The sequence below is a fragment of the Marmota flaviventris genome, chromosome 10 (assembly GCF_047511675.1).
Source record: "Marmota flaviventris isolate mMarFla1 chromosome 10, mMarFla1.hap1, whole genome shotgun sequence".
Lineage (NCBI taxonomy): Eukaryota > Metazoa > Chordata > Mammalia > Rodentia > Sciuridae > Marmota > Marmota flaviventris.
The window spans coordinates 85,529,875-85,674,053 of record NC_092507.1 but is presented as its reverse complement, the minus strand read 5'-3'; the positions used below and the strand labels follow the sequence as shown (position 1 = coordinate 85,674,053).

The following is a 144,179-nucleotide window of genomic DNA, read 5'->3' as shown; positions in this document are numbered from 1 at the left end:
CCACAGGACGACTCCTTGCCATTGAAGAACTCTTTAACAAGTTGCAGAATCTTTGGAATTTGAGTAGAGCCACACACAAGAACAATCTCATCAACATCAGACTTCTACAAGTCAGAATCCTCCAGTACTTTCTGAACAGACTTCATGGTAGACTGAAACAGGTCCATGTTTACCTCTTCAAATTTTGCCTAAGTCAGGGTTTCAGAAAAGTCTTCTCCTTCATAGAAGGACTCAATTTCAATTCTTCCTTGATGTTGAGAAGACAGGGCCCGCTGGGCCTTTTCTACTTCATGCCAGAGATCCTGCACAGCTTTGTTGTCTTTCCTAACATCTTTGCCAGTCTTCTTTTTGTACAGTTTGATCCATAACATGCTGGTTGAAGTCTTCTCCACCCCATGAGTATCAGTATTAGTGACCATGACTTCAAAGACACCATTGTCAATGGTGAGAAGAAGCACATCAAAGGTTCCACCACCCAGATCAAACACCAGGATGTTCTTCTCTCCCTCCCTCTTATCCAGGCCATAAGTAATAGCAGCTGCTGTAGGCTCATTGATGATCCTCATAACATTCAGGACAGCAATAGTTCCAGCATCTTTGGTTGCTTGCTACTGGCATCATTAAAATAGGCTGGTACAGCAACAACTGCATGGGTAAACTTCTTTCCCAAATAAGCCTCAGCAGTCTCTTTCATTTTAGTGAGAACCATAGCAGAAATTTCTTGTGGAGCAAATGTCTTAGTTTTCCCACCTCCAATATCAACCTGAATGTATGGTTTAGTTTTTTTTTTTTTTTTTTTTTTTTTTTTTTTTCAACCACCTTGAAAGGCAAGAACTTGATGTCTTGCTACACAGACAGGTCATTCCAAGTGTGGACGAGAGCCCCTTGGTGTCAAAGACTGTGTTCTCAGGATTGAACGTGAGCTGATTCTTGGATGTATCACTGATCAGACATTCCCCTACAGGGGTGAAGGTCACATAATATGGCATGATGAGGTTGCCCTGATGATTGGAGATGATCTCCACGTGGCCATTCTTGAACACCCTGATGCAGCAATAAGTGGTCCCCAGGTCGATGCCAACCACGGTACCCATGTCCTCCTTCATGTCCTCATCCTCAGCCAGGGCTGCTGTGCAGCACCCCAGCTACCAGAGAGAGCTTCATCTTGCCATAGCTGTTGGCCACTTGCTCTCGTTCAGCAGCCAGAAAAGCAGACAGCCAGAAGACACAGGCAATCTAGCAACAGGCTGCAGCTAAGAGCAATGAGGTTATGGGTCTGTCACACTGAGACACCTCAACACTGTCCTGTTAGGGTCTGTAAACAAGTCTGGATGGCGCCTGGCAAAATGCCAGAGGGAGTGGTTTGTGAAGTAACTCCAGCGAGCCATTAAGTGTGGAGATTCCTTATTGGTTGATTGCTGTATCTAGTTTATGTTAATTAGATAAGCTGTGTGGAATGTATAAATACTGCTCCTGTCCTACAATAAACAGCTTCCACTCCTGCTGTATCAATCTGCACAAGTTCCTCATCACCCCCTGGCTATTTTGCCCAGCCAGCCATGCTGCAGCAGATGTTGGCCCATTACAGGGAGCCCCGGGACACTCGGGGGGTAAGTGACAAAAAAAAAAAAAAAAGCTGCCCGTCCATAGATAGGATGGGAGCAATCTGCTCGTCCCTAGGCAGATAGGGTGAGAGGGAAAATGGCCATTTTGAGAAAATGGAGAAGATTGATGCAGTATGTTTGTGTCTTGTTTTGTCTTGAAATGTTGTATTGTCTTTGTGATGAAAATATGGAAGGGGTGAGAAGTAAATTGATAAGGGAAAGAGGCACCCCAGTGGAACCAAGAATAGTTAGGGCATGTGTTGATGGAAGCCCAGGAACTCTAGTCAGAAAGAAAAAGAGAGTTCACAAGAAGAAGGATTATCAGGAAAAAAGTTGCAGCAAAAGGCTATTACTGAATACTTTTCGTTACCACAGGGTGCGTGAATCGGCCGGCGGCTGCCACGTGCGTGAGCTGGTCAAGGCACAGCAAGGGCTTTCCAAGCGGCGGCAACCGGCTCTTCCCTGCCCCCTGCCCCGGGGAGAGAGACGCCACTGCAAGAGCCCAAATCCAAACCTGTGCCCAGTAGCAGTTTGAGTCCAGGATACTCCCCAGGGCCATCTGGGGCTGCCGGGACGCGACAGCCAGCAGAAGATGCTACTGGTGTCCCTGATGTTTGGTCATTTTCAATGCCAATAACTAAGCTACAATGGTTCTCCCACACCTGGAGGCTGATGAGTAATGAGCGCCATTAAGGCCTATTTCTAATGTAAAAAAAACCTTGAGATAATGTATTAAATTGTTCAGAAGGTTGTTTCCTTAGTGCCTGCTGGAATACTACAGGATTTTCTTTAGCCATCCAGAGTTCCTGCCTTTGTCCCAGTGCCAGTGAAGACGAAGGTGGAAGAATTTCCAGTGTTGCTGAGAACCAGACAAAACTTTGGCTGAGAAACAGAGACTTCGGAGCTGTTGCTGTTTCTGCTGCTACAGCTTAGGCTAGCTGCCTGCAGAACTTTCCTGGACTGTGATTTAAGCTAGCTGCCTGCAGAACTTACCTGGACTGTGATTTACCTGGACTGTGAGTTAATCTATTGAGACACTGCTTTACCTGGACTGAGACAACAAACTGTAATCTACAACAAATTGTAACTCAGTATCTTTGCTAATCGTGTCATTGCTGGTATAATTTTTCCAAGGGCTTCTTGCATGGAGCCATCAATTGGCTTGGTATTGTGGCATTTTGTATCCTCCCCTTCTGCTTGTAGCAGATTATTTATGGTGTTTATGTAAAAACCACTATGGTCGTTATTTAAATTAAACAAAAGGGGGAATTGTTAGGGTCTGTAAACAAGTCTGGATGGCGCCTGGCAAAATGCCAGAGGGAGTGGTTTGTGAAGTAACTCCAGCGAGCCATTAAGTGTGGAGATACCTTATTGGTTGACTGCTGTATCTAGTTTATGTTAATGCCATTAAGTGTGGAGATTCCTTATTGGTTGACTGCTGTATCTAGTTTATGTTAATTAGATAAGCTGTGTGGAATGTATAAATACTGCTCCTGTCCTACAATAAATGGCTTCCAATCCTGCTGTATCAATCTACACAAGTTGCTCGTCACCCCCCGATTACTTTGCCCAGCCAGCCAGGCTGCGGCACTGTCCATCTGTGTTCTCTCTGCCAATGTCTCAAACTTTTAGTATTGAAGTGCATTTCATTTCTACAATTGTATTGACTACCATATGTCAAAATTGTCAAGTAGTTAAATATAGATTCACAAGCATTTTGGCCACTATGTAAATATTAAAAAGTTAAGTGAATTGCCAATGCTTCCATACATAGTATAACATCACAATGGTCAAAGATGCACTAGAACATTATGTGGGAAGAAATATATTCATACCCAATCAACATTTTTCAGGTACTTGCATTCAGAAACATTTTATGAATCAGCACCAGATTTGCTCCAAAATAAAACTCATTTTCCCCTACTGCCCCTATTTGTTGAGAATAATACCATATATTAAGGATACATTTACATGGATCATTTTATAGAGAAAATCATTTGAAATTTAAAATTATAATACTTATTTTATGCACAACTTCAAAAACACAGAATTTAAAGACAATACCAGTGAGGCACTATCACTCTATATGACTAAAACACTACCATTCTATATGACTAGCAAACACAATACAAGGCCAAAAGGCAAAATACACACTTTGGCCATCCTACACAAAAGGGTTCTGTCACAACATTCTTTCCTAAAATAAACACAATACCAAAAAAAATGAAACAAGAAAAAGAAAAACTGAATTTTGACAACCCTACACAAACTGTGGCAGTTCAATTTCAAGGTCTTGTAACTCTTCCATTTGTTTTAGCCTGAGTCCTTGGCACATTGGATTCATGTCAGGCAGGCCAACCTCCTCACAGTTCTCTTTAGGTTCAGCAGCTGGCTTCAAAGCATAAGCTGATGTGCTGTCTGCCTCTGGAAAAGATTTCTCCACATGACTCAGGGGAGTAAGAGCTGTGCTAGGAGGCACTCCTGCTGAAGATGAAGCTGGTCTCTCCTCAGTCCCCCTGACTTTGCTGGTCAGAGTAGGTGGTTTGTAAAATGTGGTCCCAAGAAGGGTCTGCAATATTCTGGATGCTCTTGAAGGAGCAAGATGGTGAGAATGAGAGGAATGTCTCACTGGTGCCTCTCTTGCTGAACTGGCTGGTGTGTTGGGCTGTGTGGCATCGCTGGAATGGTCACCACTAACCCTGAAGCTCATTGTGACTTTTTCCTGGCGTGCACTTGGCACAATCACTGCACTCATGCCAGTTAAGTTCTTTGGTTCACATCGTTGTTCCTAAGTTTTTTGTGGAATCTGCTTATCAAAGCCATTAAATTGGAAACCAGCAGTAGTAGGGGTATCTTTTCTATTAAGTACTTCAAAAGTAAGATTCTGGCAAAACTTGTCTGAATTCACATTTCCCACATTTCTGCTGTTTCTCTCATTAGGAGAGCTTGCAATATGGAAACTATCTATAGGCAAATGGAAATGTCTGATCTTGGTTCTTGGCATAGGCCTCTGTATATCATTTGTTGTCACATCAGATTTCAGACTAAGTGGTTTTGTGGTTTTACACATATCATCCATCTTTTGGGATGATGATTCAAGTTGTTTGTTATCTGAAAAAGAAGAGTTTTTTTTTTTTTTTTTTTTTTTTTTTTTTTTTTTTTTTTTTTTAACTTCATGGAGCTTGGTTAATAAGGAAGTGTGGTTATTTATAAATGGGCACTCTCTCAAAAAATATAGTCTTACATGTTTTTTCCTACATGATATTCTCAGTCATCTATGCAGACGAATTAAAAATCCATACACTATTAAAGGCTCATTTTGAATTAAAGAATTACTTTTTAAAATTTATCTAAATCAATAGAACAATTAGCTAGAAAGCATATAAAATTAAAAAAAGAACACTTCCTGAAGTAACTTGGTTTTTTTAAATTTTTTAAGAGAGAGTGTGTGAGAGAGAGAGAGAGGGAGAGAGAGAGATTTTTTTAATATTTATTGTTTAGTTATTGGAAGACACAACATCTGCATTTGTATGTGGTGCTGAGGATCAAACCCGGGCCGCACGCATTCCAGGCAAGGGCTCTACTGCTTGAGCCACATCCCCAGCCCAGTAACTTGTTTTAATATACTATCCATGAATGATTATTTTCTGGGTTAGAACATTCCTGATTTCAATAGGCAGACAATGGTAACTCTACAACAATAACACTATTCTGTACACCAAACAAAGCCATGTCCTGAATCCCAAGGATTTTTTCTGTCAATCAATCTGCCTCCCAGATACATTCTTTCCATACTGAGGGCAACACACCAGAGAGGACTTGGATGCTCTCCCAGCTGATCCACTAATAAATGGTAACATCCTCTGGACAAAGGAAGGTTGAAGAGTTGTCAAAATTGCCATTGTGCTACTGGTCCTGGAGACTCCAGATTTACCTCCTTCTCTTTCTCCTCTCATCTGGTCCCAAGGTCCCTATTTTCTCACCTAGAACCCTAGCATCTCCCACTCTGTCTTTGCTGCATGTATCCCAGAAGCTCCTGTTGCTAGAAAGGTGCAGCCATCTGGCCATTATCCTCGTCTCCCTGCTGAGAAACATCAGACAACTGTGTGCCTTGCCACTGGTCTGATGGCTTTCCAACAGCCCTGTTCATAGCCCACAGTCCTCATCCCTGCCACCTGGCCTTTCTCCCGTATCCTTAGGCATTGGTTTGCAGACAGGTGCACAGCAGCATCACTTGATGATGATCGCAGGTCATCATCTCATCTGACCTCCTTCTTCACCTGAGGCTGCTGGCCTCTCTTCCCTGGTTCCCAGGCAGTGCTCATGTGATTTCCTGTCCTGGACCCTTCTCCACATTGATAGAAGGGAGCTGAGCCATTGTGGTTGTATGGCAACCACCAGAACATATTTACAGTCCTGCAGAACTTCTAGCACCACTTCTAGCTGCCTGGGTGCTGGCTCAGCTCCAGCTCCATTTCTGCCCTGGGCAAGCCTAGTGCACTAGCCCTACTTGCCTTCTTCTGTCAAGACAAACTCCTATGTGGAGTTATGTTGGCATGTGTTAATGATCTTCTAAAGAAAAGGCTCAGAATTACCTGGTATGTAATGAAAATTTCAAATATTTTAAAATTATTTATTGTTATTTCTTTTTTTTTTGGAATCTTGTATATTTGTATTTATTTCTATTTTTATCATATCCCCTTTCATAGTGTATTATACTGAATTTGTAATTTAATCCCCTTTTCTTCTTTTACTTGTCTTTTTGTTCTTATGATGGATTTTGTTTTGATTGTTGTCACCCTTAATTTCAAAATGCATATAGAAGACGGTTGTAGAAACATCTCAATTCAGTTCAGGTATAAATATGGAATTATTTTATCATTTCTTTTTTTTTCTAATCTTTTTTTTTATTGGTTGTTCAAAACATTATAAAGCTCTTGACATATCATATTTCATACATTAGATTCAAGTTGGTTATGAACTCCCAATTTTACCCCAAATACAGATTGCAGAATCACATCGGTTTCACATCCACATTTTTACATAATGCCCTATTAGTAACTGTTGTATTCTGCTACCTTTCCTATCCTCTACTATCCCCCCTACCTCCCCTCCCATCTTCTCTCTCTACCCCATCCACTGTAATTCATTTCTCTCCTTGTTTATTTTCCCATTCCCCTCACAACCTCTTATATGTAATTTTGTATAACAATGAGGGTCTCCCTCCATTGTTATTTCTATACCTACCTGGGAATCCAATTTCATTGGACAGTGAAACAAGGTTACATTTATGAATGAGAGAGGATGAGGTTCAAAACCTGAATCAACGATAATTTAGGGACATGACCCTTGGCATTATTTACCTTCCTCAGACTGTTAGCTATGGCTTAAAGGAGGCCAAGGTTCATAGCACAGAAATGCTAATAAGATCAAATCATATAAATAGAATCAGTGAGTCCAGTGCTTTTCTTTGCAGAGAGGTAATGGACTGTCTTTGTTTTCAGACTTTCTCAGGCTACACTAATTGATATTTCATTAATTTTATATATCAAATTTAACATATATTGAAAAATTCGGATTTAGTTCTACTAAAGCAGTAGCGAATGAAAGGTTTTCAACCCCCTTACCAGAAACCTTTCACTGAAATAAAGCGATCAAAAAACAGTGAACAAAAAGACTGTAGCCAAGAAAATGGAAGACATGTGTGCTTAATGTGCTAGTAAGGCACATCAAAAAACTTTAGGAGTCTATTTTTTTGAGTTTCAGGAGTCCAGCTTTTTTCTGTTTTGACTTTAATTGATGACAAAGAAGTAAAGGTGAAAACAAATCTCAGAAAGAGAACAAAAATAATTTATGAATTTCAAGATATCTTTTTACAAGAAAGAAACAAAGCATGATATTCATTTAAATAACATTCATTAAACTTTCTCAGTGGCTAGAAAAGTTAACTAATAAAACCTTGAAGTTTGAACTTACCTCAACTTAATACACCTTGTTTTTTTTTTAAAGGATGAGTATTGTAGATGGACACAATATTTTATCTTTATTTATTTGTTTTATATGGTACTGAGGATCCAACTCATGGCATCACACATGCCAAAGCAAGCGTTTTACCACTGAGCTGCAAGCCCAGCCCTCACCTTGGTTTTTAATCATGACTTCTTGGCAAGGTTTGAAATATGCAAAGATATATGTTACATGACCACTCACCAATGAGACATGCATCCCATTATTCCAATGCATTTTGCTTGCATTCTGATTCCTCAAATGATGTAGCCAATTCATAATTTTTAATTTCAATATCTGCATTGTGGATATCCTATTGATACAAGAAAAGCTTTAAACTAAAAGCAAAACACATCTCAAAAACAAACAGTTCAAAGACTATTAACTTGTTAACATAAACATCACATATTTAATCCAATTCTGTAATGGTCAAAACTCACTTGCTTTGTAGAAAAATATTGTGACTTTGTGGAATGTTCTGTTGATATACGGGTTTGGTAGGAGGGCTTTTATCCACCCAAGGTGCAACAACATCAGTACTAGATGAAACATTTTGTGGCTCTAGGGACCCATCAAAGATCATCTGTGCATTGGTAATGAGGAACTCTACCAACAGGGCCTGATTGGCATATGCAACAAGAGAGGAAGAGATGGTACCAGGAGTGGTTAGTAGGCCTGGGCCTCATCAGACAGGGTCCAAATACCACCCCCAAGTTTTTGAGTTCATCGGGTTTTCTTCAGAATGGTCTACAACCCTGAAAAGAAGAACACATAAAGTGTATGAGATTTGTGTAATAGATGTCCTTAATGGTAGTTTACTATGACTTGAGAAGGGTGGAGAAAACTCGGGCTATAGAAGACTGCAAAACGTTTGTCAAGGGTCAAGTTTGGTGGGTCTAGGGAAAGAATCCTTTGTTTCATTATGATACTTACCACACACCAAACTGAGTTTCAGAGTACTATTTTAGGATAAAATGCATGTAAGTAGAAGGAACTACTGAACTCAGTAGCAGAAGGAAGAAAAACACCTCTAAAAATTGCTCCATCTTTGTATGTGGGATATATTCCCCATTTCTTATACTGGAAACAGAAACATCACTGTCAATTTCTCTCTCACTGCCCAGTTAGTTTTATTTTTTTAAAAAAATAATTTTTATGTAGAGATGGACACAATACCTTTATTTATTTATTTTTATGCAGTGCTGAGTATCAAACCCAGTGTCTCCCATGTGCTAGGCAAGTGTTCTATCACTAGCCACACTCCCAGCTGCCCACAGCTAGTTTTCTAGCCTAGATGATTCTCTCTCCTGAACATCTCTCTGTTCTATTGCCACTATCACTGTTCTGGTTTTACTTCAAACACTCTCAGCTTGTTATTTCTATGACTATCTAAGGAAATCTGTCTCTGCCTGTTTTAGCTATCAGGATGATACTAGATTCATCTATGGGTAAAAAAAAACTGTGATATATATATATATATATATATATATATATATATATATATATATATATATATATATATATAGTGAATGGGGTAGTTTTGCTATTTGTCTTTCAGAGGATTCATCACTGATGTATAAAAATGCATTTGATTTATGGGTATTAATATTATATGCTGCTACTTTGCCAAATTCATTTATTATTCTAGAAGTTTTCTGGTGGAGTTTTTTGGATCCTCCAAGTGTAAAATTATGTCATTGGCAAAGAATGATAATTTGAGTTCTTCTTTTCCTATTTGTATTCCCTTGAATTTCTTTCATCTAATTTCTCTGGCTAGAGTGGCAAGGATTATGTTGAACAATTTTTAGATGAAATGCTTCCAATTTTTCTTCATTTAGAATGATGTTAGCCTTAGGTTTTGCATAGAGAGCTTTTACTATGTTGAGGTATATTCCTACTACCCCTAGTTTTTCTAATGTTTTGAACATGAAAAGGTACTGTATTTTGTCAAATGCTTTCTCTGCATCAATTGATGTAATCATAGGATTCTTCTCTTTAAGTTTATTGATGTGATGATTTAAATTTATTGATTTCTGTATGTCAAACCAACCTTGCATCCCTGGAGTACACAACTTGATCATGGTGCATTGTGTTTTTTTTTTTTTTTTCCATAAGTTTTTGTATGTTATTTGCCAGAATTTTATTGAGAATTTTTGCATCTATGTTCCTCGGTTAGATATGGATCTGAAATTTTCTTTCCTTGATGTGTCTCTGGCTGGTTTGTGTATCAGGGTGATACTAGCTTCACAGAATGAGTTTGGAAGGGTTTCCTCCTTTTCTATTTCATGGTATAATTTGAAGCCCTTCAAGATATGAATAGTTAAAAAACTGTGGTATATATACACAATGGACTATTAGCATTACAAGAGAATAAAATAATGGCATTTACAGGTAAATGGATGGAGTTGGTGAATATCATGAAGTAAGCCAATCCCCCAAAATCAAAGGCCAAAATTCTCTCAGATAAATAAATGTTGATACATAATTGGGTCTCTGGGGATGGAGGAACATTGATTGGGCTCAGGATAGGGAAGGAAGAGGAGGGGTATGGGGTAGAAAAGATGGTGGAATGAGACAAACATCATTACCCTAAGTTCATGTATGACGGCACATGTGATATGACTCTACATCATGTACAGAGAAATGGAAATTTGTCCTCCTTTTGTGTACAATGGACTGAAAAGCATTCTGCTGTCATTTATAACTGATTTGAACTAATAATTTTTTTTAATTTTTATTTTATTTATTTATGTGTATGTGGGGCTGCGGTGCGAACCCAGGGCCTTGCACATGCTCTACTGCTGAGCCACAATTCCAGCCACAAAAAAATTAAAAATAAATTTAAAAAAGGAAATCTAAATTGCTGTCAGAAAGGTCTAGCAGGCAAATCTGAATATGGGAAATTCCTGATTCTACGTTCTTTAGTGGGTATAGAAACAACATGGTCAACTCATCTGCCAGGTACGTAAGATTTTTTATCAAGTCTCTAGGAAGGGTAGCACAGTTCCTGCTACTGCTTGCTATATTGTAGCCTAATGAAATCAGATTTTCCACATGCAAAATGCATTCTTGTGTCTCCATGTCTGTTTCTCTCTGCCTCGTATGCTCTTCTGCACATTCTCTACCAAATCATCACACAGTTCTTAAAGTTGAACTCAAAGGCATTTGCCCCTTCTGCTCTATCCCTACCCCCAAAACTTCCTCTGCATGCCTACAAGCTGCTCACAGCTACTAGAAAAAGGATGATGGTGAACTGTGGTTATATACAGATCTGTACCCCAAGAGGATAAGCCCACAAATAGCAGAAAACCTATGTTTCTATCCTAGTTTCACCAGCCAGAGCCTGGCACACAGGAAGCATCTGAGGGAACCATGTTTGCTGCATGAACATATATTCAACATATATTAAAAAAAAACACATAATAAGAACATCCTAAAAATCATTTTGAAAATCATAACACAACAATATAAATGTACTGAATACTATTGCCCTGTTCAATTAAAAATGGCTAAGAGGGTATAAAAATTCTTACCTCTTAAGATGGATGATAAGGTAATGTAAAGTGTTAAAATTGGACGGTGGCAATTATTTTAGAAGGTCCTTGGTTTTGAGAAGAATTTGGTTGATTTCCATACACATATTTGGAGATGTGTTGTTTTCAGAGTTGTCCCTTTTGGTGTCCTGTTCTTGGCTAATACGTTGGATGATATTTGCAAGCTCCATAAATTCCTGGTACCATTGGAATAAAACCAATGGTTCTGGTAGCTAAAGAAACAAAATTATATTAAAAATACCTTTGGGCTGAGGTTGTGGCTCAGAGGTAGAGTGTTTGCCTAGCACATGCGGGGACCTGGGTTTGATCCTCAGCACCACATAAAACTTAATAAATAAAATAAAGGTATTGCATCCCGCTACAACCAAAAAATAAATATTTTGAAAAAATCTTCTGCCTATTTTCTTTGTTAAAGTCAACTATAAGTGAGAATTAATCGATTAATTTAGCATGTCCCTTTAGATTAACAAAATCTAAAGTCAATCTGTATTTATTGATATCTTTTTCAGTACTGGAGATTGAACCTAGGACCTCAAGCATGCTATGCAAGCACTCTAGTACTGAGCTTCATCCCTGCCCATAAAATAAAATATATATGTTTGGTAGAGAAGTGACTTAGAAAGCAAATCAAAATCTTGACTATAAATTATATTTATGTTAATAACAAATTAATAGATAATGAGTGAAATTCTAAACTTTAAATGAAGTTTAAGCTTTAAGCTTCATTATGGGATTTTAGAACTCTTCATCTCTATCCTAAACACATTGTATTCACATCTGCCCCCCAAATAGCATAATCTTCAGCTGTTTTATTGGAACAAACATAGAATAGTGAACAAAATCTATAAAATGAATCAGAAACCCATGGAGTTTATGAGTAAGGGCTAAAAATATCAAAGTGCTAAAGAGCACAGATTTTACTTGGGCAAGAATGAAGATTAGCACAAGATAATATGACCTACAAAAACATACTGTCAACATCTCAAGAAACTTTAAAACAGGCTGATTTGCCATGAATAGATCAAAAAAGAAGTTCTTACAACAAATATCCACTGCCATAATGAATTTCAATGTTTCTACTGATCTACAATAGAAAATTCAGTGAACCGTTAGCTACCTGATGTCCTATAATATCTGTGGGAAGTTAAGGTGTTGCCCTGTGATCAGTTTCTATCTTCACCACTCTGGGATCTGAAGCAAGTCACTTCACGTCTTGGAGCTTTAGGTCAACGAGTCAGATAAAGGCTACTCTCTAACACCATTGCAAGAATTGAGCACACTTTCCCAAATGAAAGTCTTAGAAATACAAAATTCCTCAACAGATTGCAAGTTTATTGTATTGGACCCAATTCATCTCCTCTCCCTAGCATCTAGCATCTCTACCTAGGAACTGGGAAATCTTGCATGAGTACACATAACTTCTCTGAGCAGTTTTACAAATGCTCAGTTGGAGATAATAATATCGTTCCAAATGATTCACATGATTTCATAACTGTCAAATGCAAACTGAGCTTATGATCTCTTTAAAGTAATATAGCAAAGTACTATAATGAGATATACTATGATCATGAGAAAGACAGACTTTCCAGCTATTAAATCTCTTCAACAGAGCCATGGATGGCTTTGTGAATTCAATAGTTAAAAGCCACTGGGAATGTTCAAGCAAGGTTGGATGACATCTCTTAAAAATATGGCAGACGTCAAGTTTTTCCCTGGACAGGGTATCTGACCATATGGCTGTAAATGTGCCTTCTGATGCTAAGATGGTGTTATCACATCAGTGCCACCTGTCTAGCCCAGCATTACCAGTCCCCTCACTGCTCACATCAAAACAGTAAGCATCTTTTGGTGAGGCTTCAGTTGGAACCCGAGATGCTTCTTTCCACCTGCTTAATAACTACCAGATTCATAGCACCTCCAGACCCCCAGCTGTTTCAGGGCTTCAATTTATTATGGGCCTCCCAGCCTTTGTTCTTGAGTGGCCTAGCACATTTGAGAAAAGCAGCATTTCCAACAACAACTGTGGCTCATTATCACAGCAGTTCTCACCCAGGTGAGAGGAGGAGTGATTCTTTTTTTTTTGGCAGGACATATTGAATGTGGTAGGGAGAGTGAAAAAGCATTTTGATTGATTGGACAATATCGAACTCTTCCTCATTTGAGAATAAATGCTCTAGATAGATCCAATGATCTACATCTGTGACTCTGTATACCTCTATGTAACAGAAATCTCACTGTGGCCTTATTAAACAGAATCCTCAGAGTCTTCAGTTAGAGGCAACTGTTTGAAGGAAAAGTTGGGTTCAATTATTTGAAAGAAAACTGGGAGGGTCCAGACTGATTCTGGTTCTGATTCTGCCCTCTTCGTCCTATGACTAACCCTCCTGATCCTAATATGGCTGCTCCCTTGTCAAACATCATCTGTACTTCAGGCAGGAAACAAAGGGGAAAGTGAAGAGCAAGGAAAGTCAAAGCCAATGGAATTGTCCCTTTTTAAGGAGTTTCCCAATAAATCCCACAAGGTGACTTCCATTAATATCTCATTGAAAAGAAAGGAGATTGACTATTTTAATGGAATACATTGTTACCCCCCACCCACCCACCCCCCCCCGCAATAAATCAGGTTCCTCTTCATAAGAAAAAAAGAGTAGGCAGGCAATGAGCAGTGTCTCTCACAATTTCACAATTCAGTTCAATTCACAGAATGCTTGTTGAGAAACTAGGAGACAGACACTGGGCCAGCACTGGGAGCATGAAAACTTAGACACAGTTCCTGTACCACAATGAAGAAGACCTGTGCAATATCAGTAAAGAACTTTAGCATACTTCAACTTCTAACTCAGAAGACAGTCTGTTTATTTATCTTTTATCAGGACATGAAATGTATTTTAGCAAGCTGATATAAGTTTGAGATTTTTCTGAAAGGCCAACTACAGGAAGGACCTTTGTGTGGTAAATAGCCTATTGTGAACTAAATTTATTGTGACTTCCTGGAATTTTGAGGTATGTTAGTTATCATTGAGAGTAAAATGATACTTAATAGAGACTATCATGCGAAGTGAAATAAGCCAAACACAGAAAATCAAGGGTTGATTTTTTTTTTTTTCATGTGTGAAAGCTAGACCAACATAAGGAAAAAAGGTACCGTGTTGGGAAGAGCAGAATCAGATATCGTAGAGACATAGGGAAGATTAGTGAACTATAAGAAGGAGATTGGGAGGGAGGGAGAAGGGTCAGGAAAATGGAGGGAAAGTCAAATTTAACAAAATCATATTATGCACATATATAAATATACCACACAGAAGTCCATCTTTATGTATCTGTAGAAAGCAATCAAAACTAAATAGCGAGGCACAGTGACAAATGTCTGTGATCCCAGCAGCTGGGGAGACTGAAGCAGGAGGATCTCAAGTTCAAAGCCAACCTCATCTGGTTCTCAAGGCCCTAGGCAACATGGCAAGACCCTGGCTCAAAATTAAAGGGGCGTGGAGCTGAGGTGTTGCTCATTGGTAAGCACCCCTGTGTTTAATCCCTACTACCGATAGATAGATAGATAGATAGATAGATAGATAGATAGATAAATAGATAGATAGATAGATGGATGATAGATAGAAAGAAAGGGAAGATAACAGGGTAGAGGCAGGAGAATAGGGGGAAGGAGGAGGGGAGTGAAAAGAGGAGAACAGGGACTCAACTGTAGTAAATCAACCTCCATGCATGTATGATTTTTCAAATGAACCCAACTACTCTGTATAGCTATAATGCCCTAATAAAATAAACAAATAAAAAATTATATTTAATAAAACACATGATATGAGTGGCTTCCTGAATTTTAAAATAGCATTGACTTTGGGGGGGTTTATTTGTCCTAATTATTTATACATGATAGTAGAATGCATGGAGTATAACTCTATACCTCATTCATGTGTTATAGAGTTACACAGGTCATGTAATCATATATGCACACAGGGTAATAATGTCTGATTCATTCTACTATCATTCCCCATGCCCTCTCCCATCTCTTCACTCCTCTCTGTCTAGTCTAAAATACCTCTATTCTTCCCCCACCCCTTATTGTGAATTAATGTTAGCATATTAGAGAAAACATTTGGACTTTGGTTCTTTGGGATTGGCTCATTTCACTTAGCATAATATTCTCCAGTTCATCCACTTACAAGTAAATGCCATAATTTCATTCTTCTTTAAGGCTGAGTAATAGGGCTGGGGTTATAGCTCAGTTGGTAGAGCACTTGCCTAGCATGTGTGAGGCACTGGGTTCGATCCTCAGCACCATATAAAAATAAAATAAAGGTGTTGTGTCCATCTACTATAAAAAAATCTTTTAAAAAGTTTGAGTAATATTTCATTTCAAATATAAACCACAGTTTCTTTATCCATTAGTCTGTTGAAGGGCACCTAGGTTGGTTTCATAGTTTAGCTATTGTGAATTGAACCGCTATAAACAGATGTGGATGTGTCACTGTAGTATGCTGATTTTAAGTCCTTTGAGTATAAACCTAGGAGTGGAATAACTGGGTCAAATGGTGGTTCCATTCCAAATTTTCTTAGGAATCTCCATACTTCTTTCCAGAGTGGTTGCACCAATTTGCAGTCCCACCAGTGATGTATGAGTGCCTTTTCCCCCACATCCTCACCAACATTCATTGTAACAGCACTGAATAATTACATAAAATATTAATGGAAAGAAGACTCAATATAACAATTATTTCTTCTTTACCTTTCGTAAATTTGTTGGAATTCAGAACATAATCATTTATGATTTGACTATCCCATGTGTTTAAGTGCAGCATTTCAAACAAGCAAAGTACTTTTTTTTATTTCAGTTCTCCTTTTACGGATGACCTTCCATCTTCTCTGCTAATCCTCACCTCTGGACTTCTTTAAAAGCATCTTGCCATGAAATCATTTGATTACTATTTCTAGTGTGTGCTTTACTTTATCAACAGATTTTACTTCTTTGGGCATAGAAGTCTTGCTCATTTTTCCTTATTACCCCATCTGGTGCTCCCCTAGCCCCAAATGCCTATGAATTTACATTAAATAAATAAGTGGATGATTTCTGAAGCAACTATTCAGGACATTTCTTTGAGTTACTAATAACCCTTCACATTTGTGTTAGCTCTTCACTCTTACCTGAAGAGCTGTACAAAGTGCCTTGAAGTTCCAGCCTGTGAGCCTCAGAGCAACCCTAAAAGAGAAGGAAGTGGTTGGTTTTGTCCTCAGTGTTGGTCAGGAAACAGAGAAGTCTGGTTACTTGAGAAAGATCACACAGATATGGAGAAGCAGGCATTGGGTCTTAAACACAGTTCTTCTCATTCCCAGTTCTCTCTCTGTACACTACATCAAAGCTCCAAGACTACTGAGGGACACACCCTCCTTTCAGGCATTAATGTTCCTGAAGGGACCCAGAAGCCCATGAGGTCTAATTCCAACCTGACATATGAATGTGACAGATGACCCAGAAGACTGCACCCACTTCTTAAGTTGATAAGTTTCTTAATACCACTTTCAGGCCAATTTTGAATTTTAAATACCACAACTATTTATGCTAAGTATTCAGAATCTGTGATAGGAATTCAATAAGGAAAGGGATGAGCAGACAGTATGGGAACACCTTGTCTAGATTCACTTTAAGGGTGAATTCGAAGGACGAATTCCCTTTGATTCTTGCTAGAGCTTTAAAGTAGAATTAATGGAGGCCCTCAGTCCAAAAACATCTTTTTTCTGTGTTCCTATAGCTGTGTCCAGTCAGCCAGAGTAGGATTTTCTTGGAAAAGAGCCAAACCCCATCCCACCACACTTTCTGACCCCAATTAACTCAACTCCATTATTTATTTGTACACGACCAACACTAAGGAACAGATGAAAATATTCAGTCACAACCCCCACTCTAAAAGATTATGAAATAGCTGTTTACATTAGTGAAAGGAGATTTAGAGAAGATGTTTTACGAGGTTGCGGTAGACAGGGCTAAGTAAATACATGAGAAAGAAAAAAAGGAGCAAATACCAAGAGAGAAAATCATTGAAACCAAATGGGTTACAAATGGCTCATGTAATTTGGGAATGATCTCATAATGTACTATGATCAGATTTTGCTGTATTAAAAAAGTCTAAGATATTATTCCGCCATTTAACTATATCAGACATTTTTCCCAAAAGCATAATACCTTCGGAAATCTCCCTCTGAAATGGGATATTTTTATTTACATGATAAATCAAAGTTCCAATTTTCATAAGCAACACATGAGACTTTCTTTTGGAACCTAGAGGTCATTCAAGGAGTGCTTAGCATTACACTACTAAACTAAGAGGTTCTGACATTTGCAGCATACCATGAAGAAAAAAGAACTAGTTGAAAGTATGGAAAACTGGGTTCTTATCTCATTCTGTAGATGAAGGGGTAATCTGAGGTAAGAGTCTTCACTCTAGGTGCCAAGTTTTCTCATCTGCAGAGCAGAAGGGAGTAGGCTAGCTGGTCTCTAAAGTCCTTCCTCTTCCTCATTATGATTTCTGGGCTAATAATGAGTAACAAAAGAACCATAGCCAAATTGGTGAAATATCAGTGGGTCAGGCATTAGGAATCCAAGGAAACAATACAGGTCCTCTTACAAGGTCGAGATTCTTTGAAAAACTTCATGAAAATTCTATTTCATATCTTTAGGTCATTGTTGTTACTTTTTTTGATGTTTTGGACAGACTTTTCCCATCTGTTCGCTTCAGGTTCTAGGCTCTTACATTTACTCTGTATGTTCCAATGTTTCTAGTTGAGTCCCTGGACGAGGACATGTCTATTTCCCCCTCTACACTAAGAATGGTGTCAAAATAAATATTTACTAAGTGTATATATTTGGTAAATATGGGGTGTTGTTAGTGGCCTGAAATATAGAGTACGGATGATGTGAAATAAATATAAAAAGAAGCCACACAACTAAAATATCCACTGGTTTTGTTCTAGTCAGGTTTACCTACAGCAGGACAGGACCCACATCAGGAAATGCTGTGTCAACCAAAGTTGGGAGGATACAGATGAGGACATTGGAAGAAGAGGGCATAGAGGGTGAAGGTGAGTCTGGATTATGGTATATAGAGACAACAAGATATAGCCAGAGTATTGTTAAATTGGGATTGTAGCATAGCTAGTGAATAGGGGAGAAAAATAAGAGGTGATGGTCAGAAAATGAGAATTTTAATATCAAGAATTCAGTTAGGGATATTATGGTGGTAATGAGTTTTAGAGAAGGGCTATGGGAGGGAATGATTGAAGTTGGGCAGATGCAATGACTATTATAAGAAAGATCCAAGGAACTCAAAGGCCAGGTGCATGAGGGAATTCGATTTTCCAAGATAAAGATAAGCATGGTGTAGAGGAATAAAGTAAGGTCACCATAGTTATCAGGAAAATAAAGGAGATGGGTTTGGGGTAGCAGTGGAAAGGGATGTTGTAGAAGTATAAGTGAGAAGAAGGAGCCCTAGTCTCACCTCCAGGATCTGTGGTATGTGGGGTCATCATCTGGCAGGGCTTTGTTGGAGCATTAGCAAACCCAACCATTAGAATAGAAAGGTGAAGCAAAGGCCAAGTGGAAATAAATATCGTCAAGGATATTGCAAATGACCCATCTAAAATTATAGTGTACACAATGAAAGTCTTGGAAAATTCAGAATTAGAATAAGAAAAGTAAACAGAGGTATATTGATAACTGCATGCAGAAGTTTGAACTTGTCAAGAGGGGTGTAAGAAAAGATGGGGTTTGTCCTGATGGTCAGTTAGAGGAATATCTAAGACCAAACCTTATTATCACCATCTTTTGGGTCTATTTCATAGACTTCCCTTCTATTCGACAACAGAACCATTAATATTGCTAAACCAAAGAGATAGACAGACTTGAAAGGGTGTAAACAAATACTAATGATGCAAATACCAGGTCCTGTCAAGCAAGAATGTCCCAATTAAACTTGCTATCCAATCCAGTTTAAACATTGGGTGTTCAAAGATGATTGAATTGTAAAAAGATCTATAAAGATATCTCACATTTGTAACATGCTTTTGTAGTTCAAAAAATTCTCTAAGTGTTTTCTTTTTATCTTATGTGAGCCTCCTAAAAGCCTCCTTTCCAGGAAGTACACAAGGTGACTGGTTTTCTTTCCTCCATTAGAAGGAGGAGGAAACTGAGGGTCAGAGGGGTTAACTGAACTGCTCAAAGGCACATCCCTAGGTAATAAGAAAACCAGGACTAGAAGTTAAGCTTCCTGATTCTCTGATGATTTTTCTTTCCACTCTAATACAGTGCCTACTTTCAAAACAGTCTCAATTCAGCTCAACCCCAGACCTTTTTTGGTCTTCCTGTGCCTGCAGAGGTCCAGGAAAGCCTTGCAGATAATTAAGGCATCACCCTTTCTTGGGATGTGGTATCATCGGATGCAAACTATTTTTACCATCTTTTCCTCTGAGTTCACACAAACCAACTTTCCATTTCCATCATACTTAAAATTCACAGCCCTGTTAAGCGAGTGTATCTGCAAAAGCATAATATTATGAAGTAAGTCAACAGCATTTGAAAATTCCCTGCTTTCTATCTCTGTATATTTTTGTTGGCTCAAAACATAAGCTGTGGAAATTCCAAGATTCCATATCAAAAAATTATAAAAGCTGGCTTGTGATATGCCACATTATACCTAAAATAGGACTTATGAAGAATATCCTGTTTTTGAAGACTTTGTTCCAGGATAAATAGGATAAATAATAAGTGATTAAAATGTTTAAAAAGGAAACTGTAACATAAATATTGCGTTGTCCTTATAGATATTACAACTACTTTCTAAAAATTCCCCAGCCAGGTTTTAAAGAATCCCAAAGGGAAATAAATAAGTGAATGGGGAGAAATGCTGAATATAAAAATGGAAGCGAACAGTCTGACATAAAATGATTTCTCCATTTGAGAGATTTAGGCACCCATGAATCAGTGGCCCCATTGCCTCCACCAGGGGTTGAGGCCTTGGCTTCAGATGATGATGCTCTTCGCGAGATCAATCCCTGGGCCCAACATCTTCCATTCTCATATAATTCTGCAGGACAAAATAATGGAGTGTAGCAATTTTGTTTTCTTCACAGGGCTGAGTCTTTTAAAGAATGACTACAATGCATTTTTTTTTTTCAGATTAGCAAACTGAACTAAACTTAGAAGTCATTGCTCAGGGTAACTCATTTTCAAAGCAGTGAATGCAGAAAGAATATCATAGGGTCTGTTGGATAAAAGCCCAAAACCATCTCTGAGATGGGAAGACATCTGAAAATCACCTAGTCCTGTGGTTCTCAACCAGAGAGTGGTGATCAGGTGTGAGTGCTATCACCAATGATTTTATTATTAATAAGAATGTGCTGTTGTTTGGAAAAGATTTATTTTTAAAAAATTAATTGGATTGAATTCCAAACGATTTTCATGACAATGTTATCATTTTAATTTGCATTTTGAAGTGCTTTCTGGATGGGGAATAAAGAGGTGCAGTTACAGCCCGCTTTCCATAAATTGCTGATAACCTTGGGCCTATCTTATCTATGACACAGTGAGTGAGCTAACTGACATTCTGTAAATTATTATATTTGTTGCAGTTAGAAAGAATGGCTGCAATGATATTCATTTCGTACCTCCACAAAATGTTTGTGGATTTCACTCAAATCTTGATGTGTGAATATGAAAAGCATCCATCTTATAAACTGTGGGATTGAAAAATTTGAGCCCCTAGGAGGAAGCCCAGCCCCACCAGCTGAAATGCATCAGTGACTGCTTGGCCCTCAGTGAGCAGCAGCAGAGCTGGGCTGGGGCCCTAGGTCCCTAACACCTTAAAATTAAGTTTGAGTAATTCTTTGAATCTCATTAGGGAAAAGGAATATAAAATCATTTTGAGGAAAAGGACACAAAAAGTAATTCTTTGAGGAGCAGAAATATAAAGAGTAAAGAGCAGACAATAATAATAAATTGTACAAGGTAGCATTTGATTTGTTGTGGAAAAGGAAAGCAGCATCTATGATATTTCAGAGTAATATCTTGTAGCCATAACACATCTTTTCTGTGCGGCTCTCAATAAACCTATTATTGTGTTCTCACTTTATCCCTGGGAGATAGTCCCATTTTACAGAACACAATAATAAAGATGATTTTTTTTTTTGGTTTTCCAGTACCACAGAGATGGAGGCAGTTCAATGGAGCGAATCCTAGTTCCACCACTTTATTTTTTGAACAACCTCAGGCAACTTATTCTGCCTAAGTTTTGGTTTTCTTTTCTATGAAATGGGGATTAAAAAATAATACCCATCTGATCAGATTCTTTCAAAGGCTACATGTGATAACACATGTGAAGTTAGATGCACATTTCATAGTTAACAGAAAACAATAAATATCAGCTACACCTGAGAAAAAAGGAGCAACTCTAATCCATTTCTGAACTCTGATTTATGGCCTTTGTCTATTGCATTCTGCTGAAATCTGATGGCATGTGTACCATCCAAAATACATCTCTCTTTTCATTATTTTAGGCAGGTTATGTGAACTGGACAGTCTACGGTTTTGAGTGACAATGAAGGGAAGAATGGAGAAATTGAATGACTGTATCTAGCCTACTCTCATTTTCTGTATTGCTGTTTTTCTTGTTTATATAGTGATTACTACCGGAAGATAGAGTTTCTGGAAGTAGAACAGAAGGTAATGACATTATCTCAAAAGCTTCCCAACACAGGCTGTAACCTGAGGACAAAGTCAACCTGGAGACATTCAGATTGCTGCCTCAGTGATGAGCAAACATGGTGTTTCTCCATGTGCAATGTCCAAAACCAGTTGGAAACTTAGAAATTCTTGGGACCCACCCCAAGTCTCCTGGACCAGTCACTCTGGGGTTTGGGCCCAAAATCTGTGATTCTGATTCTGATGCTGCTAAGTAGGAAAATGACAGTTCTCTGAAGAGTCCTCCTATGAGACCCTCTTTCCTGCCTAGGTTATCCAACAAAGGAAACAGAAGCACATCCCTGTGATCAACCTGCTCCTCAGACCTCAGCCCCCATGCATGTTACTAGTTTTGCTACAGAGAAGAATAAATCATGAAAAGAAGTATCAAATTAACAACCATAAATCTATTGCATTCCTATACACCAATGAAGAATCATATGAAAGAGAACTTAGGAAAACTATCCCATTCACAATAGCCTCAAAAAAAAAAAAAAAAAAAAAAAAAAAAAAAAACTTGGGAATCAACCTAACAAAAGAGGTGAAAGACCTCTACAATGAAAACTACATAACACTAAAGAAAGAAATTGAAGAAGACCTTAGAATCTGGAAAGATCACCCATGCTCTTAGATAGGCAGAATTAACATTGTCAAAATGGCCATACTACCAAAAGCATTATACAGATTTAATGCAATTCATATTAAAATTTCAATTATGTTCTTCATAAAAATAGAAAAAGCAGTCATGAAATTCATTTGGAAAAATGAAAGGCCCAGAATAGACAGAGCAATCCTCAGCAAGAAAAGCAAAGCAAGAAGACATCAAAATGCAGAACTTAAATTATGCTGCAGAGCTATAGTAACAAAAACGGCATGGTATTGGCACCAAAAATATATGGAGTCCAATGGAACAAAACAGAAGATACAGAGACAAACCCACATAAATACAATTTTCTCATATTAGACAAATGAGCCATAAACATGTATTGAAGAAAAGAGCCTCTTCAACAAATGGTACTGGGGAAACTGGATATCCATATGTAGCAAAAAGGAAACTGAAACCCATCTCTCATCCTGCATAAAACTCAACTAAAAGTGGATCCAGACCACTTTGAGTTTTAGATCAGAGACCCTGTACCTACTAGAAGAAAATGTAGGTCCAAATGTATATCATGTTGGCTTAGGAACTGATTTCCTCAACAAGACTCCTGAAGTGCAAGAAGTAAAATCAATAATTAATAAATGGATGGTATCAAACTAAAAAGTCTCTTTACAACAAAGGAAACAATCAAGAATATGAAGAAAAAGCCTGTGGAATGGGAGAAAATCTTTGCCACCTGCTCCTCAGAACATTAATCTCCAGAATATACAAAGAACTCAAAAACTTAACACCAAAAAAAATTTTAATTAAATAATTAATAAATGGACAAAGGAACTGAACAGGTACTTGATGGAAAAAGAAATATGAATGATCAAAAATTATATGAAAAAATGTTCAACATTTCTAGCCATTAGAGAAATATACATTAAAACTACACTGAGATTCCTTCTCACTCCAGTCAGAATGTCAATTATCAAAAATAGAAATAACAATAAATGTTGGTAAAGATGTAGGGGAAAAGGTACACTCATACACTGCTGGTGGGATTGCAAAGTGGTGCAGCCAATCAGGAAAGCAGTATGGAGATTCCTTAGAAAACTTGGAATAGAAGCACCATTTGACCCTGCTATCCCACTCCTTAATCTATACCCAAAGGACTTAAAATTAGCATACTCCAGTGTCACAGCCACATCAATGTTTATAGCAGCTCAATTAACAATAGCTAAACTATGGAAACAAGTTAGGTGCCCTTCAACAGATGAATGGATAAAGAAAACGAGGTGTATATACACAATGAAATATTACTTAGCCATAAAGAAGAATGAAATTATGGCATTTACTGTAAATGAATGGAACTGGAGACTATCATGTTAAGTGAAATAAGCCAGTCCCCAAAAAACAAAGGCCCAATGTTCTCTTTGCTATATGGATGCTAATACAGTATGCTGGGATGGGGAAGAATGGAAGTTCATTGGATTCGACAAAGGAGAATGAAGGGAAGGAAAAATAAAGGAATAGGAAAGACAGTAGAATGAATTGTACATAACTTTCCTATATTCATATATGAGTACATGACCCAGTGAAACTCCGCATCATGTACACCACAAGAATGGGATCCTAATTAGAATAAGTTATATTCCTTGTATGTATAATATGTCAAAATACACTGTACTGTAATGTATATCTAAACAGAACAAATTTAAAAAGGAGAAGTATCAAGTCAAAATTATAGTTCACATTCTTGATTTAAAATTTTAGAAAATGAGGGTGATTAGAAGATAGGCCCCATTGTACTTTGCTTTTTCCTCTAGATTTAATAACCTAGTGATTTTAGAACTGGACAAGATATTGGCATTTTTCTAGTCCTTCCAAACATATAAGGATGTTTGTTGCAGAGAGAGCAACTAGAACCTGAGTTTCTGCCTAAAATTAGCTTACTTTTTTCCCTTAGACTAATGTCCTTTGCTACTCTTTGGAAAATTAAAATATTGTGGGGATTGAGGGAATTCAAGAAAATTTTTTTTTCTAAAATTCTGGCCCATCACTCCACCCAGTTTTCTTAACGCTTGTTTTATTAGCTCTGTAAAGACATTTGCTGAAGTAACTGCTGACATTGCTCTTGTCCACAGGGGCATATCATCCAAAGAGCCTGGAGGAAATGGTCCTAAAAGCAGAGAATGAGGTTGGGGTTGGGAGTGTATGTTCCAAAAACCTCTCGGGGAGGGGTCTAGAATCTGCTAGGTAAAGATTGACAGAGTTTAAAACTTCCCACTCCTCAAACACACATACCAGCATCCCAAGAGACTGAAGCCAACTCTCTTCCTTCTTCCCAAGTTGAGATCAATCATCGCTCTCGCTGAAGTAAAGTTTCCATTATGAATTATAATAGGATGCATTCTACTTTCTAAGAAGATTCTTTGGTTCAGTTCACAACTCTTGTAAAAGACATAACTGTCCATGTGAGAATGCTTGGAATGACTGTATCAGGCATTCCCAAGGACTGACAACCACATGCAGATAACAGAGGTGTTGCCGTGTGGACACTCAGTCTGCCTTGTGACCATATCAGAAGAATGTAAGGGCTTTGTTCAGAATAACATTAAAAACAAACAAGGTATTGCATATATAATGACTGCATGAATTTTAAAAATGTGATTCCTCTAGCACTCAGATTAGTAATCATAAAGCATTTATAAAATATTTTTGAGTAAACTATCATAAAGTGGCTTTATTTCTTTTTTTTTTCCTAGCAGATTTAAACAAGCTCGTGGTCACTTTTAAACAAGCAGACGTGCACAAGCTCATGGTCACTTTTTTCAGGCCTTCTCTGTGTCTGACATCAGGGATTCCAGTTAAAAACTACATTGTCCTTGCCTGATGGACCTCCAAGAGTCAGTCACCTTGGAAATTCACCAGAAAGACCTGTTCTGGGGAGTTATAGGTCTTTGATTTTTATGCAGAAATACATTTTCTAGTTCACCAGAAAGCAGTTCAATAAGTGTTGTTGTCAGCCAACAGGGAACTTGCATCTCCCACATCATTTGCCTCACTCCATGAGTCACTTCTTGACCACGTTCACAAAGGCAAGAGTGGTAGCCCACAGGAAGTGTAATGCAATGAATCTAATCCCAATGTTTCTAATTCCAGGATAAGACAAGTTTGTCGAGGCCAGTGATGTGGTGCAAAGAACAGAAAAGAATGCTGTGGTCAGGAGGGAAAGTCTTACACTCAGGGTCCTCCCTTTACTCCCTGAACGACTGTACAATTCTACTTAGTGTCTGATCCTTTCATTTATTCACCTGTAAAGTGTGACAGTACTAACCCTACAGATAAGAAAAAAGGCAAAAACAAAATTTACCAGAATGTTTTAAATATATTCTATCCTTATTACCAGCAATTTCACTCTTGCATGTAGAGTGTAAAGAGAGTCTTGCATTGTTCCTTCAGGATCATGTACATGAATATTTTCTTCAGCATCATTTGAGATGAAGGAAACTAGAGGAAATCTGACTACACATCCCTGGAAAATGGACACACTGTTGGTGTTTAGAGGCAAGGGTCCTGATGTACCTGCAGCAACATGGGTAGATCATAAAATATGGTCCTGAGAACAGAGAGATTTAAAAATAGATTAAAATATATAATATACCACTAATTGTGTCAATTAAATGTAAACAGAACTATAGTTTTGCAAAGACACATGTGACAGAAAGACATCAGTTTAATACATTAGAAAGGCTATCTGGGGGGAGGTGGAATAGAAATGAAGAATGGAAATAAAATGGAAAAACTTAAGGGGAAAAAAAGAAAGTCTTGCTTTGACCAGTAATGAAAATGTGGTATGAACCGAAAGGGATCACTAATCACTAACTTCATCCTCTGCATCTGATGTCCAGAAAGGAAAAAAAATACACACACACACACACACACATACACACGATATTTATTAAGAAGATAATTGATGCTTCCCACTCAGAACTCTTCATCTCTTTCTTTCAATGCCTCATTGAAGGATTTTCCTTCCTCTGATCCTTATTCAACTATCACCTTTCTTCCATTAGAGAAACCAAAATGAATAATCACTTATGTTAAGTTGCTTGAATCCCATTGTCTCATTCACACTAAGACCCCCCCCCCCTTTATTTAATTAGAAAGAAACATTTAAAATAAAAGGCTCTCCTTTTTGCGGTGGAGTTTGAAGTGAGACAAACAGGGGAGCTCTTTGGGAGCATGGGGTGCACTCCTGTGCAGCCAGGTCAGTGACCTCCAGGGTCCTCAGAAATCCATGACCATAGATTGAGAATTCAGACAGGATGCCTGTAATCAAGGATGGAATACCATAAGTGGCTGTGTGCTTACCTCTTTGAAAGTTGGCTCGGGTTGGAAGTTTTCAGGTCAAGGGGATCCCCCTCTCATCTTCCCCAACACACACATGGATTACAAACTGAATGTGTCTGCTTTTTTAACTCTTTGAGATTTGTGTGTGTGTGGGGAGTAATAAAAGAAGAAATAAGGTAGAGTTGGAAGACTTGAATAACCAGGATTTGGGCAGCGGTGGGGGTAACATATAAAAGACTAGTAAGGGTGCCATGCAGTTTGCTGGATGTCTCGTCCAGTAAGATCTTTCCCTCCAGGCAGCCCCACACTGCATCTCCACCTGACTTCCCTCCACCAGAGAAGGGAAGGAGTTACAGGGAGAGGCTCTCTTCCTGTATGAACAAAAGGGCAGGTGTTTGTAGGTGTACTGCGGAGGAGGCTTCTGACGTTTCTTATTCTGTGGATTATGTTTAACTTGTCACCTTGTCATCTTCTTTTGTGTTCCTCATATTCCCCCTTTAACGTTTTCACCTTGTGCTACTGACTTCTTTGTTCCAGGAGATGTTAAGGGTCATCAAGCTTTCATAGCCATTGTCAAGGCACTGTGTCACTTTGTTGGGGAAGATCAGTCTCTGCACTTGTCCCCTACTCCAAGTGACTTCTTAATGAAGCTCTAGTGTTGCCGAGGCTCTTCCCTTTGTGTTCTTTGTTGCAACTTCGTCACTCAGCCTCTCAGACCTCATGAGGCAGGAGAGGAGCATAGCATGTGGCCTGCCCACAAGAGGTTTACCTTTCCCCAAATAGTTTACACTAAGATCAGTAACATAGAAGAGCATCCCCTGTTCCCTTTTCTTGTGTTTACTTGATTTGGGAACATTTCTACAGTCTTGTTTTGCCAGCATGCTCTGTGATTTCCCAGAAAGATTCAGATATTGAATCATCAGTTGCTGAAAAAAATGAAAAATAAAAAACCCGAAAGACATCATTTCTGGTAGATTGAATTAAGTGGTTAAATTTCATTTCAGGCATCTGTGGGAGTTTAAGTTCTATTATCAGGTTGAAATAAGAATAAAGCTTAATCTATATTATTGACCCCTATTTTGCCCGTGTTTCTTGTGGCTCAGTATTGCAAGATACTGGAAAATTCATCTTCAGAGACGCACAGAAATGTGTTGACCAGGCCGGATGCTTCCAGTTGCTCGAACCAGTCACAAAGCCAGCATTAGAAATGAAAGGCACAGAAAGTATGCATTTCCCTTTTGATTTCTAAGGAAATACTGCTACAATTTATGGAGCCAAAGGGAAGAATCTTACAGATGAATGATATTCCAGAATGACAAGATCAGCTGTTGCTCATGGTATAGTCTTCTTTCCTCATCTCTGAGAACAATTAAGACAACCCCTTTTGTTAAACTGCATTTCTACCCTGATGCAGGGGCAAAACATTAGACAACTCTTAAAAAGCCCTGTGGCTTTTTATTTATTTATTTTTTAGTTTGTTTGTTTGTTTTAGGTGGACACAATATCTTTATTTATTTTTATGTGGTGCTGAGGATCGAACCCAGTGCCTCGCACATGCCAGGCCAGCGCACTACCACTTGAGCCACATCCCCATCCCCCCCTGTGGCTTTTTAAGCATAGTCTTAATTGCCCCTTTCCCCTCAGATTTTTCAGAAGAGAACTATGCGGAACAAGTCTCTAGAAAAGCTAAGCAACATCACCCACAAAGTCAGTCATTTCTTTTATGATTTTCTTTACATTACTTTAATAATTTCTTTTAAAATTTTTAAAATCTACATTTACGATATTTTATTGCTGACATGAGAACAAATTCAAGGGCTGCTTTTCTCTACCAACCTCGATATCACCACCTATGTTTCAAGGAGGGAGATGGAGCCAAAACACTAATGGAAATGGAAGGACCTGTTGGAAAGTAGTTGTGTTGCAATTAGTGGAGATGATGGGGGGAAGGATGAGAGCACAAAGCATCAGTAAAGGATTGATGCTGGAAAACATGGATGAGAAATAAAACGAGGGAGAGATTTAGGTTGTGCTCTTTTCTGTGCCTGTTTATTGAATTAGAAGGGTTATTCCTATGTTCTGTGTTGCAAACTGCAAAGCAGATAACCAAGTCATTACAGTGCTGGCCAGAGACAGCAGGGTGACATCAGGGTTATACCCACCCTGGGGAAAAGCAGGTAACTACACGTGGAGGAGAAACAAGGACCTCTCAGAGTTCCTTCTATCCCTTTTCCTCCTCTTATTTCATATGCTGAGGTTGTGGTGGTTTTGATACATGTCAACTTGGCTAAGATGAGCTATGTTTCCAAGAATTCCTTTCTTCATATTTCCAGTTGAGGTTCAAGACTCTTTTTGCTCAACATTGGAGAGAGAAATGAAACAGCATCCAGATTTTTTTTGCAATCAGAAATGCAGGGCAATGATAATTAGGAGCTTCTGCAACTCATGCACTTTGTTTGCTGGTTTACTTCATAGATATGCAAAAGATTCAACTTCCCTTGGGAAACTCCATCACCTCCAGACTCATAGGTCAAATGTGTTTAACTCCATGATGACTGGTTCCAACTTCTCACCACCACAAGGTTTTAACAGTGATAAATGAAATGAATTTCATTCTTTAAGGCAGTGATAAATGAAATGAATTTCATTCTTCCATTTTGAGTTCCAACCCATGTTTCATGCATTCCTTGTTCTCCTAATTCTAATATTCCTCTTTCCATTCTGACTGCCTTTGCTGCAAACTTCAAATTCCAGCCCCACACAGGAAGACAACTGCCTACAGAGACTGTTTAAACAGCTTTTCCAATCATATAGGTTTGAATTCTCTTACAAATGCCTTAATATAAAGAAAGAGGTGCATTGTCTTCTAATGATTCTACCTCTTCTGTTACAGAGATCTGTCATATTTCAAACAAAGGGAAAATCTTATGCAAAAAAAATTATAAAAGAGATGTGATTTTTACCTTACATGTAAGATAGCTAACAAGTTATCCTGCCATAGACTCATAGATGCTACCAGAAGACACAGACTTCTGGGTCAGAGACAAAGGACAGTTTATTACTCACAAAAATAACAGTAGAAAAGATGCACATTTTATTCCACTGATTCTCTGATCCCCAATTCCCACAAAGTGATACAAAGAAGATCAAATAATACCTCTCACCTGCCAGGTTATCATAAGAGAGGATAATTGAACTTGGGAAACCAAAATACATTATAAGCATGCATTATGGTTTAGATATGCCATCTCCCATAAAATATCATTGAGGAAACACTGCAAAAAAATTGTTCTGAAGGCCATGTTCTGAGCCACTTCCCTCCTCCTCACTCTTCTACCTTGATGCCCTGCCTTATCATGGCCTTGAGGAATGGAGTTGGCTATCCGTGGTCTGAGACCTTTCAAAGCATGAGACCCAAATAAATTTTTCATCCTCTAAATTGTTCTTGTCAGGTCTTCTGGTCACAGAAGCAAAAAAGTTAACACACACTGCATGTCTATCCCTTCTCTTGAGAGATACAATGTTTCTGTCGTCCAACACTTTAAGCAAACACACCATTTTATATAGAGAGAAAATTATCATAATTATATTCCATATATATTTAAAAGCTATAGAAAAATGAGCATGCTAAGTAAGGACATGAAAATATAAAAGGAACCAAAAGTAACTTTTAAGTGATAAAAAGTACAAAGTGTGAGATTCAAAATGCACTGGATGGGATTACCAAGTGCAGGAAAAAAGGTTAATGAACTGGAAGACACAGAAGTAGAAGCTTTCCAACATAAAATACAAAGCATTGGAAACTGAAAAACATAAAAGAAACATCACTAATCAGTAACTTCAAGCAGTCTAATATACACATAAATGGAATGCCTATCCTTTGGAAAAGGAGAGAGAAGGATGCAAGAGAAAATAATGTTTGAAGGTATAATGACTGATTTCTTTTTTCCAAATTTGAATATGACTATAAACTCATAGGTCCAAAGTTAATGCTTAATTTTAGTAAATGATCTATGATTATATGATAGGTTAACATATGGGAAACTGATGAAGGTATATGAAAATGACTATTTTTTCAACTCTAAGCATAGAATTACACCAGAAAGAAAAACTGCTGTAAAACATAAGCAAGACCTAACTGTGCTGCCATCAAGAAAAACATTTCAAATATAAAGACAAAATGCATTAAAATAATGCAAAAAGATGCTATATGAACAGAAACTGAAATAAACTATCTGTATACTAAGTCAGCCAAAGTAGATTCCAGAGAAAAAATAGTACAAAGAGTAAAGAAGGTCATTTTGGGGGGGGGGGGGTTAGCAGGGATTGAACTCAAGGACACTCCATTACCGAGCCACATTCCCAGCCCTATTTTGTATTTTATTTAGATACAGGATCTCAATGGGTTGCTTAGCATCTTGCTTTTGGCTGAGGCTGGCTTTGAACTCACAATCCCCCTGCCTCCACCTCCAGAGCCGCTGGGATTACAGGCATGCACCACCACACCCAGCCTAAGAAGGTCATTTCATCATGATAAAAAGAGTGGATCTATAAGGAAAACACATTTTAAACATCTATGCACATAATAACAGAGCTTCAAATTACACAAAGCAAAATCTGTTAGAACTTCAGGGAGGAACAGATATCCATAATCACAGTCAATGTTCTCAATATCCATCTCCCAGTAACTAATACAATAAGTAGAAAACCAGTAAGAATACAGAAGACTTGAAGAATACTTTATCCCAAAACAACAAAAAGATAGATTCTTTTCAGGAACATATCCACATTGACCGATGTATACCATATTTTGGAGTACTAAACAAATCCTGATAAATTTGAAAGAATTGAAGTCATACAAACTACTTTCTCTAACCACAATTAAAGTCAATGAGAAATGAAAAAGTAAGATCTCTGGAAAACTGCTGAATGTTCCGAAACTAAATAACACACTTCTACATTACCCACTCACTCAAAGAAGAAATTAACAAGAAAAATTAGAGAGTTTGGGGTTTTTGTTGTTTTTGTCTTTTTTATGGTGCTGGGGATTGAACCAGCATCTCATGCATATGAGGTATGTGTTCTACCAATGAACTACATAGTCAGCCATAAATGGGCTAAAATACGAAATTTTAAAAACACAACATAAAATTGTGTGGTGGGCTGGAGTTGTAGCTCAGTGGTAGAGCACTTGCCAGCAATTGTGAGGCACTGAGTTTGAATCCAATACCACATACATTAATTAATTAATTGAAGTTATAGTGTTCATCTACAACTAAAAATATTTTTTTAAAAAATTGTGTGTGATGCTGCTCACAAAACAGTATTCATAGTATGTATGGTACTATAGAGTCTACAAGAACTAAAAGTCAACAGAAGAATAGTATAAACAACTTTGAGCCAATAAATTTGACAACTTAGATGAAATAGACATATTTCTTGAAAGACAGGAACCACTAAATCTCATGGAAGAAGAAACAGATAAAGCCAATTGGCTTCAATGATCCATTACACCAAACATTTTAAAGAAGAAATTATACCAATTCTATACAAACTCTTCCAGAAAATTTAAGAGGGAATAGTTTTCAATTAATTAAATCTGTTTGGCACTAGCCTGATATTAAGACTGGAAAAATATATTATAAAAAGAGAAAACTATAGACCAATAATTCTCAGGAACATAGATAAAAAATTCTATTCAAAATTCAGCAAATTGGATCAACAATATATAAACAATATATAAAGAGGATAATACATTGTGACCAAGTGATGTTTGTCCTGGGATTGAAAAGTTGATTTAACATTGCAGATTAATTACTATAACTTATCATATTAAAAAACTAAAAATTAAATACTATATGACAATCTCAGTAGATACAGGAAAACCTTTGATAAAATCTAGCCTATATTCCTGACTTAAAACTCTCAGCAAACTTAGAAGTGAAGAAAGTTCCTCCATTTGATAAAGCTCATATTAAAAAAAAAAAAAACCTGTAGCTAACATCATACTTGATGGTGAAAGACAACACAGTCCTTCCCCCTAAAATCAAGAAAAATACAAGATATTTGCTCCCATCATTTGTATTCCACATTGTATTACAGGTCCTAGACACTAAATTAGGCAATAAAGAAGGATAAGAAGGCATTCAGGTTAAGGAAAGAAAGAAAGAAAAGAAAGAAAGAAAGAAAGAAAGAAAGAAAGAAAGAAAGAAAGAAAGAAAGAAAGAAAGAAAGAGAAAGAAAGAAGAAAGAAAGAAGAAAGAAAATTGTCTTTACTCATACATTAATGATCATCTATCCAGAAAATTCTATGTAACAGACAAAAAAGAACAAATTAATAGGGTTTGCAAGGTTGCAACATATAAAGTCAATATACTGAAGCCAATTCCATTACTACATACTAAAAACTAAATGTAAAATTATAAATTAAAATAGGAAAGCTAGACAATTTACAATATCATCAAAAATATTATAGTTTTGTATGAATCTTAAAAGATGTGTGAGGCCTGCATACAATGGAAACTAAAATATTAGTGAGAAATTATAAAGGAGACTTAAGAAACCAGAGAGATACATCCATTAGTTTGAGCATATAATGTTGCTAAGATGTTGTTTTAGTCAGCTTTTTCATTGCTGTGACTAAAATACTGACCAGAACAATTTTAGGGGAGGAAAGCTTATTCGGAGGCTCATAGTTTCAGAGGTCTCAGTCCATAGAGAGAACATCATGGCAGAAGAGTGCAACCCAGGGAAGCAACTCACATGATGATTAGAACACAGAGACTCAACTCACCATTTATAAAATACATACATAAAGACAAACCCCCAGGAATCCATCTCCTCCAGCCTGCACCTTCTGATACCACTCAATTAATCCCACCAATGGTTAATTAACTGATTGGGTTAAGACTCTCATTACCCAATCATTTCTCCTGTAAACCTTCTTGCACTGTCTTACACATGAGCTTTTGGGACACACCCCATATCCAAACTATAATAGATGTCAATATTCCAAGAATGATTTAAATACAATTTCAATCAAATCTTAGCAGGCTCTTTTTTCAGTTGATGAATTGAATCTAAAATTCCTATAGAAAAGCAAAATAACTAGAATAGTCAAAACAACTTTGCAAAGAGGAATAAAGTTGAAAACTAATAGCAAGTCATTTTGAGACCTATTCAGAAGATATAACAATCAAAACAGTGTAGTGTTAGCCCAAAGGTAGACAAACAGATAAATAAAACAGAATAGAAAGCTCAGAAATAATTGACACCTAAATGGACAATCAATTCTTGAGAAAGTTGCCATGGTACAAAAGAAATGAAGGGGAGAATTTTATATAAATTAGTATTTCAATAAATGGGGCAGAAAATTGGATAGTAATCTGCTGAAGAAGGAGGAAGAGGAAGGAAAGAAAATGGAGAAATTTTTAAAAAGAAAGAAGAAGGGAGAGGAGGGAGAGGAAGAGGGAAGAAAAAGAACTTTTCAGCATACTTTATTCCATGTATGAAATTTAACTAAAAAATGAATCGGATCAAAAATTATAAATTTTCTAGAGGAAAATCTTTGCAAATCTTAGGCAAAGATTTCTTAGCTGCTATGCTGAAAGCACAATCTATAAAAGAAAAAAAATGTTAGCTTGAACTGCATCAAAATTAAGCTTTTATTTGAAAGATAACTGTTAAAAGAAGCAAAAGTCATGCCACATGTTATACTTTGGATGTGAAGTGTCCCCCAAAAGTTTATATGTGAGACAAGTAAGAAAGTTTCGAGGAGAAATGATTAGGTTATTAGAGCCTGAATCCAATCAGTGAATTAATCCCCTGGTAGGGATTAATTGTGTGGTAACTGAAGGCAGGTAGGGTGTGGCTGGAGGAGGTGGTCATTGGGGGTGAGCTTTGGGGGTATATATTTTGTATCTGGCAAGTGGAGTCTCTCTCTGCTGCCTGATCATCCTGTGAGTTGCTTCCTTGGGTCACACTCTTTTGCCATGATGTTCACCTTCATCTCGAGCCCTGAGGAATGGAGCCAGACCATGAACTGAGACCTCTGAAACCGTGAGCCCCCAAATAAACTCTTCCTCCTCTACAGTTGTTCTGTCAGGTCTTTCAGTTGCAGCAGTAAAAAAGCTGACCAAAACTGATTAGGGGAAATTATTTCAAATCATGTATCTGACAAAGTACTTGTACTGAGAATATAAAATAACCATATTAAGTATTAGAGAGGATACAAAGCAACTGTAACTTTTATACACAGCTGTGGGGTGTAAAATGGTCTAAACACTTCGAACAGGAGTTGATAATTATTTTAAAAAGTTAAGCACACACTTATAATCTAGCCATTGTACTCCTGAGTATTTTTATAAAGAGAAAGTATATGTCTATAGAAAGATGTGTACACAAATGTTTTAAGAAACTTTATTTGTAATAACGCAGATCAAGAAACAACCCAAATGTCCATGTCCATTGACAAATGAATGAACAAAATGTCATATAGGCATACAATGAGATAGTATTCAGCAATAAAATAGTATACACAATATCAAACATGTATGAACCTTAAAATCTATCCTGAGTAAAAGTCAGTCCATATATTTCATACTTTATATTTCCATTTATATAAAATTCTAGAAAATGAAAACTAACTTATATAGACAGAAAGAGAGCAGATCAATGGCTGCCTGGTGACAAAGGGGGTGAGGGAGGAGTGCAGAAAGAGGTGGCAGGAGGTACTATATAGATGGTGTGAGGAAACACTGGGTATTGTGGATTGCTTTCTTGTCTCAATTTCATAGGAGCATACATACACCAAAACTAAACCAAGTATACACTCAGATGTGGTCAGTTTATTGTATATTAATTTATCTCAATGAAGCTACAAGTAAAAAAGAATTGTGTCACTGTGTCCACATCAAATGAGAAGAGAATAAGATCTCTCTCTTGTGGAAAGAGTGTGTGAAGAATTTAGACACATTTTAAGCCAGCACACATGCAAAGGAAGCTTAGGCTAAAAATTTTACCCAAATATGTTGCTATCTACAAAACAAAATTTCCAAAATAAACAAAAAAACAATGAGCAAAAACTCCCAATTCTCAAAAATATTTATATATTCTATATATTTATATCAACCCCCAACTAACTCTAGAAAATTACAAGACAAAGGAGTGGAGATGGAAGATAAAAAGGAAAAAAAAAAAACACTTTAAAACAAAACAAGAAAGGAGACAGAAATGTGTTAAGGTGTTTGCTTGCATGAGGGAAATATTAATATTAATTAACAATTAAAAATTGATAGAAAATGAGTATGTAAATAGATCATGTAAAGAACAAAAATGTGATATGTAACTTTTAAATAGCTAAAATAAAATTTAAATTATCCAAAGGGAGGCAGGAAAGGAATTTTTAAGGAAAAGAAAGTAAGTAGAAGATATGAAATGAATGAGCTGAAATATGTAATAATATAACAGTAACTGCAATAAAAGTATGTGGATAAACTTAAATGATGAGAACAAGACTAGTCTCCGCTTGTATTTGTAAAACCAGAAATAAGTAGTCCACAATAGTCACACAATTTAAAGAAATGGATAAAGAAAGTTGAAAACAAAACAATAGGAAATGAATATGAACCAGAAGATAATGAGAATAGAAATTTTAATGTTAAAATACAATTCAAAACAATAACATTGTAAACATTGAATAATGTATTCTATGATGCTGACCAAATGAAAAAATAGTTCAAGAAGTCACTATTAATAGTTGGGAATATTAATGTACCTCTCTTGGAAAGTGACATATGAAGCAAATTTTTTAAGTTCATAAAGATACAGAATGGCATTTCAATGCATTAAAAATAAAAGTACTTTTGACAGGAATGGTGGCACAGAGCTATAATCCCAGCAACTAAGGAGGCTGAAGCAGGAGGATCACAAGTTCAAAGCCATCTTCAGCAACTTGACAAGACACTAAGCAACTTAGCAAGACTCTGTCTCAAATTAAAAAAAAAAAAAATTAAAGGTCTGGGGATGTTTCTCAGTATTTGAGTGCCTCTGATTTCAGTCCCCTGTGCCAAATAAATAAATATGCTTTTATTACCTTTTTGCATAATTCCATGATTTCTTTTTAATTAAACCTAATTCATAGTGATGAAAAGAACATGGAAATTGGTATCAGAAGATCTGGTTTCCAGTTTTCACCTCTACAAACTAGCTTTGTTCCTTCCAATGAGTCACTTTTCTGGACTGCCACACCTTCTTCTCTTGAATAGGATATGAAATACCTGAACAACTGTGTGATTTGATTTACTTCCCTGATGCTCAATTTCCAATTTCCAAAATATTTAAAAATACCTGATCTGCCAAATTCACCAGACTGATAGGTCTCAAAGAAGAAAATGTATGTAAAAATGTTTGTTACAATGTTATATTATCATATGAATGTTTTATTATTGTTTTTCTAATCATTTATTCACTGGTTAGCAGCAATTTATTCACTGGTAAGCTGTACTGTTTTAAAAATTACAATGTGAAGCCAGATGCAGTGGCACACACCTGTAATCCCAGCTACTCAGGAGGCTAAGGCAGGAGGATCAGAAGTTCAAGACCAGCCTCAGAGAATAATATAAAGCAATGATATTAGAAGGGCTGACTCAATAGAAGTCAGGGCCAAAAAAGAAGATCAAAGAAAGGATGAAAGGGACAACTTTCAGAGAGATGTTGAGCCATGTGATGAGAATATCTTTAAGATCAAGAGGGTTGAATGATAAGGATAGAGAGGGGAAGAGACTGGAAAATTACTAAAAACTATTTAAGATATTGATCCAGTGGACTTAGATCAATTCACAATGGCACATAAACAATTTCTAAAAGAGTAATTTTTATACATTAAAGACTGGATTGTAGTTTGGAGAATTTCATTTTCTTTGATTACTTCTTTTAGTCAAGGTCATAGAAATACAAGATAAATAAGTTATTTATTTGTTTTTGGTTGTGAGTAGAATTAAATATCTAACTTTGAAAAAATTATGAGGATTAAAATATATAAATCTAAAAAAAAAAACAGGCTTAGCAATTTAGTGAGACCCTGTCTCAAAAGAAAAAAAAATTCAAAGGGCTGGAGATATAGCTCAGTAGCAGAGTACCTCTGGTTTCAAACCCCAGTATGCAATAAATAAACAAATATTACAACATGAAAATGTCTTTCAGTACTGAACATATAAGCAAACTGTGGTACATCCATACAATGAGACAATGGAAAATTATTCAACATTAAGAAAATATTACCAAGCCATCAAAGGACATTGAGGAAACTTAAATACATATTACTACATGAAAGAAGCCAAACTAGAATGGCTACATACTGTATGATTCCAATTGTATAACATTCTGGAAAACCCAAAACTATGGAGAGAAGAAAATATCAGTGGTTGCCAGAGGTTATCAGGAAGTAGGGAATAAAAAGGCAGATGAATTTTACAGCATAGGAGTTGGGTGGGGTATATTGGATGTCTCTGTTCCTTCAGTTTTGTTGTGAACATAAAACTCCTCTGAAATCAGGGTTAAAGCTAGAACATTTCAGTGTAATAATAACATTATAAATGAGTATCAAACATTTATATTTTCCCATGTTTTTGCCACCTAAAAAATTAGGTATTAATATTTTTACTTTATCAATAACACTATGGTTCATGGAGACCATAGAACTTGACCAGGCACACTCTGCTAGAGCTGGTTGTGAACTCATAGTTATCAAATACTAATATTAAAACCGTATATTAAAACTATATTCATTGCATAAAATGTGTGACATAAACATTCTAACTCAGTAGTGAGCCCTCTGAAAGGAGTTAAAACTAGAAAAAGAATCCCTGGGTCCTTAAGGAGGTGTGGAGGGTGTAAGGAAGTAATTAGAGAGGCAGTCAGCTTTCATTGCACCTCAGAGCAAGAGAGAAACCGCAGTGTCATAAATGTAGAGAGGCGTGTAGTTCCCTGAGTCCTCACTCAACAGTAGCCAAGAATGAAACAGAAAGCCTTATATTGTCAACCATTTCTCACAATGCTCTATTTCAGCAGAAATGTATGTGAATTTTTTTTCTCTCTTTCACACTGAATTTTCTCAGCACAAAATGGAATCAGATGCTGAAGCCAATAACCAGCCTCTCTCAGCAGAGGTGAAACCTGCTGAAACCCCAGGCTCTCTGCTCTAGATATATGGAGAGGCTTTCTTGGCAGGGAAGAGTAATCCATGTGTCATGGAGAAAAGATGATCGGATGGTCTCCGTGGGGAGTGGCTTTAATGATACACAAGGCATCAGCCAAGTAACTTCTCTCAGTGTTAATGAAAAGCAAGACTTGGTTAAAATGGTAAGGAAGTCACTGGAAATTTCCCTCCCTCCCACCCTGTATCTCAGAATCTTCTTGTTGAGAAAGTACCATTGTCTCTTCCTCTTGCTGGCTAGCCCTCCCTAGCCTCCTCATTATTCTGGTTTCAGATCTGTTTTTAATCATGTAGACCTTAAGGTAAAATGAGTGGCTTTGTTCTGGGGGCACTTGCATTTGAAGCGTCATCTGCAATTGTTGACTGAGAAACTGGGGTTACCTCATCAAGACAATTGTAAAGACAGATGAAGAGCTTTTGGGTGAAAACAATGGAAGGTCCTTCCGAGGCCTGTGCAGTCTAGGGCTGAGGCTGAGAAACTGATGTGACTCCATTTTTGAGCTTCTACCTCAAGGCCTGTCCAGAGGGAGGGCAAGTCGTGACAAGTTGTGACCTTTGTCCTTGGAAAAACCTCAGAGCGCTCCTAGGCACATACCCACCCTGCTGAGTTGTTTGTCTGTAAATAACTGGAGAGATCTGCTGCCCCAGGTGTCCCTGACTCAGTTACACTAGGTGAGGACCCATAGCAACCCCCTAGCAACCACCAATCAGCGTGAGACAGGGAAAATACCAGAAATGCCAGGTGACCCTCTCAGTAGTTTTGGTGACTGATATCATGTTAGGAAACTGTGCAGTTTAGCGTGTACATCCCTTGAGGCTTATACCAATCAGTTCAAATGTATCCACCACTTGAACTAACAATCACCCTTACCCGATTTGTTCCCGCCAGTGAATGTGCTAATCAATATTAAGAGTTGTTGTTTGATTTTCCTGCGGTGTGAAGTGATTTGTTGTGATGCATAGAGTATCCCCAAAAACCTATAAATCCTCAGTGAACTAAGGGCCAGGACTCTCTCCTCAGGACCGCTGCGTGGGAAACGGTTGTGAGTCCAGGCTGGAGCTTGCAATAAAGACTCTTGTGTGATTGCATCGGATTTGGCTCCTGGAAGTCTACTGGGGTCCCACGAATCTGGCATTACAAGGCCACTTACTTCCAGAGCTGCAGGACAAGGAGTGGGCAATTCCCCTTTCACTTGCCATCTGTGAGCTTCACATTGCACCATTTACCAGTTGAGGATTTTGAGGAAGGAAATTATGTGGCTACCTTATGAGTGAAGGGGAAGATAATCCCACTGAGATACATGGTCTCCTTTACCAGCCCACAAAGAGGAAATTAAAGTAGTTTCCTTTTGAACTACATAGCTAAGTTATTTTTAAGTCACAAGTAATTAAATGAGAATTTGGAAAAGAACACAAATCTGAGAGTTTGTGACTAAATAATACATTTCAATCTTAGACCTTTCAGCAGAAGGTAAGACTTAAGAATAAAAATGTTCTTAGCTTTTTAAATTTTAACCATGTCTTTCTCAAAACCAGAAAATGCAGTAGGGGATGAAAGTAAGGGACTGTCACCTTTCTTTCACTCACTAATGTGTAGTGGACTTGAATGTAAAGATTGCGTTTTGCTCAACTTTATATAATCAGTGTTTGGCATGTGAAGGACCACAGTGCAAAGGTTTTGATATTTGTCAAATGTCCAGTCTGTTTGTAGGACCCCAGGAGCTCTGTGTTGAAGACACCAGGGCTCAGAGGAAAAGAGAGTTTGGATCCATTGGTGCCTGATTCTTCATTAGTTTTTTCATGGATCTGAGTTAGGGGAGCAGGAGGGCACCTGAACCCAGATACATTTATCATCCCTTTGGTAAAAATACCCAGCATGTGATGGATGAATGGATTTGGCTTTTGTAGGAAAGGAAGTGAAGAAAAATTTAGGTATGTATTTTTATATACAGGGGGAATATAAACCTGAATTCCTCTGTATTATCCAGTAGGAATAAAGACCAATTTGATTATGCTATCTCAGTGTCTGACCACTGCCACAAAGAAGAAAGGAAGGAAGGAAAGCCAAGACCTTGTCCCAGGGCTAGTTGCAGAACTGTGGCCCAGCAGGCTGAGCAGCCCAGGCAAGCTGGAGGGCAGATGGCAAGCACAGCTCCTGGCCATGTGGAGCCCACCATGCAAGCACAGGCCTGAGGTGTGGCAAGTCAGGGCAAAGACAAGTCAAGGTATGCTGACCTGTCACACTGCAGCATCCAGCCCAGCTCAGGCCAGTGCAGATATCTACTTTTCACAGTACCTCAGCCCAGAACCCCTGAGCAGACAACATCTGCCAACTTCAACCTCCTGGGAACCTGGGAATGCAGACCAGTGAGAAAACAGAAGTGGGGCAGACCTGAATGGAAGTTCAGACTCAAAAGTTAACCAACAGCATTTACTTTTCCCAACCCTGATTAGCATATATTTGGACCAATAGAATTGATCCAAGTGATGTATAAAGCCCTGGACTAGCAGCACACTCAGGAAGCAACTGCTAAGGTCCCCTCTTGCCCCTGCAAGATTTTTTATTCAAGCACTTGAATAAACCCTACTCCTTTCCCTATTGTCTTCCATGGTGCCATGAATTTCATTCTTATGATTTGCAAGACAAAAATCCAGAAAGAAGGTTACAGTGAGGTGCTGAGGTCTGTTGCAACACTGGAAGGCACAGCCCATCATTTCTAAGAGCTGCAACATGCCACTCAGTAGTGGTGAAGAATCCAGCTTTGCTGGCTGCAACCCTTGGAGTTGACACCAGTCATGGGCAGGCATTCCCTGCAGTGATGAACTGCTAACACTAAAAGAGTCTGTCTTGGTTGCAGACCCTGATTGCAGAAGCAGAGAATTGATTTTCTCAAACTTCAGTTTTGAAGGGAAGGAAGGAAGAATTCATTCTCAGTTGGGGAGTAACCATTTCTTTTCAGTAGCAGGTCACAGAAACAAATTTATATGCACAAGTATTTGTTTGATAGCCAGGGAGTGTGTCTGAAAGACTAGAGCTGAGTAGAGACCACATTGAGGCTTTATTTATAGCTATCATCTTTTGGTTACAAATTCTCAATAAGGCCATGGTTTAATTTTTTATTAGTTGTTCAAAACATTACAAAGTTCTTGACATATCATATTTCATACATTTGATTCAAGCAGATTATGAACTCCCATTTTTACCCTATATACATATTGCAGATTCACATCGGTTACACATCCACTTTTTTACCTACTGCCATACTAGTGTATGTTGTATTCTGCTGCCTTTCCTATCCTCTACTATCCCCCCTCCACTCCCCTTCCCTCTCCTCCCCTCCCCTCCCTTCCCATCTTCTCTCCCTACCACATCTACTGTAATTCATCTCTCTCTTGTTTTTTCCCCTTTCCACTCACTTCCTCTTATATGTAATTTTGTATAACAATGAAGGTCTCCTTCCTTTACCATGCAATTTCCCTTCTCTCTCTCTTTCCCTCCCCCCTCTCATCCCTGTTTAGTGGTGATCTTCTTCTCATGCTCTTCCTCTCTATTCAGTTCTTAGTTGCTCTCCTTATATCAAAGAAGACATTTGGCATTTATTTTTAAGGGATTGGCTAGCTTCACTTAGCATAATTTGCTCTAGTGCCATCCATTTCCCTGCAAATTTCATGATTTTGTCATTTTTTAGTGCAGAGTAATACTCCATTGTGTATAAATGCCACATTTTTTTATTGTGAATTGTGCTGCTATGAACATTGTTGTAGCAGTGTCCCTATAGTACGCTCTTTTAAGGTCTTTAGGGAATAGTTCAAGAAGGAGAATAGCTGGATCAAATGGTAGTTCCATTCCCAGCTTTCCCAGGAATCTCCATACTGCTTTCCAAATTGGCTGCACCAATTTGCAGTCCCACCAGCAATGTACAAGAGTACCCTTTCCCCGACATCCTCGTCAGCACTTGTTGTTGTTTGACTTCATAATGGCTGCCAATCTTACTGGAGTGAGATGGTATCTTAGGGTGGTTTTGATTTGCATTTCTCTGACTGCTAGAGATGGTGAGCATTTTGTCATGTACTTGTTGATTGATTATATGTCCTCCTCTGAGAAGTGTCTGTTCAGGTCCTTGGCCCATTTGTTGATTGGATTATTTGTTATCTTATTGCTTAATTTTTGAGTTCTTTGTATACTCTGGATATTAGGGCTCTATCTGAAGTGTGAGGAGTAAAAATTTGTTCCCATGATGTAGGCTCCCTATTTACCTCTCTTATTGTTTCTCTTGCTGAGAAAAAAAAACTTTTTAGTTTGAGTAAGTCCCATTTGTTGATTCTTGTTATTAACTCTTGTGCTATGGGTGTCCTATTAAGGAATTTGGAGCCCGACCCCACAATATGTAGATCGGAGCCAACTTTTTCTTCTATCGGACGCAGAGTCTCTGATTTGATATCAAGCTCCTTGATCCATTTTGAGTTAACGTTTTTGCATGGTGAGAGGAGGGGATTCAGTTTCATTTTGCTGCATATGGATTTCCAATTTTCCCAGAACCATTTGTTGAAGATGCTATCCTTCCTCCATTGCATGCTTTTAGCCCCTTTATCAAATATAAGATAGTTGTAACTTTGTGGATTAGTCTCTGTGTTCTCTATTCTGTACCATTGGTCCACCCGCCTGTTTTGGTACCAGTACCATGCTGTTTTTGTTACGATTGCTCTGTAGTATAATTTGAAATCTGGTATCGCTATACCACCTGACTCACACTTCCTGCTTAGAATTGCTTTTGCTATTCTGGGTCTTTTATTTTTCCATATGAATTTCATGATTGCTTTATCTATTTCTACAAGAAATGCCGTTGGGATTTTGATTGGCATTGCATTGAACCTATAGAGAACTTTTGGTAATATCGCCATTTTGATGATGTTAGTTCTGCCTATCCATGAACAGGGTATATTTTTCCATCTTCTAAGATATAATTCTATTTCTCTCTTTAGGGTTCTATAGTTTTCATTGTATAAATCTTTCACCTCTTTTCTTAGGTTGATTCCCAAGTATTTTATTTTTTTTTTTGAGGATATTGTGAATGGGGTGTTTTTCCTCATTTCCATTTCAGAAGTTTTGTCGCTGATATACAGAAATGGCTTTGATTTATGTGTGTTGATTTTATATCCTGCCACTTTGCTGAATTCATTTATTAATTCTAGTAGTTTCTTTGTAGACCCTTTTGTGTCTTCTAGGTATAGAATCATGCCACCGCAAATATTGATAATTTAAGTTCTTTTTTTTTCCTATTTTTATGCCTTTAATTTCTTTCATCTGTCTAATTGCTCTGGCCAGTGTTTCGAGAACTATATTGAATAGAAGTGGTGATACAGGGTATCCCTGTCTTTTTCCAGATTTTAGAGGGAATTCCTTCAATTTTTCTCCATTCAGAATGATGCTAGCCTCTGGCTTAGCATAGATAGCTTTTACAATGTTGAGGTAAGTTCTTGTTATCCCTAGTTTTTCTAATGTTTTGAACATAAAGGGATGCTCTACTTTGTCGAATGCTTTTTCTGTGTCAATCGAGATGATCATATGGTTCTTATCTTTGATTCTATTGATGTGGTGAATAATATTTATTGATTTCCAAATATTGATCCATCCTTGCATCCCAGGGATGAATCCTACTTGATCATGGTGCACAATTTTTTTGATGTGTTTTGTATCTGATTCGCCAGAATTTTATTGAGGATTTTTGCATCTAGGTTCATTAGAGATATTGGTCTGTAGTTTTCTTTCTTTGAGGTGTCTTTGTCTGGTTTTGGAATCAGGGTGATGTTGGCCTCATAGAATGAATTTGGAAGAGCTCCCTCTTTTTCTATTTCCTGAAATAACTTGAAAAGTATTGGTATTAATTCTTCTTTAAAGGTTTTGTAAAACTCCACTGTATACCCATCCGTTCCTGGGCTTTTCTTGGTTGGTAGTCTTTTGATTGCTTCTTCTATTTCATCCATTGATATTGGTCGGTTCAAATTGTGTGTATCCTCCTGACTCAGTCTGGGCAAATCATATGACTTAGGAAATTTATCGATGTCTTCACTATCTTCTATTTTATTGGAATATAGGTTTTCAAAATAATTCCTAATTGTCTTCTGTATTTCTGTAGTATCTGTTGTGATCTTGCCTTTTTCATCCCGTATGTTGGTAATTTGAGTTCTCTCTCTTCTTCTCTTCGTTAGCATGGCTAAGGGTCTGTTGATCTTATTTATTTTTTTGAAGAACCAACTTTTAGTTTTGTCAATTTTTTCAATAGTTTCTTTTGTTTCAATTTCGCTGATTTCCACTCTGATTTTAATTATTTCTTGCCTTCTGCTACATTTGCTGTTGCTTTGCTCTTCCTTTTCTAGGGCTTTGAGATGAAGTTTGAGCTCATTTATTTGTTGGTTTTTTCTTTTATTGAGGAATGACCTCCAGGCGATGAATTTCCCACTTAAAACTGCTTTCATTGTGTCCCATAGATTCCGATATGTTGTGTTTGTATTTTTATTTATCTCTAAGAATTTTTTTGATTTCCTCCTTTATGTCTTCTGTAACCCATTGATCATTTAGTAACATAGTGTTCATTTTCCTTGTGATGTAGGATTTTTCCTTCCTTCTTTTATCATTGATTTCCAGTTTCATTCCATTATGATCAGATAAAATGCATGTTATTATCTCCACCCCTTTATATTTACTGAGGGTTGCCCTATGGCATAATATATGGTCTATTTTTGAGAAGGATCCATGTGCTGCTGAGAAAAAAGTATATCCTCTTGATGATGGTTGATATATTCTATATATGTCAGTTAAGTCTAGGTTATTGATTGTGATATTGAGTTCTATAGTTTCTTTATTCAACTTTTGTTTAGAGGATCTGTCCAATGGTGAGAGAGGTGTGTTGAAGTCACCCATAATTATTTTGTTGTGGTCTATTTGATTCTTGAACTTGAGGAGAGTTTGTTTTATGAACATCACAGCACCATTATTTGGTGCATAAATATTGATAATTGTTATGTCTTGTTGGTGAATGGTTCCTTTTAAGAGTATATAATGTCCTCCCTTATCCCTTTTGATTAACTTAGTCTTGAAGTTGATTTTATTCGATATGAGGATGGCCACCCCTTCTTGTTTACGAGGACCGTGTGCGGGGTATATTTTTTCCCAACCTTTCACCTTCAGCTTGTGTATGTCTTTTCCAATCAGATGTGTCTCCTGGAGGCAGCATATTGTTGGATTTGTTTTTTTAATCCATGTTACCAGCCTATGTCGCTTTATTGGTGAGTTTAAGCCATTAACGTTTAGAGTTACTATTGATATATGGTTTGTACTTCCAGCCATGTTTGATTATTTATCTTTTTGTTTAAATTTAGTTTGTTTCTCCATGAGTAGCTTTTCCCCTGCCCTCTGTCTTTACTGAGGCACTTCCCACTATTGGTTTTGGTTATTGTTTTTCATTTCTTCCTCATGTAGTGTTTTGCTCAAGATGCTTTGCAATGCTGGTTTTCTGGCTGCAAATTCTTTTAACTTTTTTTTTTTATCATGAAAGATTTTTATTTCATTGTCGTACCTGAAGCTTAATTTTGCTGGATACAAAATTCTTGGTTGGCATCCATTGTCTGTCAGTGTTTGAAATACGTTGTTCCAGGATCTTCTCGCTTTCAGCATCTGTGATGAAAAATCCATTGTTAACTTTATTGGCCTCCTTTCTCTTGTAGCTTTTAAATTTTTCTCTTTGTTCTGTATGTTGGATATCTTCCTAACAATGTGTCTTGGCGTTGGTCTACTGTGATTTTGTATGCTCGGTGTCCTGTATGTATCTACAATTTGTATATCTGCTTCCTTTTTTATTTCTGGAAAGTTTTCTATAATTATTTCATTCAGCAGGTTGCTCATTCCCTTGGTTTGAACCTCTATACCTTCCTCTATCCCGATGACTCTTAAGTTTGTTTTTTTTATGTTATCCCATATCTCTTGGATGTTTTTCTCATGATTTTTTACCAGCCTTTCTGAGTTGGCTAGACTCTTTTCAAGATGATATATTTTGTCTTCATTATCTGACGTTCTGGCTTCTACTTGCTCCACTCTGTTAGTGATACTCTCATTTGAGTTTTTAATTTGGTTTATAGTTTCCTACATTTCTAGAATTATTGTTTGATTTTTTAAATAATCTCTATCTCCTGATAAAGATGCTTATTTGCTTCTTTTATCTGTTTATGTAATTCATTTTCAATGTGTTCTTTCACTGTTTGAATTTGCTGTCTCATATCCTCTTTAAGGTTCCATTCCATCAGTCTAAGGTATTCCTTGAGTTCTTTATTTGACCATTTTTCTGATGCCTCTAGGTCCTCCTGAATATTTAGGCTGCCCTGCATTGTTTGTACTCCTTTTTGTCCTTGATTTTTCATGCTGCTCATGTTACTTCTTGTTCTGTTTGACTGCTGAGATACTGTTTATTCCTATGAATTTATTTGATGCTTGGGAGGAAAGGTATTAGAAGGGAAGGGAAGAAGTCACTAAAGAGAATGAGAGTAAGCAGGTAGAATTCAAGGAAGGGGGAATAAGGAAATTGAAAAGAAATGAAAAGACAAAAGAAAAAAATAGAAAAGAAAAAAAATTTTAAAAAATAATCAAAAAAATTAAAATTAAAAAAATAATAAAAAATATTTTAAAAAATAAAAAAAAATGAAAATGAAAAAAAACCCAAATAATTAAAAAAAAATTAATAAATGCAGTCTTAGAGTTTGATTAACTTCTCTTCCAGTAGGTGGAGCTGTGCCCACCGGGCCAAGCTTCTCCTCTCAATACATAGGAACCAATCACTGTGCAGCAGCTCATCCTCCCAGACTGGGCGGATCTCCAATCCTGAGTGCCTAGGGCCTTCTCTTGTGTCTAGTCACTTCCCCACTTTTCCTCAAACCAGGCCCCGCTCACTGGTGACGTTCACCACAATACTGGCTACACGCCAGGTCTGCTGCTCCCAGGAGCCCTATTTTCTTTAACGACTGGGCACACTCTCCCTGTTTGCCATTCCCTCAGACCCTATGTTTGTGGAGCTTGGGGCTGAGAACCCTCAGTGAATTTTGTTTGCCCTCCGGTAGCCACTCCCCCAGTAGCTGGTGCAAGAGACCTCAGTTGTCAGTACTGGCGGGAGCGGTAGCTGGGGGTTCCACGCCGCAGGTCCCGCGCCACTCCTGATTCCCTCAGTCTGACTATCGTGCTCACGGGAGAGCTGGAAGGGGCCCTTACGGGAGAGCTGGGAGGGGCCCTTAAAGTTTCCCTGCTGTGTGGAGAGGGAGGGTTGGGGGTTACACACCTGCTGCCGCCGGTTTCAATGAAGTTATCTTCTCTGCTGCATTCTGGTGACGTCAGTTCTCTGCCATGGTGGTATCCCACGCAAATGGCGACAGTTCATTCCCTTTGCCTGGTGACCGATGCAACGGGTGGGTCCTGACTGGCTCTCCCAAGCCCTGTCTCAATCCTGTGGCCAGTGCCTATGAAGGCTCGGTTGGTATTAACCTCTGCAGGTTCAAAAGGGCCGACCATTTGTTTCAGCAGGATCGTTTAGTGCTGAGTCACAGCGGTTTGTCTGTGAGACACAGACGAATAGGAGCTTGAAATCAGCCGATCCGGGCTCGGTGTGTGTTCTGAGAGGCCCAGACTGTTCGCCCCAGATCCACATCAACTCAGCATTGCCTAGTGATCCTGAGCAAACAGCATTTAGACAGTTTACGACTCCCTATGCCCGCGCAGCTGAAGAGGTCAGAGACTTGATCTCTCCGCGCCTGCCGCCATGTTGGATCTGCCTCATTACTTTAAAAAGTTCTGTAATGCTCCTCTTCAATTCCTCCCACACCGATGTACCATCCTGTACCTTAGCAATCAATTATATACTTTATTATAATTAATTAATTAATTATTTTAGTTGTTGATAGACCTTTATTTTATTTATTTTTATGCAGTGCTGAGAAATGAACCCTGTGCCTCACACATGCCAGGCAAGTCTGCTACCACTGAGCCACAGCCCTGCCCCTACTTTTTATCACTAAAGATTAGCTTTCATATTTGCTAATATTTCATGTACTTGCAATAATACTGTTACATATAAGTATTTTTTTGGGTGGAGAGGAATGACTTTGATTTAGCATAATGCTTTTGTGACTCATCAATGGTTTTTTACTGTGTAATGGATATATATTGTTAAGTATAAAATAATGAGTAATAAAGTGAACTATGTAATGGACTTCTTATTATGTAATGGATATTTATTGTTAAGTAAGACTATATACCACAGTTTGTTTATCCAATCAGGGATGCTGGGTTGTTTCTAGTTTTTGACATGAAAAATATTCCTATGAACAATTTTGAACAAGTTTTGAAGGGAGTGTATGTTTTCATTTCTTTTGTGTATATAAAAAAAACAAGATTGCTGGGTTGTATGTTAAATGAATATTTAAATGTTTAAGAAACTGTCAGGGACCTGGTTATGTAGCTCAGTAGTAGAGTTTTCCTAGTGTGCACAAGGTCACCAGGATTGGATCCCAGTATAAAAAAAAGAAATGAAACTGTCAAATTGTTTTCCAAAGGTTTTGTGGACCTTGTAAAGCAGTGTTGTATTACAGTTATAATAGTTGTTCATCTTTATCAACATTTAGTATTTCAGTCTAGCTGAAATTAAAATTTCTTGTGAAAATTTAGTGGTCTTTCAGTTTAAATTTGTAGTTCCCTAATACTAATGATGTTAAGCATTGTTTCCTATGTATTTCTCAGTGTGTATCATCTTTTGTGATGTGTCTATTCACTTTATTATTCATTATTTTATTTATTTATTTGCTTTCTTATTATTGATTTGTAAGAGAATATTCCTATGCTAATATCTTGCACTGTCTTGATTCTTGTAGCTCTACAGTAAATCTTAAAGTCAATCAGTCTAGATTTTCCAGCTTTGTTCTTTTTCAGAATTTCTTTGGCTATTCCATATCTTTAACACTTTCATATAAATTTTAGAATCAGCTTGTTAATTTCTGCATGAAAACCTGGAGGGATATAGGAATTGCCTGAAACTGTATATCATTTTGAGAGAAAAGAATTTTTAGAATATTGAGTTTTGCAATTCTATTAATGTGGCAGTTTATTCAGTTCTTTCATTTCTTGCAGTAGTGTTTTATAACTTTTAACTTACGATCTTACACATGCTTTGTTCAACTTATCTCTAAGAATATCTTGTTTTTTGATGGTATTATAAATGGTTTTTTTAAAATTTTGTAGTTCAATTATTTGTTGTTAATATATTGTAGTGTATTGACTTGTATTCTGTGACCTTGCTATATTCATTTATTGGATGTAGTAGCTTATTTATGAGTTCCTCAAGACTTTTTTAGGAACACAGACATGTGATCTCATTAAAATGCTTTCTCCCCTTTCAGTCTGAATGCATTTTATTTTCAATCTACTATACTGGCTAAGCCCTTTGGTAACAATATTGATCCAGATTCCTAAGGGAAAGCATTATCTGTCACCATTATGATGAATAGGTCTTAGTTTTTTAAAAAAAATTTATAAATGCCTTTTGTGAGGTATAAGAATTTCCCTTCTGTTCTGACTTGCTGACTTTATCATGAAAGGGCATGGAATCCTGTTAGATATTTTTTCTGTGTCTTTTGAAATGGTCAGATAGTTTTTCTCTAGTGAATGTTAAACTAAGTTTGCATCCTGGGACAAAGCCTTCTTGGCCATGGTGTTGTTGGGTTTAATTTGCTAATACTATATTGAGGAATTTGGGCTCAGTTCTCTTGTAATGTGTTTGTCTGGCTTTGGTATCTTTTTCAGTTTTAAACATGAAAAGAAGTAGAATAATAAAATTAAAACATTAATCATAATATTAATTAGAGGTATAATACAATCTCTTTTAGTACTGTGTGTGTGTGTGTGTGTGTGAGAGAGAGAGAGAGAGAGAGAGAGAGAACAGATTTTGCTGTCTTAGTTAAAAATTGTCATTTTTTTTTACAATGTTGGGTTACTATTTTTTTTTAATTTTTAATATTTATTTTTCAGTTTTTGGCGGACACAATATCTTTGTTTGTATGTGGTGCTGAGGATCAAACCTGGGCCGCATGCATGCCAGGGGAGCATGCTACCGCTTGAGCCACATACCCAGCCCTCTGGGTTGCTAATTTGACACAGTTACTTCAGGTCTATTCTTTTTATTCAGATAGGTGAAGTTTTTTTTTTTTTTTTTTTTTTTTTAATTTTTTATTGTTGGTTGTTCAAAACATTACATAGTTCTTGATATATCATATTTCACACTTTGATTCAAGTGGGTTATAGGTGAAGTGTTTTATTTCAAACTTGTCTTATGTCTTTAACTTTTGTAACGTCTTTACCAATAACAGTGAAAAAGTTGCCTAATTTTACTAAATTTAAAAGCTGCCAGAGGTAAACAATGACTTTGATTAAGTAAACTGCAAAAGTGATAAGATTTGTTAGGTTAATCGCTCTTCAGTTAGTGATTTACACAAGAGCTGCCCAAATAAGGCACTTGAAATTTTTGTTGAATTGTTTATTTCTGTTGATGGCAAAAATTAGGTGTAATAAGAGTGCTAAAACATGATCCAAGGTTCATTTTAGAAATTACATATTTAAGGATTAACATTAGATAGGCTTGAAACTAGTTTAAGTGTAGAAAATCTATTTTTAAATAATTTGGAATTAACAAAAGAATATTGAATAAAGGAACTTTAAAAGCTATTAAAAAGTATTGGGGGTGGGGTGCTGGGGTTACAGCTCAGTGGCAGAGCACTTGCCTCGCACATGTGAGGCACTGGGTTTGATCCTCAGCACCACATAAAAATAAACAAACAAAACAAAGATTGTGTCCATGTATAACTAAAAAAATATTTTAAAAAGTATTGGGTTACCATATTTACAAAGAACATAAAAGAAATACAACTTTTATTTCAGTTGTTTTTTTGTAATTTTGCCTTCACTCGGCTTCATTTCCTTTTTTCAAAAAAAAGATAACATTTTAGAGATAGATATTTTAAAATTTTTCTCGTTGAAATATTGCAAAAATACAGTTATTTTTGTTTCTGTAAAAGTCAGTTCTAACTATATTAATTTATGTTCACTGTTTCTGCAAAGTCACGATTCATTCTGCAAATAGTTTTGAGTAGTTCATTCTTTCTTTGTAAAGCACTGTGCTGTGAGCAAGAGAACAAATAATTAACAACCAAGACAAGGTCTTAATTTCTTTAAGATTCTAGTCTAAATGGTAAGATTGAATTATCTATTTGGACTGTGGAACGATGAACAGTGTAGGATGCTCTAGAGCATTGCTAGGGGTTCTGTTCTAGTTTGGTAATGGTGGTTATGGGACCATGGGAGTAGTGCAGGAGAGTTTCTCTGAGGAAGTGATCTTGGAGTGAGATTATAGTCAGTGATTGAAGAAGAAGGAATATTGCAGGCAAGTTGATCTGCATGTAGACTGGACCCCCAGTTGAACAATAGGTGTTTTTCAAGCTATAGTGTCATGACCCTATTGCATGTATGAAGCCAATTTAGTAACTTGAAATCAGCATTTATAAAAATGAAATTGAATAGAATGAAAAAATTCTGAGTACATCTTATGGATCCTTAGCTAGAATCTGTTTTACGAAAGATTCTTACACATACCACACACCAACATTACACACACACACACATATATATATATTAATAGTCATGATGTAAAACTGTTTCATACTGTGGGTTAAAGTAAACAAATACTGTTAGAAGAATGAAAAGGAGGTGTATGTGGCAGGAATGTTTAGAGCCCAGGAGTGTGATGGTACTGCAGAGGCAGGCAAAAGCCATGTCTCTCAGTCTCACAGAGCATGACATTTTTCCTTTGGAAGGGTTTAAGCAGAGAAATGACACCATTTTGAAATGGTCACATAGTTTTTCTCTAGTAAATGTTAAACTAAGTTTGCATCCTGAGACAAAGCCTTCTTGGCCATGATATTGTTGGGTTTAATTTGCTAATACTGTATTGAGGAATTTGGGCTCAGTTTTCTTGTAATGTGTTTGTTTGGCTTTGTATCTTTTTGTTTGGTATCTTTTATGTTTGAAAAGTTTACTTACTACATTTATAATGGGACAAGAATGGTTGTGGAATGATCATTAGGAAATTAGTGCAGTAGCTCAGGCAAGAAATGACAATTCACTAGTGTGGGAGAGGCAGAAATAGAAGTGGACAGACTAGAGAACTGTAATCACAGGGATAAAGCAAATCTGTGGAATTGGTCATGGTGTAATAGTACATGATACAGTAATGTATCTTACAATGATTAAAATATTGCATAAAACTTTCTACTGTTAATTCATAGGAGTCCTTTGTCATTTTACATTTTGAAAGTATCCAAATACTTAAGACAAAATATTTGAAAAATCTTTTAATGATCATGCTTGTGCTAATTCCTCAAGTTGTTTCCTTTTCTATTTTAAGAAATTTTCAAAAATTGGGTCTTTTAATTCTGGAAAGTTAAAATAAGGATGAAAAAGAAACTAAGATTCTCTTTGAGTCCCAGTGGGCCAGGAATAGATATTTTAACATAAAAGTTTCTAAATTTCGTGATCCCTTTTAATCTCCATGCAAACATGAGAGTAAATAGTGTAAGTCACACATTTAGAAAATATTAAAGCCAGGATTCAAATCTAACTTGTTTTTAATTCCAAAACATTGTCTTTAACATCCTTAAATTACTAGAAGTATTACTCTGATAATATGACATTTATTTGTTTAGTCAGGATACATCAGATTAAGGGGCATCCTTAGAATTTGTTTTCAACAAAAATGTTCTTTATGAAACTTCATAACCCAGAATGTCAGTGTGTGTGTGTGTGTGTGTGTGTGTGTGTGTGTATGTATCTCACTAGAGAAAATAACTGTAATTCAACTACTTTCATGTGCTCAATGTATACTTCTATACTACTGTCTCATTTAATTCTGTAAAATATGCTCCTCAGGTAGGTGTTGTCAGGATGTTTTTCTGATTTTATAAATAAGCATACTAAAGTGAAGAGATGATTAACAGCTTCTGAGGTCATATAGTAAATGATGGAGGAGGATTTTAAACAACTTTTACAATTAAAAAATGTTCTATACCTTAGGAATTAAGAGAAAGTTAAGGCAGATCTAGATTCAACTCGAAGTTCATCATTTAGCAGTAGAGAGCATAGACATATTTTTAAACCTCTAAACCCAGGTTCCTCACTTGTGAAATGAAAAGAATGATAGTTTGCATATTGGACATTGTCAGGATTACAGACACTTTTAAGAATCCACAATTCATAGTACAGTGTTTTATTCATTTGTTTTTAAAAATTAAAAATAGAATACTAAGGTAGACTATGGGCAGTTTGTGAAAACCTGATATGTTTCCCTAGCTCATGTAGTATTTGTGTTTCATTCTTTTTTGTTTTTGTTTCTTGCCCCATTAAGGATTTCAGTTTTTCTGACTTTTAAATAAGAGGATGATTGCTCACAGAAAGAAGAAGGCAAAGAAAAAGTCTCTTTCAGCATCAGGCCAACTTTCTGCTGATAAGTCCATAAGTTCCAACTTAGCATCAAGGAAGGACTACATCAAGGAGATGTTGAATGATATCAGTGAGGTCACCCACATGTTACAATCTTTCAAGGAAGCTGTTCTTTCTGGTTTGTTCACTGTTTTCTCTTAGCATACTTACTGGATAGGTTGTAAAATTTTAAATGCTAGCCTCTCTACAGATAAGTGTGTATACAATGATAAAATTGTTCTGTTTCAGTTATTTTATGGTTAGTTTTTTACCTATGTGTTTGATGTTTACAGTGTAAACCATTTTATAGTTAAGTAATTGTGCAGTTGGGGCATGATATTGGCCAAACTATATTGTTATATTGTGTGTATGTATGAATATGTAAAAACAAAGCCCACCATAATGTACAACTGTAATGCACCAATAAGAATAATGGGGGAAAATGAATAAAAGCAAAATAAAAATTAAAAAATAAATAATAGTGCACTATAAAATAAAAAATTGGTAAGGCTGGGGAAACAAGAGTACCAAAAAAGAAAAAGAAATCTTGGGTTCCTCTCAGTTTGGTTCAGGATAATTTGAGACCATTGGAATCTAAACCTTCTTGTTAAAGGCAATACAGCACATTGATTGGTCTTTAATAAGCAAACTAATGTTTACAATGTAGATTGTCGATGCTTTGACCTTAATTCAGCTTTCCATATCGTTGTCGAATTTAAACTGACTGTACTTGAATGAATTTTATTCCCCAGTATTCAAACTTAATTCTGTTTTGCTGATTTGTAACCTCTTCTTAAATTAAGGACTAATCACAGAATTTGTCTAGTTAGAAATAGATAATAGGATTTGGTTATCCTGAAGTAAAGAGTTATGTGTTCCCTGACTTAATCGTAGTACCTAAGTCTTTTAGTGTTTCTTTAATGTCCCAATTTGATATCAGTGATAATACATAGTTAAGAGAGAGCTCCTGAACTTTTATGATAAGTACCAGTTCATTTTCATGTTCATAATGTATGTTATATGAAGTGAGGATTACTCTTCACTTTCATTGTATTTATATGAGACTTCATGGGCCTTCATAGAAATTTGTGAGAGTTCAACAAATCATATATATATATATATATATATATATATATATATATATATATATATATATATATCTTTCTTTCTCTCTATCTCTTTGGTTATTTTTGGTATGCATTTTGAAAACCAGAATCTAAAACCACATTTCATGCTTATACTAAATTTCAGAGTTTATTTCTAACCTAATTATAATGTTTAAGTTGCAATTCCTGAAATAAGTAAACTAGAATTGAAGCCTCCAAAAAAGAAAAAATGATTATTTTTTTCTGGCCTTGAGGCTTGAACCCAGGGTATCATGCATGCAAGGTGAGTGAGTACTCTACTACTGAACAACCTCCCCAGTCCCAAAGCCTCAAAATTTTAGTGTTTGAATTTTCCTTACAGCAGCAATCATACGTTACTCTTTTGAGAGTACATTAAAAAAATATGTATATAATTTATATAACGTATATATATATATATATATATATATATATATACACACACACACACTTATGTGTGATGTGTGTGTATAAATATATGTATATATGTGTATATATATATATATACATATATGTATATATACATATATGTATATATATAAGTATATGTATATATATGTATATACACACACACATACATACATACATATACACACTCACATATGTGTAAAATATGTTTTTTGGGAGGGGTTCCAGAGATTGAATCTGAGGCACTTAACCACTGAGCCACATTCCCAGTCCCCCCACCCTTTTTCTTTTGTTACTCATTTTGAGAGAGCATCTTACTAAGTTGCTTAGGGCCTTGCTAAGTTGCTAAGGCTGGCTTTGAACTTGAGATCCTGGTGCTTGGGCTCCTTGGGTATTACAGGCATGCCACCACATCTGGCTCCAGACTGTAAATATTATCAGAAAGAGGTTGCTCACACTCTTGTTAATTTCAACAGGTTGATTTTGAAGTCTAAAATGGATGATTAAATTGTGGTAAAGAGGGCTGGGGTTGTGGCTTAGTGGTAGAATCCTCTCCTTGCATGTGTGAAGCACTTGGTTGGATCCTCAGCACCACATAAAAATAAATAAATTAAATAAAGGTATCATGTTCATCTACAACTAAAAAAAATTGTGGTAAAGATAACTTGTTATGGGGGCTGGAGTTTTGGCTCAGTAGTAGAATGCCTGGGTTTGATCCTCTGCACCATATATATAAATAAATAAAATAAGGGTATTTTATTGTATGTATGGAGTTGTGCCCAACTACAATTTAAAAAAAAAAGTTAAAAAAATCACAAGCTTTATTATAAAAATAAGATAACTTGTTATGGAAAATATCCTAAATATATTAAGTATTATATTGGTAACAAATTCCTTAGTATGATGATACATCTGCCATTTATTCAAAGGAGTATAGTTTTGTAATAAAGATTTCTTCTTAACTGGCTTAATCATTTAAAACTTATTTTTAAGTTTGCCTATAGTAAATTTTGTTCTCTTTGATGTACATTTTATTACTGGGTTAATTTTTAAGGTGAAATTTAAAATAATGTATTCAATGACAAATAATTTACCTCAATTTAGGGTAAAACATGATGCTACTTAATATATTAATGGAAGTACATTTTTAATAATATAAATAGGATTTTTAGTTAGAATTTCTGTTTGTTGTTTTTTTCCTTAGGAGTTTTATACCTTTTAACATCCTCATCTTACATAGGTATCCCTTGTTTCACAGATTTTAAATGGTGGTAATTTAAAACAAGTTGAACCACTCCTTATTGGCAAAAAAATTTTGAGTTTTAATTTTTGAGTAGACAGTTCAGAGAATAGGAAAGAACTGAGGATAAGAAGCTGATCCTCAGCGAGTAAAGAGAAAAATGGTAACAAGATACAGAAGGAGACCACCCTTCAGATAAAAGGATATACAGGGGAAAAAATTTATTCACTGTAATTTAAGTTTAAAAATTTGTATGGACATTATCCTTTTAATAATAAGCATTCCAGTACTTAAATAACATATGTGTCATCAGTAATTAAAAAGCTTGTAAATTCATTTTTAAAAACCATGGAAAACAATTTTTTTATAACCAATTCTCATACTAATGAGATTGATTTTAATGCTTGGTTTATCAATCAGGTTTTAAAAGATACATGTATACCATGTCAGAATGAGTTTTGAATTTTGTAAGAATTTGTTTTCTCTGTCTTTGGAAAATTGTTGTCCAAATCTGAAAATTACTGTTTAATTAATTTGGCTAGAACCTTTTTGTTTTTGTTTTCCTTAAGTGAGGAAGTATATACAAACATAAATGAACCCCATTATAAAAGATCAGGAGATTGCTATATAATAATATGCTTGTGTTTAAGTTTGAGCATGATTTTCAGCTTCTTAGAGTATCAGATTATTTCTTATTTACTTAATAGAGTTATTATAAAATATAATCTTCAGGCAAACAGTTAAAATGTTTAAAATGCTATAACTCTTTGAGGTAGTATTAATTACATACATTTCTATAGACGTGGACCATGTGTAATGAGAACTATTCCTTGATTTCTGTAGTTACCATTACAGCAATAAACAGTGGCCAGACAGCAAAGAGCTGTTTCACTGTTCTCTTGATGTGAAGGAACCTTGTCAGTATTTTGCCAGAGATGCTGCCAGTACTTTGTCTTCTGCCTTCAAAATTCTGGCATTGTTTATTACCTTTTAATTCACATTTGTTAGCTATTAAAAAAAACTGAAAAGTTAACCTTTAAGAATAAAAAATGTGGATAGACAAATCACCTTTTGGTCTAATCAGAATACCCCTTTTTAATGTATACTTTAGTTGTAATGAGGCAGTAATACTCAAATTCACTTGACTTTGCCTCAGGTGTTTAATCCTACTGTTGAGGATAGACTTAGATAAGTAGCTTTGTGATTGGTTTATGGTCATATTTTCATTTACCCAAATGAGTTGTAAAAATGATCATTCCAGACCCCAAATTCTAAAATGCAAAGCTGTTTTTGAGTACCATGGCAATAGAAAAAAAAATGTTTCCAATTTTAGAGCATTTGGATTTTCAGATTAGTAATGCTGAACTGGTGAAGTCTATGCAAGTATTCTAAAACCTGAAAAATTCCAAAATCTAAAATATTTCTGGTTCCAAACATTTTGGGGATACTCAAGCTCTACATTTGTACATGGTGTTTTCCATTTTACAGAATACCTGCATATGCAAAGAAATTTATTCATTTAGTACCTATAAAGGCAAGTACTTTTAGCCACATTTTACCAATAAGGTGTATGTATAACTAAGATTATATGATCTTTGTCAGCTTTTTATTGCTGATAAATAATGACCTTATTTGGAGCCCCAGAAGTCATTAATACAGAACGGTATATTCTTTCTAGCCTATTGCACTTGCCTTGCATGGCAGGCACTCTATAAAAGCACTGCTGTGTTTTCATTTTTCACTAGCCAATTCTGTACTCTCTGGGGATTGTCTAAATTTGCACTGTCCATCCGATATGGTAGCCATTAGATATACATGACTGTTTTAAGTAAAAACTTCACTCCTCAGTTGCAGTTGCCACCTTTTACATGCTAAGTAGTACATGTTTCTAGTGGTTACCATATTAGAGAGTAAAGATACAGAAAATTTCCATTATTTCCGAAATTTCTGTTGGATAATGTTGATGGAGACATTTGGTCTTCATAATTATTGAGAATACTGAGATGAGTTCTTGTACTGTAAATATTCGTTTTATTTCTATAGCATTTTTTAAAACCTAGAAAAGTTGTTTGATAACAATAAGCAAATGTTTAAGTTTTTTTTTTTTCCAATAGAAACAGAAGTCCATTTAAAATTCCCTTTTTTTGAGTTGTTCCTGGAGTGTGTCAGTTTTATTCCCTTCTTGATTTGAACCATCAGGTAATTTTCTAGCTAGGTTATGTAGTGATTTAGTGGCAGTAAAGGATGGCAGAATAAAAACTTTCCCAGAGAATCGTATCATCCAGGTTCTAGACCTAGTTCTGCTACTGCTTTGGAATATGTCTTAAGTCATATAATCATTTCTTAAGAATGAGCTACTTGGACAAGTTTCTGTCAGTCTTATGATTTTGTGAATCAGAATTTGACTCAAGTTGGAGATTATATATCATTTTGAATACTTTTCAGTTTGAAGCTGAAAAACACAGCCAAATACTTATTTTCAAATTATAAAATACATATCATAGGGTATCCCCTCTCCTCCCTAGGCTCTAGAATGTTCTCATGACTTTTGTGATGATAAATTTTCACAATAGCTATCTATGAGAGATTTGAAGACTTATGAAATCACTCCATTCTTATTTCAATAGGATAAGTAGTTTGGTGATTCTCTTTCTACTGCTTAGGTGCAGGGTGAGATTGCCCTGAAGTCTTAAACATGTAGCAGATATAGAATTTGAAGTTTTATATCTCATCCAGTGTCATTAAGGTACATTATGAATAATTACAGGGATAAAATTACATCTTATTATTAAATCACTAGAGGTATTCACTTATGCATATATACTTTGTTTTTAATTATAATACTGTAGATTAATTAATGTATGTGCAGTGTAAATACTAGTTCAGGGTTATGGTTGTTCCCTGAGGAAAAAATGTCTTCTGAATTTCAAATAATAGATTTATAAATGTTCTTCTAGCTTATTCAGTAGTTTAAAAGTATACCTTTGTGACATATCTTCCCATTTCCAGGTAAAGTATAAATTAAGGAAGTTCAAAATCTGTGTATTTTAAAGATGTAAGTCTTTTTAAATTAGGCTTGAAGGAATAGTGCAGAATAGCTCATTTCTTTTTTCCTTTTTTTTTTCTCTTTTTTTACTACTCGGTGCTTGGAAGTGTTAAGTGCCATTATAAAATATTAGAAGGAGAAACACCAGTCTAATATTTCTTATAGGTTTTTTTGTTTTGATTATGTAATGCTATTGTAAAATGGATTTTAGTGAAAGTTTACTGTTTTAATTATGGTGCCTTATTGTTTTTTGGTTTGTCTTGTAAATAGGCAAGAAAGAGATAAAAATTCATCATCAGTTTCAGATAAACTAGTTAAGTTCCTGGATTTTTAAAAGTGCTTTATAATTTTAAGAAGCTTATTTTGTAAAACCATAACTGATCTTATAAGTGATAGCTTCTGATAAATTCTAGATCCTAGATTTTATAGAACTCTAGTGGAAAGAAGTATGTTAACTTTCTAAGGCAAATTTTATTAAATAGTAGGAGTGAAATGAAAAGCTTAATGCCATTAAATGTTCTGTTGTGAAAGATTCTGCATAAATTTGTACTTTCAATTACTTGTCTTGAGATTAACTAAGTCCGTCCCCATTACCCCCAGGGTGAATATACAGTAAGTTAGGTAAATTTTTTCCCCAGGAAAATTTCAGTGTTAATTTTACCTCACTGATAATCTTAATTTAGCCTCATAGTGTGCCACAAATTTTGTGGGAATTTCAAAAACTTAAGTTGCTAGCCTCATGTGTTGTGCCGTCTTCTAGAAGTCATCCTCTTTAGAAGTGATTTCTAACAGGTATCGCTTAGGAGAAATGAATGTGAATGTTAATAGGTTATGACTTAGAGACAAAAAGAAGTGAAATGAATCTTTGAGGAATGAAGTATGAAATACGGGTAGCTCATTTAGTACACCTCTACCAGTTCTTGGGGAATGTAGTCCTCTTCTATGCTTGCCTGGAATGGTTTTCATAATTTAATAATATATATAGTAACAACTGGCATAGTTGTGGAAGTTAAATCAAATATTGTGGGATATGTCATTAAGCTTTAACTTCTTTAACCATGTGGCAATGTATTATACTAGGAATATAAACTTTAGAGTCAGAAAACCTGAGGTTGGAATCCTCATTTCCCTACTTGCTAGTTAGCTCTAACCTTTGTGCCTGGGTTTCTACAATTGTTAAAAGGAGATAACAGTTATGTACATCACTGGATTTTTGTGGTACTAAATGAGTTTTGAGCAAGTGTTTTAAAGTGTCACCAGTTGTTGTTTTTACAGTCCCTAGGTAACTGGATAAAGCTGCTATTCCTCAGGTTTCATTTCCTATAAATTCAAAAATTATTATAGCAAAAAAATAGGAGTTTCCTAGTGATGAGTTCTGATGCTTTTTTCCTCCTTGGTCTTTTCATTCCTCTCTCCAGCTAGATTAAGCAGAATTAACAAGACTGATTTAAAAATATTGCCAGTATTTTTTTAATAAAGGAAAACATATTTTTAAATTTTATTTACTTAAATATTTCCACGAAATGTTTGCAATATAAACGATGTGGTATTGTGTTAATACATGACAACCAGACAACAGAGTTGGCCAATCTGTTTCCACTTGATAAGCTGAATGAAGCAGAAAATAAATGGCTCAAATAGGCAAAACAATAATTAAAAGTCAGGTTACCATCTTACAGGGGCAGTAGATAAACATTGGGATACTTTTTTATTGTTCTAGATAATTAGTGTTAAGACTTTGGTTGAATTTTGTTATATTAATATCTTTAATACCTTTGTAGTATTAATTAAGCTTTATTACATTTACAGCGTGGCCACTATGACTTTAAAAATTACCCTGTCTTAATTATAGAACAAAATTAAATACTATAAATTGACAGATATAGAAGTATTTTTATAAAATATATGCTTAATGACTATTTTATTTCCAAGTAATTTATTTAGATTTCACATATAAAATGAAATTGGAACTTTAATGTATCTTTTTCATTAACTAAAACATTGAGATTTGCATATAAATATGTTTGTTACTGAATATACCTGAGGCATATTCGTTTTCAAAGATACTTAGTTTGGATGGCTTACAGATTTACTAATAATAATCATTATTTGTATATTAAGACTATAAGCAATTCATTTCTATTAATTTATTTGATGTTCACAACATAAGGTAAAACAAATATTCTTACCAATTCTCTCTTACTGATGATGACTAAGATCAGAGAAGCCAAGAGTTTTGTATATTGTCATTTCAAGGCACTAGTAGATCAAGGATTTCTTAGTTATTTTTAAGTCAGTTATTTATTAGTCAGTCAGTTATTTTTAGTGCAGTTATTTTTAAGTCTTTTGTCTTCTAAGCAGTCACTTTATTCAGTATTGGGAAAGAACAGTTACTGCCTCTTGCTTTACTCAGTTGTGTGACTGTTTTATTTTATTTTATGGGGGCAGGGTAGGGAATATTTAGTGCTGGTGAACAAGCTTTTTAAACTCCTTGAAACTTTTTTTTTTAAGTTATAGTTTTAATTTAGAGGCATTTTGCTTCATTGAAGAGAACTTAATTCTATGGGGAAAAGAATATTTGGTAAAAACAGAACCTTTGTATTTAAAAAAAAATTTATTTTTTTACTTTTTATGGCACAGATAGTTGAGGGCTTGCTAATTTATGAAGTCCCAGGTAAAGTATTACCAGAATATACTGATATTCTAGTTATTGACCCTTCTGCCCAAATTTATAGGAAAGTTTATGAATCTGTGATTAACATTTTATTTAGTTGACCTGTTCATTGTGGTTGATTTATATAGGCTTCAGAAATATTTTTAATCATAGGAATTGGAATTATTTATTTTATGATGCAATTTATTAGTCTTTCTGTAACATTTTTCTAAAAAAAACTAAGTAACTGTTTTTGTTTTGGAACAAATTTAATATCTTTTTATGAAGACTTCTTGTAGGAAAAGGGGGAGTAAGTATTTTTTGCTGACAGTTATTAGAGTGTTTTGCAATTATTTTTAAGAAAACTTATAGCAGCGATTCTCATAACACTTGTTAAAAAAATTACTGAGAGTCCCAAAGAGTTTTCATTTGTGTATTTTGTATCTATTACATATTAGCTACTATACTGGACATTAAATCTGAGAAAATTTAAAGATATTTAATAATTTCAAAATATATAACATATATTAATGTCTATATATTTGATTTCCTTGACTCTGAGAAGGCTAGAATTTATTACCCTGGTTTATCTAGACATTTAGGTCATTAGTATTTTGTAGTTCTTACTTAATATCTTATACTAATTTTGAGTATTGGTGGTGGTTATTGACAATCATTTAAAATCAATCTCTTTTGGTGAGACTTCAAAATAAAACAATATATTCTTGAGTATTCCTCAAGTATATTAATATCTGTTGATTTTATTGTCAATATTAGAAATGACTATTTTCTCTTTGAAGACTATTAATCAGCGTTGGGTCATTAAATGATATCTATAAAGAAAAGTTTATTTTGATTCATAGTCTATTATCAACTTAACACCCCCATGGTTTGGGGCCTGTGGAGAGGCAGCATATGATTGTGGGAGTGCATGGTAGAACAAGTCGAGCTACAGAACAAAAGAGGAGAGGGGAGGAGAGGAGAAAGGGAATGGACTGGGATCCCACAGTCTCCTTTAAGGACATATCTCCAGTGATGCAGGCCTTCCTTCTAAAGATTCCACCACCTTCCAGTAGTGCCATGCTGAGAACCAGTATGGGCCTTTGGGGAGTATTTAGCACTACCATAGATTAGGTTTCAAAAAGAATCCAGTACAATTCTCTGTGATGATCATCACTCAACCTTGGTTTTGGTAAACAGCCAGAAATATTATCATAGACTAGCTTCCTAGTATAAAGAAGAGACTTGTCGGTGCAAAACTGGGATAACATTGAAAGTCTGGAGTGTTTTACAGATTTTTTTTTTTTAACTATCAAGTTGTGTTATTTTCCCAAAAGTTTCTTTTATTTCAGTGCTGGATTCTGTTTCAGAGCCAAACTTTGTAACCTGTATCTTCTGTTGCTTAAGATAATAGGAACTGCAAATGTTGATAGAGGGCTTACTATGTTCCAGCCACTGTTCTAAGTGCTTTATGTGTTTTAACTCCTTTACTCTAACAACTCTATGAAGTAACCCTTTTTGTCTTCTCTCTCTCTCTCTCTCTCTCTCTCAAGTTGTGTATGGACTCAATTCCTTTATTTTTTTTATGTGGTGCTAGGTTTGAACCCAGTGCCTCACACTTGCAAAGCTAGTGTTCTACTGCTGAACCACAACTCCATGCCCTCACTGTCTTCTCTTTATAGGTGAGGAAAGTAGGCACAGAGAGATTAAGTAACTTGCCCAAGTTTCTCAGCCATGGAGGCAGAATTTGAAGTCAGGGAGTCTGGTTCCAAAGGCTGTACTTTTTAACCACTGTGCTATATTGGCTTAACTAAGTAAACTTAACACCCACAATTATCAAATAGTTGTTTTTTTAATTAATATAATTCATTAAACTTTATATTCAAATTTACCCTAAGGATTAAAAATTATGAATGATTTTTAAAAATTAGGTTTATGGGGAAAATTCCAGCTGTACATAAAATTCCTAAAATATTTGACCAGCTTGTATTTCACTTTTAAAGCAGACTTTGTTTTTTAGAACAGTTTTAGATACACAAAAATTGAGAAAGTGTATGGAATTCCCATATAAGCCTATGCCCAGTTTGCCTTATTTTTATAAGAATTAATGAACCAATATTTGACAGTAAACAAGAGTAATGCTACCTTATTATTGAGCAAAGTTCATAGTTTATTAAAATTTTATAGATTTCCCCAACTGTCCTTTTTGTCTTTTAGGATCCTATTACAGTACATTTAATTGTCATGTCTCTTTAGGTTCTCCTTGGCTCTTAAGTTTCTTGGACTTTCCTCATTTTTGGGAGGAAAGTTTCAAGGAATACTGGCTAGATATTACATCACATGCCCTTTGGTTAGAATTTTCTGATGTTCTCATGATTAGACTGAGGTTGTAAAACAGTAGGGGAGAGATTACAGATGTAAAGTGTTTTTTTCATCACATCATCTCAAGGGCACTTGCTACTAACATGATTTGTCATTGTTGTTAACCTTGATCAAATGTCTTATGTGGTGTTCATCAACTCTTGCACAGTGAAACTACTGTTTTTATCCTCCCACGAATAGGGTACTCTTTGGAAGAAATCACTATGCATACCTCTCTGAGGGCAAAGTTATCTACATAAAGCATTTAGTATTCTTTTACACAAGAGGTTTGTTTCTTCTCAATTTATTAATTTATTCAGTCATTTATGTCAATATGAATGTATGGATGTTTATTTTATACTATAGATATAAAGTCAATACTATTTATTGCTCCAATTATTCCAGCTTTGGACAGAGGGAACCTTTTCAGTTGAATTTTATACACCTTTGAACATACCCTTCTAACTTAAAAAAAAAAATTTATTGATGCATTATAACTATACATAATGGTGGGGATTCATTATGCCATATTTGTACATGCATATAACATCATTGACCACTCTTATTCTCCTGCATCTCTCTTTTCCTTCCCCTCCTCCTCCTGATCTGCTGACTCTACTAATATTATTATTATTATTATTATTATTATTATTATTATTATTATTTCAATTAGTACATTATAAGCAGGATCCATTGTGGTATATTCACACATGGACATAGCATAATTTGATATATTTTGTTCCCCTGATACTTCTCCATGCCCTCCCCTCCTTGTACCATCTTTATTTCCTTCTTTCTGGAACTACATGATGCTTTTGACTTCAGCTTGTATATTTTCTGCCCCTGCCCTACAATTAATCATTTCTCCAAGGAGTTCTGATGCCTTTTATTGCAGAATGGTTCAGATACCAAGACCTGTGTGCTAGGTATACTTGTTGCTACTGGAGTGTCATTTTTTAGACCCTCTTAGCTGACAGCAAAGAAATACATATGTCTGTGCTGATCCATGTGTTTATATACACATATCCATAAATATTTCTATATGTAACCATTTATATCAAATCGAATATCAGTTCTTACTGAAGTTTCCAACTTTGATCCATCACTACTTGGATTATTATAATCTCCTATTTATTTTATTTCTAAATTTCACTCTAATAATGAGATGCCTGGCTTCCACAATGTTACCCATTTATTCACTTGTTCAGTTCCAGTGTACATCTATAATGATGTCAGTTGTAAACCAATTGGAGTAGAGAACTCAAGAGTATTTCCTTTGCCTTTAGTCTTACTCATTTAGTCTACTTTCCAGAGTTAATTAAACCAGCACTTAATCTCCTAGTTTGTTTCTTCTGTCAATAAAATTTGATAGATGAATGAATCATATTTTTTTCCTGGAAGGCACTGTTTTCTCTCTTGCTTCTAGCACTACGTGGACCACTCTTTGTTGCTTCTCTCTGAATTCTCTTTGCCCTGATATACCCAGCTCTTTATCTTGTCTGCCCAGCACCCCTGCCCCTTGCACATTTATTCCACATTATAAACACATTTATTTCACTCTCGATAGTGCTGTTAATAAATTGAATACATTATGAATTATATTGGATTTTTTTTTTATTTTTATGCTATAGATAGCATTTCATTTTGGTGTCTTAACATTTCTGAAAAATGAATAATTTGTTTAATGATTATCTTTCAACATTTCTTCAAAACACGAATATACATTTAATTATAACACCACATTTAAAAATATTTTTGGTTTTTAAGCTGAACTGTTTCAGTAGGGAGGCAGTATAACATTAAGAGCATGGATTCTGGAATTAGGTGTGCTGACTTTAAATTATGGCTCTACAGTTTAATAAATCTGCACAATGGAGAATTTGGGGTTTTATAACTAATAGGATCATAAACATTAAATGGGACAATATATCTTTTAAGCATGTTTAAGAGTGTCTATCATATACTGAGCACTTAAATAAATATTAACCATTAAATGCTAATGCGATGTAAGGTCAAGGAAAGGAGAATCATAGCATACTACTATGTTTAAGATGATTATCTTTGCAAACTTCTGAAGATTACTTCAGAGGCTTAAAGGTAGGTTGATAATACATACTTGTTTGCCTGGGATGATAATCCACAATATGCCTGATATGTTAGCATGATTATGAAGAGCATCCTCCTTTTTACTCACTAAAGTATTTTGGTTTGGACAAATTATATGATCACTTAATTTTCGGGGGCTATAAAACTCTTATCTGCATCCCTCTGACAGGGGTGGTATAAATGAGCACAGGAGGCTAGGATTAGACTAGTGGGTCCTGGGAAATGTGCACATCTAAGAGGATAGCACTGCTTCACTCCAGCTGCTGAGGAAGACAGTAGGCCTGGTATAATACAATCTTGCATTTTTTAGAGTAGGCAGAAATCTGGAAAATTTAAAATGATTCACCCAATTTTTCATCATTAGCAACTGAAAAAAATTTTCTGAAAAGCAAAAAAATTCATTAAAAATCTATGAATTTGATCATACATAATTTATATTGCAGTTTTAAAATATGCAGGACAAATGATGGTCTTTCCATATAGCCTGAGAGTTACTGCTTCCAATAACTAATAATTCCTTAATGGAAAGAATTAATTCTAGTAGCATTTGTGTATGTTTTTATTTAACTTGTGGACAAAGACTTGTAGACAAGTGCAAAAATAAATCCTCTTTTACAACCCAGAACTCATTGTTCAGTATGAGTTTTGATAAATATAAGCAGGTATATTCTACCTAAGATAGCTTAAAATGATGGGATATTGATAAATGAAAAGGTTGGTCCTAAGATTAAAAGTTAATAAAAAGAACAGATCATGAGGAAAAAAAAAGAATTACTTCTAATGTGGAAACTGAACATGTATTTTAAAGCAAACTAGTTATGCAATTATATCAAACTTTTTAGAACTTTTAACATTGTTACCACATATATTAACTATATGATAGTAAAAACTGTAAGACAGGAAATACTTTATATGGTTATTTCAAGGAAAATCTGGAAAGCATATGTAGACGGAGAAAAACTGAAAAAAGTAGCACTAAATTGACCATAATTGTCTTTGAAATCATTAATGAATTAAAATGACCAAGAATTTTCTGAAGGCAACATAACTGCAGTAGTAGAAATAGAAGCAAATGTGTAGTAGGCAACAATTGTGGAATGCTTTCTAATGCCTTTCACTTGAAATGTATTTCATGTGATCTTTTGTAGCTTAGACTTCCAGAACTCTTTTTTGGATACAACTTTTTTTCCTTTTTTTAAGATTGCTTTAAAGAAGTCATTGATATACGTCTGGATGAACTTCTCAATGTTTTAACATCTGTAATTAATAAGCATCAGAACCTCAATTCTGTTGATATCCAACATGCTGCAGAAATGCTTGCTGCAAAAGTGAAAGGTAAGGATGATATATTAAAAATGGGTTGCTTGGTACAAAAATATCCAGTGAGACACTTTAGTTCATAGTGACTGTATAACCATCTCTTCTGATGGCATTTGTATGAGGTGTATCAGTAAAGAGTTATATATACTTGGATATTTAAATACTTCCACTAACTCATACCTACAGCTTTCTTCCTCTTAAAAATGAAAATTTAAGGGGGCTGGGGATGTGGCTCAAGAGGTAGCGCGCTCGCCTGGCATGTGTGCGGCCCGGGTTCGATCCTCAGCACCACATACAAACAAAGATGTTGTGCCTGCTGAAAAACTAAAAAATAAATATTAAAAAATTCTCTCTCTCTCTCTTTAAAAAGAAAAAGAAAATTTAACTTGTCAGTGAACACTGTAAAACTTCTAATTTAAACCAAACAACTGATGTTTAAAATTTGAACTTTATGAATGAGTTCACAATATATTGAGGTAGTTTGTTAGTGTACAGGTGTCTTTGTTATGTGAGGAAGAGTGGTTTTAGAAAACGTTAAATTGTAGCGATTCCAGTTTGTAAAAGTAACCAAGTGGAGAACAAGAACAAGACTTATTTTATGATTTGAAATGAAATTAAAATTGTAAAATAAGTTTAACCGATATATGTATATGAGTGTGAGCTCTCACATAGCATATATGTGCTAAAACAGTCAAGAATTGGGACTCTCCACTGAAATGGCTTATCACTCAAAATCATTAAAATGATTCTGGGCTGCAACATATAAGAATTGAGAGTGAAGAGGGAGTATTAGGTCAATTAGGACCTAATTGTTAGAAGTAATGGGCAAGATAAGAATTGAAGGTCTGATCTAAGGCAGAAACTGGGATGTGGTAGTGGGTAGGTTGTTGATTGTCATCTAGGGGGGATAGATGTGAACTGACAAAACCAGTTGAACATATTAGGGGTTATGGAGAAGTCTGGAGATGGAAAGTGTGGACCTGGGAATTGATGTATAGGTGGTAGATATTTTAAGTGGGAAAAATGGGTAGTTTCTCATGTGGCTTTTAAAAATGTGCTTAAGTAACCAGATTTGTTTTTAAATAGATTGTTTACAAGTGCTATTTAACTCTACTTAGGGAAATTTGTGTCTAGAGAGAGTAAATTTCCATGCTTGGAAATAGCGGCCTAGTTCAATAATTGTCAGTGGCTACTGTGTGCAGTCAGGACGTCATGGGGAAGGAGTGCTTGTGGATGGTGTCCACAATCCAGAAACAGATGAAGAGAATGGTCTCTCAGTTGCCTTGGAGATCCTTTTTTATCTTTGAGGTAAAGTAATCTTTTGAATATGATTTCCCACGGTGACTGTCTTTACACTTGGGATTGTTACTGTTTTACTTTTGCATTGGGTGAAACTTAAAAGAGGAAGATTACTTGTGAAATTTATTCTTTCAGCAAGAATTTGTGAGACTAGAAAACTTTAAAAACTTTTCTCTTTGGAGGTAGGTTTACATGTTTTTAAATAAAACCTTCTTCCCTGTCCTTGCTCCTAATGTTGAAGCCCCCTAAAATATATTGATATTGTAAATGCAAAATATTCAGTGGTCTGCAAAATGGAGATCAGAGCTTATTTAATTCTTTGATTTAATGACAATTTAGTTTTCAAAACCTGAAAAGGCAAGATATAGGTGGAAGCCATTTTTAAATGTCTTTTCTTGCCAACTAATCTAAGTGTTTTGCATACTTCAATCTTTGCAAAAACCTGTAAATGTACATTTTTGTTATGCTTATTTCAGAGAGAATTGTTAAGAAAAACTCTTATATGGTAGGATAAAAAAGCTGTAGAAGTATGAAGATCATTCAGTCTTAACCCCCTGATTATATTTTAAATAAACAACAGTGACCTAAATAGTTGACTTGTTTAGAGTTCTTACCCATCAAATGCATTTTTCCAAATTTGTCAGACTGCCCAAACAAAAACAACCTACCCCACAATACAGAATACCTTCAGAATCTGTTGTGTATATAATGTTTGTGTTCCTCAGTTCTGAATGAATGAAGTGCATCCATTTCCTATGCATAAGACATGAGAAATTGAAATCTTTAATTCCTCTTACTTGTTATTGTAAATATGAAATTTACCTTGTCATAACTTTAGAAGAAAAGTTCTTAGTTTTCCCCCATTCATTATAGTAATGATTTGTATTTCCTTCATCTCCTTCTGTTTCCAAGCAGGAAGTTCAGTCTGACAAAATATTTGCAATGTGGTAAGAGAGATACAGGCTATTTTTGAAGCAGAAAAGGACATTTTCAGAACTCAGGAATTTATGCTGCATTTAGTAGTTGTATTTTAATTTATTTAGGAAAATTTTAATATGTAATAGAAAAAGAGGTTTTATTTAGGTTTTTCATGATCTGAATTTTGCCCTACATTTATAAATTGGCAAGCAGAAAAATAAGCCTTAATTATACCCCTAAGATTATAGAAGTTTCATGTTTTCTTTCTATTCTTCAAACTTGATTTTTTCAATATGCAGTTCATACACACAATTAAATGCAAGTTGTGTAAGAGGGTATTCACCAATGAATTTTTTTTTTACCTAAACCTCTTTGCCTACCCATATCTTTCCCTAGATAAGCAATAACTACTACTGCTTTCTTGTGCATCTTTCCAGAGATATATTATACATATACAAGCAAATACATGCATGTATTGTTAAATTCTGACAAATGCACATTCCTGTGAAAACGTCATTATAGTCATGATAATGCTTACTCCCATTATAATCCTCTACCTCCTCTTTCACAAATTTTGGTCTTTTATTTTCATTCTCATTTGGTTCAAAATACTTTCTAATTTCTCTTCTTTTTTGACACATGGGTTATTTAGAAGTTTGAGATTTAATTTTCAAGTATTTGGGAATTTCACAGAACACTTCTATTATTTATTCTTGTTTTAATTCCAGGTAGTTGCAGAACGTGTTTTGTCTGATATGAATATTTTCAAACTCAGTGTGAGACATGTTTTATGGTCTATAATATGAACTGTGTTGGTAAATATTTATTTGAAAAAAACTTGTGTTTGCTGTCACTAAGTGGAGTGCTCTATAAATGTCCGTTTTGCCAAGGTGGTTGACAGTATCATTCAGCTCTTCCTACACTTACTCATTTTCCATCTGTGTGTTCTGTCAGTTGCAGGGAAGGCTATTAAAATCTCTGGCTATCTTTGCTTCATGCATTTTGAAGCTCTGTTTATTGGATGGATGCATAAATGTATAGAATTGTTAGGTCCTCTTGATAAATTGACTCCTTCATAATTATAAAACAAGGTTGTATCCATCTGTGACTCCCCACCTCACTGCCCCCTGTAATTTCCTTTGCTTGTGAATCCATACTATGTAATATTAGACAGTAAAGTCAGGCAGTTGTAAGTTACCATGGTGTTTCTTGTCTGTCAGGGATTACTGTCTTTTATTGTCAGATTATACAGGGTCTTGAAAAATGTTGCTTCTTAAATTTTATATAGTTTTTTTTTTTCAGTTATTTCAGGCATAATTATAACCTGTTTCTTGGTCAGAACAGAAGTCTTAAGAGTGTTTCAAAAATGATTTGCAATGATTCTTAGTTTTTCTTTTTGTTGGTATTAGGGATATTTAGAAGAATATGATGAACTGTGTGGACACCCCACCCCCGCCCCAATCTACGAAGATTTATACATGTAAAATCTGATTGTAATCTCATGGAGTTTATAGGCTAAAGGTTTAATTCATCCAAATCTAGTAGTACTTGCTTTCCAACTCTGTTTGCATATTAGAATCACTTGGGAGAGCTTTTGGAAAAATATCTGTGCATTAACTCCAGACCTTTTTTTTTTTTTTGTACCAGGGATTGAACCCAGAGGTACTTAACCACTGAGCTAGATCCCCAGCCCTTTTTCATATTTTAGTTAGAGACAGGGTCTCACTAAATTGTTTATGACTTCACTCAGTTTCTGAGTCTGGCTTTGAACTCAGGATCCTCCCACCTTAGCCTTTGAAGCCACTGGGAGTATAGACATGCACCCCTGAGCCCGGCTACTATAGACTTCTCAAATCTGAATCTTTGGTTGATGGGGCTGATTTTGTTTTTAAGACTCCTCATTCAATATTTAAAATGATTGGTAAAGCAGAGGATGGCTTCTTCTCCACATGGTTTCTCTACCTGCACCTTATTGGTAGTATACTAGAGAAGGTGGGTAATAAGGAATCATTTGCTCCTTATTACCAGCCTGAGTAACATGGTTTATTTACTTCAAGGAAAAAAGCTTCAGATTTTGTCTTAGTAAATTGTATTTTGGCTTTTATCAAGAGTGCGTACAGAAGTTAAAAGAAGGGGCTGGGGATGTGGCTCATGCGGTAGCGCGCACGCCTGGCATGCCTGTGGCCCGGGTTTGATCCTCAGCACCACATACAAACAAAGATGTTGTGTCCGCTGAAAACTAAAAAATAAATAATAAAATTCTCTCTCTCTCTCTCTCTCTCTCTCTCTCTCTCTCTCTTTAAAAAAAAGTTAAAAGAAACCCTTTTAGTTGTTTCATGATTTGCATTAAAAAATAAAAAAAGTCTCTATTATAATCAAAAGACAGCTATATGTCAATTAACATAGATCTCAGGTCCCAAGATCCTATTATGAGCAATAATACTATGAATAAATATGAATTTAAATTCTCTATAAAGAACTGGATTTTTAAAAAATATGATATGTTGTATTATAGGTTTTATATATATATATATATGCATATAAAATTTTAGTTATTGGTGGTTCATAGTAAATATGTGCTTCCTATTGATTTCCATGAGCCACAATGTCTTCAACAGTTTTTTTAAAACACCAGAGAACAGTAAGCAAGAGAAAATAGTGCAGAACATTCTTCATGAAGAGGTCTGGTGTAACGGACTCCAACTCCAAAACAGATTGATTTCACATTAAGTTACTTTTTATATGTGTAAAATTATGTAAATCATGGAGTAGGGAATTTGGAATGCCAACTACTTTCATGCAAACTGATATTTTATGATTTTCTTAATAAATAACTGAATATCCTATTGGTTTTGTATATTAACCCTTTCAATTTCTGAATCTTTTAATGTAGTAATGATAAATTTTTAAAGTACTAAATGATTTTGTATGAATCTAGTTTCAAATATTTTCTCCATCATTTATTGTAACCAACCTTTCCTTATAGCTGTGATTTATACAGAAGTTAATGAAGACAACAAAAATAATCTATTCCAAGAAGTATTTTCTTCTGTTGAAACATTGACATTTACCTTTGGGGATATGTAAGTAGAGGACTGTCATTTAAATGTACTTGGCTGAAGTGTGTTTGAGTACATTGGGTGTAGAAGTCATAGAAAGTAAAGTATTAACTATTATAACATACTATCACAACTTTGAAAAAGCCATATTTCATATTACTATATTGATGTATTTGGAGGTGTCTTTATAGCTATTTAGAAGCAACCTTCACTTGCAAGTTCATTTGCAAGTTCTCAGGTTCTTACTTAAAACAGATTGTCCTAGAATACATGATTGTAAAGCCTGTGACAAAGAAGCATAATGGTATGCTTTTTTTTTTTTTTTTTAACCTCCCTGGATAGCTTTGCAAACTTCCTTATGGGACATGTACACAGACTGCCTGTTTCTCGGGAAAATAAGGTAGGCTAAGTTTATGTGAAAGTGAAACCTTTAATGTTTTTAACTAAGTAATTTATTTCCTAATCTTAATCTCAGAATTACTTTCATAGCGAAGTTTATAAATTACCACATTATGGCATGAAAATCAGACCAATTCATTTAAAATATGATAATATGATGAGTTTCTGAAGCAGTAATTTGATAATACTTTTTAAGTGGACTGAACTATTAAAAGAGTATGCCTGATATTTTATAACATAAAATGAATCCATATGGTATAGATCTGAAATATTAGAAGAGATTTTTAACCTTTTTTCCCTACTGACTTTGCCATTGACCTTGAGACTGGTGAAACTTGAAAAAAAAGAAAAATGGAAAAAGTGGGGGGGGTGGTAATCTCACGTACCATACAATTTTTTGTTTGTTTGTTTCTTTTGGCTAGGAAACACTTGTTAACCCTGTATATCTTAATTCTCCCTACCAGCATCCCTAGGTTTAGGGTTATGATTTCTAATTGGAAGAAAAATTTCTTTGGAATAATAAAGTGTCTGGAATGTATGGAGAATGTTGCCTTAAAGATTTATAATAGTAGGAATATTTTAAGTTTACTGATTATTTTTTTCACTTAATCATATTTAAACATACTCCCTCAGAGACATGTGTTGATAATTCCCGTTAAGATGATCAGATCCATTAGTGAGACCCTGTCTCAAAATTTAAAAAAGGACTGGAGATGTGGCTCAGTGGTTAAGCACCCCTGGGTTTAACCCCTGTTACCAAAAAAAAAAAAAAAAAAAAACAACAACAACAAAAAAAGATTGATCAGATCCAAAAAGGATTTCAGCAAATGTACCAGGTACTTGTATTATATCAGAATAATATAAAAACTTAAGCTAGTGTAGTGGCACATGCCTGTAATCCCAGCAATTCAGTAGGCTGAGGCAGGAGGAGCACAAGTTCAAAGCCAGCCTCAGTAATTTAGCAAGAATATGTATCAAAATAAAATAAAAAAATAAAAAGGGCTGCTGGGTGCAGTGGCACATGACTGTAATCCCAGTGGCTTGTGAGGCAGGAGGATTGTGAGTTCAAGCGAGCCGCAGCAACTTACAAGGCCCTAAGCAACTCAGTGAGACCCTTATATAAATAAAATACAAAAAAGGGCTGGGGTTCAGTGGTTAAGTGCCCCTGAGTTTGACCCTCAGTACCAAAAAATAAAATTAAATAAAAAACTAAAAGAGCTGGGGATCTGTCTCAGTGGTTGAGTACCACAGGTTCAATTGCTGGTACCTCCAACACCCCCAAAAGAAAACCTTAAGATCTTTCTTAAAATGAGACAAAATATGAACATGACTACTTAAGGTATTTGGAACATGTATTATAATATTGCAAAAAAATTAGGACTATTTCTACAATCACTCATTGATAAACAGAGAATAAGGAAGAGTCTTAAAATTGTTAAATATTTTACTGTTTTTCAGTTTTTTTCCTCAATTTTACCTTTTAAAATTGTAACTGATTCTTCAGAAGGTAATAAAACATTTTATATGTGTAGCAGAGCTGTGCCCAATTTAAATTTTAGATATGAATCGTATTTCCTATTCCTGCTTCTTTAGACACATACTATACTGACCTTTTATAGAAAAATACTTTTCCCCTTTTTAAAAAATGTTATTCCTTTTTAAATTTTTAATTTTCCCTAGAGATTAAGATTAAAAAACTCATGATATAATCCTAATAATAACACTACTTTTTTTGATGAAGGTTTTTAAAAAATAAAAAAATAATAACTGCAATTCATTTTAATAGTGCTTACTATGTACTCTCTACTGTGCTAATAACATTACATCATCTTAATTCTTAAAACAGCCTAATGAGTATAGTGTTCTTATCCTCTTTTTACAGAAGGGCAAACTAACCTTAGGTGAATTTAAATGTGTAACCCTATGTCATAGAGCGAATAACAGAGCTGGACTTTAGACCTAGGTCTTTTTGATCCCTTTTGCATTGAATCCATATATGCCTTGTATTGCCCAACCAAGTAGATAAAATGTGTTTAAGATTTAACAATTTTGATAGATGTTGCTTTCTAGCCCTGCTAATGGTAGCCACTAGTCACATCTTCTTAGTCTATTAGATACTTTTAAAATGTTCAAGTAAGTAGCTACAATGGTATATGGTATAACTATATGGTAGTTAATAGCTACCATATAGGATATTACATATATAAAACATCTGCATCTTTACAGAAAGTTCTGTGCTAAACTACCTAATAAACTTTCAAGAATATGCTTATCATATAATAAAATGGTAAAAGATGGCTGGATAGATCTATATCTTCTATTTAGATAGCAATCTATTTAGATCACTTCTTCTGTATCTTCTGTTTAGATAGCAATATATTTAGATGACTTCTTTGACTTCCTAATATTTGGGGGATATGCAAAATTTAAAGTTTTGCATAGATTCATTTATGTTAACTAATGCTGTTAGTAAATAATGAGATTGTTTATTCTTGGATCTTAAAAACTGCTGGGCAAAAAATCCATATAATTCTTAGAAAATGTTCTGGTATTTAAACAAACTTCTCAGGCTCTTTAAAAGGTTTTAAATACTTGAAATTCTTTAGTAGGAATTATGTCAAAGTAATGAATTAGGATAAAAATTTTCTGAAGTAGAGATTTGTTGTCTTTTGCACTAATCTTAAATTTGTTTTCTTCCATGTTGCAAAGTCTTTTGGAAACACATCTGTGGACTCAGTCAAGCCATCCAATGAACAAGGTAATACTCAATGTACTTATAATTTTTGTCAAAAAATTTTGCAGTTTCTTTCAATGAGTGTTTTGGATTACTTAATATCTTCTTGATTAATGTAACCTAGTGTACCTAGGGTACTCATTTTTAGTGCAAAAATGACATATAAAGATAAAAATATATTGTAATTTGAGGCCATTTTATGTTTACGTTGTGTCCTGTAGTTATAAATTTGTCTGAATGCTGCTTTCTTTAAAATTATTATAGAGCATGTTTAACAAATACTTACTCTGATATTTTTATTTTCAGGAAATTTTTCTCCTATAGAATTAGACAACGTGCTATTAAAAGACACTGACTGTATTGAATTGGCTTTTTCATATGCTAAAACATGGTCAAAATATACAAAAATCATAGTGTCATGGATTGAACAAAAGCTTAACTTGGGTGAGTTTTCTTTTGGAGCATCTGATTAACTTTGGAGTGTAAGAACTAAATTGTTTATGATCATTTTCTATAGACTGTAAGTATTATGATTACAGATTAGTTGTTTCATTGTAATAAATAAAATCATTATTCATTTTCTCTTCCTGAGACTTTTCTTACACTAGATATACTTGTTCAATATTTACTATGGGTTGACCACTAGATCTAGAAGTCATATTCTAGTGGATGAAAAGAAATACAGACAGATAATATGGTAAAAGGAGATAAAAGCAATAAGAGATGTTTAAGCAGAAGGCAGTGAAAGCTTAAAAGAAACATTCCCCCGTCCTCCCATGCTGGGGATTGAGCCCAGCACATCAGGTAGGCTAGGTAAGCACACTATACTCTACCACAACTGAGCTACATTCCCAGCTCAAAGAAACACCTTAAAAGCTAATATTAGCCTAGAGTTTTACAGCTGAAAAAATGTTTTCATAGGAATTATCTCATTTAGTCCTACAAAACTGTGGGAAGTAGGCAAAACAAGAATTCTTAGCCCCATTTACAGATAAGATAAACAAGTGATTTTCCTAAGATCATATATCAGATTCAGTCATATAGCATAACTGGAAGAAAATAGAATCTAGCAAAGCCTTTCCACTATATAATTTGTTTTTAATAGGGAATGCTAATTAGAATCTCTCCAATAGCTTTAAAAAGGGATAGTACAAAGGCGTAGGTTCCATTTCTCAGAGAGCTGAAGTCCAGTCCAGTATATTTTGAAAAACTTTCCCAGTTGATTCTGATGAACACTTAAAATTAAGAATGAGGGGCTGAGGTTATGGCTCAGTGGTAGAGCACTTGCCTAGTATGTGTGAGACACTGGGTACAATCCCTGGCACCACATAAAAAACATAAAAACAAATAAAATAAAGATACTGTGTCCATCAAAACTTTAAAAAAAAGTTAAGAATGGCTGCATTTTATCAAGATGCACTCATTAGTATGTGTCATCATTTTTTCTCTTCTTATTTTTTGGGGCACCAGGGATTGAACCCAGAGATACTCAACCACTGAGCCTCATTCCCAGCCCCTTTTTATTTATTTATTTATTATTTAAAAAAATATTTTAGTTGTACATAATAACTTTATTTCGTTTATTTATTTTTCTATGTGGTGCTGAGTATTGAACCCAGTGGCACACACATGCTAGGCAAGTGCTCTACCACTGAGCCACAACCTCAGCTCCCCTTTTTAATACTTTGAGTCAGGATCTTGCTAAGTTGCTTAGGACTTTCCTAAATTGCTGAAGTTGGCTTTGAATTTGGAAATTCTCCTGCCTCAGCCTCCCGAGCTGCTGGGATTACAGGCATATACCATCATTCCCAGCTTGTAATCTTTTCAATTGGGGAATTACAAATAGAGTATGGAATGGAAAAATTACTTAATTTTGCCTTCTGATACCTTTTTAAATCTTTTCAGAATTGGAATCCACCAGAAATATTATAAAGTTGGCAGAAGCAACTACAACTAACATTGGACTAGAGGTAAGTGTTCTGTGAATTTCAAGGGTTCTATTTACAAGTGACTAATCAGATGACTCCAAAATAGTGCCTTGTAAAATCAGAAAATTTCAGTTACTAGAGGAAAGAACTTAATTGCTAGTCTTTTTATAGACAAATAAAATCCTTTTAAATTTATATGGCTGTGAATTATGAAAAAACTAGGAAATTCACAATTGTATACAAATATTGATTATCATGATGGCTGCTAATTTTCTAATTTATAATTAAAATTAACTTTCTTTATATTTTTCTTATAAATGTATTCATGAATAGTCATTTTTCTGGGAGAAAATAAATCTCAACTTAAGTTTCTCTGTTTTAAGAATAATGTGTGCATTTGGAATTCTAGTGCCATTTCTATTGTATAATTTACTTCTTAATTTTAAATTCTAGGAGTTTATGCCACTACAGTCTGTGTTTACCAGTGTTTTAATGATGTAAAGAATAGTCTCCTTTTAGAACAAAGAATTGCAGCTCTCCAAGCCAATGAATTTGTTCAGGTAAAATTAATTTATTTATATAATGCATGATTTTTTTTAAAAATAGCATATCTTTAGACAACAACCTTTTTCTTTGTCCTTTTAAAAAAATATCCTTGACAGCCTCTACTGGGGAGGAAAAATAAAATAGAAAAGCAAAGGAAAGAAATAAAGGAACTTTGGAAACAGGAACAAAGTAAAATGGTTAGTATTTTACTGGAGTTTCATGTACCTATTTGTGAGCATCTAAAAATCATCTATATTATATAACCATTAACCTTACTCTAGTTTTCTAAAGTACTGCTTAACTGTCTTCCTGAATTGCTAAAGAAACTTGTATAGTAGGGTTTCTTTCAAATTCTATGTTTAATATACTCCTTTCTGCATAGCTCAAAACAGAAACTGCTCTCAAAAAGGCAAAATTGTTATGCATGCAACGTCAAGATGAATATGAAAAAGCAAAATATTCTGTGTTTTGTGCAGAGAAGGAGCATCAGTGCTCATGTGGTGGATTAGCAAAAAATCCTAACAAGCAACTAGAAAAAAATCGCAGGTTGGAAGCACAAGCACTTCAAAAAGTAATATTTATTTTTTTTTTGTTATTTGAAAGCTCAATTAGCAATAATATGAAAAGGGTTTGAGTTTAAACTTGTAATATGTGTTGGGATTATCTAGGAGGCTTATTCAAGCAGCCTGCTTGGCCCACCTTAAAGTTGAGGATTGAGTAGGTCAAGGGTGAGACCCAAATAACCTATTTCTAACAAGTTCCCCGGTGATGCTGGTGGAGATCCACACTTTGAGAATGACTATGCTAAGAGACTTAAGAATTTGGGGTTTTATTTGTAAAAAAGTATTTTAAAGCAGTAGTTTAATATATTTTACTTGATTTTTCAGAAAGTTCACCTTTTAGGCAAGTGTGTATATTGTATGTGTTCTAATTCCAGCACCTACTTGCAAGTATAAATTAAAATTTTGTTTTATTTATGAAATATAGTTTGATAAACAAATTATGTGAGATAAACAGTAAATAAATTTAGAAAACACTATTTTAAATAGAAGTGATCACTTTATAGACAGACAATATACTAATTGTAAATTATGCTTAAATATTCATTAAACCCAAGTACACCTGAGTCACTCACCAGAATGATTATTATTTGTTATATTTAGAAGTATTCCATTTAAAATATAGATAGACTGTTTCAGAATTTTCATGAATAAAAGGCTTCTCAGTTATTTAAATTCAACTTTTCTGCAATAAGTATATATTTTAAAATATAAATTCTGGTGATCAGTGTTATTTTTTGCTTTTTTTCTCTGATATTCCTGAAGGTAAAAGCAGCAAACAAACTCTACAAAGTTTGTGTAACAAATGTTGAAAAAAGACAAAATGATCTAGAAAACACCAAAAGAGAAATTTTAACACAACTCAGGACACTTGTTTTCCAGTGTGATCTTATCCTTAAAGCTGTAAGTGATTTCTTCAGTATTTTTGAAGGCAAGAGGGGAGAAAAAAGTCTTCTTATCTGCAGAAGGGAGAGGGATGCCTGATAAAATTGATTCTTATGATTTGAGAATAGAACATATTTGAAGATTGGCTTTCAATTTTCATTAGTGACATAGTTTGATTTATTTTTGATCTGTCTCCCTTCCATGTCCCCTAGATTGATGATTTGCTTGGTTAAAATTGAACTGTGAGAGTTTGAAATTGCCTCTAAATCATTGTCTTTTTGCCTTGGTTGATAAATTTGATTTTACCTTGCAACTTCTGTCAGCTGAGTGACAGAAGAGAGATCTATTCTTCAAAATTTGAGTAAACTAAATATTAAAATTGAACCCAGTGACATATTTGAAGACAAAGCATTCAGGCTGCATTTGTTTTCATTACCTCTTTAAAATGTTTTTTTTTTTTGTAATATATTTACATATCCAAAACTTTCTTGGTGTACAGTTTATAAGTTTTAACATACATATAAATTTGTGTGATCATCACCATGGTCAAGATTTGAAACAATTTCATCACTTCAAAGATATTATTTTGCTGGGCACTGTATTGTGTAACTGTAATCCCAGTGACTCAGGAGGCTGAGGCAGAAGGATAGCAAGTTCAAGGCCAACCTGGGCAACTTATCGAGGTCCTAAGCAACTTAATGTGACCCTGTCTCAAAATAAAAAGGCTGGTGATGTAGCTCAGTGGTAAAGTGCTCCTGGTTTCAATCCCCAGTTTAAACACACACACACACACACACACACACAGACATACACACACATACATACACATATACATATGGCACACACCTGCCATACCAGCAACTCAGAAGGCCAAGCCAGGAGGATCTCCAAGCTCAAGGCTAGCCTGGGCAACTTAATGAGAACCTATCTCAAAATAAATGGGCTTAGAAAGTATATAGCTCAGTGGTAGAATCTGTGCCTAGCATGTTCAAGAAAGATCCTGGTGGGTTCAATCCCCAGTGCCACAAAAATAAAAAAGTTATTTCATGCTATACCTTTGTAGTCAAACTCTCCACCTTGCCCTAACTTCTGGCAAGTACTGTTGTGTTCTCCATCTCATTACTTTCATGTCTTTCAGAATGTCATATAAATGTAATCATATAGTAGGTAACCTTTGGAAATAGGCTTTTACATGGCCTGATGCCTTTGAGATTCATTAATGTTATTCATGTATCAATAGTCCATTTCTTTGTATTGCTGAGTGGTAGTCCATTATATGACTATACCACAGTGTTTATCCATTTACCAGTTGGACATTTATGTTGTTTCTAGTTTGGGGTAATTATGAATAGAGCTACAAGAATATTTATTTACAGGCTTTTGATGACTATGTTTCCTTTATTTTAAATAACATAGGAGTGGGTTTATGGTTGGTATGCTAAATGCATGTTTAATTTAATAAGAGCTGCCAAACTATTTTCCAGAATGACTGTAATCCAGTGGTACATGAGAATTTCAGTTATTCTGTGTTCTTGACATTTGTCAGTTCCTTTAAAAAAATTTTTTTAAGTGTTCTAATAGATGGGTAGTGTTATGTAATCATGGCTTCAATTTGTTTCCAGAATGACTAGTGATATTATTATTATTTTTTTTTGTGTGTGTGGTTCTGGGGATTGAACCCAGGGTTTTGTGCATGTGAGGCAAACACTCTACCAACTGAACTATATTATTCCTAGCCTGAAATTAAAAATTTTTAAAGGGCTTATTTGTAATCTGTATTTTGCCTATCTTTAGGTTTTTGTCGAGTTTTTTGTTTTCTTATTGTTGAGCTTGCATGCAGTTTCTCCCATTTACAGCTTCTCTTTATATTTTTAGTATTGTCTTTCAATGAGCAAAATGTTTTAATTTGTATGGAGTCTAGCTTATTATTTTCTTCTTTTATGGGTCATGTTTTTGATGTTATATCTAAGGATAAGGATACTTCCTTCATCTAACCCAAGGTCACAAAGTTTTCTCCTGAAAGTTTTATTATTTATTTATTTGAACTGTGGATTAAATCCAGGGGCTCTTTACCACTGAGCTACATTCCCAGTCCTTTTATTTTGAAACAGGGATCTCACTAAGTTACTGAGGCTAGCCTCAAACTTGCAAGGCTCCTCCTGTCTGAGCCTCCTGAGTTGCTGGGATTACAGACATACACCATGGTTCCTGACAAAGTTGTGTAATTTTTCATTTATATACATGATCCAATTGAGTTACTTTTTTCATTTTTAAATTGGAGCTTTATAACTGTACATATGGTGGGATTTGTGGTTGCATATTCAGAGATGCATACAGTATAACAAAATAATTTGGCAATGTTGTTCCCTACTAATTACCTTTTCCCTTCTCTCTTCCCTTCCCCTGACCCCCTTTCTCCACTGATTTCCTTTCTATTTTCATAAGACGTGTAGATTGAGGTTTGATTTTTAGCATATAGGTGTTATATTAAAATTATACCTGTAGAATTTCAACTTACGGAAGTGATTGAGTACCAACACAGAGAGGTCAATGCCATTGATATAAGAATTTATTGCTTACATTTTCTGAGAAGGCAATTTATCATAGCAGGTTTGGCAGGCAGATGCAGGAGTGAAAGGAAAGCTGAGTTAGAATCTTTATTGGGGTTTCCTCAGGAGAGGTAAAGTAACAGTTTAGAATTGGCTAGTTTGAATAATTCCGGTGGGCTTTGGGACACAGGAATGTTCTCTAGTTTCTTGTTATCTGGCCTTGGGATGATACAGGGTCAGAGGAAATAGTTGGCTTGAGGTAAGAGTTAGATCGGGAGTTGATTGGGCTACAAATTTGGGACTTCTTGGTTTGTGTGAAGTATGTGATCCCAGCTGAGTCCCTGGCTATTTTAAGAGTTGTCTAGCCCAAGGAGGGCAGTTTCTCCCTGGCCAGTATTCTTTTCTTTTTCTGAGACATTAAAATATCATATAATACAGAAAATATAAAACATGGTTAATATAGATGTCTACTTGTTCTGATACCATTAGTTGAAAACACTGTGCCATTTTCTTTAAATTGCCTTTGTACCTGTTTAAAAAGATCACTCGACCGCATTTGTGTGTGTCTGTTTCTGAATTCTCTACTTTATTCAATTAATGTATTTGTTTATCTGCCGCAGTCTGGCTGGGCACAAATGCCGCAGTCTGGCTGGGCACACAATCACGAGCCACCACACAGCTTGTAGATCCAAACAGCAACTCTTTATTCCCGAACTCACACCAGCCGTCTACAATCACGTTCTGGGGAAATCCATGTTCTCTGCCCAAATCCACGTTCTCTGCCCAAATCCACCTTCTCTGCCCAAATCCACGTTCTCTGCCCAAATCCACCTCCACTGGGCTTCTATCTCCCAAAAAATATTGTCTGAATCCCATGAGAACTCAAGGGGAACTCAGGCAGCAGGATACGCCCTATTCCCAGCAGGAATAATCTTAAACCTTAAACCTGGAACCTAAACTGGGAACGCCCTAATCCGCCTTGGTCCTTGAGCAAGGTCACCTACATTCAATGTCACTGCAACATGGGGTATGCTGGCAAGGAAATTGTCATACCTACTTGGCTAATGGCTCCCAGCATTTATCCTTTTGCCCAAACCCCAATATCTTGATTCAGTTGCTTTATACCAAGTCTTTTTATTAATATTTATTTTTTATTTTTTGGTGGACATAATATCTTTATTTTATATTTATGTGGTGCTGAGGATCGAACCCAGTGCCTCATGCATACTAGATGAGCACTCTACCACTGAGCCACAACCCTAGCCCCAAGTCTTCTTTTTTTATATATATCTTTATTTTATTTATTTATTTTTTTATGTGGTGCTGAGGATCGACCCCAGTGCTTCACGCATGAGGGGCAAGTGCTCAACCACTGAGCTACAACCCCAGCCCCATATATACCAAATCTTAAAACCAGGTAATTGGAGTCTTCCACTTTCCTTCTTTTTCAGAATTGGTTTTGTTTAAAATTCTTTACTTTCTATTAAAATGTTAGAATCAACTTGTGTTTATCTACAGAAAAACCTTGGTAACATTTTTATTGAAGTTGTTATTAATTCTTAGATGATATTATGGAGAATTGATTGTATATTTAGCATCCTTTTAAATCCATGAACACTATATATTTTTCCACTTATTTAGGCTATTGATTTTTTTAAATCAGCATTTTATAGTTTTCAACATAAAAATCTTTTACAGATTTTGTTAAATTTAAATCCGTTTATGTGTTATTGTGAATGAATTGTGTACACATACACTTGCAAGTTCCAGCTTAATAACATTTGGAAATACAATTAATTTTTTTTTATATTGATCTTATTATTTGCAACCTTGATAAACTTGTTTTAGTAGTTGTGTACATTCTTGGGGTTTTCTACATAGAAAATCACATTATCTGCAAATAAGAACAGTTTTATATTTTCCTTTCCAGTGTGTACTTCTTCTATTATTTTTCTTTTTAAAATATTTTTATGTCTTTATTTTATTTATTTATTTTATGTGTGGTGCTGAGAATTGAACCCAGCACCCTGCATGTGCTAGGTGAGCACTCTAATGCTGAGCCAGAACCCAAGCCCTCATTTTTTTTTCTTATTGCACTAGATGGGGCTCCCTGTTGAATGGGGTCCCACTGTCAAATAAGAGAGGTAAGAGATGACATCCTTGTCTTATTCTTGATTAGGGGGAAAATATTAAGTCTTTCACCATTAAATATGATGATACCTGTAAGATACTTGAAGATATCCTTCAATCTGATTAAGAAATTTCTCTGTTTGCTAGTCTGCTGAGAGTTTTATCATTAATAAGTGTTTGAATTTATAAAATATTTTTCTATATCATTTGATATAATCATGTGGTGTATCTTCTTTCGCCCATTAATGTGGTAAATTAAATTGTTATTTGAGTGTTGATCTTACCTTGGGATTAGCTCCTCTTGTTTGTGATGTATTATTCCTCTTATATATAGCTGGATTCACTTACTAATATCTTTTTTTTTAATTTTTTATTGTTGGTTGTTCAAAACATTACATAGTTCTTGATATATCATATTTCACACTTTGATTCAAGTGGGTTATGTACTCCCATTTTTACCCCATATACAGATTGCAGAATCACATCAGTTACACATCCATTGATTTACATATTGCCATACTAGTGTCTGTTGTATTCTGCTGCCTTTCCTTAGCTCCTCTTGTTTGTGATGTATTATTCCTCTTATATATAGCTGGATTCACTTACAAATATCTTATTATATTAAAAGATATTAAAATAGATTGTTATATCTTTTTTCTTTTTAAAAATTTGTTCTAATTAATTAGACATGACAGTAGAATGCACTTTGTCACATTATATATAAGTGGAGTATAACTTCTCATTCTTATGGTTGTACATGATGTAGAATCACACTGGTTGTGTAGTCATATATGCACATAGGGTAATAATGTCCAATTCATTTTACGGTTCTTCCTACCCTCATACCTCCTCCCCTCCTTGCACTCCACTTTACCTAAAGTAACTCTCTTCTTCCCTAACTCCCTCCCCTTATTGTGAATTAGCATTACATATCAGAGAAAATATTTGGTCTTTGGCTTTGTGGGATTGGCTTATTTCACTTAGCATGATATTCTCCAGTTCCATCCATTTTCAAGGAAATACCATCATTTTATTCTTTAAGTCTGAGTAATAGTCCATTGTATATTATATACCACATTTTCTTTATCCATTCATCTGTTGAACCAACCTAGGTTGGTTCCATAGTTTAGCTACTGTGAGTTGAGCTGCTATAAACATGAATGTGGCTGCATCACTATAATATGCTGATTTTAAGTCCTTTGAGTATAAACCGAGGAGTGGGATAACTAGGTCAAATGGTGGTTCCATTGCACACTTTCTGAGGAATCTCCATACTGCTTTCCAGAATGGTTGCCAATTTGCAGTCCCACTGGCAATGTATGAGTATACCTTTTTCCCACATTCTCACCAACATTTATTGTTGCTTGTATTTTTTTTTAGTTATGCATAGACTTAATACCTTTATTTTATTCATTTATTTATGTGGTGCTGAGACTTGAACCCAGTGCCCCCCCTTACGCATGCAAGGCAAACACTCCACCACTGAACCATAACCCCAGCCCATATTGTTGCTTGTATTCTTGATAATTGTCATTCTGACTAGAATGAGATGAAATCTTAAGAGTAAATTTTTTATTGATTTTTTTAAAAACATAAATGACAGCAGAATGTAGTAGTTTTGATTTGCATTTCTCTAATTGCTAGAGATATTGAACATTTTTTCATATATTTGTTGATCCATTGTATTTATTTATTTTTTTTTTAATTTTTTATTGTTGGCTGTTCAAAACATTACATAGTTCTTGATATATCATATTTCACAATTTGATCAAGTGGGTTATGAGCTCCCATTTTTACCCCATATACAGATTGCAGAATCACATCAGTTACACATCCATTGATTTACATATTGCCATACTAGTGTCTGTTGTATTCTGCTGCCTTTCCTATCCTCTACTATCACCCCTCCCCTCCCCTCCCCTCCCCTCCCCTCTTCTCTCTCTGCCCCCTCTACTGACATTCGTTTGTCCCCCTTGTATTATTTTCCCCCTTCCCCTCACTTCCTCTTGTATGTACTTTTGTATAACTCTGAGGGTCTCCTTCCGTTTCCATGCTTTTTCCCTTCTCTCTCCCTTCCACTCCCACCTCTCATCCCTGTTTAATGTTAATCTTCTTCTCATGCTCTTCGATCCTACTCTGTTCTTAGTTACTCTCCTTATATCAAAGAAGACATTTGGCATTTGTTTTTTAGGGATTGGCTAGCTTCACTTAGCATAATCTGCTCTAATGCCATCCATTTCCCTGTAAATTCTATGATTTTGTCATTTTTTAATGCAGAGTAATACTCCATTGTGTATAAATGCCACATTTTTTTTATCCATTCATCCATTGAAGGGCATCTAGGTTGGTTCCACAGTCTAGCTATTGTGAATTGTGCTGCTATGAACATCGATGTAGCAGTGTCCCTGTAGCATGCTCTTTTTAGGTCTTTAGGGAATAGACCAAGAAGGGGAATAGCTGGGTCAAATGGTGGCTCCATTCCCAGCTTTCCAAGAAATCTCCATACTGCTTTCCAAATTGGCTGCACCAATTTGCAGTCCCACCAGCAATGTACAAGTGTACCCTTTTCCCCACATCCTCGCCAGCACTTGTTGTTGTTTGACTTCATAATGGCTGCCAATCTAACTGGAGTGAGATGGTATCTTAGGGTGGTTTTGATTTGCATTTCTCTGACTGCTAGAGATGGTGAGCATTTTTTCATGTACTTGTTGATTGATTGTATGTCCTCCTCTGAGAAGTGTCTGTTCAGGTCCTTGGCCCATTTGTTGATTGGGTTGTTTGTTCTCTTATTGTCTAATTTTTTGAGTTCTTTGTATACTCTGGATATTAGGGCTCTATCTGAAGTGTGAGGAGTAAAGATTTGTTCCCAGGATGTAGGCTCTCTATTTACCTCTCTTATTGTATCTTTTGCTGAGAAAAAACTTTTTAGTTTGAGTAAGTCCCATTTGTTGATTCTAGTTATTAACTTTTGTGCTATGGGTGTCCTATTGAGGAATTTGGAGCCCGACCCCACCGTATGTAGATCGTAGCCAACTTTTTCTTCTATCAGACGGCGTGTCTCTGATTTGATATCAAGCTCCTTGATCCATTTTGAATTAACTTTTGTGCATGGCGAGAGAAAGGGATTCAGTTTCATTTTGTTGCATATGGATTTCCAGTTTTCCCAGCACCATTTGTTGAAGATGCTATCCTTCCTCCATTGCATGCTTTTAGACCCTTTATCAAATATAAGATAGTTGTAGTTTTGTGGATTGGTTTCTGTGTCCTCTATTCTGTACCATTGGTCCACCCGCCTGTTTTGGTACCAGTACCATGCTGTTTTTGTTACTATTGCTCTGTAATATAGTTTGAAGTCTGGTATCGCTATACCGCCTGATTCACATTTCCTGCTTAGCATTGTTTTTGCTATTCTGGGTCTTTTATTTTTCCATATGAATTTCATGATTGCTTTCTCTATTTCTACAAGAAATGCCGTTGGGATTTTGATTGGCATTGCATTAAACCTATAGAGAACTTTTGGTAATATCGCCATTTTGATGATGTTAGTTCTGCCTATCCATGAACAGGGTATATTTTTCCATCTTCTAAGATCTTCTTCTATTTCTCTCTTTAAGGTTCTGTAGTTTTCATTGTATAAGTCTTTCACCTCTTTTGTTAGGTTGATTCCCAAGTATTTTATTTTTTTTGAAGATATTGTGAATGGAGTGGTTGTCCTCATTTCCATTTCAGAGGATTTGTCGCTGATATACAGGAATGCCTTTGATTTATGCGTGTTGATTTTATATCCTGCCACTTTGCTGAATTCATTTATTAGCTCTAATAGTTTCTTTGTAGAGCCTTTTGGGTCTGCTAGGTATAGAATCATATCATCTGCAAATAGTGATAATTTAAGTTCTTCTTTTCCTATTTTGATGCCTTTAATTTCTTTCGTCTGTCTAATTGCTCTGGCCAGTGTTTCGAGAACTATGTTGAACAGAAGTGGTGAGAGAGGGCATCCCTGTCTTGTTCCAGATTTTAGAGGGAATGCCTTCGATTTTTCTCCATTCAGAATGATGCTAGCCTGAGGCTTAGCATAGATTGCTTTTACAATATTGAGGTATGTTCCTGTTATCCCTAGTTTTTCTAGAGTTTTGAACATAAAGGGATGCTGTACTTTGTCGAATGCTTTTTCCGCATCTATCGAGATGATCATATGGTTCTTATTTTTAAGTCTATTGATGTGGTGAATAACATTTATTGATTTCCGTATATTGAACCAGCCTTGCATCCCAGGGATGAATCCTACTTGATCATGGTGCACAATTTTTTTGATATGTTTTTGTATCCGATTCGCCAGAATTTTATTGAGGATTTTTGCATCTAGGTTCATTAGAGATATTGGTCTGTAGTTTTCTTTCTTTGAAGTGTCTTTGTCTGGTTTAGGTATCAGGGTGATGTTGGCCTCGTAGAATGAATTTGGAAGTTCTCCCTCTTTTTCTATTTCCCGAAGTAGCTTGAAAAGTATTGGTATTAGTTCCTCTTTAAAGGTTTTGTAAAACTCTGCTGTATACCCATCCGGTCCTGGGCTTTTCTTAGTTGGTAGTCTTTTGATGGTTTCTTCTATTTCCTCAATTGATATTGGTCTGTTTAGGTTTTCTATATCCTCCTGACTCAATCTGGGCAGATCATATGACTTAAGAAATTTATCTATGCCTTCACTATCTTCTAATTTATTGGAGTATAAGGATTCAAAATAATTTTTGATTATCTTCTGTATTTCTGAAGTGTCTGTTGTGATATTGCCTCTTTCATCCCATATGTTAGTGATTTGATTTCTCTCTCTTCTTCTCTTCGCTAGCATGGCTAAGGGTCTGTCGATTTTGTTTATTTTTTCAAAGAACCAACTTTTAGTTTTGTCAATTTTTTCAATTGTTTCTTTTGTTTCAATTTCATTAATTTCAGCTCTGATTTTAATTATTTCTTGCCTTCTACTTCTTTTGCTGTTGTTTTGCTCTTCTTTTTCTAGGATTTTGAGATGAAGTATGAGATCATTTATTTGTTGGTTTTTTCTTTTTTTAAGGAATGAACTCCAAGCAATGAATTTTCCTCTTAGAACTGCTTTCAATGTGTCCCATAGATTCCGATATGTTGTGTCTGTGTTTTTATTAATCTCTAAGAATTTTTTAATTTCCTCCTTGATGTCTTCTATAACCCATTGATCATTCAGTAACCTATTGTTCATTCTCCAAGTGATGTATTCTTTTTCCTTCCTTCTTTTATCGTTGATTTTCAGTTCCATTCCATTATGATCAGATAGGATGCATGGTATTATCTCTACTCCTTTGTATTGTCTAAGAGTTTCCCTGTGACATAATATATGATCTATTTTTGAGAAGGATCCATGTGCTGCTGAGAAAAAAGTGTAACTGCTTGATGTTGGGTGGTATATTCTATATATGTCAATTAAGTCTAGGTTATTAATTGTGTTATTGAGTTCTATAGTTTCCTTATTCAACTTTTGTTTGGAAGATCTGTCCAGTGGTGATAGAGGTGTGTTGAAGTCTCCCATGATTATTGTATGGTGGTCTATTAGACTCTTGAACTTGAGAAGAGTTTGTTTGATGAACATAGCTGCACCATTGTTTGGGGCATATATATTTATGATTGTTATGTCTTGTTGGTGTATGGTTCCCTTGAGCAGTATGTAGTGTCCCTCTTTATCCCTTTTGATTAACTTTGGCTTAAAATCTATTTTATTTGATATGAGTATGGATACTCCTGCTTGTTTCCGAAGTCCATATGAGTGATATGATTTTTCCCAACCTTTCACCTTCAGCCTATGTATGTCTTTTCCTATCAAATGCGTCTCCTGTAGGCAGCATATTGTTGGGTCTTGTTTTGTGATCCATTCTACTAGCCTGTGTCTCTTGATTGGTGAGTTTAAGCCATTAACATTTAGGGTTATTATTGAGATATGGGTTGTTCTTTCAGCCATATTTGTTTATTTATGTTACTAAACATGGTTTGTTTTCCACTTTGATTATTTTCCCCCCTTTAGTGTCCTACCTCCCACTGTTGGTTTTCATTGTTATTTTCCATTTCCTCTTCCTGTAATGTTTTGCCAAGGATGTTTTGAAGAGATGGTTTTCTAGCTGCAAATTCTTTTAACTTTTGTTTATCGTGGAAGGTTTTAATTTCATCTTCCATCCTGAAGCTTAATTTCGCTGGAAACACAATTCTTGGTTGGAACCCATTTTCTTTCAGTGTTTGAAATATGTTATTCCAGGATCTTCTAGCTTTCAGAGTCTGTGTTGAAAGATCAGCTGTTATCCTGATTGGCTTACCCCTAAATGTGATCTGCTTCCTTTCTCTTGTAGCTTTTAAAATTCTCTCCTTATTCTGTATGTTGGGCATCTTCATTATAATGTGTCTAGGTGTGGGTCTCTTATGATTTTGCACATTCGGCGTCCTGTAGGCTTCTAGGATTTGGGGTTCTGTCTCATTCTTCAAGTCTGGGAAGTTTTCTCGAATTATTTCATTGAATAGATTGCTCATTCCTTTGGTTTGAAACTCTGTTCCTTCCTGTATCCCAATGACTCTTAAATTTGGTCTCTTGATGTTATCCCATATTTCTTGGATGTTCTGCTCATGGTTTCTTAACAGTCTTGCTGAGGTGTCTATGTTCTTTTCAAGTTGAAATACTTTATCTTCACTGTCTGATGTTCTGTCTTCTAAGTGTTCTACTCTGCTGGTAGTATTCTCAATTGAGTTTTTAAGTTGGCTTATTGCTTCCTGCATTTCTAGGATTTCTGTTTGTTTGTTTTTTATAACCTCTATTTCCCTGTATAGTTGATCTTTTGCTTCTTGGATTTGTTTATGTAATTCATGGTTGAAGTGATCTTTCATTGTCTGATTTTGTTGTCTGATGTCTTCCTTGAGACTCCAGATCATCTGAAGCATGTATATCCTGAATTCTTTATCTGACATTCCATCAGCTGCAGCTATTACCTCTTCTAACGTTGAGTTGACCTGCAATGCTTGTGGTCCTTTCTTTCCTTGTCTCTTCATACTGTTCGCGTTCCTTTCTTCTTGGTGAAACTGTTGTGCTATTGAATTTTCCCCAATATTTATATTGGTGTTGTATAGTTGCAAAGTCTCCCTCGCAGGCGCAGGCGGCGGCTCTGCCCCTCCTCCAATTGGGGCAATGTGCCTACCACACCGGCAGGCCGCTGGGCCTGCTCTGCCAGTCGGTAGCAGGTCCGCCGACCTTGCAGGCGCGGGCGGCGGCTCTGTCCCTCTGCGGGCCGCTAGGCTTGTTCTGTCGGTGGTCGCAGTTCTGCCTACTTTGCAGGCGCAGGCAGCGGCACTGCCCCTCTGCAGGCCTCTGGGGCTGTAGTGCCAGTAGGTCGCAGGTCCGCCTACTTTGCAGGCGTGGGGGGGGGGGGCGGCTCTACCCTTCCTCAGGCCACTGGGCCTGTTCTGTCTCTCGGTTGCAGGTCTGACCTGTTCTGATGGTGGTCTCAGTTCCGACTACCTTGCAGGCGCGGGGGGGAGTGGGCGGCTCTGCCTCACAGCAGGCCGCTGCTCCTCTTCTGCCAGTGGGTCGCAGGCCCGCCTACCTTGCAGGAGTGATTGGAAGCTCTGTCCCGCCGCGGGCCACTGGGCCTTTTCTGTCGGTGGTCACAGTTCCCCTACCTGGCAGGCGCGGGGGGTGGGGGGCGGCTCTGCCCCTCAGCAGGCCGCTGGGCCTGCTCTGTGTTTGGTCCCAGTTCCCTCTACTATGCCGGCGCAGGGGGAGGGGGCGGCTCAGCCTCTCAGCAGGCGGCTGCTCCTCTTCTGCCGGTGGGTCGCAGGCCCGCCTACCTTGCAGGAGTGATTGGAAGCTCTGTCCCGCCGCGGGCCACTGGGCCTTTTCTGTCGGTGGTCATCCTTCCCCTACCTGGCAGGCGAGGGGGGTGGGGGGCGGCTCTGCCCCTCAGCAGGCCGCTGGGCCTGCTCTGTGTTTGGTCCCAGTTCCCTCTACTATGCCGGCGCAGGGGGAGGGGGCGGCTCTGCCTCACAGCAGGCCGCTGCTCCTCTTCTGCCGGTGGGTCGCAGGCCCGCCTACCTTGCAGGAGTGATTGGAAGCTCTGTCCCGCCGCGGGCCACTGGGCCTTTTCTGTCGGTGGTCACCCTTCCCCTACCTGGCAGGCGAGGGGGGTGGGGGGCGGCTCTGCCCCTCAGCAGGCCGCTGGGCCTGCTCTGTGTTTGGTCCCAGTTCCCTCTACTATGCCGGCGCAGGGGGAGGGGGCGGCTCAGCCTCTCAGCAGGCGGCTGCTCCTCTTCTGCCGGTGGGTCGCAGGCCCGCCTACCTTGCAGGAGTGATTGGAAGCTCTGTCCCGCCGCGGGCCACTGGGCCTTTTCTGTCGGTGGTCACCCTTCCCCTACCTGGCAGGCGAGGGGGGTGGGGGGCGGCTCTGCCCCTCAGCAGGCCGCTGGGCCTGCTCTGTGTTTGGTCCCAGTTCCCTCTACTATGCCGGCGCAGGGTGAGGGGGCGGCTCAGCCTCTCAGCAGGCGGCTGCTCCTCTTCTGCCGGTGGGTCGCAGGCCCGCCTACCTTGCAGGAGTGATTGGAAGCTCTGTCCCACCGCAGGCCACTGGGCCTTTTCTGTCGGTGGTCACCCTTCCCCTACCTGGCAGACGAGGGGGGTGGGGGGCGGCTCTGCCCCTCAGCAGGCCGCTGGGCCTGCTCTGTGTTTGGTCCCAGTTCCCTCTACTATGCCGGCGCAGGGGGAGGGGGCGGCTCAGCCTCTCAGCAGGCGGCTGCTCCTCTTCTGCCGGTGGGTCGCCAGCCCGCCTACCTTGCAGGAGTGATTGGAAGCTCTGTCCCGCCGCGGGCCACTGGGCCTTTTCTGTCGGTGGTCACCCTTCCCCTACCTGGCAGGCGAGGGGGGTGGGGGGCGGCTCTGCCCCTCAGCAGGCCGCTGGGCCTGCTCTGTGTTTGGTCCCAGTTCCCTCTACTATGCCGGCGCAGGGTGAGGGGGCGGCTCAGCCTCTCAGCAGGCGGCTGCTCCTCTTCTGCCGGTGGGTCGCAGGCCCGCCTACCTTGCAGGAGTGATTGGAAGCTCTGTCCCGCCGCGGGCCACTGGGCCTTTTCTGTCGGTGGTCACCCTTCCCCTACCTGGCAGGCGAGGGGGGTGGGGGGCGGCTCTGCCCCTCAGCAGGCCGCTGGGCCTGCTCTGTGTTTGGTCCCAGTTCCCTCTACTATGCCGGCGCAGGGGGAGGGGGCGGCTCAGCCTCTCAGCAGGCGGCTGCTCCTCTTCTGCCGGTGGGTCGCAGGCCCGCCTACCTTGCAGGAGTGATTGGAAGCTCTGTCCCGCCGCGGGCCACTGGGCCTTTTCTGTCGGTGGTCACCCTTCCCCTACCTGGCAGGCGAGGGGGGTGGGGGGCGGCTCTGCCCCTCAGCAGGCCGCTGGGCCTGCTCTGTGTTTGGTCCCAGTTCCCTCTACCCATTGTATTTATTTTTCTGTAAGGTGTCTGTTCAGTTCCTTAGTCCATTTATTGATTGGGTTATTTGGTTTTTTGGTGTTAAGTTTTGTTTCTTTTTTTTTTTAATTTTTTTTTTTTTTTAGTTGTCAATGGGCCTTTATTTTATTTATTTATACGCAGTGCTGAGAATTGAACCCAGTGCCTCACACCTTTAAGGCAAGTAAGTACTCTACCAATGAGCCACAACCCTAGCCCCTGGTGTTAAGTTTTTTGAGTTCTTACATACCTGGAGATGAATTGTCTCTCTGAGATGCGTTGCTTTCCATTCTTGTTTGGTTTTAGTGTAGGGTAATTCCTGTTTCATAAAACAAATGAGTTGAGAATTGTTCCCTCCTGTTCTGTTTTCTAAAAGAGTTTGTATTAAATACGTGTTATTTCCTGTTTGGTACTATTCCCTGGTGAAAGTATCTGGGCTTGGGATTTGTTTTTTAGGAAGGTTTTTTTTTTTTTTTTTTTTAAACTACATATTCAACTTTAAAATACTATTCAAGTTAATTATTTTTTCTTAGGTGAATTTTGGTAGTTTGTGACTTACCTGGAATTGGGCCTGTCATCTTAAATTGCTGAATTTATGTGCATAGGTTGTTAAATTTCCTTATCCTTTTATTGTCTCTATAAGTTGTAGTGATCTCTCCTCTTTTGTTTCTGATGTAGATCATTTGTATCTGCTCTTCTTATCTCCCCTCTTATGCACTGGCAGGTTTTTCTCTCTGGTTAATCTGGCTCCACGTTTATAAACTTTATTTATATATTCAAAAAATTGTTTTAAAAACAATTTTTATTTGCATTGATTTTTCTTTTAAGTTTTATTGATTTCTGATTTTTATTCTTTATTTCTGTTTGCTTTGGGTTTGTTTTACCTTTTTTTTTAAGTTTCTTAAAGATAGGAGCTACGTTGTTTACTGAGACCTGATTTTCTAGTAAAAATATTTAATGCTTTAACTTTTTCTATATAATTGTTTAACTGAATCTCATAAAATTTGAAATGTAATTTCCCATTTGTTTAGGTCAAAATATTTTCTAATTTTCCTTAAGACTTAATTTTCAGTGTAAGGATAATGTAAAGTTTGTTGTTTAATTTTTCAAGTAATTGAGGATTTCTCTGGATACTGATTTCCAGAAAAATCAGTATTTTTCTGATACCGATTTCCTGTTTAATTTCATTATGGTGGAAGAAATACTTTTCATGATTTCAATTCTTTTAACTTTGTTTTGGTTTGTTTTATGACTCAGGATTGAGTCAAGTACAAACAAAGATTAAAAAGTAGAAAAATCAATGAACTGAAAAAGGAAAAGAAAAATCAGTGAAATTAAAAACTGTTTCTTTTAAAAGATTAATAATAAATATTCCACATGTGTACTTGAAAAGAATGCACATTCTATTGTTGACTGGAGTGTTTCCTGAGTGTCAGTTCTTCTTGGTTTATAGTGTAATTTATTTCTTGTGTATTCTTGATTACTTTTAAATATATCTGTCCATCAATTGCTGAGAAAAGAGTTTGAAGACTTGAACATATTGTGTATTTTTAATTCCTTCAGTTTTTATGTATTTTGAGCTATGTTGTTGGTTATTTCCACATTAACAATGGTTATAGGATCTTGATAAATCAATCCTTTTATCTTTATGAAATGTCTACTTGTCCTGGTAAATTTCCTTGCTTTTTAGATTAATTTATGTAATATTGATAGAGTTATTTCAATTTTCTTTTGAAAGTGATATATCTTTTTCCATTTTTTCATTTTTAACTTTATCATTGTATTTAAAGTAAGTTTGTTATATAAACTATAGTTAGTGTATACTTTCTTAAGTGCTTAGTCCATTTATATTTAATTTAAATATATGTTCATATGTAGGTCCTTTTAATTTCTTTCCTGTTTATACCTTGTATTTTCTTAATCTATTTCCATTTTGCTATCTTCTGTTGGTTGAATTGATAATTTTCTTGAACTACATTTTTTTAATTATACATTTAATTTAGTCATTTATCAGAATTGCATTTTAACTTAAAATGTGCATCTACGTTTTGTCCTTTTAATTTATCTGTTGGGTTTTTATTATATCGTATTGTACACATATATACTTTAGTTGGTTATACTAGGAATTGCAGTATTTGTTTTTTTTTTTAATTGCTTTTATTTTTTAAATACATGACAGCGGAATGCATCACAATTCTTATTACACATACAGAACACAATTTTTCATATTTCTGTGTGTATATAAAGTATGTTCACACCAATTCATGTCTTCATATATGTACTTTGGATAATGATGTCCATCACATTCCACCATCATTGCTAACCCCATGCTTCCTCCCTTCCCCTCCCACCACTCTGCCCTATCTAGAGTTCATCTATTCCTCCAATGCTCCCTCTCCCTACCCCACTATGAGTCAGTCACTTTACGTCAGAGAAAACATTTGCCATTTTTTTTTTTTTTTGGATTGGCTAACCTCATTTAGCATTATCTTCTCCAGCTGCATCAATTTACCTGAAAATGTCTTGATTTTATTCTCTTTTATTGCTGAGTAATATTCCATTATGTATATATGCCACATTTTTTAATCCATTCATCTACTGAAGGGCATTTAGGTTGGTTCCACAGTTTAGCTATTGTGAATTGTGCTGCTATAAACACTGATGTGGCTGTGTCCCTGTAGTATGCTTTTTTAAGTCCTTTGCGTATAGACTGAGGAGAGGGATAGCTGAGTCAAATGGTGGTTCCATTCCAAGTTTTCCAAGGAATGCTTTCCATATTGGCTGCACCAATTTGCAGTCCCACCAACAATGTATTAGTGTGCCTTTTCCCCCACATCCTCGCCAATACTTATTGTTGTTTGTCTTCATAATAGCTGCCATTATAACTGGAGTGAGATGGTATCTTAGAGTAGTTTTGATTTAAGAATTGCAGTATTTTTATGTGAATATGATCCTCTGTATGTATGGATTCCACATCCATGGATTCAGAAAAAAAATCACATCTATACTGTAGAACATAAAAAGACTTTCTTTATATCATTCTCTAAACAATATAGTATAAGAACAATTTACATAGCATTTGTATTGTATTATATACTATAAGTGATCTACAAATCTTCTTTAAAGTATTTGGAGAGTATGCATAGATTATACACAAATCTATACCATTTTATATAAGGGGTTTGAGCATCTGAGATTTGGGTATCTGAGGGATATCCTTAAACCCTCCCAGATGGATACTGAGGGATAACTGTCTGTAATTTTTCACAGTTCGCTGAGAACTAATATTTTACCACTTCAGGTAGAATGTAGAAACCTTTCCACTATATAAGTCCCCTTAACCATTGAGGATTGTGGTTGATATGTGTTTTTACATTAAAGATCTCACCAGGCCATCTTAATTGTTTTTGCTTAAAAGTCATATGTATTATAAAGAAGAGAAGGAAAGTAGTATATGATATTTGTCCAGATACTTTCCATTCTGTTTATTTCCCTTTCATTCCTATAGTTCCATCTTCTGTCTGGTAATGTTTTTCTTCTGTAAACAGAACTTCCCTTACCATTTCTTTCATAGCAAGTCTGCTGGTCACAATTTTTTAAATTATCCTTCATTTAAGAATACCTTCATGTTGTCCTTAATTCTAAAGAACATTTTCACTGTATATTGAGTTATAAATATACAATTCAGTTGTTGTTTTTTTTCCCCACCACTTTAAAAATGTTGTTCCACTGCCTTCTGGCCTCCATGGTTTCTCAGAAGAAATCCATAGTCAGTTGTGTCATTGTTCCTTGTATGGTTTGTGTTGCTTTTCTTTGGCTGCTTCCAAGTTTTTTTTTTAGAGAGAGAATTTTTTTTTAATATTTATTTTTTAGTTTTCAGTAGACACAACATGGGTATTTTATTTTTATGTGATACTAAGGATCAAACCCAGCGCCCTGCGCATGCCAGGCAAGTGTGTTACCACTTGAGCCACATCCCCAACCCTGCTTCCAAGGTTTGATTCTCTCTGTGTTTGCCTTTAAGCAGTTTGGCTAAGATATCTGTATACATAGATTTTGCTGAGTTTTTCCTGTTTTGGATTCACTGAATTTCTTGAATCTACACATTTGATCATTGCAAATTTTGACAAGGTTTCAGCTATGTTTTTTCTCAAATATTTTTGTTTGTAGCACTTTCTTTCTCTAAAACTCAAGTGACTCAGGTGCTCTCACAGTTCTGGCTGATCCTATTTTTTTCTCCAATCTTTTCCCCTTTAACTGTTTTTACAAACAGTACCCAACTTACTATGGTTCAGCCTAAGATTTTACAACTTTACAGTGGGTTTTAAGTATATTTTCAACTTAAGTTGGATTTTTCAGGAAGTAATTATAAGTTGATGGGCATCTTTATTGTCCTATGTATCTGTCTCAGGTTCACTGACTTCATTTTCCTATATAATCCTTTAATAAAAATTTTAGTAGAAAAATTCCCTTTTGTTTCTTTTTTGGATCTTCTGTTTCACTGCTGAGACTTCTGTTCAGGTTTCAAGATTGATTATCCTCACTTCTTGACCATGTTATCATAGCAGCTTTAGAGTCTTCATCTGATAATTGCACCATCTGTGTTGATGTCTGTTCACTGTCTTTTCCCTTGTGAGTAGTTGAGATTTTCCTGGTTCTTTGTGTGACGAGTAGTATTAAATGATATCCAACACATTTTCAGTAATACTTTCTTGTCGCGACCCCTTGCCCGCAAGGAAGACGCAACTCAGGAATCTTCTTTCAGCAGTTTATTCAGGTCCTTGATATTTCTTCTTCTCTCTCTCTCGGATGCCCCTCCCAGCCTTAATAAAGCATCTCAAGCCCCAATGCAAAGCTGCCACGTGGAGCTTTCTCATAGGGTGATAAGGGATTACGTGCCAACTCTCCAAAAAAGGAGTTGTTTATCACAGGCCACAGTGGAAGCCGGCGCCATCTTCTAATGGTGGCCACGGTCTATAGGAACGGCTCACCACACTTTCTGTGACCTTTTTATCCTGTTTATAGCCTGAATTGAAAATTCATTTTTTTTAAGTTGAACAGAATTTGATCTAGTTAGATTCACTCTCCACCTCCTGTGTGCCTCCCTCTTAATCTTCTAACTGGGAAACTAAAATGTACCTGCCTACTCTGCTATCCTCCAGGAAGCCAGGGGCATCAATTCTCAGTCATTAAATAAGGGGAGAATAAAGAAAAACAAGAAGAATTTCAAATCCACTCACTCATTGGAGCACAATTCATCTTGTCATAAAGGATTCCCTCCGACGTTTCTGTTCCACTTCTACTCACATCACCTGCTGCCACAGGACAGGATTGCATCTTAGGGGTTTATGCTTCTTTGGGCACTGGAGCAGGAGAGGAAATAAACCCACCAAAGAAACCAGGGTTATGACCTACTCTTTTAGTCATATCTCCTACTCCATGCCCTTTTTTTGTTCCTTGGACAAGAGAAGATCTCTCTTGGAGATCTTTCTGTCCATACCCTGTTTACACTTTTGGGACTCAAGCTGTTTTTGAGTAGGGGCCAAGTCTAGGCTGGTATGTGATTGGGGTGGGGGCAGGATTGGATTGTGGTTTATTTGCTACTTTCTACCTGCTACCATTTTCTTTTCAGAGTTCTTAGACAGCTGATTTATGCATTCTGACTAGGGTTTTTGAGCAAATTCAATATAGACCAAGGGATAGTGAGATTACTGCATCTGAATCAGAAACCATTAAAATGTTATGGGTATTTAAAATTGTGTTACATTCATTTACCAAATTTAAAAAATTCCTTATAGTTATAGATGGACAGTGTGCCTTTATTTTATTTTATTTTTTATGTGGTGCTAAGGATTGAACCCAGTGCCTCATACATGCTAGGCAAGCGCTCTGCCACTAAGCTATAGCCCCAGTTCTCATTTACCAAATTTTGATTAATTAATGATATAGCTTACAGAAGTATAAAATAATGGAATAGGATTATAACATCCCAGGATTTGAAATTACCTTGTAAGTCATTTAGGCTGTTTACCTTTCACAAAAATCCTTTCACCTCAAATAATAAATAGTTAATGATACTTAAGATTAAGTATTTATATACCAGTGTATTAAACTGCTTGTCTACATTAAGTTATTTATTTGCACATAATCCTATTGGAACAATATAATTCTTTGATCTCCTTTGAACTGATGCAGAAATAAAATTCTAGAAAGCCTTTCCTCTAAAAATAAGGTCTTTGAACTAGTCACATTGCCATTACTTTGGGAGCCTATAAGGAATGTAGAATCTTGGGTTTCGATCCACACTTTGCATTTGAACAAGATCTCCCAGGTGATTTTACTTGAAGGTTAATTTTTTTCAAATCACTGGTTATAAATAACTTTATCATCATGGTCATGCAAGTAAGTTTAGGCAGTGTGGTCAGACCATCAGGGTACAGAGCTATGGATCCTCAAATTGTGAACCATCAGGGACATGGCTTGTATTTTTTAAACTTCACAGTTTAAAAACAGTTTTGTAGCAAATGAGCACACCTAGATATTAGATTCAAACTTCTCTTTTAGTTTACAATCTTTATCTTTCATAATATTGGGCAATATACCATGTGTACAGTGGTATGCAGAGCTGTTTCACTTGTGTGCCCGTTTTTATTGGTTCATTCATTGAAGTCAATGTACATTTATTTATAATGCATTCTGTATATCACAAGTCTTTTCTGCCTTTTGTGTCTGTGATGATAGGTAACAGTTAATCTGTTCCAGATGCAGCACTTGCAGGCTGCCTCCCTTGCAAACAGTTTAGTCTTTCACTGTGATAGCGCCAAACTTTATGATCCAGGCCAAGAGTACAGTGAATTTGTGAAGGCTACAAAGTCAACTGAAGAAGAAAAAGTTGATGGGTAAGAATTAATATCTAGATGAATTTCTAGAAATAAAACATTTACTAAGTTCCTATGTGGTATAAAGAGGTATATTTTCTAATATTGATAGAATTAACTTTAAAAATTTCTGGAAAATTTTATTTGTATTATTTTGTGGTTTCTTAGTAAGTCTCACTTGAGAGTAAAGCTTTCCATTTTGATACTGACCTCACTCTGTGAGACTTAAAAATCCTTTGGGAATGGCAAATGACAATCATATCATACACATTTTGAATGTCCACAAAATTTAACCTATATTTTCCACTGAGATGATACTACAAAAGTTTAATCATAACATGCATTACTGACTGTTGCTATTTCTATCAATGTTTCAACTGTGAAAATAAATTTTTATCCATATCTCCTTAAAAAAGCTGAACCATGTAACAGTTTGTTCATTGTATTTAGTTAATTATTCTACATATATTAAATCAACAAATTTTTCTGACTATAGTACAAAGTAGATTTATTGTTAGTGCTGAGCTTTATTTGCTTTTTCTTAGGAATGTAAATAAACCATTAACAAATAGTTCCCAGATGTCCAGATGTGGCCCTTCTCACTCTAAAGGATGTTGTGTGCCTTCCTGACAGTTGTAATAAAATTGAAGAGGACAGATTGAGTTTCAATCCAGACTTTGTATTTGAACAAGATCTCCCAGGTGATTCACTTGAAGGTTAATTTTTTTTTTTTTTCAAATCACTGGTTATAATCACTCCAACAATGGAGATCTAACAGGTGTTTGTCTTTCTTTCTTTCTTTCTTTCTTTCTTTCTTTCTTTCTTTCTTTCTTTCTTTCTTTCTTTCTTTCTCTTTCTTTTTTTAAAAATATTTATTGTTCATTTGTAGTTAGACACAATAGCTTTATTTTATTTATTTTTTATGTGGTGCTGAGGATCAAACCCAGTTTCTCATGCGTGCTAGGAGAGTGCTCTAACACTGAGCTACAACCCTATCCCCTAACAGGTGTTTTTCACTCTGAAGAGAATACAGGTTTATAAAAGAGCAAATTGTTCATTGGTCATTAAATGAACTGGAGCTCTAGAACCAGAAAATCAGGCTTTATAATGGTAACTCCGTGAGACCTAGTCATGATTGTAACCACCATGCATGCCTTAAAGTCCATAATTGGTCATTGTTAAACAAATCTGAATTGTCTCATTTTATGTAATGTCACTATTTTACCTTATGAAATCTACCTCTTAGCTAAGTTTTGACTTTAAATATTTTTTTCTTAAAGGTGGTTCATTTTTAAAAATATTTTTTAGTTGTTGATAGATCTTTATTTTATTTATTTATACGCGGTGCTGAGAATTGAACCCAGTGCCTCACACATGCCAGGCAAGTGAACTACCACTGAGCCCCAACCCCAGCCCAAAGATGGTTCTTTTTAGTATATATGACAGCAGAATGCATTTTGATTCATTGTACACAATTGCAGCACAACTTTTCATTTCTCTGGTTGTATACTATGTAGTGTTGCACCATATGTGCAGTCATACATGTAACTAGGGTAATGATGTCCATCTCATTCCATCATTTTTCCTGTCCCCATGCCCCTTCCCCATCACCCTCCCCTTGGCCCAATGAAAGTTCCTCCATTTTTCCCATCTGTACCCCACCCCTGTCCATCTCCATGGATCAGCATCCACTTATCAGAGAGAATATTTCGCCTTTGGATTTTTGGAATTGGCTTACTTTGCTTAGCATGATATTTTCCATCTTCATCCATTTATACCTGCAAATGCCATAATTTTATTCTCTTTTAATGCCGAGTAATATTCCATTGTGTACGTATACCACAGTTTCTTTATCCATTCATCTGTTGAAGGGCATCTGTGGTGCAGGGGATATAGGTCAGTTGGTAGAGTGGTTGCCTCACATGCATAAGATCTTCTTTCATAAGATCATGAACATTTGGGATGTTTAGTGACTTAGAGTACTTGAGGGAGCAGTGAATCTGGATCCTTGGATTCAGAATCTATAAGTCCACGTAAATAAATATTTCAGTCTAGCAGTAAAATTCAATGAAATTATTAAAATAATCATTTGGGGAATATTTATAACTAACTTATTTTTATAATGAAGTGTCTCAAATATAGATGAGAATATATATATATATATATATATATATATATATATATATATATATATATATATATATACAGATTAAAGAAAGAGAATGAAACAGACCCTCAATAAAAATATTAGGACATTAGAAGCACCCTGAGTACTCCTTCTTGATTACACTGCCTTAGCTCCCACCAGCATAAACCATTATCCTGACTATTTTAAAATCATTCTGTAGATATTTCAAATGTTTTTAATACCTATATGTAGTAGAGTTTTGACCTCTTCTGGATGTTGTTCAAATTCAATCATACTATTTTGTGACTTAATTCATGCATGTTATGTTAATGTGAATAGTTGGCCTTATTTTTACTACTGTATTCTAGTCCGTGAACTTGAATATCATGATTGATCTTTTGAATTGTTTTGCAGTAATTACTATAATAAACAATTCCATTATGCCAATCCTTGAGCCTATGATTGATTATTGCTATTTTTTTTACAAATGTGCTTTAAGGTACTATGATATAAATAGTCTCAAAATCCTCATAGAGCAAATATTTTGAACTCCCTCTTAGTAATATCAAAGAGGATAATTCACCATGGGCTTTATAGCTAGCAGGAGAAGTAGCATTTAAAGCCAGGAGATTCTTGCTTCCACATTCTTCCACCAAAGACTGCTATAGTCCTTTCTGGCTATCTGCCTTCCTCCTAGACTCATGATGGGGATGTTTTAGGGTTTGACCTCATCAAATTCTAAAGCCATTTTTAAAGTATTTTACATATTGCACAGTTTTATACATTCGGATTAATGTCTTGTATTTAAAGTTAGAATTTTTGCCATGAAGCACTGAGGTTTGTAGATTGATTAACAGGTGCTACTTTCTCATTTCCCATTACCTCTATTCAAGGGACATTCTCGAGCCTAAATATTTAACTGAATATTATAGGTAGTGCCAGAAATTAAGACCTAATCTAGAGCAACCCTTAACCCATTTGGAATCTTGTAGATGTCATGTGATGAAGGCAAAAATTTGGAATTTCTATCTCATGATAAATGGGTGAGACTGAGAGATGCCTTACTTGAGAAAAGAAACTTAAGGACATGGAATGAAATGGAATGAAATGAATTAGAGTTCTTGTTTGCCCCTGTGAGAAAAAAAATATGTCCAAAGACTGGGATTCATACAGAGGCAGATTTTTGTTCAATAATATAAGGGAACTGTTTTATAATTAGAGTAGTTCTAAAATGGAACATGTGAACTTGTGATTTTTTAGTCATTGGGAACACATTCAAAGTAAAAACTAGACACCCACCTGTGAGCATATTGAACAGAAAAATCCTTTTGAGAAGAGGGTATTGCTTAAAATCATTTATGAAAAGTGTTACTAACTGAAGCTAAGGTTGTTTAAAGACCTTGAGTTAAAGTGAATTCTTTACTCAGTTGTAGACCTGTTTATAATTTCAGCAGAGTAAATCTCTGCTAGTCAGTCTACTTCCAAACATGCTTTGATATATACATAGTAGTGTCCTGTGACATAGTTTGAACTTGTGATTTCAGCTCTTGGCTAGAGATCCCTGGGTTCTCCCTGTTTCCTATCTCCTGATTTACTAATAACATAATTTAATTTTACTATTGGGTTCAGATAATTTTTGTATATTTTAGAAGGCCTTAGATTGTATTGTGTACATTTATTAATAATTTAATAAACATTTAATGACAACTTTACTATTTTGCTAGCCACTCTGTCAGATATTAGATATAGAACATGAATATAAGATACTACCTTTTTTATACTTTTATTTTATTTATTTATTTTTATGTGGTGCTGAGGATCAAACCCAGAGCCTTGGACATGCTAGGCAAGTGCTCTACCACTGAGCCACAATTCCAGCCCCTAGATACTACCTATCTTTGTGAAGCTTACAACCTCTAATACTTTCTATCAGAAGTTGGCAGTAAGTTCTCATAGGAATATATGATCCTAAGTTTTAAATTTATTTGGAAAAGTCAGATAAATTTAGTTAAATTCCTTTTGTTCCCAAGAAGGAATGAGCATCGTTATTCCCTGTTATCTAGAGTATAAGAATGGAAGCAAATTTTTGGATTGAAGCTAATAAAATAGTGTGACTTGCATAATTCCAAAAATATTGTAATTTCCCATTTCTGTTCTAAAATGAATAGCCAGGCAATGGTATCAACAATTTTCTTTTAGGAGACTTTCATCAAAAACTTCCACAAACTCCATTCAGTGGAACCATGCCTTCTGCAGATGATTTAGATGAAAGAGAGCCACCTTCCCCTTTAGAAGCTGGTATTATATTGTATTCACCTGAATGAAAACCCATTAAACTAGTTGAAGTAGTAGCATCTCATAAGATCTGAAAGATAGTATAAATTTAAAGAACCATTACTTTGCTGTGTAATAAACAAAAGCATCACACAGTAACTTAAATATATCCCAGTAATTATGTTCAAATATTAGTTGATAATGTACTAATCAGTTATCTGAAATACAAATAGAAGAATAAGTGGCAGGGTTAGGAATAACAGCTTAGTGGTAGAGTACTTGCTTAGCATGCACAAGGTCATAGGTTCAATTCCCAGCACCACCCACACACACACACACACACACACACACACACACACACACACACACACACAAATAGCAACAAAATTAGTAGATCTGAGATGTATTGGCATGGTATTAAAATAGCAGGCTAGGTCTGGTCTTCTTTATAAACCCAGTACAATGACTTACTGTTAAAAGGAAGCATGCCTGAGAAAGTCTGAGAAATCTCCTTTGAAAGAAAGAGTATAAGAAACCAAGCAGGAAGAGCAGATTCAGTGTACTTCTTGAGAATAAGGAATGTTTTGGGTGTCGAAATATATAAAAGTAAAGTCAGTTACCTTAGTGACTCAAATTAGACTCTCATAAATTAATTTTGTACATTTGATACCTGTAATACCAATATAATATTAAAATATAATAAGCTAGATTGCCTGTAATTTTATAATGAATTAAGAGGAGCTTTATCCTTAATGTAAATAATTCTAACATACTCGCCTCATGTAATTGTATTTCTTTGAAACATTTATAGCATTCATATGCCACCTATGAACATACTTACCAACTGTGTAAAGGGCATGTTAATATTATTAAGTATAAATATGCTGATTCTTGTTTTTCCTAGTACTGGGGACTGAACCCAGAATACTCTATCAAATGAGCTGCCATCCTCAGCCTTTTTCATTTTTCATTTCAAGACAGTGTCTCACTGAGTTGCTGAGGTGGGCGTCAAAATTGTGATTCTCCTGCCTTAGCCCCCTGAGTTACTAGGATCACAGGCATACACCATTGTTCCTGGCTTAAATGTGCTGATTCTAAAAACATTATGCCATAGTATCTTAAAAATTTTATTGGTTTGATGGTGATTTTTACTCATGAATAAAATGTTAAGTAAAAGTTTGTGTTTTATAAAAGAGATCTATAAAGGAGATTTTTTTTCATGTTAAAAACTCAAAATAACAGCTTTCCATAATATATGAATAATCTCAAAGTCTAAAAATTATTCCAAGTACAATATCATGTAGTATATTTTTTTTTGTCATTTTACCCTTCTTATATTTCTGTTATAAGAACCCAGTTCCCTTGGAGCATTTAAGAAACCATTGATGTCAAAGGCAGCTGTTACTCACAAGTTCCGAAAATTGAAATCCCCCTCAAAATGCAGATATTGTGAAGGCATTGTAGTGTTCCAAGGTGTTAAATGTAAGGAGGTAAGACCTTTTTGGAATCACATTGGCCTCCTTATTTTTTTGCTATATACTTTTTTTGTTATGGTTTTACTTATTAGGAGATGTGTATGTATTCACACACATGTATTAAATATATATATAAATTGGTTGTTTATACTCCTGGGAATTAAACTCAGGGTCTTGTGCATGCCAGGCAAGCAATCTACCCCTGAGCGATATTCCCACCCCTTTTTAAATTGTGTTTTGAAATGAGGGTCTTTCTATGTTGAGCTGGCCTTCAACTTGTGATCTTCCTGTTTCAACCCCTCAAGTAGCTGGAATCATAGGCATATGCCATCACACCTGGCTCTGCCAGTACATTTTTAATAAAGTCCCACAGTTTATCTTCTATAGTTTTCTACTTTGTTTTACTGTTAAATGTATTTCATAAACCACAAGTAATACTTTTTAACTCATTTTTGTTGTTATTAGTCTGGCTGTAGTTTGCTTAGTTTTGAATAGTTTTAGGGTGAGTTAATCAGTTTTAAAATATCATTTTCTTGTAGTGTCTCCTTGTTTGTCATCATAAATATATGGAAAACTTAGTTATCTTTTGCGGTCACCGGAAACTTCTGGGGAAAACACACTTATTTGGAGCAGAATTCACACGAGTTACAAAAAAGGAGCCAGATGGCATTCCTTTTATACTCAAAATATGTGCTTCAGAGATTGAAAAGAGAGCCTTGTGTTTACAGGTATGTTGTTAAAACATAATGCCTGTGTGATTTGTTTTAATGAAAAAGAGACTTTAAGAAAATCAATACTCTCAGTTTTTAATAACTGAATTTATTCACATTTATTTGGGAAATGTTAATTTATTTGACTTAAACTTTTTTTTTCCTAAAATACTAATACAAATTGAAGGAGATACATCAAATATGTTTAGATGTCTAAATTTAGCCCTTTGTACTTAAATAGAATTTTGCATCATTTTTTTTTTCTATTCAAGGGAATTTATTGTGTCAGTGGAAACAAAGCAAAAACTGCAAAACTGTGTCAAGCTTTGGAGAATGGAATGCATTTGGTAGACATGTCAGAATTTAATTCACATGACATCTGTGAAGCCTTAAAATTATACCTTCGAAAGGTAAAGTTTTTATTGTAAACTACATCAAATAAAAAGAGCAAAAATATATTTTATATTTCATATATTTTCATTGGCACAGATTATGTTGATGTCTTTCTATTTTTTTGATTAGAGCATTATATTTATACATAGTAGCTAGGTTCATCCTGACAATTTCATACATGCATAGATCTGACTCACTCTACTTTGGTCCTCTTTTTTCCTCCCTTTATCTCCCCACTCCACTCCACTGATACTCCCATATTGATGTTTTTCTCATTATTAATGTACAGATCATAAGATGTATATAAAATATACGTACAATTTAAAGAACAACAATAATAAAACCAAATTCAACTTAAGAAAATAAAATATTACTATTCCTTGTACAAGACTTCCATGTACCTCTTCCATGTTGCAGCCTCCCAACTCCATCTTGGAGGTCCCTCCTAACCATGTTAAAGGGATAAACATACAGGAATAAATAACACTCATTAAGTTTTTGTTATCTTTTTTAGAACACTGACTAAAAGCATAAATGTATCTGTATAAGTAAAGGCCAGTGTTCACACTGTTAGGAATATTCAATAAGTAGGACAGTATCTAGATCATAGTCTAGCTTTGCCTTCAGTGATGTTTCAAAATAGCTATTTTGAGAGGTTAGTAGGCAAGGCCATGAAGTTCATAATATTTGGGGCATCAGGCATAACTCTTCCTATAAGGTGGATACTAGAAGTCTAGGAGAAATATGGTCAGGGAGTGGGCTGTCCTATATTGTCATTTTCTATGTTCACTGTTATACCTGCAGTTTGTGGGAATAGGTAAACACACACACACACACACACACACACACACACATCTGTGGAGTGAAGTGATGTTGCTGGCTTTAGGCAGTGGCTTACACAGGAGTTACAGGAACTTAATTGGCATTTTGTCATGAGCCAAGTACAAAATGATTTGGGTCAGATCCAGCTAGCATCTATCCCTGGGTGAAAATGAAGAGATAATGATAGATTCATGCTGATAAGTCCTTGATCTGTCCTTCTCTGTTGTTCTTTTGCTCCCTTGAAGATCCTTTTTAATTTGGTTATTAGCTGTCATCCTGAGATCATTCTCCTGTCCTCTCTTTCATGATGGAACACCTCTCCTGTTTTCCTTGTTTGGGGGGTATTCTGTTTTGGTTATGTTTGTCCTTTAAGTAGGATTAAATATTTGAAACCTGTTCTCTGTAAATGTTTTCCTACTGTCTTGACAGAAATGGACTAGTGTAGATAGTGTGGGACTTTTTAGTATTGTAGGCTGGAAATTCTTTTTCCTCTGAATTTTGAAGGCAAGGTTTTTTTGTTGTTGTTGTTGTTCTGTTCACACAGTGAATCCATCTTATTTCATTCCTAACTCTGTGCCTATTGTTTTGTCCCTCTATAGCTAATAGAATCTCTCCCATGCCACATTATTCTAAGATTTTACAGTGGTGAATAATGATGTAGATATATTTCCATCCACTATTCTGGACACTCCATGAGCTCTGATAGTTGTCAGTGCTTTAGTTCTTTGAACTTTTCTTGATTTTTATTGCCCATTTCCCCCTCTTTCTTTGTGCTCTCTAGTTGAAGCTCTTGTTTGCATACTCAATAACCCATACTGGTTCTCTAGTTCCCTTACCTTTCTTCTATTCTTCTTCTTTCTTTCTTCAATAACTTTCTAAGACATTTCCTCAGCTTTATCTTCTTGACTAATATAAATTACTTCATTCCTGAGATCATATTTTAATTTTCAAGAATTATGATTTTCTATTCCTTTGATAACATTTTTTTAAAATGACTATATCATGTTATTTTCCTGTGGATAGTCATAGTTTTTTTGTAAGGGTTCTTTTCTCTATTTAGCCTCTAAACCCTCTGTATAAATACAATGTGACCCTCATATATAACATTAAATTTTCTATAGCCATATAAAATTTTAAAAATAGGTAAAGTTAATTTTAATATATTATTTAACATTTTGAATATTATTTTAAAATTATGAGATATTTATTTATTGATTTATATTTGAGCTCTTAGTATTTGAAATCTAGTATCTATTTTTTTCATTTAGAGCACATCTTAATTTTGATCAGTTGTACTTCCAGTACTTTTTCACCATATATGACTAGTGGTCAGCATATTGACAGCATAGTTTTAGACCTTCAATTTGTTTTTTTATACCCATTTTGATTTTTGTCTTTAATTATGTCTAGTTATGTTAGATTTTGGACTTGAAATCTCTTTGGAAGCTCTTGAACACATCAAGGCTTTTTAAAAACTTGGAACTTGGGGAGGGGGGAGGGGGGAGGATGGGAAAGGCAGCGGAGCACAACAGACACTAGTTTGGCAATATGTAAATCAATGGATGTGTAACTGATGTGATTCTGCAATCTGTGTATGGGGTGAAAGTGGGAGTTCATAACCCACTTGAATCAAAGTGTGGAATATGATATGTCAAGAAATTTGTAATGTTTTGAACAACCAACAATAAAAAATTTTAAAAAAAATAAATGTTGAATTGGCCACCATCATAAAAAAAAAAAAAAAAAAAAACTTGGAACTTTATTATAAAGTGATCTAGATGGACCGTTTGATATATGCCTGATTACATGTCTCTAGTTCCCTGCTCTTGGACTGGTTTGATCCCCCCTGGAAAAGGGTTTTCCTTGCCTAGATGTATGGTACCAATACTGTGGGAGCCAGGGTGGGAACGATGATTGCAGGATCTGTGCATTCAGTGTGCATACAGCCAACAAATCCCCATTTTCAGACAGTCACCTCTCTGTTCCTTAGGTTTGGCATTGCCCCCATTCAGAGAGCCTCTGTATCATGTTGCCCAGAGAAAACATTTCCAGATTTTTAGGAAGGAGATTGCTCGAGAACATGGAGTAGAGACAGGATTCTATAGAGAGCTAAGCTGTCTCAGCTGGCCCACCTGCACCCTACCCCAAGGTCAGAGGACCTGATACTTATTGTCCAAGTCCCTTTAGGATTCTGAAAATCATGTTGAATGATAAGGGGTCAGCTTTCTTGGAACTGTTGCATCAGGACTTGTTAATCTGCTCTTCTATTTGTGAATTTTTGCTTATGTTTTCTCTATTTTCCTAGTCCTCATTGGCCTACTGTATTTTAGTGGGGTTACAGGAGAGAAAGAAATTAAGTATTAATTGCTGGATCTACAATGTTATTTCAGGAAAGTATTGATAACTCTTTAATCACATTTTACAGATACCTCAACTGAGAAATGGAGGTTGATACCTTTGAATGACTATAAGTCTCATAATGTGTCATCCTTTATTTCTTTTATTAGCCAGTAAGGGAGAGGAGATGAATTGGGTCCAATATGATAAACTTGCATTCTGTTTTAGGAATTTTGTATGTCCAAGACTTTTATGTGGGAAACTGCTCAATTCTTTCAATAGTGTTAGAGAGTAGCCTTCATTATTACCTAAAGCTCCAAGAGGTTAAGTGACTTGCTTCAAACCCCAGAGTGGTGAGGATACAAACTGATCACAGGGCAACACCCAAACCTTCTACAGATAATATAGGACATCAAGTAGCCATAGGTACACTGAAATGATAAAAAAAAAATCATTTGAGTAACTCTCACTAATTGTTGATTTTTAACAAAAAAAGAGATATTTTTAATGTAATGTAATGTAATTTTTAATGTAATTTTATTTCTTTAGCTCCCAGAACCATTGATTTTATTCCCATGGTACAAGGAATTTATGGACCTTGCACAAGAGATCCAACATATTAATGAAGAGCAAGATACCAAAAATGATAACCCTAAGGACAAAACATACCCAAATATGTGTGTAAAAATAAACCGAATTCTTCTAAAAAAGCAAGGTCCTTCTAAGACAATTGCCAACATCAAATTTTAACAGTCTTCATTACCTTATCATACATCTTAAACGGTATGAATTTTTATACCGTCTTAACCATTTTAAATTGTACAGTGCAATAGTATTAAGTACATTTATACTGTTGTGATATTGTTTTCAAAATGATTGTTTCATTTTTTATGATATTTTTATTCTGTGTTGGGAAACGGAGACATTGAATATATGTTCATGCAGCCAACACTGTTCCCTCAGATGCCCCCTTTATGCCAGGCTCTGGCTGGGCAAACCAGCATGGAAACACAGGGTTTCTCTTTGTGGGCTCATCATCTTGGGGGACAGATCTGTATATAACCACAGTACAGCGTCATCCTTTTTCTAGTAGCTGTGCACAGCATGAAGGCATGCAGAGGAAGTTTGGGATTAGGGGTAAAACAGAGGAGGCAAGCCCTTGAGTCAGATTTTAAGAACTGAGTGGGATTTGGTAGAGAATGTGCAGAAGAGCATACTAGGCAGAGGGTAACAGACATGGAGACACAAGAAAATATTTTACATTTGGAAAATATAATTTCATTAGGCTATAATATAGCAAGAAGTAGCAGGAACTGAGCTACCTACAGGCCTGATAGAAAATCTATGTACCTGGCAGATGAGTTGACCATATTATTTCTGTACCCACTAAAGACTTGGAATCAGGAATTTCACATGCTCAGATTTGCCTGATAGATCTTTCTGATAGCAATATGAAAAATGCATTGGAGGGGAGGCCTTCTGTAATTCATATCTCCTTTTTTAAAAATTTATTTTAAATTTTTTTATTAGTTCTAATCAGATATACATGACAGTAGAAAGCTTTTTGATCCATTATACACAAATGGAGCACAACTTTTCATTTCTCTGGTTGTACATGATATAGAATTGCGCCAAATATGCAGTCATACATGCATCTAGGATAGTGATGTTCGTCTCATTCCACCATCTTTCCTGCCCTCATGCCCTCTTCCCTTACCTCCTTCCCCTTGACCCAGTAAAAAATTTCCCTTTCTTCCTACAACAGCATCTCCATTATGGATCAGCATCCACTTATCAGAGAGAACATTTGGCCTTTGGTGTTTTGGGATTGGCTTACTTTACTTAGCATGATATTCTCCAACTTCATCCACTTACCTGCAAATGCCATAATTTAATTATCTTTTAATGCTGAGTAACATTCCATTGTGTATATATACACCACATTTTATTTATCAATTCATATATTGAAGGGCATTGAATTATTCCATGAAATAGAAAAGGAGGGAACCCCTCCAAATTCATTTTATGAAGCTAGTATCATTCTGATACCAAAACCAGGCAGAGATACATCAAGGAAACAAAATTTCAGACCAATATCTCTAATGAACATAGATGCAAAAAATTTTCAATAAAATTCTGGCAATCCCATACAAAAACATATTTAAAAAATAGCGCACCATGATCAAGTGGGGTTCATTCCAGGGATGCAAGATTGATTCAACATACAGAAATCAATAAATTAATTAATCACACTAATAGAATTAAAGAAAATAATCATATGATTATATCAATTGATGCAGAGAAAGCATTTGACAAAATATAGCACCCTTTTATGTTCAAAACCCTAGAAAAACTAGGGATAGTAGGAATATACCTCAACATTGTAAAAGCTATCTATGCTAAACCCAAGGCTAACATTATTCTAAATGGAGAAAAATTGGAAGCATTTCCTCTAGAAATTGGAACAAGACAGGGATGCCCTCTTTCACCACTTCTATTCAACATAGTCCTTGAGACTCTAGCCAGAGAAATTAGACAGATGAAAGAAATTAAAGGGATATGAATAGGGAAAGAAGAACTCAAGCTATCATTATTTGCTGACGACATGATATTCTATCCTTAGGGGATCCAAAAAACTCCACTAGAAAACTAGAATTAATAAATCAATTTGGCAAAGTAGCAGGATATAAAATCAATACCCATAAATCCAATGCATTCCTATACATCAGTGATGAATCCTCTGAAAGAGAAATTAGGAAAACTACCCCATTCATGATAGCGTCAGATCTCCTTGAATAGTCATAGAACTAAAAAGCAGCCAGTGCTTGAAGTAAAACCAGAACATCGATAGTGGCAGTAGAACAGAGAGATGTTCAGGGGAGAGAATCATCTAGGCTAGAAATCTAGCTATCAGGGGCTGGGAGTGTGACTAGTGGTAGAACACTTGCCTAGCACACGTGAGACACTAGGTTTAATACTCAGCACTGCATAAAAAAATAAATAAAATAAAAGTAACTAACTGAAAATATTTTTGTAAAAAGAAAACTAACTGTGGGCTGTGAGAGAAATTGACAGTGATGTTTCAGTTTCCAGAAACTGGGAGTATATACAAAGATGGAGCAATTTTTTTAAGGGGTATTTTTTTTCCTTCTGCTGGTATGAGTTCAGTAGTTCCTTCTATTTACATGAATTTTATCCTAATCTGAAACTCAGTTTGGTGTGTGGTATTATGATCAAACAAATGATTCTTTCCCTAGACCCACCAAATTTGACCCTTGACAAATGTTTTGTAGACTTCTATAGCCCGTGTTTTCTTAACTCTTCTCAATCCATAGTAAACTACCATTAAGGACCTCTAATGGGCAAATCTCATATACTTTATGTGTTCTTCTTTTCAGGGTAGTAGACCATTCTGAAGAAAACCTGATGAATTCAAAAAACTTGGGGGTGGTATTTGGACCATGTCTCATGAGGCCAAGACCTGCAACGGCTCCTGTTACTATCTCTTCCTCCCTTGCTGCATATGCCAATCAGGCCCTGTTGGTAGAGTTCCTCATTACCAACTCATAGATGATCTTCGATGAGTTCCTAGAGTCACAAAATGTTACATGTAGTACAGGTGTTATTTCACCTCTGGTGGATAAAAGCTGTCCTTCCAAACCCGTGATATCACCAGAACATTCCACAAAGTCACAATATTTTTCTTCAAAGGAAGTGAGTTTTGATTATTATAGAATTACATCAGAACTTTGTGATGTTTATGTTAATAACTTAGCAGTCTTTGAACTGTTTATTTTGAGGTGTATTTTGCTTTTTCAGTTTAAATTTTTTTTGCATTAATAGGATATCCACACTGCAGATAGTGAAAGTGAAAATTTTGAATCAGCTACATCATTTGAGGAATCAGAATGGAAGCAAAATGCATTGGAAATATGTGATGCATATCTCATTGGTGAGTGGTCATGTACTATATATGTTTACATATTTTCAAACTTTGCAAATAAGTCTCGATTAAAAACAAGGTGAATGAAGTTAAGGAAGTTCAAACTTCAAGGTTTTACAAGTTAACTTTGATAGCCATTGAGAAAGTTTAATGAATGTCATTTAAATTAATATCATTTTTTGTTTCTTTCTTGTAAGGAGATATCTTGGAATTCATAAATGTTTTTTTGTTCTCCTTCTGAGATTTGTTTTTAGTTTTACTTCTTTTTTTCTTTTTTTTAAACTTTTTATTGTTGGTTGTTCAAAACATTACATAGTTCTTGATATATCATATTTCACACTTTGATTCAAGTGGGTTATGAGCTCCCATTTTTACCCCATATACAGATTGCAGAATCACATCAGTTACACATCCATTGATTTACATATTGCCATACTAGTGTCTGTTGTGTTCTGCTGCCTTTCCTATTCTCTACTATCCCCCCTCCCCTCCCTTTCCCTCCCCTCTTCTCTCTCTGCCCCCTCTACTGTCATTCATTTGTCCCCCTTGTATTATTTTTCCCTTTCCCCTCACTTCCTCTTGTATGTACTTTTGTATAACCCTGAGGGTCTCCTTCCATTTCCATGCAATTTCCCTTCTCTCTCCCTTTCCCTCCCACCTCTCATCCCTGTTTAATGTTAATCTTCTTCTCATGCTCTTCGACCCTACTCTGTTCTTAGTTACTCTCCTTATATCAAAGAAGACATTTGGCATTTGTTTTTTAGGGATTGGCTAGCTTCACTTAGCATAATCTGCTCTAATGCCATCCATTTCCCTGTAAATTCTATGATTTTGTCATTTTTTAATGCAGAGTAATACTCCATTGTGTATAAATGCCACATTTTTTTTTATCCATTCGTCTATTGAAGGGCATCTAGGTTGGTTCCACAGTCTTGCTATTGTGAATTGTGCTGCTATGAACATCGATGTAGCAGTGTCCCTGTAGCATGCTCTTAGTTTTACTTCTTGTCATCAATTAAAGTCAAGGCAGAAATAAAGTGGACTCCTGAAACTCAAAAAAATAGACTCCTAAAATTTTTTGATGTCCCTTTACCTGTGGCCTATCTTTAGCACATTAAGCACACATGTCTTCCATTTTCTTGGCCGCAGTCCTTTTGTTCATTGTTTTTTTGTTAATTTTATTTCAGTGAATGGTTTCTGTTAAGGTGATCAAAAAGCTTCCATTTGTTATTCCTTTACTGGAGCTAAATTCCATTTTTTTCAAAATATAGCAATATATGTTAAATTTGATGTCAAAATTAATTAAATATCAATGAATGTAGCCTGACAAAGTCTGAAAACAAAGGGAGTCAATTATTTATCTGCTAAGAAAAGCACTGGACTCACTGATTCCATTTACCTGATTTGATCTTTTTAGCACTTCTGTGCTATGAACCTTGGCCTCATTTAAGCCATAGCGAACAGTCTGAGGAAGGTAAATAATGCCAAGGGTCATGTCCCTAAATTATTGTTGATTCAGGATTTGAACCTCATCCTGTCTCATTCCTAAATGTAACCTTATTTCACTGTCCAAGGAAATTGGAATCCCAACTAGGTATAGTAATAACAATACATAGTGTTTAAATATTGTCAAGTTTTCCTTACATACCAGGTAATTCTAAGCCTGTTCCTTAGTAGATCATTAAGACCACATGCCAACATATCTCCACATAGGAGTCAGTCTTGACAGAGGAAGGCAGGTAGGGCTAGTGCAATGGACTTGCACAGGGCAGAACTGGAGCAGGAGCTGAGCCAGCACCCAGGCAGCTGGCTGCAGAGCCTGCACTCTTCATGGTTCTAGAAGTTCTGCAGGACTGTAAATATGTTCTGGTGTTTACCATCCAACCACAATGGCTCAGCTCCCTTCTATCAATTGGAGAAGGGCCCAGGAGAGCAAATCACAGGAGCAGTGCCTGGGAACCAGGGAAGAGAGGCCAGCAGCCTCAGGTGAAGAAGGAGGTCAGATGAGATGATGACCTGCAAGTGATGCTGGTGGGCACCTGTCTGCAAACCACTGCCCAAGGATGTGGGAGAAGGACCAGGTGGCAGGGATGAGGACCATGGGCTATGAACAGGGCCATTGGAAAGCTGTCAGACCACTGGCAAGGCACACAGTTTGTCTGATGTTTCTCAGCAGGGAGAGGAGGATCATGGCCAGAGGGCTGCACCTTTCTGGCAGCAGGAGCTTCTGGGGTACATGCAGCAAAGACAGAGTGTGAAGAGCTAGGGTTCTAGGTGAGAAAACAGGGACCTTGGGACCAGACTAGAGGAGAAAGAGAAGGAAGTAAATCTGGAGTCACCAGAACCAGTAGCAGAAAGGCAATTTTGACAGCTCTTCAACCTTAATTTGACCAATGGATGTTGCCATGTATTAATGGATCAGCTGGGAGAGCATCCAAGTCCTCTCTGGTGTATTGCCCTCAGTATGGACAGAATGTAGCTGGAAAGCAGATGAAATGAGGAGGCAAAGTTCTTGGGATTCAGGACATGGCTTTGATTGGTCTATAGAATAGTGTTACTGTTCTACGGTTACTAGTGTCTGCCTGTTGAAATCAGCACAGTCTTAACCCAGAAAATATTCATTCATAGGTAATATATTAAAACAAGTTACTTCAGGAAGAGTTATTTTTTTTTTTGTTATTGTTTTATTTAACCAACACATGATGTGCTTTGTGGTTATTTATTGTATTGATTTAGATAATTTTTTAAAAAGTCATGCTTTAATTCAAAATGTACCTTTAATGCTGTGTGAATTTGTAATTCCTCTGCATCGATGACTAAGAATATCATGTTGGGAAAAATATATAAGACTGTGTTGTTTTGAGAGAGTGACCATTTATAACTAACCACACTTCGTTACTAACCAAGCTCCATGAAGTTAAAAAAAAATCTTTCTTTTTCAGATAACAAAGAACTTGAATCATTATCCCAAAAGATGGATGATATGTGTAAAACCACTTAGTTTGAAATCTGATGTGGCAACGAACGACATACAGAGGCATACACAAACCACCAAGATTGGACATTCAATTTTGTCTGTAGATAGGTTCCATCTTGCAAGCTCTCCTAGTGAGAGAAACAGCAGAAATGTGGGAAATGTAAATTCAGACAAGTTTTGCAAGAATCTTGCTTTTGAAGGACTTAATAGCAAAGATAGCCCTCCTACTGTTTGTTCCAAATTTTATGGCTTTGATCAGCAGTTTCTACAAAAAACTCAGAGACAACAATGAACAAAAGAACTTAACTGGCACGAGTGCAGTGATTGTGCCTAGTGCACTCCAGGAAAAAATGACAGTGAGCATCAGAGTTAGTGGTGACCATTCCATTGGTGCCACAAAGCCCAACATGCCAGCCAGATCAGCAAGAGAGGCATCAGAAAGACGGTCCTCTCATTCTTACCATCTTGCTCCTGCAAGAGCAGCAAGAACACTGCAGCCCCATCACTGGACAACATTTTACAAACCACGTACTCCGACCAGCAAAGTCAGGGGGACTGAGGAGAGACCAGCTTCACCTTCAGCAGCAGTGCCTCCTAGCACAGCTCTTACTCCCCTGAGTCATGTGGAGAAATCTGTTCCAGAGGCAGACAGCACATCAGCTTATGCTTTGCAGCCAGCTCCTGAGCCTAAAGAGCACTCTGAAGAGCACGGCCGGCCTGACATGAATCCAATGTGCCAGGGACTCAGGCTAAAACAAATGGAAGAGTTACAAGACCTTGAATTTGAAATGCCACAGTTTGTGTAGGTTGTCAAAATTCAGTTTTTCTTTTTCTTGTTTCGTTTTTACGTATTGTGTTTATTTTTTGAAAGAACGTTTTGACAGAACCCCTTTTGTATAGGATTGCCAAAGTATGTATTTTGCCTTTTGGCCTTGTATCCTGTTTGCTAGTCATATAGAATGGTAGTGTTTTAGTCATATAGAATGATAGCGCCTCACTGGGATTATCTTTAAATTCTGTGTTTTTGAAGTTTTGTATAAAATAAGTATTGTGATTTTAAAATTTCAAATGATTTTCCCTATAAAATGATCCACTTAAATGCATCCCTTATATATGATATTGTTCTCAACAAATAGGTGTGGTAGGGGATAACCAGCTTTATTATGGAGTGAAACTAAGTGCTTATTTATAAAATGTTTCTGAATGCAAGTGCCTGAAAAATCTTTATAGGGTTTGAATATATTTTTTCCCATACAATATTATAGTCAATCTTTGACCACTTTTGTTACAGCTTACACACATACATATGGTATGTATCTAAGCTTTTATTTTTCAATTGGCAGTTAACTTTATATAAATATTAATTATATAATGGCCCAAAAGCTTGCTAATCTGTATCTAACTGCATTCTAATTGTCAGTTTTTAGATGTGGTAGTCAATTAAATTATAGAAAGAAAATGCACTTAAATACCAAAAAGTTTGGAACTGTCATAAACTAAAAGTTTATACAGATGAAGTTAAGGGGTAAAACATCATCAAATATATCAAAACCATCTAAAGCCAAATAAGATATAACTAAAGTATATAATTCAAATTATTGCCTATTTAAATATAAATATCATATTATATTAATATACTATTATATAATTGAATTTAAATTATATGTAATTATATAAGTCATATAATACATTATATACTATGTTAATATAAATTATAGTAATAAAAATAACAATAATATAATAATTATATTATCACAAGTAATGTAGATTAATATAATTTATATTATCATGATAGTATAAATTATAATGTCATATAATATAATTTAAATTATATAGTTATATCTTATTAGGTTTTAGATAGTTTTAATACATTGGATAGTTTTTTACCTCTTAGTTTCATCTGTATAAATTTTTATTTTATGACATTTTCAAACTTTTTGGTGTTTTCTATAATGGTCTAAACAAATGCCTACTTTATATCCGCAGCAGGTCTCCAAGGTGAACAGCCTCTGGCATGTTGGAACAATGTAGCAGAAGTTGTCAGAAAAGTTACCACGGGGATAACTGGCTTGTGGCGGCCAAGTGTTCATAGTGATGTTGCTTTTTGATCCTTCGATGTTGGCTCTTCCTATCATTGTGAAGCAGAATTCACCAAGCGTTGGATTGTTCACCCACTAATAGGGAACGTGAGCTGGGTTTAGATTGTTGTGAAACAGGACTTTGGGATCTATTTCCTTCTCCCAACGATGGTGGAACTTTGACAAAGGTGATGGTATTGGAGATTTGGAACTTTTTGGTTTTTTGTTTTCCTCCTGGATGGCTGTCAAACCTGCAGCAGCACACACTCAAAGTGAAGAATCTCTAAAGGATCTGCAGGGAAAGCGTGGACAAGGAGGATTCAGTCCCGGAGACTCTTGCCACGAGATGGAAAATCTGCCCACCGACCTCCACTCATTTCTTCTGGAAAATGAAAACACAGAGTTTAAATACCTAATACTAATAAAGGCAGGACAAAATGCAAAAAAAAAAATGCCTACTTTAGAAATTTTTAAATTCAATGCATTTTCTCTTGATATTGTGTGGGTTTTGTTAAAACCATTCCTTTTGTATGAAATGTTTTGACTTATAAATCATTTTACATACTTTTTCTACCTGGACTGTCAACCAGTGAAAATGTACATTTCATTAGAATTGAGCAAAATTTACTTAAGTTTATTTTGAGAGTATAGTAACTCTCGTTGTTTAGAATTTGAGAGGTGTACATGACTGGATCTGTTTCATGTATAAAATACCCAGTTTTATAACTATTTTCTGGGTTTCAACATTTTATGAATAGGATGTAAAAGGAACAAAACCAAAATAGCCTGTTTTTGTATGTGTGAAGTATTTTTCTGCCCAATGTTTTTGTATGACATGTTATAATTGATTAAAAAATGATATCTATAGGTTTATACACACACATATATATTTAAATTATTTCAAGTATTTCAAGTTATTGTGGCTTCTCTGAATACCAACAATTTTAAATACAAACAAGTGATACTTTTAATATTATTAACCATTGACTCAGTGGTCAACACTTGGGCTCTATCACTTGACTATAATATGAAATGTGTTTTATGGCATATTGTCTTATAGTTCTCTGTAATATTAAGAACGAAGGAGAAATAAATAAACTGCCTTTTTATGCTAAAGTGTTTTTTAAGTCTTCCTTATACAAAGTACAATCATATTGATATGAAAATCTAAAAGAAAATCAGAACTAACATTTATTGAGCCCCTTCTGTGTACTAAAACTCTACCAAGTTGAAATTTCACACCAACCTATAATGGGTAAGTGAGCATTTTATGATTCCTGTGTTACAGATGAGGAAACTGAGGCTTAATTAAGTGACATGCTTTTAAGTTCCACAGATGCAGCAAGCACAACCAAATCTCAAATACAGGGCTGTCAAATTTTGATGGTTAGTACTTCTTTTTTTTTTTTTTTTTTTTTGGTACTAGGGATTGAACTCAGAGGCACTTGGCCACTAAGCCAAATCCCCAGCACTATTTTGTATTTTACTTAGAAACAGGGTCTCAATGAGTTGCTTAGTGCCTCACTTTTGCTGAGGCTGGCTTTGAACTTATGATCCTTCTTCCTCAGCCTCCCAGTGGGATTACAGGCATGTGCCACTGCACTAGCTGGTTAGTGCTCCTAATGACTGTGATTACTAAATAATAGCAGAAAACACTGAAAAATAGAAAATGCATCTTTAGATATTTTTTATTGTAAAATACACATAAATTTGCCATTTGAACCATTTTTAAGTATACAGATCAGTGGCACTGATATATTCACATTGTTCTGTGACTATAAGTGTCCATTTCTAGAACCTCTTCATTATCCTGTAATAAAACTTACAGACTTTAAACTCCTTCAGTTTTAATATGTGGATACCACCCAGTCAGAGCATACAGACCTCACAAGTGAGAGTGGCACTGTCATGTCCTTTCTGCCTTTAGGGCCTCCTGGGATCTTCTTGTTCAGCTTGGAGCTTTCAGTCTGAACGTTCCAGCTTCCTGGAGGCACTGAAGCAAGTGTCTCCTGAGAAGAGGTTGCTGTTTCTAGAGTACCCAGAGCATACACAGTGCCCTGCTACCCAATAATGTGGTAGAAATTGTTCATTGGAAAGTTGTCTTAGGACACTTGGAAACAGATGTGAGCAGGGGGAAAGGGCATCATGGAGATTCCCTTTAGAGCTGCCAGGCCACCAGAAAGCTTTGTGCAAAGCATATTGTTCAAGTTTATGAGAAGTGTTTGTGGAGAGTTGATTATACTTTCCCTCCATGGGCCTGTTTTACATGCTGAGAATTAATTAGAGTTTATGAGTATTTTAAACTACTTTTAATGTACTGTGTTGGTATGATTATGTGTGTAGACAATTCAGTTAATATCTGTAGTTTAGTAAAGTTACATTCACAATTAGTTTGTAGACACCTGTTGTATTCCTGGATATGGGCACCTAACAAGAATTAAGGTCTAAAATTTCAATTATCTTATATCAGATAACCTCTTCAAAAAATGGTGTTTGGAAAACTGGAAATCCATATGCAACAAAATGAAAGTAAACCTGTATCTCTCACCATGCACAAAACTCAACTCAAAATGGATAAAGGACCTAGGAATAAAACCAGAGACCTTGTGACTAATAGAAGAAAAAGTAGGCCTTAATCTCCATCATGTGGGATTAGGCTCCAACTTCCTTAATAAGACTCCTTTGGTACAGAATTAAAATCAAGAATCAATAAATGGGATGGACTCATACTAAAAAGTTTCTTCTCAGTAAAAGTAGCAATCTGTGAGGTAAATAGAGAGTCCACATCTTGGAAGCAAATTTGTACCCCTCACACATCAGATAGAGCACTAATCTCTAGGGTATATAAAGAACTCAAAAAGTTAAGCACCCCAAAACCAAATAACCCAATCAATACATGGGCCAAGGACCTGAACAAATACTTCTCAGAAGATAAGATACAATCAATCAACAAATATATGAAAAAATGTTCATCATCATCTAGCAATTAGAGAAAGGCAAATCAAAACCACTCTAAGATTTAATCTCACTCCCATTACAATGGCAGCTATTATGAATATAAACAACAGTAAGTGTTGGTGAGGATATGGGGGAAAAGGTACACTCATATACTGCTGGTGGGACTGCAAATTGGTGCAGCCAATATGGAAAGCAGCATGGAGATTCCTTGGAAAATTGGGAATGGAACTACCATTTCACCCAGCTATCTCTCTGCTTCGTCTATACCCTAAGGACTTAAAAACAGCATACTGCAAGGATAAAGACACATCAATGTTTATAGAAGCACAATTCACAGTAGCTAAATTGTGGAACCAACCTAGATGGCCTTCAATAGATTAAAGGATAAAAAAATGTGGCATATATACACAATGGAATATTACTCAGCAAAAAAGAATAAAATCATGGCATTTGCAGGTAAATGGATGGAGTTAGAGAAGATAATGGAAGATAGTGCTAAGTGAAATTAGCCAATCCCCAAAATCTAAATGTTTTCTCTGATATAAGGAGGCTAATTCATAGTGGAATAGGGAGGGGGAGCGTGAGAGGAATAGAAGAACTCTAGTTAGGGCAGAGGGGTAAGAGGGGAAAGGAGGGAACATGGGGTTAGAAATGATGGTAGAATGTGATGGACATTTTTATCTAAAATATAGGTATGAAGACATGAATTGTTGTAAATATACTTTGTATACAACCAGAGATATGAAATATTGTGCTCTATATGTGTAAAAGAATTGTAATGCATTCTGCTGTCATATATAAATATCTGGAACTGAACTGGAACTACAGACCACCTGCCAATATGCAGGTGAGTCACCTGGGAGTTATTTGCCATTCGTCATCATAGAGGGAGATTAGAATGAAAATCTGTGAAAAACATGGACTCAGTTTTCCCCTATAGAAAAAGCTTCATTCCAGCTGCCTGATATCCCAGCTTAAATAAAGGGATATAACCATGACTGAGCAGGAGGGAGAGTTCACCATGCTTCCTGCACTGGTGGCAATGGCAATTGGGATGATTCTCTACTCACCAAGGCCTTGGAGAGCTCTCTGCAGAAGCTTATGACATTGCATACCAGAAAGGGGAAAATAAAAGTCAAAGGGAGATTCAACCATTCATTTTCTTCCTTGTCAGAGACTTGTGTGTTGGGAAATCATGAGAAGGGCTGTTTCCATTCCAACTTCTCTACTAATACACTGTGCCACCTTGGCAGGTCATCCACCCTTTTTGAGAGTGTTTCCTCATCTGTGAAATGAGACTAGTAACTGCAACACAGGGCAAGTGTGATGGATAGGTAAGCTAGTGTATCTGAATTAGTGCACTATAGAAACATGAAGCCAGAAGCAGCAGCACACACCTGTAATCTCAGTGACTCAGGAAGCTGAGTCAGGAGGATCGAAAGTTTGAGGCCAGCCTTAGTAACTCAGGCCCTAAGTAACTTTAGTGAGACCTTGTCTCAAAAAAAAAAAAAAAGAAAGAAAGAAAGAAAAAAAAGGGGGTGGTGGTGGTGCTAGGGATATTGCTCAGTGGTTAAGCACCCTTGGTTTTCAATCACTAGTGCAAAAAAAAATTATTTTTGTTGCTGTGAAAATATTTGGAGATTATTTGGTGTAGAAATGAGGCAAGAGAGAGAATGTACTTTCTCAAACCTGGAATCTGGATGTAAATAGTAAAATGTTTGGATATAACTGGACTCACAAGTATATTTTTATATGTATGAAGATGGACCTTCATTTTAAAAGTGCAATTGTGTCGTCATTGATTTTTAAGGTATAAGAAGAAAGACATCAACAGTAGATATTTCTTATCAAAGTCCTAATAATATAGAAGCTATCCTTTGACACTTCTTTAAACTCACCACAGTGATAAGCTATTCTTTTCATATCATCGCATTTAATCACAGCCCCAATGATGTAAGAGTTCTCAGTAGCCATTATCCACAATGCTGTGCAACAGTTAGTGTTATCCCCATTTGCAGATGATGAGTTGGATCAAAATGGAATTTTAAAAATCTTTCCCAGGATCTGCACCTAATAAGCAGCAGAACAGAGTTTCAACACCAGGTGTGTGTGACTCTAATTTTTTTTTTTGTTTTTAATACTTTATATATTTTAAAAAATATTTTAACATCTTAAAGAGAATGGAAGCCATGCTGTCTCAGAAGTCCAGACTCTGTGATAAGTTGACCATGATTTAAATTTGTATTCATCCCTAAAACCAAGGAAGACAGTAAAATACATGTCCCTGAAGGCCCCCTTTCTGTTCTCAGGAACCTAGCCAAGGTAAAGAAACAAGCAAGCCTGGGCTGGGAAGTCCAGATACATATTATCTTGCAGGACACTGGCTTTCTCTAGGCACTGGAAACTAGGGCAAGTTAGTGTTATCTGTAGAAAGCTACTTTCTTGCATGTACACCTGGACAGTTCTCCTTGGTATGCTGGTCAGACAAGCTCACTTAGCAAGCTAACGCTGGCGATGCCACTCTTCTGCAACTCGAGATATAAAACACCTTTCAGAGTGGGGACAGGCATGGAACTGAGGGCACTGTTTTAAGAATACATGTCACACATCCAGCCAGCCACCACCGGACAGAACACCATGAGGAAGCACGGCTTGGAAGAGCCCCATGGGGGGTGGAGGTGCTACTGTCTGCCTGTCCCCACTGAAACTTCTTGGAGCAGTCTCTGATCTTTTGTGAGCTTTCCTCAATAAACCACAGTCTCCCATGCTGTCTCCAGGCACTTTCTTTGGTCTGTTGGCAACCTACCCCACTGCCCTGGCTCTACTGGGCTGTGGAAGAGACAGAGATCCTGAAATGGGCACCTGGTGATGAGAGTAGCCTAAACACACACACACACATATACGTGGGTGTGCCTCTCACATTTTGTCCCTGTCAGCCGTGAGTGTGCTAAGGGGGAGGTGACACACTGACAGGAGGAGCCAGGGAGCTTCAGTTCTTATTCCTGCCTGTGATTGACTAGCCATGTGTCTCTGGGGAAGGAATTTAAACACTGAGCTGTACTCCCCTCTGAGTGGGGACTCATAATGTTTCTTCAGTCCACAGGTGGGACTACCATGGAGACAGGGGGCACAACTGGGACTACTGCCTTCACTCCTGCCAGCCTGAGGCCCAGGAGAATCAGGACAGGGATTCCTGGTATAGCCTTGGGCCTGCCTTGAGAATGCTTAGGGCACAGCAATGGAGATGATGTGCTTTCTTCTCAAGCCATGACCTCAGATGTGGGATGCTGGCAGGGACATAGGTGGGGCCTCCAGCCCCACCATGGCCAGGGGGACCAGAGCTGCTGCTCCCAGATGACCCCAGCTATACTCCTGTCACAGGTGGCCAGTGTATTCCCTGGCAAGGAAGCCAACAGGAAGAAAATCACACCATTAGTTGGTATGTCTTGTATGAATATGTAATTGTGGAGCCAATGAAAGCTAGAACTAACTCCAGGGCTGAGCCTCTCTGAGCTGGTATTTACACATTTATAATTATTTACATCATTGTTGGTATCTCTTTTAATCTGTATCTTTGTCTCCAAGTTTACCACTTGGACTGCCTATTATCCACATTCTCACCACTGTTTTCTTTTGAGGATAAATATTTACATATCAGATTTTTCCAACCTACTGCTCATGCAACTCAATGGCTAACATGGGTTTTAGACTCCAGAAATTCTAAAATAAGATTCAAAAAATATGAGTAAGCTGGCGTTCCTGGAATTCTTCATGAGCATTTAAATAATTCTAATTTAAAATTATGCATGAATGTCATTAGAATTCAGAGATAATGTGGGACTATGGTGAGAATATTTAGGATGCTTCTACTGAAAACCTGAGGCAGATTTACTTTCATTAGATTCTGTGAAGTAAATTGAATTAAAAGGAGAAATGTAAGTGTTTCTCTGGCTTGTTTGTGTGTTTGTTTGCTTTTATGAGTAGGACATGGTGGAAAGTCTAGAAATATTTATTCTAGCCAGATTGCTTTACTTTGGAGCTGGTATACACTTGGTGTCTAATATACTAACTCTGATGGTGATTTAAGTTACCCATATGAATCTCTATATGTGCCCTTAGAAGATAAAAAGACACTGTGGATTTTCCTTTTCTACTTCTTTCCTTCTCAGTTATCACCAAAATCAATCAAAATAGACATCATAACATATTAGTTATATATATTTTCACCGATGCAGACGTATTTGCAGACGAATGAAAATAATACTGAAATTCTCATTGGTGAGATTGACCTGTTGATTTCCAAAAGAAAAGCCATTCTTCAAGCCCAGATGGGTCCACACACCTGTGTACTTCAAAGCCAGGCCTTGCATGACTGGCCTAGGCCTGTGGAGAGATGCTGAGTGTGTTGGCCAGGGTGTGTTGGCCAGGCTGTGCACATCTACTTGGCTCCTTCGACTCCTCCTTCTGAATACATCAAAATCTGTTATCAGGCTACTTTGGAATCACAATTCGAATGTATTTGAGTTGGTTGCAAAGACTCCAGTGGATATCCATCAAGACCACATTGTCTTCAAAGTGAGGGCTTGAGAGCACAGTCCAGGACAGCCTGGGTGGGTTGCATGGTTCCTCTTGCTTTTACATCACACCTGGAAAAGCTCCTTCCCTTGTGCTTCTTTCTGGAAAGGAACAGTCTTAATTATTTTTTTAAAAATTTGATATGAATTCTTTTTTTCAAAACAAATTCTATAGCAAATGTCGGTGTCCATAAACCTAGAGTACATCCCCCTAGGTTCACCCTCCCTCTCCTCCACATGGCCTTGGCATTTGGGAAAGCTGACCACCAGGGAGGTGGACTGTGTCTCACTTTCCTTCCATCCCAAAGGCACCCACCTGGAGGAACTCCCAGGGAAGGGAGCCAGCCTGCCTTCCTGGAGCTCTCTGACCACTAGGGGGCAGAAGCACCCCCAGCCCATGTCCCTTGAAGTGGGCCCAAGAGGCGGTCACAAACTCCTCCATGGGGCTTGGTATGGAGGCAGGGGAATTAGTGAAGTCATTAGGTGGAAGTATTCTGTTTCATTCCAAAATATTGGGAAACCTGTCTTCCTTGTATGCAGGCTTCTTAAAAAACAAAGAAAAAAAACCCATCTATATTTAGAAATGCAAATTGCTGTTAAAATATTCCTTTTTCTTGAGAGAGAAATAATCAACACACATATGGCCACATTTGCCATCTTAGTTTTTAAGCCAGATTAGTATTCAAAATGTCAGTAAACTCTGACCCAGTGTATAGAACCCTCCATCATGGGCCATAACCTTGCTGGGTGGGCCATGGGCCTGCGCTGCCAGGACACAACCTGCCTTATTCTCTGGCCTGAAATTCATGCACACATACATGAAGGGGACTTTGCAGAGGGTTTTCTAGGAAACTAGGTCTGAGTGTCGGGAGCCCATTTAATTGTTAATTCCTTGTCTGCACAGAGTATCTGTTGATATTAGTAATGTAATTGCAGTGATAATGAGCTCATTGACTTAGTAGCTAAGGAAAAATCAGTGAGGACATTGCATTTGTCTTGCTTTATTGACAGCCCAACACCCACACTGAATAGACTATATCAGTGAAGACCATTGTTTCAAATAAACGAGGCAGCATAAAGCTTTCCCCTGTCCCTTTTTCCTTCCGAAGTGCTGGACTGGCCTGCTCTGTGGGACTGTGACTGGACCCATCATTTTCCTGAGACCCACCTTCCTTGCCTTCCCCAGGGAATCCCATCTATGCTGCCTGACAGATTTAACTCCCTTGTGACTGAAGAGCAGCGGATGCAGAGGCTCCAGGTAAACTGGAGTTTAAGTGGCATAAGATTGGGACTGGAGCTGAAGGGAGAGTTACTCTGTGGCCTGAGTTGCTCCTCACCCCACATTCTCCCCCAAGGACTCAGTGTGGAAGACAGAATGGAAAGTTTCTTTAGTAGGTGAGGATCAGGTTGATGACAGGTGACCCCTGGCACAGCTGTGTCTTCCCTGGATAAACAGAGTGGGAGGTGAGAAGGCAAAGTTCAATCAAGTGATATAGAAAACAGTACTGGAAACACTCTTTCCTTTTTTCTCTCTCTAACCCCATCTGTCAGCACAGAGGGATCTGTGTCCTTGGCCCTGGATACCCCACCTCTGAAAAGCCAGGGTTCTTGGCCTCAGGGGACCTGTGGCTCAGGGACTCAGTCCCAAGAGAGAATGACAGAGCCATAGTTCCTCCTGCCTATACATTTCAGGGAGTCTGACCCTCCTGACTTTCTCTCTAGTGCTCCCTGACCGGGCAACTTCAGGAGTTGCAAAAGCACATCTGCTCACCTTAACACTCATCCCTCTGGAAATCAAATGGATTTCATCTAAGTGTAATCCTAACTCAAAATGTATCACCCAGATTTTCATCCTTTTCACCCATCTCAGAAGTGTGTGCACACAAAGGAAGAGAAGTGAAGATTTGCAGTAAGGCCCTCATATTCAACAGAAGGCCCAGTTGTCCCAGCTGGCCTCCACCTGCAGCAGCAGCAGCAGGACTGGAAGCCAAGGTGCTTATGTCTTTGTACCCACCCAGACCTGAGTCATGGCAGAGCCTCAGCGTGCACAGCTAGTCAGAGTCCTGAATCCTGCCACCCACATCTGGTCCCTATCTGCTCATTCAGGACCACAGGAAACATTTCTATCTGCCTGATTTTCTATGCCTCCTACAAACAGGTAGACATGTTGGCCACAAGGGTGAGCCTGAGACTACAGACATAGCTGGAGCTGCAGCTGCAGAGATGACACAGGGCTGTGTGCATGTGGGGGAAGATGCTGTTAGACTGTCAGCACAGGGGGCTGAAATCCGTCATTGCTGAGTCATGAACAGCACCATAAGCACCACTGCCTGTCAGCATTTTGTCACAGTTCCTTAATAGGAAGTCTCTGAAAGTCCTTTTCAGGATGAAGAAGAGGATGCCACAGGGACAGCCCAAGGGGACAGGGAGAGACTGAAACAAGTAGGGTCCTAGGCCCAACCCAGCCCAATCGGAGAGCAGAGGAAGGACTCCTCTGAAATAGAGGCAGGTCCCCCAGTCCCCAGGGGACCCCTCCACCCCTCACAATGGCAGTCAGTCCATCTCTCAGCCTGAGCCTGCTGACACCAAACAGTTCTGAATGTGCACTGAAGACATGTGCAGCCCACTTCCTGTACCAGCAGAGGTGGTTCCACAGTCAGGGGAGAAAGGAGCACAGTATATTCTCTACACGTCTTCCCTTCACATTATTATTGCAATAAAATACATTTAAAACACAAATTAAAGCTTGAATAATTTCCTGAAGGTTTTGAGATTCACTAATGAGATTTGACATAGGGGCAGAGGTGATTAGAATGTATGCCTGTTTTAAATTTCTGTAATATGAGTAAACTCTTGGCATATTAACTGTAGAGTTCCCCATTCCGATCACTTTCTCTCCTGACAAGGTGGAAAATCAGTAGTTCAAAGCAGAGCCAGGTCAAGGTATTCTGTGACCTCTTTTCACAGAACATTAAAACAAGGACGATTTAGATCAGACATTCAGGCACCAACATTTATCTTCAAAATGCAAATATAAACGTTGATTTTAAAAAAGACAAAAAAAAAAAAAAAAAAAAAAAAAGGACTCAACCTGGTGGCGGTCTGGGAGGCAGTGCTCTCAGTACCTCCTCAGCCACTCGGACAGAGAGACATATCAGAACGTTCGGATTCTGTCTGCTGAGAAACTCCCAGCAAAATTCCACTGAAGTGAGACCTAGGCGGGGAGTTTGGGATTATTGGAGGTGACAGCTTGCCCTGGCCACCCTGCACAGAGGTGCAGGCCACCACTTGTCTGGCAACTGGCGCAGAAGGAGGCGTTTCAGCACTGCTGGATACCGTGTGAGGTGTAGAGACCCTTTGAAGAGGTTGTTAATGAAGCCTTCATGAAACAGCAGACCAGGAACTGAAACTGAGTCTGGGACAGACCAGAGACAGGCCAGACCCACCCCTCCCATTGGACACTCTGGCAAGGAGTCTGGGCCCCGGCATAGCAGAGAGTTGACATCACCAGAGTTCGGTGGTCGGGATCCCTTCCCAGTGAAATTGCTTCAACAGGTGTGTGACTCCCATCCCCACCAGATGCATACAGCTGGGAAACCTCAAAAATCCTGCCCCAGAGCTCCATGGGAGTGACTGTAGGGGCCAAGGGAAGCAGAGGGGACTCCCGACCCCCAACTCCCCCTACCACCAGTGGCAACACCCAAGGCCTTGCCCGCCAGTTCCCGGGGGTGTGGCCACCGAAGGGATCCAGGCAAATTAAACTGAAGGTTCCCAGATCACCTGCTCCACAACCTTGGGGTCTGGGTGAATGGCAAACAGAGAGAGTGCTCAGTTGGTCAGGAAATAGGGCACTCAGGGGGGCCGCAAGTGTAACTAGATGTGTGGATATCGCCTCTGGTGAGCGGGGCCTGGCTGGCTGGCAGGAGGAAGGGGGGGAGGGTCCAGAGAAGAGAAACAGCTCTGGACTAACAGGATTGGAGAGACTCCCAGTAGGGGAAAAGGAGCCACCTTACAGGGATTGCACATAGAGGGCAGAAGCTTGGCTCGGAGGGCACAGCTCCACCTACTGGAAGAGAAGAAAATAGAACTCTAAAACTTTATTTGTCATTTTTTTTCTCTTTTCCCTTTTCAATTTTTATTGTTCTTTCCATTATCCTTTATTCTACTTATTTTACTCTCCCTCTTTCTCTTTAAGGACTCCTTCCTTCCCCTTCCCCCTAACTTTCATCCCAAGCATTACGTGTAATTTTCTAAATGCAAATATGTGAATGTTCCGAGGCTGTCTATAGGGCTCCTAAGTACCTAGCTATTACCAAATACCCTGATCCATTCTCCTGTTAATATCCCCTTTCAGTAGAGCAAGACATACTAACCTTCATACCATCATAGCACCCAACCTAAACATTAAGTCCTAAGACCAAACAACAGATCATTATATGCCTACAGAATCTGTAAGCCTTTTATAAATCAAATGAATCAGCTTCAAATTACAATAAAGCCCAACATCTCTAGACATAGTCTCCCACAACAAAGGAGAGACTATAGAGATATACAAAACCAAAACAAATTTATAGGAGAAAACAGAAACACAGCAGTTAAACAGAGTTGGAAAGTAACGTGAACACCATGAAAAAACAAGGGAAAAAAGGATTACAAACAATGCAGGACAACTTAAATTTACAGGAGAACCTAGAGGCTTCAGAAAAATGGACAGAGAAATAACTCAAGGCATACATGACTCAGATGGAATGGAATCTTAAAGAAGACATTAGACAGCAAGTCCAAACAATGAAAGAATACTTCTCAGCAGCACATGGATCCTTCTCAAAAATAGACCATATATTATGCCATAGGGCAACCCTTAGTAAATATAAAGGTGTGGAGATAATACCATGCATCGTATCTGATCATAATGGAATAAAACTGGAAATCAATGATAAAAGAAGGAAGGAAAAATCCTGCATCACCTGGAAAATGAACAATATGTTACTGAATGATCAATGGGTTACAGAAGACATAAAGGAGGAAATCAAAAAATTCTTAGAGATAAATGAAAATACAGACACAACATATCGGAATCTATGGGACACAATGAAAGCAGTTTTAAGAGGGAAATTCATTGCCTGGAGGTCATTCCTCACAAAAAGAAAAAACCAACAAATAAATGAGCTCAAACTTCATCTCAAAACCCTCTAAAAGGAAGAGCAAAGCAACAGCAAATGTAGCAGAAGACAAGAAATAATTAAAATCAGAGCGGAAATCAACGAAATGGAAACAAAAGAAACTATTGAAAAAATTGACAAAACTAAAAGTTGATTCTTTGAAAAATAAATAAGATCAACAGACCTTTAACCATGCTAACAAAGAGAAGAAGAGAGAGAACTCAAATTAGTAACATACGGGATGAAAAAGGCAATATCACAAAAGACACTACAGAAATACAGAAGATAATTAGAAATTATTTTGAAACCCAATATTCCAATAAAACAGAAGATAATGAAGATATTGATAAATTTCTTAAGTCATATGATTTTGCCCAGATTGAATCAGTAAGATACACACAATTTAAACAGACCAATAACAAAGGAGGAAATAGAAGAAGCCATCAAAAGACTACCAACCAAGGAAAGCCCTGGACCGGATGGGTATACAGCAGAGTTTTACAAAACCTTTAAAGAAGAGTTAGTACCAATACTTTTCAAGTTATTTCAGGAAATAGAAAAAGAAGGATCTCTTCCAATTTCATTCTATGAGGCCAACATCACCCTGATTCCGAAACCAGATAAAGACACCTCAAAGAAAGAAAACTACAGACCAATATCTCTAGTGAACCTAGACGCAAAAATCCTCAATACAATTCTGGCGAATCAGATACAAAAGCATATCAAAAAAATTGTACACCATGATCAAGTAGGATTCATCCCTGGGATGCAAGGCTGGTTCAATATATGGAAATCAATAAATGTTATTCACCACATCAATAGACTTAAAGATAAGAACCATATGATCATTTTGATAGATGAAGAAAAAGCATTCGTCAAAGTACAGCATCCCTTTATGTTCAAAACACTAGAAAAACTAGGGATAACGGGAACTTACCTCAACATTGTAAAAGCTATCTATGCTAAGCCTCAGGCTAGCATCATTCTAAATGGAGAAAAACTGAAGGCATTCCCTCTAAAATCTAGAACAAGACAGGGATGCTCTCTCTCAACACTTCTATTCAATATAGTTCTTGAAACACTGGCTAGAGCAACTAGACAGATGAAAGAAATTAAAGGTATAAAAATAGGAAAAGAAGAATTTAAATTATCATTATTTGCTGATGACATGATTCTATACCTAGCAGACCCAAAAGGGTCTACAAACAAACTACTAGAGCTAATAAATGAATTCGGCAAAGTTGCCGCAGTCTGGCTGGGCACAAATCACAAGCCACGAAGCAGGAACAAACTTTATTTCTGAACTCCACCAGCACACTCCACACATGCTCCCCGGGAATTCTCCCAAATGCCACGCGGCTTCTCCAGGAACCAACAACCAGAAATCCGTCTTCCGGAAATCCCTCCTCCCGCACTTCCCCAACCAGTGGGAACTCTCCATCTGCAAAGATACGCCAGCACTACCACAATTCGCTGCATCAACAGATAGTTCACAATGCATACAAGTAATACGTAGTCCAGGCAAGTTCTGCAAGCAGTTCAAAGCAGAGGAATCTATCAATATGTCCATTTCCTCCCAAAGTAAATCGACTCCTTGATTGAGCATTACTTGTTGAGTTATTATTCATTGATGCATCAGTTTATACAGTTTACTGTGATAGCTACCGAAGAAGCTGTAGTTTGGTTTTATCTTTGTCTTCACTGGCACTGGGATGAAGATAGGAATTCTGGCAATGATGGCTAAAAAAAAATTATGTAACATTCCATCAGGCATTAATAAAACAATTTTCTAAACAATTTATATTATCCTGAAGAGAATTATTAAATATAATGAAAAGGAAAGGTGAAAGTAAACAAACAGATCTGTTAACCTCCTTATTTGTTCACATATTAAAACAATACTCAACAGCTGTTTACCCAATTTAAATTAAACCATTTAAATCACGTGAATAAAAAAAATTCAGATCCATTTTTTCATGAGCACTCCTCATATATGATATATGGACATACACACATACAGACATACAACACAAAACACAAGTGTGCACACATAACATACAACACATAAGACAATAGTAAAGGCCTTGCAGCTTGACACAGGTGAAATCTCCATTGCAATGTTTAAAAACTCCACAGTCAAAAAAATAAAACTTATCAGAAAAACATTAATCTAGGTCTGTATGAGCTCAAAAAATAAAATAGAACTTTATGATGTGGGAAAGGGCAATAATAAAATAGATATTGAAAAAAGACATCCTGGTTACCACCTGGGTTTGACTCTTTTTTGGATATCCCATCCTTTTTTTTTTTTTAACTTGCATATAGGTCTGAAGGTATTCCCACAAGCAAGCCTCAAGGTTTTTAACATTTGCAATAGGTCTTAATGGTGTTCATTATTCATTAGCCTCCAGGTGTGGGAGAAGCACTGTTGCAGATGTAAGAATAGCAAGCTGGAGCTCAGGATATCAGCTGTTATGGATTTGAGTCAAATCATCTTCTTTTTGGTCTTTAGAAATCGCTTTGGTTAATCTCTCTGGAATCCAAATCGGCTGCTGTTCTCCCTGTGGAAACACACAAACAGAACCCTGACTCCAGACAATCACTGGGTCAGGACCTTTCCATTGTCCTGTTAGAATATCCTTCCAAAGTACCTTGGGCTTATGTACATTTTTTGGACACATATGTCTTTCTGCAGCACTAAGCCCTGATGAAACCAAATTTAAAAAGTTTATAGTAAAAAGCATTATTTTAAGTTTATCTTTGGGGGATATATACCCCTTTCCAATTCCCTCTTTTTGCTTTAATAAGTACATTTTAATGGTTTGATGAGCTCTTTCAACTATGCCTTGTCTCTGTGGATTGTATGGGATTCCTGTTAAATGAGTAATGCCAAATGATGAGCAAAATTGTTTAAAAGAGGTAGAAGTATAACCAGGGGCATTATCTGTTTTTAACTGTTTTGGAACATCCACAGTGGCAAAATTTTGTAAGCAATGAGCTATAATATCTTTAGTTTTTTCTCCGGCATGAAGGGAGCCCATCAAAAATCCGGAAGAAGTATCAACTGTAACATGCAAATATTTTAATTTTCCAAATTCTGGCAAGTGTGTGATGTCCATCTGCCAAATATGGTTAGGTATCAGTCCTCTAGGATTGACTCCAAGATTAACTTGTGGTAAGAAGGTCACACAATTTTGACAATGTTTTATTATTTGTCTAGCTTGTTCCTTAGTTATTTTAAAATGCTTTGTAAAGTATTAGCATTGACATGGAACCTTTTATGAAAATTTGTAGCTTCTTCTAGTGTAGAGAAAATATGTATGTCATGTGTAGTTTTATCTGCTAAATCATTGCCCAAACTAAGGGCTCCAGGCAATCCTGTGTGTGCCCTGATATGTCCTATAAACAATGGATCTTTTCTGTCCCAGATTAGACTTTGTATAGTGGAAAACAAAGAGAAAACAGTAGAGAAAGGAGAAATCCTACCAGCATCTTCAAGGGATACTATAGCATTAACTATATACTGACTATCAGAAAATAAATTAAATACAGAATCTTTAAACATCACAAAAGCTTGTAATACTGCATTAAGCTCTACCTTTTGAGCTGATTGTTTGGGTACTAAAAATGTAAAAGTTTGATCAGGGGTAACTACTGCTTCTCTACCATTATTTGACCCATCAGTGAATATATTTGGAGCATTCATGATAGGTGTTTTTCTTGTCATTTTTGGAAAAACTACAGGATGCGAAGACCAAAAAGACAACAAAGGATTAGAAGGTAAGTGATTATCAAATGAAACATTAGATTTACACATGATTATTGCCCAAGTATTTAACTCATTAGCTAACTCGTCAATTTGATCCATAGTATATGGAGTAATAAATTTATTAGGAGAAATTCCAAACACTCCCTTTGCTGCTTTTATTCCTTTGAGTATTAATTGTCCTACAGCCTCAGGATACCTAGTAAGAATAGTGTTAGGAGACTAAGATAAATGTATCCACAATAATGGACCTCTTGCAAAATGCTCCTGTAGGAATATTTTTTGTTGGTATTACAATAAATAATAAAGGCAAACATATCACTTCTATCCAAATGTATATTTTCCATATATTTTTCAATAATTTTTAATGCCTTTCTTGCTTCAGGCGTCAACATGTGGGGTAAATTTGGATCTGATGGACCTTTTAGGATATCAAATAAAGGTCCCAACTTTTCTGTTGGTATGCCTAGATAAGGTCTTATCCAATTTATGTCTCCTAATAACTTTTGAAAGTCATTAAATGATTTGAGTTGATCTACTTGTATTTGAATTTTTGGTGGACGGACCATGGTTGAGGATAATAGAACTCCTAAATAATTAATTGGAAAATTTAATTGTACTTTATCTATTGCTATCTCTAGATTATAATTTTTAATACATTTGTAAGTGTGGCATAACATTCTAGCAATGTGTTTTTATCTTTGTGTGCTAATAGTACATCATCCATATAATGAAATATTTGTAGTTCAGGATTTTGATATCTAAGTGGCTGGATTGCTTTGTTAACATAAATTTGACACATAGTTGGGCTGTTAGCCACCCCTTGAGGGAGTACTTTCCATTCATATCTCTGATCAGGACCTTCATGATTCAGTGCAGGGATAGTAAATGCAAAACGTAGACTATCCTCGGGATGAATTGGAATTAAAAAAAAAAAATCTTTATTTTATTTATTTATTTATTTTTTTATTTTTTATTGGTTGTTCAAAACATTACAAAGCTCTTGACATAACATATTTCATACATTTGATTCAAGTGGGTTATGAACTCCCAGTTTTACCCCGTATACAGATTGCAGAATCACATCAGTTACACATCCACATTTTTACATATTGCCATACTAGTGACTGTTGTATTCTGCTATCTTTCCTATCCTCTACTATCCCCCCTCCCCTCCCCTCCCATCTTCTATCTCTACCCCATCTATTGTAATTCATTTCTCTCCCTTGATTTTTTCCCTTTCCCCTCATATCCTCTTATATGTAATTTTGTATAACAATGAGGGTCTCCTTCCATTTCCATGCAATTTCCCTTCTCTCTCCCTTTCCCTCCCACCTCTCATCCCTGTTTAATGTTAATCTTTTTCTCATGCTCTTCTTCCCTGCTCTGTTTTTAGTTGTTCTCCTTATATCAAAGAAGACATTTGGCATTTGTTTGAAAAAAAAAATCTTTAATATCTATAGCTAAAACATACCAGGTTTTTGGCAAGGCAGACAATTGAGGAATCCCTGATTGAGCAGGTCCCATAATAACCATCTCATTATTAATGGCTCTTAAATCTTGCAATAATCTCCATTTAATTAAGATTTCTTTTTAATGACAAAAATGGGAGTATTATATGGAGATATGGAAGGTTGTATATGTCACTCCGCTAATTGTTGTTTGACCAGGTCATGGGCTGCTTGTATCTTTTCTTTAGTCAGGGGCAACTGAGGAACCCATACTGGTCTTTCTGACTTCCAAGTAATTTTTATTGTCTCAGTGACCCCTTCTGAAAACCCAATCCATGTCTATATATTCCTTGATCTATTTGAATTGGTGCCTCTATACCTTGTTCCTGTTCTCCTAAACTTTTTTCTTTCCTAAAACCTTGTCTAGCCCTAATAGTGGGCACATTTGGATTGATGTTATTTGTTAATGTCAAATCTAATTGATCTAGGACATCTCATCCCCATAAACTTATAGGAAGATGATCTAATACATATGGCTGTATAATTCCTTCACATCCTTCAGGATCCTTCCAATCTAATACCATTGCATTTCTATGGGGATCAGTTGCTACTCCTAGGCCTCGAAGCATTTGAGTGGCCTGTTGTAATGGCCAATGTTTTGGCCATTCTTGACGAGATATGATGCTAAGGTCTGCACCTGTATCCAATAGCACATTAAATTCATGTCCTTGAATATTTAGTTTTAGCATTGGGTGAGAATCTAAATTTAAAGACAGCATAGCCAAATCTACACCTGTGGAGCCTAATCCCCTAGAACCTCTTTCTATAGTACTACTGGAAAATTTATCATGTAGGCTGGGTATTATTAATAACTGTGCTATTCTATCTTCTGGTGAAATTACTGATATACCCTTTGGAGAACTAGCTATAATTTTTATTTCACCTTCATAATCAGGATCAATTACCCCAGGACTTATCATAAGTCCTTTTAGAGTACAAGAACTGCATCCTAACAATAAGCCTACTGTTCCTTGGGGAAGAGGTCCTTTTACTCCTGTGGGAATGATTTGAACACCCATCTCTGGAGTTAGTACTGCTCTGGTGGAGGCGCAGACGTCCAACCCTGCGCTCCCTCTAGTTCATCTGATGAGAGATCTGATGGATAATGTATCCTGGGCACTACCCTGATGGTTTTGCTGGGTTCCTCCATGGTGTTTCTGGGTTCCCCCAGTGCCCTGTATATTTGTGGTCATGGGCCCCGGAGCATTGGGACCCCCTGTCCATTTTTTGGCAATGGAGCCCGATGCCTTTCTCCATGATATTGTGGGTAAACACCTGGTCCTTGTCCATTTTTTGATAATGGAGTACCCTCTATGGTGGTTTGAGAATGGCATTCATTAGCCCAATGTCTCCCTCTATGGCATCGTGGGCAAATACCCGGTATTCTATTCCTTTGATACCAAGCTTTGTTAAACCCTCCTCCTATGGGGCAATTCCTTTTAAAATGTCCTGTTTGTTCACAATTGTAGCATGTTTTCAGCCTGGCATCTAAAGCCTGTTGTACTGCAGCTGCCAAGACTTGCCCTTATTCATTAATGTCTCTACATAATTTAATATAAGTGTTTAAATCTCCATGTTTCCATGGTCTAATGACCTCTCTGTACCAACAATTTGCTTGCTCATAAGCCAGTTGTTTTATTAATGGCATTGCTTGTTCTGTATCCCCCAAAACTCTGACAGCTCTTTGAATAAGCCTATCTACAAATTCAGTGTAACGTTAATTAGCTCCCTCTATTACCTTAGATAATTGACCTTGTAAATCTCCATGTCCTTGTAAAGTCCTCCATGCCCTAACTGCATCTGCAGGAGTTTGTGAATATATAGCAGGATCATATTCAATTTCTTGCCGTTGACCCTCATAAGGTCCTTTTCCTAACAGCATATCTAGATTTCTTTGAGGGTAACCGGCTGCTGCATTTCCCTTGCCCTCTCCATGCAAAATTCCTCATAGGCAACCTTCCATAACAAATATTGTCCTCCATTTAGCACAGATTTACACATGCTAGCCCAATATGCTGGTGTCATGTCCAAGTTGGTAATGGATCTGACCATGCTTACAGTGAAGGGTGCTTGGGTACCATAGGTTGTTACAGCCTCCTTTAACTCCTTCACTGTTTTGAAATCTAAAGCACAGTGAATTTGCTGCCTTCCTGCCTGCTCAAGTACAGGGCATGCTAATCTTTGAGGTCCTGTCTCAGGATCACATCTATCAACTATGGGGGTTGAGGGCCACTCAGCTGTCTCCATAGGTGGAGCTGTTGGTTGAATTACACCCTCTGGTGATAGAACAGAGTTAGTAGCAGCCTCCTGTTGTAGCTTCCCCCCTGATAGCTGTTTCTCCTCTAAGCTTTCTTCCTTTAAATTTTCTTCCTCTATCTGACTAGCTCGAGAGACCTTCTCTTTTGCTTGATCTAACATGTTTTCTACCATAGTCTGGACCTCTGACAATTTACTTAACACTCTTTCAGTTTGTTTTTTACTAATTTCTAATGTACTATAAAGATAACACAATCCAACAAGATAACACAAAACAAAACCGAAACAGAATGAAACAAAAACAGAACAAAAAATTGTTGTTTCAATTTTCCTATTTTCTTGACATGTGCATTTGTGGTCTATTTCTATCTCTTCCTCAGGGGCGAACAACTTCAAACCTTGAGCCAACCATTTTTCCCAGTTTGCCTAAGAAAGTTCAAGGGATAGGCAGCTTGAAACAAAAACAAAACAAATCAAAACAAGAACACATTGTTTTTTGAAATGGTCACCCATTCTCTCGCCTTCCCTCAGGGGCGAGCAATTTCACTTACCTCCGAGCTTCAGGCATTCCCCACACGGGCTGCAAAGTGTTGCAGTCTGGCTGGGCACAAATCACGAGCCACTGAAGCAGCAACAAACTTTATTTCTGAAATCCACCAGCACACTCCACACACGCTCCCCGGGAATTCTCCTGAATGCCAGGCCGCTCCTCCAGGAACCAACAACCGGAAATCCCTCTTCTGGAAATCCCTCCTCCCGCACTTCCCCAACCAATGAGAACTCTCTGGGAATCCCCAGGAGAACTCCAAAGTAGCAGGCTGAGGCGGACAATAAAGGTCTAATATACATCCGAATCCATCCAGCATCATCTTAATGGCTTGCCTCTCAACCAATACTATTGGCAAAATGCCAGGGACCATTCTGACTCGGCTGTGGCCCTCAACACAAAGTGGCAGGATATAAAATCAACACGCATAAATCAAAGGCATTCCTGTATATCAGCAACAAATCTTCTGAAATGGAAATGAGGACAACTACCCCATTCACAATATCCTCAAAAAAAAAAAACAACTTGGGAATCAACGTAACAAAAGAGGTGAAAGATTTATACAATGAAAATTACAGAACCCTAAATAGAGAAATAGAAGAAGATCTTAGAAGATGGAAAAATATACCCTGTTCATGGATAGGCAGAACTAACATCATCAAAAAGGCGATTTTACCAAAAGTTCTCTATAGATTTAATGCAATGCCAATCAAAATCCCAATGGCATTTCTTGTAGAAATAGATAAAGTAATCATGAAATTCAGATGGAAAAATAAAAGACCCAGAATAGCAAAAGCAATTCTAAGCAGGAAGAGTGAATCAGGCGGTATAGCGATACCAGACTTCAAAATATACTACAGAGCAATAGTAACAAAAACAGCATGGTACTGGTACCAAAACAGGCGGGTGGACCAATGGTACAGAATAGACAAAGAGACCAGTCCACAAAATTACAACTATCTTATTTTTGACAAAGGGGCTATAAGCATGCAATGGAGGAAGGATAGCATCTTCAACAAATGGTGCTGGGAAAACTGGAAATCCATATGCAACAAAATGAATCTGAATCCCTTTCTCTCACCATGCACAAAAGTTAACTCAAAATGGATCAAGGAGCTTGATAATCAAAACAGAGACTCTGCATCTGATAGAAGAAAAATTGGCTCCAATCTACATACTGTGGGGTCGGGCTCCAAATTCCTTAATAGGACACCCATAGCACAAGAATTAAAAACAAGAATCAACATATGGGACTCATTCAAACTAAAAAGTTTTTTTTTTCTCAGCAAGAGAAACAATAAGAGAGGTAAATAGGGAGCCTACATCCTGGGAACAAATTTTTATTCCTCACATTTCAGATAGAGCCCTAATATCCAGAGTATACAAAGAACTCAAAAAATTAAACAATAAGAAAACAAATAACCCAATCAATAAATGGGCTGAGGACCTGAACAGACACTTCTCAGAGGAGGACATACAAACAATCAACAAGTTCATGAAAAAATGCTCACCATCTCTAGCAGTCAGAGAAATGTAAATCAAAACCACCCTAAGATACCATCTCACTCCAGTAAGATTGGCAGCCATTATGAAGGCAAATAACAACAAGTGCTGGCGAGGATGTGGGGAAAAGTGTACACTTGTACATTGCTGGTGGGACTGCAAATTGGTGCAGCCAATTTGCAAAGCAGTATGGAGATTCCTTGGAAAGCTGGGAATGGAACCACTATTTGACCCAGCTATTCCCCTCTCAGACAATTCCCTAAAGACCTTAAAAGAGCATACTATAGGGATACTGCTACATCGATGTTCATAGCAGCACAATTCACAATAGCTAGTCTGTGGAACCAACCTAGATGCCCTTCAATAGATGAATGGATAAAAAAATAATGTGGCATTTATACACAGTGGAGTATTACTCAGCACTAAAAAATAACAAAATCATGGAATTTGCAGGGAAATGGATGGCACTAGAGCAGATTATGCTAAGTGAAGCTAGCCAATCCCTAAAAAACAAATGCCAAATGTC

At 36.6% G+C, this 144,179-nt stretch overlaps 1 non-coding gene and 2 pseudogenes across 1 annotated transcript; 2 read left to right on the top strand and 1 right to left on the bottom strand.

The window, feature by feature from the left end:
* The window catches only part of LOC114081413 (endoplasmic reticulum chaperone BiP pseudogene), a 1,965-nt pseudogene extending 801 nt beyond the window's left edge, over positions 1 to 1,164 (bottom strand).
* A 53,408-nt stretch (positions 1,165 to 54,572) lies between these two features.
* Positions 54,573 to 120,104, top strand: LOC139707462 (rho GTPase-activating protein 29-like; annotated as a pseudogene).
* LOC139707509 (small nucleolar RNA SNORA40) lies at positions 68,095 to 68,221 on the top strand. Its single transcript, XR_011709065.1, has one exon. It is a non-coding gene; the product is annotated as a small nucleolar RNA SNORA40 (small nucleolar RNA).
* Positions 120,105 to 144,179: the final 24,075 nt, after the last annotated feature.